General features: G+C 41.2%; 1 protein-coding gene across 1 annotated transcript; it reads left to right on the top strand.

The window, feature by feature from the left end:
• Positions 1-55,747: 55,747 nt before the first annotated feature.
• LOC133019376 (roundabout homolog 2-like) lies at positions 55,748-143,914 on the top strand. Its single transcript, XM_061085828.1, has 28 exons — positions 55,748-55,802; positions 60,171-60,497; positions 104,489-104,646; positions 105,332-105,452; positions 105,565-105,703; positions 108,000-108,136; positions 109,671-109,682; positions 110,174-110,298; positions 111,847-112,018; positions 116,479-116,684; positions 118,492-118,573; positions 118,673-118,838; positions 119,133-119,299; positions 119,396-119,517; positions 122,253-122,484; positions 128,951-129,075; positions 129,172-129,343; positions 130,957-131,133; positions 132,368-132,394; positions 132,556-132,595; positions 134,999-135,126; positions 135,803-136,075; positions 136,895-137,057; positions 137,598-137,855; positions 139,202-139,404; positions 142,166-142,327; positions 142,451-142,705; positions 143,860-143,914. Coding segments are annotated over exons 1-28 (4,206 nt in total). The 3' UTR covers positions 143,862-143,914.
• Positions 143,915-144,179: the final 265 nt, after the last annotated feature.

The following is a 144,179-nucleotide window of genomic DNA, read 5'->3' as shown; positions in this document are numbered from 1 at the left end:
TAAAATTATGACTCCTGATGCGTCAAGATCAAGAGTGCATTAAATGTACTCGCAGGATGATTCTGGTCATTGTGGTAAAATTATTTATTGTCAAATTTGATGCTGCTGACACACAAAGGATGCCCTCTTTTGTTTTTAGTATTAACAAAATCCTTAGATGTGGAGGGATGGAGCACATAGAAACAATTATATCTTGAACATACATCTGTTCTATATCAAAAAAATATATATTGTATATATTTAATTAGATTGTGTTGACTTTTCGAGCTGTTGTATAATATTACTTTTAAATGTCTTCGCCAAATTTGTAATAATGCTTCATAGAATGAATGCAATAACAATCTGCCATTTGCTTTTGACGACTCCTATGTTGAAAAGCTGAGTTGCAGTTATTAAGCTGTGATTTCCCATGCATCACATATGCACTACACCAGGTTTAATAAGGCTGAATATCGTCTCTGCTAATGTTGTATAATACTGCAGATGATCTCTATTTTGTCATATATATATATATATATATATATATATATATATATATTTATATATGTTAACCCACCAAAAGTGTACGGCTTCGTGTAGAGCGCAAGTTTCTTTCCTCAACTTCAAACTTTAAAATATCTCCACCGTATTAAAATGTAAAGATCTGATAAAAAATGCTCACTGTGTGTTTTAGTCACTTAGACCTCATGAAATATTTCCCACGGTGCAATGAAGCGGACAAAATGAGGCAAGTGGATGACTTCTTCCAGGCCTGGCCACAGCTCTCACATTAGACAGCCCATCAACAGGCACATTTGCACAGGGGGGGAAACACTAATGGTGTGATTAGGCTGGAGGTGAATCTCAAGGCCTCAGACAGCCGTTTACATCTTGGCATCTGATAACCACTGAGAATGCATAGTGGCCAGTTTACTGTATTAAGCACTGTCTTAGTTTGTGGTTAAGGAAAAATACGGGCACTATGTTATCATTTCAACCAAAAAAAACAAGTCTGAAATGAAACTATCTTCATTCCAACAGTAGAGACTCAGGAATATTTCCAACATAAGACACAAACCTTAAAAGCTGAAAAGAAGGCCACATGGCAAATCTCTTAATCCTCCGCAATCTGGGCTGCGATGTAAACCAGGGACAAGAGGACGGATGAAGCCGTTTCCAACCATCTGGGTTCAAAGATCCAGGGCAGCTGTACACAGTAAATCCACTACTTGCCTTGTATTATGGAAAGCAGGATGAGGGAATCACGACGAATAATAATGGTTTAAGAGAAGTACTCCAGGAACAGATGACGTAGCTCGGGAGAATGATCTCGTCCTTCAGTGTACTTAGAGGATGTTCAGTTATATAGGAGCAACACCAGGTCAGGTTGGCAAGCAAACAGCCATGAAATCCCATGGCCTCTGTAATCTCACAGATATTTGCAAGTATATAGGAATGCTGGTACTGGAAATGTACTACAATTGTACATATGCCCCTACAAATCGACCTGGCCCGGTTGGTCACTTGTCGAAAATCGTTAAAGACATTGAGCAAACAAACATTAATTTGCTGCTTCAAAAAAAACCAGTAATCATTGCAGTGTCTGTGATTTTGTACTTTTGAAGTGACTGAACAAGCTGTTTAAATATGCCGCGTGGTTCTGATACACATTTTCATGTCTTTTGTTATTACATATTTTTAAGTAAATCATTGCTAAAATGAAAACATACATGAATAAATAGATGTGTAATCATTAGATTAAGGTGTAAAACCATCCATCATGCAAAAAACTTTACTATAATACCAACATTTCAATTTCAATATATAAAAAAAAAACTATAATGGCACTCAGCGGAATACAAACCCTGACCCAGGCCCAAAAGTCCCCTTATGAAATGACATTTAAATCCTCTGGATCTGCATCAAATTGTACAAGTCTCCTAAATATGTTGTTGTTTGCATCAAGATCCGTGAATTATTCTATGATAAATTTAGAAAAAGTTTATTATCTCACAATTTAAAAGAAAGTGGAAAACATTCCGGCATCCATCCCAACATTTCCAGAGCTCTTGATCAATAACACCTCCTTCCATCGAGGGTTTTGAGGAAATCTGTCCAGTCATTTTTGCATAATCTTGCTTAAAGACGAATAATTCCACTAACGAGCAAACACAAAAAAACATAATCTCCTTGGTGGAGGTAATAAATACATGAATAAATACATCAGCAGAAGAATTGTATGAAACTAAGCTGTAAACCTAAAACTGTTCATCATGCAAGAAACATTAGAATACCAACAATGCAATGCGGTCCTTTTATTTTCATGCTAGTAAATCATATCAACACATCAGAATTTTTTTTCTCGAATATATACATATGTTATCTGACAATTCTAATATAGAGTTTCTGCATCACTCTAAAATGTAATACATAAGATGTGATTTATAAATTTCTAGTTTATAAAACATAGGTAGGACAAGGGAGTCAATTATTAAGCAAAGCAAAGGACCTGGCTAGAAACTGTATCTGGTGTTATTTATGATACAGTATGGCGAGTGATAAAAGTCAGTTTTAGATCTGAGGGTGTCTCCTTCCTGCGACTTGCTGATATGGATCATTTATTTTTGCAGGCATCGCTATTTCAGCGTGCAAAAAAGCAGGCATGTTTCCTATTGTTTGAGGAGGCACAGTGCAGTGCAAAAGCTGTCGACAGCACTTTCATACAATAATAGCTGCAAGGAAGAAAGGGCAATGGATATGAGGTGCCACACATGCCTTTGTCCATTGTGCTCACTTTTCTGTCCCCCCCGCATGCCCTCAACAGTTTCTGCTGGATGGCACACAAAGTGCTGACTGACTGGAGTCGCAGCTCTAACTATAGGAGAGCACTTTGATGGGAATCCAAATACTCCTGGAGAGGAATCCCCTCTCAACTATTGTTTTCCACTCATCTCCCTCCACATCGAAATGTAACCGCTTCCCGAGAATCAACCGTGTGAAAACGTGGCGATGTCAAAGAGTATCGCTTGTAGAAGGGAGACATTTCTTTCAGCCGCGGATATTGCAGCGGGAGGTTAAAGAACAAGCTCTTCTTAGGAAATGGTGCCTCTCAGCTGCGGCAGATCTGGTCAGGAGAAATATACTGGATGGAGGATTCTGGTCGTTGTGGCCACATGATGTCCTGTAAAATAAGTGGTTGTTAAAACACAATAGATAAACTTGTTTTCTGTTTCTACCTTCATTTCAATAATAAAATATGTAATATTAACCAAATCATAGATGATTTAAATGATGGGACAAACCCATAGACTGTACATAAAGACGCAATCATCATTTCCTCACAGTATCCTGAAAGGAAGCCAAAATATCCTGAACGAGAACACCGCCATCTTGCGCCATTTGTGCCAGAATCTTTGCAGTAGTAATCAGGTGATGAAGCCGCAGTAGTGAGGTCTGATCGTGTTTCTCTTTTTCAGCCGATCATTAAAAGGACACGCTCCGAGATCGTGCCTTTCAGCTGTGGCAGATCTGGTCAGGAGGCTGAGTGAGGAGTGACTTCAACTCTGCCATCCACCGCAGCTGCAATGCCCCCGGACCCGGGCATCAACACGAGACGGCAGAGGAGCCCCGGTGGAAGATCTGCCCCCAGGCCGATGAAACAAGAGGGTTGTAGCGTTTGCACTCAGTAGCTTCACGCTGAGAGTGTGGCCTTACGTCGACTGGAACTCCACCCCCCGCAGCTAGCACTGTAAATAGCTGCACATTCCTTGTTAAATAAGTGAAATCAATTCTGGTGTATTGAAAACCTCCTCTGCCCTGACATTAGGAATCTGAATAGTCCAATTGTATTTTGAAGGCGAATGCCTCTCTCCACTCCGGGCAGTTTGTGTTTCTGTGGATGTGCGGCACGAGCACATCTTTAGTCAGCAGTCTTGTAAATTTGGTATAATAGTGTGTCGCCATCCCCAATATCTTGTGCTCAGCAGGAAGTAGCTCGGCTCCCTGGTGCTGGTCTTGTTTAGTTTCTGTGTTGGTGTGCGGTGTAATGAATGATATGCTTGTAGCTTTTCCTTACAAGCCAGTGTAAATGGCGAGCATGTGTTTTGTGCAGGGAAATACTTCTGCAGAGACAGTGTGGGAGGAAGCAACACAGAGCCAGAGGAAGGGGAGAAGGGGGTAATTGTTTGAGAGCTTGTTATATCATCACTGAGTAATAATTGCTGTAATTAGCGAGAATGTACATCCATCTCCTTCAGATCGGCTCATGGAATAAAAAAGGGGGATAAATTTGACAATAGGGCAAACAGATTGTTTTGTTGCAGAGCTTACTTAGAGTTTAAAATCATATCAGATGTGGGGACAAACCTCGTCTGTATTCAAGCAGTCGGCGATAAGAGTCTCCGGCGATCCATAATGTTTGTCTGCAGTAATTAACTGGAGGTGAAGATTATGGGAGATTTCTCCTCCAGTGTGTACACATCATGCAGAATTCATATTCTGACCTAAGCCCAAAACAATGAGCCCCATTTATAGCTCCTGCTCCAGCTGATGGAGAGCGGCTTTGACAGCAATCAAAACCGCACAGTAATCTACCCAGCTGGCATTTGTCATTGATATGTATTTATGGCAACCGCACCATGCATTTTAATGTATGGTCGCATTATGAGAAAGAGAACAAAAGGAGACGTTTGCCTTGGTTGTGAAGGAGAACAGGTTCATGGAGGACGATCATAACATTGACTGGCTCTATTTAGGAAATCGTTCGATGTCATGTTGTCGTAGCTTTTTTTTCAACCTGAAATTTTCTTTGTCTTTTTTCTGGTGACTGTGTGCATATAGAAAGGCAAGTGTATAGGTGAGAAAAACACCCATTTGCACGTACAAGTGCAGTGGCCTGTTAAGAATGGTCTGTTTGTTTGGCCTGTGGTGATGCTGATTGCAGCTTTCTTTATGAAACTGTGACCTGCAGTAATTGAGCCGCTGCAAATTAAGACCTGCTGTGAAGAGCTGTTCACCTGTTTATTCAAAGCTTGGTGGAGCTGAACTGGAGAATCAGTTGCTGCGGTTGTTCTGAACAGGCTGTTGTCACCATTGACAACATCACAGAAGCTGATGAGTCCCAGCAGCGGTACAGGCGACCAGCTTCTACAGGGCGCTGAATGCCTGTACATTTTCAAGTTTATTAATATTGATAATATGTATCATGTGTCCAAATTGCACTTCCTTGGGCCCTAAACAATATGCCTGACAACTGTGAGGCAGATGCTATGAAACAGTTCTCAAGATGTGCAAGCAGCAGACGGAGAGAGATTTTTGACATTGGCAGATGGATGGATGGATGGTAAACAGTAAATAGTAGTAAAGTATAAAGTATAACTGTAACATGTGGGTTTGACTCAAGCTGAACTTTGGAACATTCCAATGTTCTTGTGTGTTTATTGTTGCTAAATTTAAATAAAATAAAAATGAGTTTTTGTCTCCACTGGTTTTATAGAGCTGCGTATATGGATGAAGCATGAAGTAATGGGTGAAGCATCCCATAAACTCTGCACTATACAACTTCTGATGTTATTGGTAGCAGGACTCGAGACAAGCACTCACGGCGCAGGGACGCCTATAGTGCTGCTGGCCTTGCCTGAGCAGCACTTGGATTTAAATATGAAAAGCCAAGACCCTTTTATGATTACACATTAGCAGCTTCAAGAACAATTGTAAACTGTATGTGCCACTTTCCAGTTAATCCATTATACATCCATCACCCATCTCACAGACGCCACCTCTTGTGCTCGCCGAGCACGGCCCGAGCCACGGAGAGGGTTTGACTGTAGAAGCTCTCGCTATTAACAGAATTAACTCCAGCCAGGAGCACTGCTCAGGGAGAACACACCAATTCCATTATCTCAGCTGGACGGAAGCCATTCTCTCTCGGCCGCTCGGCAGCCAAAGTGTGCCGAGCGTGGAGCCCACCAACCCTCATTGTACAGAGTCACAACATGCAACAACTCTCAAATGCACTCTATCAAAGCCCTTCTGCTTGAAATATTCATCTAGCTGGAAAATCACATTTAAATCTTTTTTCAAAAAAAATAAAAAAGGTACAAATATTTAATTTGGTTTTTCCTTTTAGTTTGAGTTAAGTGAACTGCAGTGAACTAAGAAATATTTGGTACGTTTCTGTTTGCATAAATATCATCTCCCAGGACATTCTAAAAACATTTCTACCTTTGAATAAATATGAGGGGCAGCACAGACCGACAGGAGAAAAATAATATCAGTAAGAAATACGAACTATACTTGCAAATAGGCTTGGTTATCATGCAATGGAGGGGTTTTAATGACAATAATAGCAATTATAATAGTATTGAAAGTGGATAAAGTAACAGTTGGTAATAATAGAGTAATGAAGTAATGATATTGTCATATGCGGGGGGTTAAAAGTGTAAGGATTATACAATCTATAGACATTGAACAGAAACTTAAAGAAACACATAATAAAATATATACAGTATAATCATAACATATTATTTTACTGTATCCACAGAAAGTTCCAAAATATGCTTAGTTTTTTCAGTTAAATTGAGTTTTGTTATCCAAAGAAAAACAGAGCGGCTTGACCTTCCCTTCATGTCAGAAGGGCGCAGGATTTGTTTGTGCTTCACGGTCAATTTGACACGAACAAAGTCATACTACAGGGGGAAGACAACAAACACAGCAAAGTGTAATTATTTAGACAAATTGCGCACTCTGTGGCATACGGTTATTTATAATAAAGATGTTATAATTGACTGTGCTTTATCTCATCGTTCTCCAGGTAGGATTCACACGTTCTTAACACGTTTTTATTCACAGGAAAGAGAAGGTGGAATCTTCAAAATGACATTTTTCTGACGAGTGAAATGAAAAAAGCTGCGAAGCTGCAGCTGCCAGCACATCCATTCTGGTGCAAGAGTGAAAGAATGTGAGATTGCTGTGTATGAAGGCAGTGGAAAGTGGTTTCTTTGATTAAACAAACAATAAAAAAAACAAGTTGCGCTGTGTTTAAAGGGCCGTGACACTCATAAAAAAAAATATACAACTGTGAAAGGGAATAAAATGGAACATATGGTAACAAACCGCATCACCATTCCCAGTAGAATGAGTGAACACAACCTTGGTTCATATATTCAATATTTATTCTCATGACACTTTACAAAGAACCAAATAGCAATAATGTCTTTGCTCCATTCATGTATGTGACTATGAAGTACTAACATAGATTTATATATATCTATATAATGTATATATATAGATAACTACTAGTATATTCTATTATAACAGGAGAAAGGGGTGACTGGGTAAACAGGATGTTCCTGTTCCATTGATAATTTCTTTGACATTATGGCTTATAGTTTTATGCAAGAGCACACTCTAACACAATAACAGTTTAACAGGAAAGTGCATTATGACCATTTTTATTCACAATTGATTATGATTCCCTGAACACTGTACACACACCTTTGTCATTTGACCATAAAGCGTTCACGTTGATGGGGAAATATCTGTTGTCTTTGGCTGCATTTTAGGAGCGGGGGATTTATTTATGATCCTCATCATCATTTCAGATGTCACACTTCAAGGTAAAGTAGACTCATTGTGTGTAGAGCACATAATAAGACATTTGATGGGCTTGCACCCATGTAATTTAATGTTTGATCCAAAACAAATAAAAGCTTTCTTTTGTATTAATTTCAGGATCAGATAGAGTTGGAAAGAATGATGGATCCTGCAGGGAAGGAAAGGAGAACAGAGGGAAGACCAGGTGATGATTAATTTGGGTTATAATAATACAAAAAAAAAAGTTATCACACAGAGTATGTTATTAGTGTCTGACAATTGTTGAACACAAATTCACCCTCTGGCAGTAGAAGCTTTGCAAATCCTGTTTTTGTGTGATTGTCTCCTCCAAAACAACCTGGATCCCTCACAGTACATTGGTAAAGCCGGAGAAGCATCGCCCCGATGTTCCTGTTGTACGTTGACTTGTTTACATTATGCAGATGTGTTTCCATTTGTTTGACACGCTGCAACTGTTGTTCCTTCTAACATAGAGGGGGGAAATAAGCATTCCGTTGGTGAAAAAAAAACAAAAAAACATTCTTTCTAAGCACAAAACAGAACAGATTTATGCCTTCGTTTTTTTTTAGTGCAGGCATCAAAGGCAGAAACAGACAACGAGAGCCAAGCAACACGAGGGAAGAACAGCCAAGACCGTACGCTGTGAACCACATTGTTATTTCATACAGCACACTCCTGTGACATTCTTCCAACTTGCAACATACATGGGTAATTCATAGCAAGTGCGAGATCGAAAACAATAAAATAAATTGTCGGAGAATCATATCGAGGTTGTCAATACGGGTTGTGGGGGGGCTTTCCCAGGGGGGGAAGCAGGGGGAAGATCTGAGGAGAGGAAAGAAGTAGAGCGCTACAGAGGAAGTAAGTGACCAGGTAGCTCGTATTATCAAATAGAGCATGTCATCGGTGTTTACACATTATTTTCTGCAAATTTCCTCCCACAGGAAATCCACGGTGAGTGACAGAGAGCGTTGTTAGTGATGCAGACTGAAGACAAAATGTACCACCTCCAAATAACTCTCGTTCGGGAGCAGATGTGTGAGAGCACAATAGATTCAAAAGCATCGGATTTGTATCCTGTGTTTCGCTCAAAGTTGAATCTAAAAGTACATTTAATGAGGCAAAGCTGGCAGCGATCCTCCAACAGCGTGTGCGCATTGTGATTCTCTCTTAAACGTTCCTGAAAATCAATCAAATTGGTTGGTGGACTCTGACACTTTGGTTATAATGAAAACCTGCAGCTGTAAAACCAGTTACTGCTGAAAACCCGCCTGTAACATATAGAGCACAATACACGGATTTAAGTGAAATGCATAGATTTACAGAAAAACATTCATGTCTTACTGGAATAGCTGCGGAACTGAGGTATTCAGTTTACCTTCTATTTAATTTTACAATAGACGTCTAAGGAAATCGCGATGACTGCACCCTTTTTACCTTGTGTATTGATCGATGACGATGGTGATGAAAGCTTCGTCTTCCTTTGAATCTCCAGTAAGTGGGAGAAGAGTGGAAAGATGATTCTTTTAATTCTTGCAAGCTGTTCAACTGCAGTGAATACACTCAGGACTGGTTCATTTGATTCATGATTAAATCCTGCGCATGTGGCTGATCAACCATATTTTTTTTCTTCTATTTTTTGTTGGAGAGCAGCCAGCCAGAAGTGAAGTTATTCCCAAAGGTAGGAAGAAAATAATTGTGTTTGTCCTGAACACTCGTTTTGTGTTAGCAAACGCTTAGATCTGTATAGACTGGGCTATAGTAGAATCACTGGACATTGATCTATTTGCAGTTTAAACTCAGTTGAGCTGAGCCATCCATTTTAATATATTATTCAGTGGTTCAGTGATATTACTGCAGAGAGTCGCAGTAAAAAGTCATAAGTGCCAGAGATACCCTGTGCTGTTATTAAAGCAATCGTGCGGAATACGGCCCGGGAGACAACGTGAGGCAATTTGGAAAAACAATTATCAAAATGTTTGAAAATAAAGTGCATATAAATGTATAAAAGATGAAGTCTAAGTAAAACAGTGTATTGTTAAATCTTAAAAAAAAGGAAAAATAACCATGGGCTACATTTGTTCAAAAATGAATCACTGACTCCACCGCTGTGATTTTGATTAAAGGAGACAAGATGAAGATTCTCTGCACTGTGGCTAGCTTCACCTCAAGAGCCTCATGGGGGACAAAATATTACAAGGTCAAAGTTTCAAACTTTACAAGAAAATCACTCAAACTCCACTGTTTATATTCGGATGAAACCAAGTCGCTCCTGTAAGTACTTGTCCTGAGTATGTGCCTGGTTTATTCACTCTACTCACCGTTTTAATTTATTTGTTCTCTTGATTCTATGAGTGTGATTCTTGCTTGTTTTTTAATGTCTGTCCTCATGTTGTTGCTTGTTTATTGGTGAGCTGGAGACAATTGTTCCAATTAGGTGGTAAAAAGAGTTATAGTATATTCTACTCCTGTTCTGTTCTATTCAGTTCTATTGTATTCAGTTATTTTCAGTTATATTCTAGTCTGTTCAATTCCTTTCTGTCCTGTTCTGTTCTATTCTGTCATGCTTGTACTGTATACTCCCTTGTATACTCTGTAAATCAAAATATCTATTGTTTTAATGTAAATTTCACTCAAGCTGTATGTTGTATCGCAGTATGCAACTCTGCACTGCTCTGACCGTGAGGACTCCTCTAAAGTTTCAATTGGTCATTATTACAATTCATTTAGCTGACGCTTTCATCCAAAGCGACATGAAGGACATATTTCAGACTGTACTCCGTCTTCCTCGTTGATTAGGTTTTCATTTGTCACTAAAGCCCAGACCCTTCAGTTTAGAGGAACAATGCATAGCATAGTTCAGTATTGATTATACTTTTTTTCATCAGCACTTTGCTAAAAGCTTTCGCATCTTTGTTGTCACTCTGACAAAAATCAGAACGTCTTAAAACTTGCATCATAAGACAGAAAAAGATTTTAAAAAAGGCCAAACAAAAAAGAAAAGAAAAGCCTTTGATGCACAACCAACATCAGACATTAATTATTAATGTTTCTTATTTAATTGTATATATTTCAGCGTGAGAGCTTTAGGCTTAAAATTATGACAAAGACTGAAGAACAATGAAGGCAGACACGTGCACGGAATCAACAGGACAGGAAATCCTCATCTATGAAGCCTCAGTCTAAATGGCCATTTTCCAACAGTGCTGCAGCAGTTGGCCACAGTATAATTACAGTATAATATACTATCTACAAAATGACTCACTTATGCTCCAGCTTACATTTTCAATAAAGTAGCTCAGCCATTATAGCCACAATTTTCACCCTCCTCTTAGGACATTAACTGCTTGGAACCTTCACATGTTATTACATCTCCCTATTTGCTCGCCATTCAGCTTTTGAATTAGTTTAAAAAACAACCCTTGAGTTAAAAAATTTGATCTGAGGCATCCTCTTGGAAGAGTGGCTGGGGGACATATCCTGTGGCAGCAACGTCTCCAGTCGTCTATACTCACATTTCCTTCCAGCCTCGACACTCTTAAATTGTCCAATAAACGCACACAGCAAGCCTGGGTACGCCAGGATATAAGGTAGAATAAATGTTAAGGATAACTAAAGCCTTTATATATCACTGTGCATATTATTATATACAATTTCTATATGGTGATAAAGACGTGAGACATTCAAAATGCTGCATCAAGGTCGATCTGTTTGCTGCTCATCTGCTCCACGTGGAGACACATTCACACCCAGTAATTAAATGTGTCTCCATATGCCATCCAAGCAAGTCATATGTTGTAGATCACAACACACTCCAGCAAGTGCAAGTTTAAAGGATTCAAATAAGTGTTCGCCTAATTTCCATATTTTTTTAAACACTACACTATCAAGGAGGATTGCTCTTCCATTGTGTTTGGCATTTAAGTGTAACTCCCTCTCCGAGGACACGTAAAGGTGTGTTCCCGCTCCCCTGATCTCAGCCTCAAACTGGAAGCTGCCGTGCACAGTTTTTTAGGGTGTATCTTCAGTGTATACAAGCTTTATAAATGAGCCCTCAGAGATCCATGGCTATGATCTGTGATGTCACACTGATGTACAGCCTGGAGCTGTTCTTCTACTTCAATGGATGGGAAACTGACTGGGTGGATTTTGTAACCATTATTTATCCAGTGAAACCCTGGATAAGCACACGTGCCACTGCTCATAGTAGCTGTGCTTGATTCCCACAGCTATCTAGGAAAAACATGCACAATACGAGTTTTGAGATGGCAACCTCTGGACTGAACCACTCCAGTGTTTTGAAGAAACCCTTTGCTGTATATATGTTAGCAGAAGGATCGATCACCAAATGTCAGTCCCAGAGCCTGAGGCTGACTTTCTGTAATTGATACACAAAAAAAACTTGTATTGATTGTATTGATTATTGTATTGATTTTACTGTCTATTCATGTGTGTAAATTGTCAAGGGAATCAGGCAAAAAGGACCTAGGGGGTCCAACACAATAACAGTTTCAGTGGACTAACATAATCAGCCATTCACGGGGGTTCTATCTCAGCCCAGGCATAACTAGTATTGCCTGCAACACCCCTGATTGTTGTAATGTGTGTGGATTTGTATGGGTATATTGTCATTGTTTTTTATCTGGGCTCTATTGCAAGCGTAGGTTTCCCTAGTGGGACAATAAAGAACTAGACTGCACTGAACTGAATTGACCTGCTGTCAGACTGACTGACAGGTTTTTCAAACCCTATGCTGGAAAACAAACTAAGCCCTTAGTGTCTGGTGAGAGTAATAAAGGATTGTTTGCATCTATGATATTGGAAACACTGCAGAAAAGTGTCTTAGTATAAGTGAATCAGTATTTGAAAATACCACTAAAGTAGAATGGCTATATAATCTCAGCAGAGCACATAACTCAGTGAAGGCCCAACAGTTCCCTTAAATTCAATCAAGCTGCACCAAATTTCAATCCTGTCAGTGCCTTTTAGTGTTGTTCACTTAGATTCTTGTATTTCACACACTGATCAATATCAGTTCCCTTACAATGTATTAACTTGAACTAATCCTGTTATGAAATTACGGTTTTGAAATAATGAAAATGGGAGAAGAACCATCAGGTCACATGATTAAACTGTTGACGACTCCACGCGTTCATCACGTTTCCTGACTGGCTCTTTTTGCTTCTTATATTTTTTTGTACATGAAGATCAATAAATTATTCCCCGGTAAAACACGAAAAGTTACAGAAAATGAAAAAGACTCTCAGGATCCACGCCAAAATTGTAAGTTTTTTTCTCTGACTCATACCACATCCTTCTACCAAGTTAAGTGAAAATCCATCGAGTGGTTTTTTTGTGTGATGTTGTTCACAAACAAACACATATACACAAATAGACAGGCGTGAAAACATAACCTCCTTGGTGGCAGTAATTATGAGCAAGAAAATGACTAATTGGGTCTTTTCTGTGTCTCGTTATGTTATCTTGTAAGTTCTGTCTCGATCTGCCAAGGCCATAGATGAAGGCAATAAAACTGGAATAAAAATCTGCCAATTCTTCTGACATTTTCAGCTGCTTTTTGGATCCAAATGAACAATTGTACAGTCACTTGTTCACTTTTTCAGCTGCAGCCCATTAGGGCAACATTTTTTTGTATTCTTTTCAGTATCATTTGAAGGATCTGTTCAAATAGTGAACCTGCCCCAAAAACATCAAACACTGTTCTGGATCTGTCAGTTTCCTTTTCTGTCCTTTTCCAAATCAGTTATGCTTCAGTTTGCTATCTTAGATTTAGGATTAAAACAAACACTCCCTTTTTTAATATGTTTCTTGGCTCCAGAGAGGAGACAGTTTTGTGAGTCTTCGCTAATGCTGAACAAACTGTTCAAGGGCAAAGGGACTGCATCTCAGAAATTCACAGGTGTTCCCCTGGAATAGCCAAATGTATTCAAATCCACTGGCATGGAGCTGGACGGAGGATTGTTTAATAAGGCGCTGGAATCCAATAAGGCTCCGCTGAATCACCTATAAAAACTGAAAAATTATCTTTCCGCAAAGAAAAAGGGGAATATGCAAGTTAAATGTCACAGAACGATTTCTGCTCTTATGTGGACCAAAAGGTTAAAGGCTTTTCATCCATGAGGAAAAATGCTTTCCCCATGCATTTATTTATACTCGGGCTGTTATGGCTTTTTCAAGTGTCCCTACAGGGCTGTCTGCACTTCCAGCACCTCTCCACTCTGACGCACTTCCCCATGGTGGGGCCCGACTGCACTGGTGAGCATGTAAACGTCGTCTCAGAGCACTCTTCCCTCTGCCTGGGGAACGACACCCCCATAAAACACCTACATGAAAATGCAATTAAAAGCTTCTTTCTGTGAATAGTACAGCCTGTTTTAGAGGGACAGTGGCAGGAAATGTAGTGTGCAGTGCAACAAGGCGCGGGGTGGACAGAGGATAAGGGACCGAGGTGGGGAGGAGTGCGCCATCTGCATTCTCCATCTAAGCCACTCATCTTACATCCATCATTCCGGCACTCACTCTTAATTTAACAGTTTTTATCTGATGACACACACACACACACGCTTTACCTATTTATAGCAGGTCTCAACACAGCCTCAACACTTTTTTGATTACGAGGTGCTGAAAACATTTCTAGTCGAAGGTTGACCAGCCTATTGGGAGCTTAACAAAAATCTTTTTTAAGATATTTTACAACTTGTTGTTCGTAATCCTCAGACATAAATCGGCATTCGGAGTTATCTTAAAAAAGACGTATTATTTTTCATGACTAAGTCCTACCTTTGAGAACCTGCAGTGAGCAAGGAGTGGCTGGGGAAATGCAGAGTGTGTGAGCCAAATATTTAATTGCACAAATGTTTCTGTCAAGGATTAGTCCATCTCTCAAGAATTCAGCGTTTCAACCCATTCTGTAGTCATGGATTTCCAGCACTGGCTACTATTTCCCCAGGAGCTCTCCTGGATATAATATAGCATAAAAGCACAGTGCATCATCATTAAACTAGATTTTGAGAATCTGGCCGACCAAAAGACCTCACAAATATCACCTCGTACCCGCACTAATCATTATTATGTATACTTGAGATTGGATGAAGTTGTTGAGACCCCTACAAAAAGAGTATAATGATGCTTAATTTAGTCACCAAGTCACCAAGCAGTACATTCTTGACCTCGCTATTATGTGTCCTTGTGTGTAAATGTGCAATACCTGGTATATGGAACACCCACAGATAGCGTAGCAAAACGCTTCAGGTGGAGTCTTCTCTTCAGGAGCCTCCTGAATGGATCGGATTCTTTATGCAGCCGATCCAGGAGGAATTCTTTAATTGCCGTATAATAGGGCACATAAATACAGAGCACCCTCCACAGCACAGGTGTCTCTGGGCATGTGATTCCTCAGATATATAGATCAGAGTTAATGTCCTATATTCTCTGTGTGCGCAGCAGATGTTTGAAAAATAATTTAAAATCTTTCTCTCCGTCCCTCAATAGATTGATTTAAACACAGCGTTATAGCGGTGGAATTTGCACGCATGACTTTAGGCTCAGGACTGCACCTAAGGTGCAGTAGCAGCTTTTTAACGAAGGTTCTGGAGCTGGTTAACAAAACACTTTGTTGTTGTAGTAACTGCCGAGTCGTTTATCAAGCGTTATCTGCTCGGCGAATAGGGAAGAGCTGTGATTCACATGTACCTATCTGTGTTTGCGGAAATCTGTGTTTCTGTCGTGTTTTTGCTTGTTGTTTTATGGACCACTCGTGCATGGCTAGAAGGCTATCAAAAAAGTAATTATGTTGAAGCGACATGAAATGTAGTTGTTCCTTTAGAATGCAGTGCGTGTGTGTGGGAACCATGAAGAAAAATATATTGATGTAGAGATTATCATCACTGAGATCTATCCCTCTCATGGATGTATAGTGTTTCTATGAAAACACCATAAGTAGTGTGGGTGCTTGATAAATCTCCCATCAGACACATGCCTACTTGCATCTACCAACGCTGTATAATGCAAAAATTCATTGCAGATATGAGTAACTAAAATATACAAGTTAATATGTCCTCTTGGTTTTCCGTTCATTCATTTAAAATGTGGCTGCTGAAACTTCAGCATTATTCCACAAAGAATACCTTTACATTTATATATAACCTTCACATATGAACCCTAACCCTTAATACATTTTATGAAAAACAGTGATTATAAAATCCTCATTGCAGATAAACCAGGTAGGATGAACACAAAGGTGTCTAACATCACTCTGCACCATAGACTGTTGTTCATCTCGAGCTGCAGCACTATGCACATGTCTGACTCATTTACATGGTCACTTTAATATCCCTGTAAGCGGCATAACTTCCCCCATCTCTCCATCGATGCCACCGCTGGCCTGCATCATCTCTGCTTGTTCTCTCAGCCCCCTAGCACCAGCATATTTGCTTATCACAAGTCAGCAGGGGGTGATGAAATCAGAACCTAAAGACCAAACTTTCACTATGTTCTGCGGCTGTAAAAAGCATTTCCAGTGTGTCTTCTCTGACTGAAATGTGAAGCATTATTAGCGTCTGAGGGTTGCAATGAAATGTGTTAGAGGGGGGTTGGCTTTGAGGCTTTTTGTTTTATCTTTTCGGGTGCATGGTTTTAAGAGGACATTATATGAAGCATTCATTATTCAGTGTAGTCCTATTTGCAGGGTGTGATATGAGTGAAGTGTAGTTTCCACCTGACTGTGCTTGTTAAATCGTGCCAAAGGAGATGGCAAAGTGTTTATCACATTCAGAAATAAAATCAAGATAGTGGATACAGGGCTTCTGTTTCATCCCTGGGTTAATTGCAGAATCATTTTTGGACTGAAGAGGAAACACAGGGTGCAGGATTATAAAATAGTTTTCATTAGTATTATTTCACATTGGTCCTCCTCCTCAGCACAAAGGAATTTGCTTTGTTTTCTGGTTGCATGTTTGTTTTTCCCTTGACAAGCCTTCCACGGCGCAGCGTGCTTTAACCCGAGGTTCAAACAGCCTGGGCTGAAAATGACCACAGGCTCCTTCTCTTCTCTAATTGCTTTAGATGCTAATTGGACTGTGGAAATGTCCTCCCGCGTCTCATTGGGGATTTCCACAATCTGAAATTCAAAAACAAGAAGCAAAAAGGTTTTCCAATTGCCACAAGACATCTGGATGGCCTTGCCCTGAAAGCATATTCATAATTAATACAGAAAGTCTGGTGGAAGGTGGCTTTTATATTTTTTTCATTGATTGAAAGGTCTCCCTGCATTACCCGGCTAAATATATAAAGAAGAAGACCGCGTAAATTTAGCATGCAAGAATATGACATCTGAATTAAACACGCAGCTCTCATTAAATTTGAATTATAGAGGCCAAATGTAATTTCTCTGTATGTAAAGGACAGAAAGCTCTTCACATTATCATAAAACCCTCATTACCAACATCAGGTTTTCTTAGTCTCACGCCTCTGCCACCATGCATCTCACACCACAAATCACTCTCAACCTAAACGCCATATAAAACCCTCAGGATGGCCAACAGCTTGTGCAAAAACGTTTACATATTTTCTAACACCTTAATACTAACAGCACTGGATTAAGAAAATGCTCTTCATTCTCCGAGTTCATAAACAAATCAATACAAAGCACTTTTTCTCCCATTTTGAAGTCGCTGTCCTTGAAACCGTAGAGGCTGCGGATCGGATGTGAAACGTCGCATTTTTGTATCGTGGCGAGCGGTGTATAGCTTCAGAAGTAAAGGTCACGCGGCGTCCTGCTGCCATTGTTGCGTTGTGAAAAAGATGCGGCGGTTGGAAAGCGGTGGGTGCCTTGAATGACTGTGTTACAGAACAGGCAGGGTAGCTAATGGAGACAAGCTCTTTCCATTACGACACCATCTGTTCCACTGAACAGTACTGCTGGCAGCTGCACACATGTTGGAGCAGGACCTAGCAACCAGACAGAGAGCACCAGCTTTGCCTCGTGCTCTGTGAAGACCTGACAGAGCTGCTTATTTCGAGACAAAACTCAAATTAGGTGAACAGATCAATGAGAGTCGTTTGTATCCTCTGCTTGATATGTATTTAGATCCTCTAATATAACAATGAATTGACTGGGGTTAAGGTATCAATGACAACAAACGATGTACAAAAGGAGGGTTCATATTTGTTCTAACACAAGGATGTGATGAACAAAACACACATTTATTTATTTATTTACATAGACTACTTCAGTGCCCATTCTGAACCTGCCTGTTTTAATTATCCCAAGCTACTTCTGAATTATTTATTGTCCATAGTGAGTCCTGCTCAAACAGTTACAATTTACCATCACTTGTACTTGTTTGTGTGCTGGACGTTGTGTGCAGAACATTTTATAAACAGTCTATGGTGCAGAGTGAAGATAGAAAACTTTGTGTTCATCCCAGCTAGTTTATCTGCAGTGAAGATTGTATAGTTTTATTTTTATTATTAAATAAAACTAAGTTTGCTTTATTACTTTTTGTTTGTTGTTCATATATAAGTTTGAATGATTCACTTAACCTGTGTAATTTCTTCATACATTGCATTTCAGTTATTTCAGAGGTCCGTTAAGCAATCAAACAATCTTTGGACCTGAGTTCACAGCTTTTCAAAATAAAAGCTCTGTAATTGAGTTTGATATAAAGCATTAAAGCAACATGTAAACAGAATGCTTTTACTTTGAAGACAACTTGCCAGAGGAAGTGATTCTATGAATGTTGCTGGGAAGATTGCCACCTGGTGCACCACGTGAATGTCTGATACATTGAAAAGAAAAAAAAATTCGGATTATCGAAATGAACTGAAGGCGATTCTAAACTACGGTTTGACCCAGTTTTTGAGTCGTTCACTCGAGGACGTAGAAGAAGAACATGTTCAATTCGGTCCACACACTGCAGGCACACTTCCTACGCTGCTACAGGGCATTGGTTTTCTGTTCATGCAATTTTTATTAATATTGAACAGAATGTGTTTCTAAATAGCACCAGATTTACACTGCAACCTCCCTGGGCCCTGAGCACATGCACAGTGTGAAGCCAATAAAATGAACAGTGAGGGAGATATGCATTCCACATACAGACAGACAGACAGACAGACAGTTGTTTTGCGTGTACGGGTGCGTCACATGTATGTTGCCGTCACTGCCATGCTTTAAAATGAATGAAAGCAATAAAACGTGGCCGTTGATTTGGTCAAAGGGATTCACCATCAAGTCATCCTTCTGCATGAAACATTTATTTCTCCTAATTCTCCTTGCAGAACCTTTGAGTGGTAATAACATGTTTCTTTCCGCTTGGCCGTGCCAGACGGGAGACAGAAAGACTGTGGGCCATAATTATCCTGTTTGTTCAGAGGCCCAGTGCTTTTTATTATTTAAATCTCCTAGGGCTGTGAAAGTGCTGAGAGGCAATTCTTTCTCCCATTTTTTCGCCCCGCTGTGTTAGTCAGTGTTAATGCCGCTCTGTAATTTTTTGATGTTCTGTTTGCTCAGTGTTCATCAAGAATTTGAAAGATGCCTCGACCAAGAGGAGGAAGTGGCATGACAGTGTAAACAAACAACTTGAACAAATTGCCTTATTCGGACGTAAGTACTGATGCTGTGAAAAAAAAAACACATCAAATGCTGGTGGTGTTATGAGGAATCAAGTGTTGCACTGGATACACAATAAATTGATTCAAGCCCAGAGCCTCACAAAGAGGGCAGTACTCTTTCACTGTGACATTTTAAGCATTAAGCCAGACCACAGTCTTTCCCTGCAACCAAGAGCTGTGAGAGGCTACACATTAAAAGTTAAACATCCCTGTAGTCACAAGGCGGCTGTGTCTCAGGAGATGGAGCGGGTTGTCCACTAACCAGAGTGCCGGCTGTCTAATCCCAGTCACCCCTGTCTTGGGCAAGACACTGAGAAGTAACATTTCCTATGTGACATGCTACTCACATTCAGCAGTCACGCATATCAATATTTTCCATCCATCTGTTATCTATATCGCCTTTGTTTTTGAGCTGGGGCCAATACCAGCTGACATTGGGCTAGAGGCGGGTTACCACCTGGACAGGACACCAGCGTAGCACAGGGCCTACGTACAAATACAAACACCCATTCACCCTTATGGTCAGTGTCCCATTAACCTAATGTCTGTTTTGCATGTGTTTGGACTGGGGCAGGAAGGCGGGGTTACCTGTAGTAAAAACCCACACAGAGACGGTTAGAAAACACTGAATAAATGTTGTGAATGTATCTTTACTTGTGATACTTTCATAGGATAAACAGCCAATGTTGTATTATTGTCAAATTATATATATTTTTGAAGTTATATGAACCATCATGAATGACTTTATTTCACTGTGTATGATGGTAAAGCTGTCACATTGTCAACACACTTGTATCCATTCACGCTTGTTTCAAAAAGAGATCTAACAGATGTAGCGTGTCACTATATTGAAAATCAGATTCTCTTCAACATTTTTCCCTTTTTTTTCAAAACTTTGTCGACTTCAAGACATGTCTCTCTCCACCGACTGCAGCGATAACAAGTATCTGCTGGCTCGAAATGAATGGCCCAACAACTCCTCCAAATTGAATAACACAATACATTTGTCTCTGCCCTCTAGAATGACACCACCATCGACATCGGTTGTCGATAGCCCAGCGCTATTTCAAAACCGTTATAAATCACAGCTGAAAACATATATTGATTTTCTGATGTCGCAATGTTATGGTGGAGGTTTGGTTGAAGGTTTGTGTTTAGGGAAGAAGGTGGCCAGCATCCTACATATGTATACTTTGTTGTTCTGTAAGTGCATCATCTGACTGAACCATATATGATTATTCAAATACTGTACTAGCTCTTAATAGTTATTAATGTATGTATTATTACATTGGTGCTTATACATAAATGATGGTTACAGATCAAAATCGTAGTGGCATGCCCTCCTTATTGGGACGTGTCCCCTCACAAACAGGTCTAAGCAGGGTCTCAGTTTCAGGTTTCAGGTCATATCTATGGGTTGTAAGCAGTGATGGAAGAAACAAGTTACATTTACTCTTGTTACTGTAACAAAGTATGTTTGGTGTGTATAAGGCTGAGTTTCTAAAAATGAGTGTTTTCCCTGTCTATTTAACTATATTTTACTTTGCTTCAGTTTAAGTGGTTACAGATGAAATAATTATTAAGACAAATACTCAATAAACAACAGCAGCATCAGCAGTTGACAGGAAGCTGCAGAATGCATCACCCACAGGTGCATGCTGGATCTGGCTAAATGCTCTATATGCTAAGGCACGGATGTTGGATCCTGCAGCAGGAGACTGTGATGTGCAGATGCCTCACACGGTGACTGTCAGACAGGTGTGATACATTTTCTGGTAACGTAGCGTTTTCGTCTGTGGCGTTTTCTCTCTGTTGCTGCTTGAATCTGCTTTTAATTCTCTGAGCAGTGGTTATCAGCTGTGTGCACAGGCTGCACAAGTGCCTGACTGGAATTTAGTGCCTGCCTTTGGTGCAGTTCTCACCTGTGCACAGTATTGTGTGTGCATTGAAATACCAATGCATCTACGTCTGGAAGCCTAGACACAGTGTGTTTAGTCATTCAACATTGTCATTATTGTCAGCATATAGCATTTTATCACCCCCCTGCTTTCCCCTTTTAAAATGCAGAGCAGTGATATTTACTCAGAGTGAATTTATCTACATAAATGTTGACAGGGGATTTGTCCTGTACTTTAGTAGTATTTATTTCATAAAAAAAGTATATTTGCTTGTACAATATGACTTCCACCATAATGATTAGCAGTTCCTAATAAGAGTCCCTTTTAAAGTTTTCGGAATTTTACTACCTTTAAAAAATAATAATAATACATTTTATTGTCTCGCCTTTGCTATCATTTTTGTATGACAGAGTATTATAGCCATTTTAAAGAACATCATATCTGTGACTAATAATGTCATTACAATATGAGAATAAAGTTGTAATTTAACGAGAAGATAGTCTAACATTATTAGACAAAGTTGAAATCAATGATAAAAGATGCATTATTAGAAAAGTATTATTATTATTTAAGAAAAGCTTCACCATTCCATTCTCTCAGATGTATCCTGTGACCCATTTACTTCGTATTGGTAATTTTATCTTAGGTCTGGGCAATAATTTAATGTAATTAATTATCACTATCAATTTTGTAGCAATTGTTATAAAACAAAAGTCTAATATATATTGTTATATTGTTGATGTATTGTGCAAACACAATGAGGAGATATAACATATAATATATCTACATCATATTTGGAACATATTTAGATATGTATACACGTGTGTTTTTCATACTTTGCTCATAAAGAAGAGTTTAAAACCACAACCTTCCCTCAGGAGAAAACATCAGTATTTCATCTTAAAATAAATAATAAAGTGACATAGTGTGTAAAAGGTCCATGTACTTCAATCAGTTACACCACTGTTTTACTGCATCTCTAGAAAAATACAATCATTTTTACATTTATCCACCCTCTGTGTCCATAATCACATACTGTTATGACATTACCCGAAAATTGTGATTCATTTTATCTTTTCTTGTTCAAATTCCCCATCATTTTATGACAATGGGTTCTATGCATCATTAAAATAGTTCCGTTCTAAGGGTCAGACCCCCTGCAGGCTTTGTATGAAAATTAATTTAGAGCTGATAGTGAACATTGTGGTTCTCAGCGCACGAGAACTGTAACACAAGACAATCAGAGAAGGAAGCTGGAGCCTGGGAGCTTTCCTCTGTGTGGATTATGCTGCGTGCAATGAGACCCCAGCAGGGCAGTATTGTATCCTCTGTTAACTCAAGTGTGTACCAGTTAGGGAGTCGGCTGTAAAAAGGTGCACCGGTTAAACACCCCCTGTCATTTGTAGTCATGTGTGTCGTGCTATCACTCCCGGTGCAGTTTTAGTCGTCTCCAGACGGCACTTTGCTTAAGTTTTTAACAAACCGATTCCAGCGCTTGTTTGACCGTGAAAGGAATTCATGCTTGGCTGCCTCTCATTAAAGGCTACTCTACTTCTGCCGCTACTGTACGTTGATATCAGGGTCTGACCAGTGCTGCGCTTTTATTAGACATCAGTTAGTTAATGTTGTTTCATCAGGCCAAAATAATAACAAAGCTCTGATTAAATTGTCGTTTTTCAAAAGAAAGAGTCCCTAATTATATCGCCCCTTTGTACCGTGAAGCTGGTGAAAGCAGTTTTGGGAAAAAGTGTTTTTGTACAACGAATGTGGTAACAGCTGGTTGTAATTTGGGATTTTGGGACACCTTTAGGGCGCAAACATTTTCAGATATTGTATTTTGTTTTGGCTTTTTGTAGTCATTTTATTTAAATATATATTTTTTGTTTTAGATTGGTTTTAATTTAGGAAACTACTAATTCAAAGGCAGAAGCCCCTGCTTGCACTGCCCTCTCATGGTCAAACAATATCACAGTGGGTGTGGTAACATAGTGGTGGGGTTGGGTGTGGTATCTCCCTATTTGTCTTCGGAATGATTCAATATTAATATGTCTAACTCGAAGCTTTAAGCAGAAAACACGTGCATGCTACAGCAAACTGACGGCAAGAACACGTGTGTTCATTTGGAAATTCTCTTCTGAACAAAGCCCACCTTTCGTCCTGACCCTTTTCCTAACCCGCTCTGTGACACCCTCTCCAAAATGATACCAGCCTGATATTTACAACCGCTAAAAGCCATCTGACAGCCCCGCCGTAAATTAATGAGACATGTTTATCAGCAGCACCAGAGCACGGCAGGCATCTTAAAGAAACAATCTTTAATAGATACAGTAATCTCTCTTGTGCTAACATATCAGGGACCGCGCTGTGGGTATTATCATCTTGTAATTCAGGTTTTAAACTGGACGCTGACAATGAGAATAACCTCATGTGCATGATTATCTATGTAAATATAATGAAATGCAATCCAGAAATTTGTTGAATCCTAAAATACCAATGCTATCCCGACACACAAGAAGACAAAGGCTCAGTTCTTCTTCAACGGGAGGATTCCTCTGTATTTCTCAGACACTAACTTACAGTATGACATTAAAGTATAAGACCTGAGGGTAGCACTGTCCTTTGGTAAATGCTGAGAAGGCACAATAGCATCTCTTCCCCTCTGATGCCGGTTGTTTACAGTAGGCTGAGTAACAGAGTTTGGGATTTATAGGCAGTTGTGATATGAGCGAGCGCAGAGACATAAAAATGTCACAGTTTGTCAAATGGCTTGTGACCTGGAAAAAACAGAGCACTGTTAGAAAGCAGTGTGAGCCAGTGCAGTGTGCAGTCTAACATGCATGACCACGACTAATGATCCCTACTGTATTTGAATGTGACTAAACACAATATCTCGGAGTCAGTACTGGTTTATCTCGCACATATTGCTTAAATCTTTTTGAAGTTTTTCTTTACAACATCGATAAATGTGTATATATATTGCAAGAAATATAATTCAGCAGGAAAGGAGAATTCCCATAGATTTAATTGCATTTATATATATACAGGCAGACACATGTACCACATTTCCTATATTGATCGAGTGTGTGAATATGGTAGAAAGCCTTCTGTCAAATTAACAGTTTACAGTATCGACATTAAAAATAAATAAATATGTTTCAAGAAAGAGTAAAACAAAATATTCAATAGCTTTTTGAGTATGGTTATAGGTTTATTTTTACCATGTCTTTTGTGGACAAAAATGTTATAGACTGCATTTAAAGATGGACGACATGACTGCTCCCCAGGAGTGAAGCCAAAGTGTCCTGATCGCCACATGGTGGTTGGCTGCAGTATGGATCATAAATCCTACTTCATCCAGGTTGCAGAATGAGAAATGCACAAACGTTAAAGTCAAAATACACTCGTCAAAGAAGTTTTCTCAAAGATGGTTTCTTTAATTGTAGGTAGTTATTATAACAGTGATGAATGTTCAAGTGCTCATTTTCCCTTTAAGTGTCGCTGTAATTTAGTTATTCGATGTTATAAAAATGTCATGATTGCCAGCTGAGACTAACTCATCCTTGATTAAGCATGTGTATTGTTTTTATGGGTATTTTTGTGTATTGCTGCACAGACTCAGAATCCAAATGTGCAAGATGGGAGCGTTTGAAAAAGGGATATTTTTGTATCTCTGGATAGTGGGAGGAGGTGGAGACACGATGTCAATTCTATAAAAACTGTCTACAGGATTGAATAGCAGGGTATGTAAAAGATTTACTGAATGTTAAAGGGAATTGTCTACAGCTTCCTGTACGTTTTGATGTGGTTTGGAACATATAGTTGTACCTTCCTTAAACGAGGACTGTGAACTTATCCAACCTACCCAGCACAAACCCCATGCATAAAGCTTTAAAAGTACATGTTGTCAATATATGTACTTTCAAAGCTCTATTCGTACAGCATCTTGAAGAAAGACCTTGTGCTTTACTTTGACCAGTCTCTTATTTTATCAATATGTCAGATAGGTGCAGCTATGTGTCCCTATCACTTCACATAGACAGACATGAATAACAACATAAAAGTACATTGAATGCTATTGGCTAGCACGAACCTCAAGCAATATGTTTAACCTCAAACACCACTTGTGCTGTATATACATCCAGAGGTGCATTTGTAAAGTTATTAAGAAGCAAAATTCAGCGCTTAGTGACAATGTTCTTGAAGCAGAAGTTTTTTGCTGCAAAGAACATCAGCAGTAATATCAGCTTTAGAATTCAGAGGGTGTGACCGATCAGGAGAGAATATAACAAAAGTAATGTAACGTGGCTATTAACTGGTTTAATTTTAACTCAAAATGTTGTGAGAAACCATTGTCCCGTAAAACTCCATTGGGCTGATAGGCTGACATGGGTGTCATCAATGCTCCGGCAGATTCCTTAATTAGCAGGTTGTGATTTAATATGTTTAATGAATCTGTGGGACTCAATGGGAGTCAGCTGTGCAAAATCTCCATGTTTTAATAGCTGATTGTTCTGATGATGCGTTGCTTACTTTAAAGAATATTATTATCATGATCTTTCCATGGTGTAAATATTAAATTCGGCAATTTCTTTAATTGATCTCAATTGAATTAAAAATAATTAGGATGAATAAGTGTTTGGTGTTAGATCCTGGAATGCGATACAGGGTTTGGGCATAATGAGAACACCTCAAGGACGAAGACTTCAGTGGTAAAATAACAATCACTAAACCCTGCAGCAAAGGTAGCTCTTCTTAAGTTCAATGCCTAATAAAATCCAATATTTGTCAACCATAAAACATGACTGCCAAAGCAACACGAGCCAACAAACACAGCTCCAAAAAGTAATAAATAATCTGTGGCGTGCTGTAGGACTGATGGTACTCGCAGTGCTTTCATGAAGCATCTACTTTATTTTGCCGAACTCTATGTATGATTCATTTTAACATTTTTAACAAGGGAAAGTTTTTGTATTTCAGTTGCAATTCTTTTCCCTCCCCCCATTCCCTCTAATATCCTTACATCCAAACCAATTATCCTCTGTGTCCCACATGAGTTTAAAGGCGATTAAATGCCAAGCAAGTACAAAACAAACAATAACATTATAATAACATCTTTATATCTTAATATTACTAACAATTACAGTATGCAGAACATGACAGAAACACAAATATACTGCAATAAGAGAATACACTTACTAAACTAACCACATTAAAAATTTAAAATGGCAAAACCCATGAGCAGAATAAGGAAAGGAGTATGATGAAATTAGAAATGCAATACAAGAATGTTTTAGACTTAAGAGAAGCCACAAAATTAGGATATCATGTCTCCCTGTGCAGGGAGTTCCAGAGCCTCGGGGGTGTTGTGTCTATAGCTTTGTCACCGGATAGAATGGAACAGACAGGAGGCCCCTGGTTGTGGTTCTTATAGAGCAAGCAGGGTCACACGTGATAAAAGGCCCGACATATAGGCTCGTAAGCAGTCCCACCATGAAATGCCTGTTGGTTTAATGACCCTGAAATCAATTTAAAATGAACTGGGAACAAATGTAAATGAGCGAAACCTGGGTGATGTCTTCAAACCTCATTACTTTGGTTAAAAGCCTGGTTCTCTTGCATGTGTAGACAGTCTACTGTTTGAGCACTGTGAAAAAAAAAATCATGTTAAATAGTTTCTGTATCTTTTAAGATTCCTTTAAATAAAATCCTGTTTGGAAAAACAACAAACATGTTTTGTCTCTTGCGTCAAACAAGACACCAAAAATGCTTCTGTTGCTAGAGCCAATAACAGGAATTTCTGTTTTGGTTGAGTTCAGTTGAAAGGCCTTGGACCCAACAGTTGTGTTTCGTCAGCATAACAGTAAAAGGAAACACCACACCTATGAATAAAGTTACCTAATGTGAGCATGTAATAAGACAATCCCAATATTGATCCCTGAGGTACTCTATAATTGATTGTAACACATTTTTAGATAAATAATTTAAAACGTCTTAGAGGTGAACCAGATGTGCCCACTCATTGTCTAAATAAAATGCCATCATCGATCGCATTAGTAGCAGAACTCAAATAAATCAGCACACGAATAGAGCACGTACCAGCATCATAGGTCACTAAAAGATAATTTGTTACTTTAAGGGCAGTTTCTGTGCTGCGATGCTGACGATAACCAGAGTGGATTTTTCAAGAACCTCCTTAACATCTATTCAGAGTTAGTCTCAGACGCAGCCCAGGGCTTAGGAACTGGGAAAAATGTACATTAACAACGGCCCAATTGTCTCAGTTACATCCGATATAACATTTTTGCTGACATTATAACCAAAAGAAAAAAGGGACACCTCCATTGGGGATACTATATTAAACATTTGGTTAGAGAAACCAGAATGAAGTCAGCCGTTCAGGATGTTTAATTCTGGGGAATCAAGATCAATTAAAGTCGTTCAAGCCATTGACCCTGATTGTCAATGGCAGAAAATTCCACTTTCTGTCTAAAGTAAGTTCAACATTTTTCACAGTAACAATCACATACAGCAGAAACATTTGCGAGGGTCAGGATTTAAAATCAACCTCCTACAATGGACATGAACACTGACCTTAAATAAACTCCCACTGCATTTTCTTCTCTGTTTGTGAACAGCCTTCACCACACAAGTCTGCTACAAAAAAACACTATAACAAAATATAAGAAAAAAACTAGAAGGTAATGGACACGGCTATATGACTAAGTCTAATGTGAATACAAACCGTATGCTGTTTAAAAACGAAATTTGAATGAAACATATTATTTTTTATGTATCATTATTTTGAGCTTGAGGTAACATATTTATCTATATATATAATTATCTTTCATTTAGATATATATGTTTTTCATATGGAGCCATATATATTATGCTGGTCACTAGAGATGCTTGTACAAAAGATACAATTCAACCCATATTTTGAATAAATACTACACACATGTATTCGATACCTTCCCTATATGATTACTGTACAAAGTCACATATATCCTTGTGCCAACTATGCCAATTAAATTAAATGGTTTGGAATCTGTTGTGCTGGGTTACAATTAAGATTTCATAGCATCACTGTGGTTTTCATACAGCAACACTTGGTCTTTGGAAAGTGAGTAGAATGATAGAATAAAGGTCACTAACACTGCACATCTGCTCACTATGGGAAAGGCTGCTCTGCTGTGCTGGCTCTCCGTATATACACATGTCTATATTATGCACACAAATGATACAAAATGTTTCAGTAATTGTATCAAAACATTGGAACAAATTGTACATCACACATTTCAAGTTCTCAATATAGCTGAATGTGGCTGTGATGCATCCCTTTTCTCTCCCTATGAGCACTCTGCAGCTCTGTGTTCTGGAAAATCTGATGTTCTCCTCTTGTTTGTCTTTTTGATCGAATGCAATTTCACTGGACAGTTTGCAAGGTCACTAACAAGAGTATGACTTCAAATGGTTTCACTTCTGCAAGGTTTGCTATCGCGTCTCGCTTTAAAATTAAACAATGGCTCAAGCTGCTTCTCAGCAATTCTGCCACTGATCCTGTTTGCCTTAGAGCCTTATTGTGGCCTTGGAAATATTAAACTTTAAGCCGTGGTGTGGTTTCTGGTGAGGATGAGTTGAGAAAAGCTTACGCTGGATTTGGATATTAAGTAACCTTTATCTCACTGGAACCCTAAATATTAAGTCAGACACTAACTGGTGTTTCTATAGTTGCTCACTGAAGTCACTTGAGCATAGGACTAAGGTCTTAATTAAAGGTGACATGGAAATAAAATTCATGAATTAATTATAATACATGACTATATATATATTTATTTTTTGAGAGCAGAAACCGTGGGTAACAAATATGGCAAGTATGATGTTAATACTGCAATGACTCTTTAGTACCAGGAGATGGAAGCAAAACTCAGTTTCGGTGACACAAGTATTTTAACCTCACTCTCTGACTGGTGTGGGGGCAGATTGGTTGTTCCAATTGTTTATCCACTGTTTATCTTTTCGTTTTTTATTCAATGACTCTGAGTTGGAGATCATACACCGAACATGTTGGGTTGAGACAATCTTTTTATTGACACAGAACATTTTAATCATTCTATTTATGGTGATGCATCAGCTTTAACTCCTTAAAATGTACCACTTATCCTCCTAAACTGTATTTCGTTTTATCTCAGCTCCTTCAGGAATCACCTGTTTCTAGCACGCACACCAGGTGGTTTTCAAAAACATGTCACAACACATTGTGTGCGCTGGTGGAATATTTCTCTATTTTCCCAAAACCTTCCAAGCAAGTTGAACTCAAGAGCTGAATATTTTCTGTCAGCTGCTTCTACTGGAAAAAATAACAATCTGGCAGGAACAAGACATGTATTGATTCCAGACTGAAAGAACAATGGTTTTGTTATGAGGACTGTAGCTCATCAATAACACCGGATTTCTGTTATTGGCCACTTGATGGCAGTGTAACTGTAGACATCTGTAGTTGTCTAAATGATAAAAGCAAACTGGCTCTGCTGTGAAAAATGACCCATTGGCCATTTTATATCAAGTCAATCCGTGAAAGGTATTTCATTTGAAAGATAAATGAGGAGGAACACATTTACAGTATATACAGCAGAGTGTGTATGAGATAATGCCACAAACATTCCCTAAAATACATGGGTGTTGTGACACATGATATTCGTCCAAGAGCACAGAATGAATCTGTATCTGGTTTTCACTGAATCAAACACAAATAATTATTGGGGGGGAATAGAAATTCAGCGAGACTGCTTCACCACACAACCATCCTTTAAACGCAGAATAAAAAATCTGTATCCGCACGTCTGCCGCTGTGTCTCTGCCCGTGTATTTCCGAGCAGTCGTGGCTTATTTCACGGGGAATAAAAGTGTCAAACGGAAACAAATTGCTTTAGAAATGTCAAGACTGCTAAAAGATGTAGATTTTTCTATTTCTGAGTACCCGGTGCACTTCTGTGTGTCTGCAGTGTGGATGTCTTTCTCATCCAGTGGAGCACGAAGAAGTCCTGCAGACAGCCCTGTTTGAAATGGTAAACAGCATGTTGAGAAACAGTCGCCATCAGTGTTGTGAAGACTAGAGGCAGCCCGCTGGCCGACTTCTTTAATGTTAAACAGAGCTCTGTGTACTGTGCTAAGATGAATATTTCATTATGAATGTCATGGCATGCAGCGAGATGACCCCGGCGCTGTATAAAATGACCAGCATCCCACTGCTCTCCGTGCAGTGTTTTGGAAGCGATAATTAGATGAATCTTTGCCCTGAAGATGTCAGACTGCTCTCGGGTCAAATGGACGTCCAGTGTGGTGCAACATGAGGGTAATATAATGTAATAATGCACCTAGTGGACTTCTCTGTGAGTGTTTGTAGCTTTTGACATCTCTAACTGGAAGATCCGTAGGCATTTTGAAGGCCACATTGTTTTCCTTCCTTGTTTTGCTCACCCACGATCTCATGTTGTATTTTAGAAGCACCAGTGCTTGTTGTAAACATGCCTGTCTGTGGCTCCTCCTCCTGCTAACAGGTGAGCTCACAGATTGCATGGTGCAAAGACAGCCTCACCTTTGATTGTTACTCTGCCATCTACGATGTAGAACCCAATGCACTTACACACCCACACTTCTCAGATGCTCCGGTGTCGTGATTGTTTTCCGCTCAGGATGGCTTTGCCTGCTAGCATAACTGAAAGGTCAAGCCGAGAGTGAGCACCCTCCTCTGGACCAGGAGACAAACTACTCCAGATGGTCCGATGCACTTCGACTGAATTTGAACAGGTCATTACAGGTAGAATACAACCACCCCCCACCCCACAAATGTTTGAATAATAATCAGCCCCAACTGTAGAGTCACACATGCTACTGTAATGATAAAAAACCTTACTTATGTTGATGAGTCCCAGCCGCCACTGCCACAGAGCGCCGGTCGTCTGCTTATTCAAAGTTAAGTGATTGAATGATTGAAAAGATTCACACCAGGCTTCCTTGGGCCCTTAACAATAGACATGGCAAGTGTGAAACCGATGAGATGAGTGGTTCTTGAGATACCAAAGATGGACAGATGGATGGACCAGCAGACAGATTTGATGTTATTCCCAGTCATATTTTGCTCCATCATTAGGTTTTAGTTGGAAAAAAAAAAAGGTAATAAAAGTTCAGCATTTCAAGCGATATTTAAGATAGAATGTGTCAGGATTTGTATTCCGCTGATTCTCCAACCCCTCTGATTTTAGCGCTGTCAAAAATTATCTGCAAAATGAACTTTTTCCCGAGCTCTCCGTGTCGGCTTAGGTTAGGCTCGGCGGCTGTCATTCAGCGGGAGGGGAACATGGTGAAGTCGAACAAGGTGTGTCAGCGAGATACAGCGGAGTCAAAAGCCCGGGGCACAGTGTGTATTAAGGTTAATTTGAACTGATTAGATTAAGCAGTGGGGCTGTTGCTGTGGGGAGACGGAGCATTGCGCTGTGTCCTGCCACGAAGGGGGTGTTGAGTGCTTTATCTCGCGGTCCTAAGTGAGCCTGGGAGGGTGCGACTTCGTGCTTAGGCATAGCATGTATCCAGCCGCTTGTCACGCTTGATGGATGAGTCAAATTGGCAGTGTCTGGTACAAGGGAAACACTGTGGGAGGTTTGAAAATGCTGTTTTTTGGTATTAATACTGCAATCCTTCTTAGTATGTTCTTCCTTCTAAAGTGCTTGGTGTTTTTTTTTACTTGTGCTTATTTTTTCTCTATGTAGAGGTCCGACTCAGGTGAGCTCAAGCAATTCCGCCGGTTATTCTTTTCCTATTTCTCAGTCCCTGTGCTGCTGCCTGTGTTAAATCCTTTGCCCACATCTGCATGTACTGTACATCACTGAGAACGCCTTTCTTGTCTGTTCCTCTGTGTGATTCCTTCTCATCTGAAGCTTCACAAAAAATGCTTTATCTCTCAAGCAAGGTCCTCTCAGTGTTCTTTGTCCCTGGGCTTTTTGGAAGCCCCTTGTTCCCGCTGCACAGTATTTCCACTGTTAAAAAGAACACAGTGTGCTCAAAACCCAACCGAGCTGCTACAACCAAAAGAAATCAAAGGTTTGAAAGATGCTGTTGACCTCAACACATCACAGAGGGGACAACAAAGGTCTTGATTACTGTTTCTGAGACAAGATTGTGGCTTGAGGATGTCCAAGGTAAAATGTGTCCCTGGAGCCTGTGAGACTTTGTTAGGGCTCAGCATAACGTTGAGCTAATACATATATGGCAACGCAAATGTACCACTTAACATCTTTGTGTGTAAGAATGTTAACATTTGCTGCTGGACAAAAATAAAGCTTGAATGTGTTATTATTAGTTCATATATATATAATGAGTGTGTATGGCACCCCATGCGGTACAAATGTTGTTTTGTTATACATATAGGACATAGGGATAAGGGCCCGGCATATAATGCACTTTATATATACTGTGTGTTAATATTTTTATTTTGAAAATGTTACTTGCACACCCAGTAGCCTGCTACCTGACAGCCAATATAACTAATTATCACAATTAATGTAACAGTATAATTTCATTGGTTTAAAGAAATATTTTGGTTCTTGAATTTGTTCTTGATTAACATTTTACATACCTAAGGTAGATGTATTATTTGTTTTGCCTTCTCACTGCGCTTAGGCATTGCATAAGCATTACACTGTTATGTATAGAAAGTTTGCTGTAACTGCAATACATATTAATGTTGTTGTATTGCCCAACACTAATATATACACATATTACATTCACATGCATGAGCCGGTTAAAAATACAAAAAACATCTCTACCAAATGAGAATGATAATCATGGCAATTTGTCTAATAGCTGCTAAGATATTTCACTGTGTGGTGTGTAGGACCGAAGGAGCAGACCAAGTGGCCGACTGACTGTGGCGTCCCTGGAGAAATACAAGTAGAGCAAAACACCTTCTACCTGCACCTCCCCAGACAGCTTCCAACTGACACAGAATACATTTTTCATATTCCATCCCCAACTCAGTGACCCGGCAAGTTTTGCATCCAGAGTATTACCCTGAAACTGTTTATTTTCATGCTGGCAAGAAGTAATGAAGCAATATGTCATGATTGCTCTTCATAAAAGCACATATGGCTATGTGACTAAAATGATTACCAGATAAAAACTGGATTCGTTGTGTGCCAATGTGTAACAATATCCACAAGGACAACTGTAATCACAATAAAATAAATGCAAAGAAGTGGAGAATATATGAAAAATCGGTGCTGTGAAATGTGTCGCAAATGAAAACGCTGATGCGACTGTGTGGGAGCAGCGCAGAGGAAAATGAAGGGGGAAGGAGAGAGGTGGAATAATCTACCTGGTTTAGTTGGACGCTCTTGGAGAAAATGACAAGCAGCTTGGTTAAGCTGACAGGTTGGAATATGCCTCTGCTGTTGTTTCCATATGCAGATTCACTGGTGATGAGGACTTGACAAAACACTGCAAACGTGGCTGATTAGAGGGGTGTTAACAGCTGGTTTTGGATAAAGAAGGGACACATAAGACACGTCCATATGTCTGAATTTGGGTCCAGTGAATTTTAATAACACAACCACACAGATTACAACTTCTTTTTGTCAGGTTTGGGGTGAAAAGATTAAGAAACAGTTTGTTTTTTTTCTGCTTTAAAACATTTTATTTTAATGGATTAATCCCATAATCAAGTTCAGTTAAATGTGAAAATAGCATGTTATCGATTATTGATTGATTCACATTTGTAAAGATATAGAGACCCAGAAAACAACATATCAGAAAGTTAGGTGAGGTTTTTACATTCTTGGGCATTGATATATTCATCCAGGGTGTCAATCTTGTTGGACACTGTAGGTGACCAGTTAATCAGTTATTGACCATCAGAAGTTCATAAAATACTAATAATTAAATATTAATGTGGCCAATTTACTTTAATTAATATTTAGGTTACCTCGGGGGCACCACTCTTCAAAGGAAGGGAACAGGTTCATTTATTCAGCCTCATGAAAATGATTAATTATGAATTGGAACTCTGATTAGTAGTAAGGGGATTACTTTAAACAAAATCATTATATCAGTAGAAGCACAGTAGTAGAGGGAGTGTTCACTATTGTAGAACATTAAACACACGCTCAGACTTCTTTAAATAAATGTCTCTATAGATACAGGCTGGTCTACTTAACAAAATAATAATGAGTGAGAATATTAACATTTGACTATTTTCTAAATGTTGATAACTGATTCACTGTTACCTACTAGGCTTAACACATCCTCTCCACCATGATAAGATGCTGCGGCTCATCTGCGTGACTTCAGCGCCAACTTTAATCTGAATTCAAACATATATCAGCGGGAGAAAATTAAATCTGACGGAGACACGGCTGGATGTGGATGGTTCACCTGCATTAATGTTAACATTGTGTAAAATTTCATCAGCCGGCAATGAAAGTGTCGACATCTCCTTTCCAATTAAGCTCCCTTTACTACATATTAAGTGCTCAACCTAAGCTGCAGGCGGCGGAGGATGCATTTCAACCGAGCTGGATTTCATTTCATTCTGTCTGGCGTACAGTATATGTGAAGAAATGGCTAAGCCTCACAAGATTTTAGGGTTTTTTTTTGGTTGGGGGGGGGGGTAAGAAATACTGCAGCCAAATTGAGCCTCTCCATCTGTAAGCTGCTTTAAGCCTCACTAAAGGCTTAGCTACTCCTTATTAGTAGTGGCTGCATGTGTAGATTCAGCAGACAACCCCCTTTCCCTGGCTTTGCCACCCAACTATTCACCTTTTCATGCAACCGTGCTGATCTCTTCCTGCAGACCCCTTCAAGATCCCCACCCCCACCACTGAGTTGAGCATTCAGACCAGAGCACGGTGGAAATATGCAAGAAAATCGTATTGTTTGTCCAGCGTGTGTGTTCCGTAAACACAGCTTTCAAAATATGCCTGTCAGTGGACGGCTGTGTGGACTTACTCTGTATTCATTTAAATATCAAGCTCATGAAAAACTGCAGATTCTTTCCTATAGAATAATTCACCACCGGAGGTGAGCTTACAGCGGGGGAGTATTTTCTCGTTGCCGCAGATAACACCATATTTTATGTATGTGAAGAGCACATCTTCTTCTGAATGATCTGAGAAGAGGCATATTTTCTGCCTTGATGTACAGTGTAGATCACCTCTCTGGGGGATGAATGCAGATGTGTAGGATATATTCCTTTGCATCTTTGCAGGCTTGAGAGTGCCATCTATTGTGCATCGTGTCTCCTGTCGGTTTGACACGCGAAACAACAGCACTGAGTGAACAAGTGTTCACACGCTGCTGGAGACACTGACAGCTTCCGTCATTTCTTTTTTTTTCCTTTCGTGCATTGTTTTGAGTAGAATAGATGATTTCTACTAAAATGGGAAGATGTCTTGAATATTTAAACATGACAAAGTAAGTCTTCAAAGTATTTAGTTCAAATTACATTCACTGTAAATCATTTATAAAGGTTAAGTCACTCAAAAACAAATTATTTTCAACTCATTTAAAATTTCCTTGATTATATTTGTTTTTTGTGCTTACTTACAAGTGATTTAAGATACATCAACAAATTATATGCTGATTATATAATAATGATTTCTACATGATCATCTGATGAGTTCATCATTAACTAAAGGCTTATAAATGACTTAAGATTGACATTATTATAAATTGTTACCAAATTTGGTAATTTACAAGTTCCTATTTTTTATTATTTGGCACATTGCTAGAATAATTTTGAATGCTGTCATGTTCAAAAAACAAATTATATCTCTCTTCGCACATTCTGTCTGAAATACTCCATTTTGGCTCTTGTCCCGCCTCCCAAGAATCACTCTGATTAGTCAGCTCACCGGTTGTTCTGTGATTGGTCAACTGCTTAGGCAAGTGTCTGGGATAATCTATGTTACTTAATTAGTTTGTGAATAATTGAGCAGGTGTTCTTGCAGATGTACGAACACAATCGACGTGTTTTCTCTCCTCTTGCAGCCACTTTGCCTCCGGTTTCTCACTTTTAAGTGAAGGTCCTGGCCATCTCCATGACGATGCCCTGAGTACAGTTATCCTAACCCTGATTGATCAGTGTGACAGGAGGGAATCAGTTCAAATGATTTAGTTTCATTTCACTCAACTGTCAGAATTCAACGATGGTATAATAATCTGTTCAGTCTGTTTCTGTTTGTATTCACGTCCTGTTTTATTTTGTTGTCTGGGTTCTTGTGTCTAGTGTCTAGTTTTACTTCCTGTTGGTTTCCCCACACACCTGTACCTTGTTTGTTGTTAAGCTTTCCCTATTTATACCCTGTGTGTCCACTCACCCTCTGCCAAATTGTCATCGTGTCCTCCGTGTCTTCATGCTCTTCAGCGTTAAGTTCCGTGTGTTTGCTTGCCTGGTTTTGGACTCTGCCTGGATTACCGATTTTGGATTTTGTGCCTTTTCCCTGAATGGACTTGTTTGCTTCTCTGACTCCCTAAACCTGTGTGACCTCTGGATGGTTAAAGTAAAGTTTTATATTGTACCAATTTTTTTGTCTCCCGTGCTTCCTTTTGAATCTGAGTCCCAGCTTTGTACAGAACCGTCACAGATAGTCAATAATGTTTCATTTTACTTATATCATTGTCTGTAGAGCGCAAGAGGAACTCAGCAATTTGATATGAATGGACGAATGGCAAATCCATAGTGGTAGGAATACTCCAAATGTAGACTAATGTGTTTCCATGTTCTCCTGTTGTGTGAGTATGAGTGGTTGATGGAAAAAAACAGCTGGTGAGCTAATTTAAACAATTAAACCACTGCAGAAGACATTACCAGGCCATTAAAACAGCTCCATACAAAGCTCAATAAAACCAAGGAAACCATGGCAAAAATGTCACAGTTCTATTTCCTGTTTCTAATTCATGTGTTCATGTCTCCTCATTGCTTCGCTGGGAGTGATAAAATACACAGTAATAAAAAAAACTCAACAAATTTTTTTTTTAAATTTCCTGTTTTCACTCAAATCCAAAAGTGCAATTTGAAAATGCGATTGATAAAGGCTAAATTGAAACACACTCACTGTATATACAGAGCTCTATTCCAAACAAAGGCCATTCCTTAGACAAGCATTCAAATGTTTGTGCTGAGATTTTCTTCTCTCTGCAATCTGCCCACAACAGCTCTGTGTACACAGCAAAGAGTTTGAGATTGGATAGTGAAACTGTAGATGAGCATTCAAGAACTCTAACTGTTGCTGACGAGTGAAACCTTGGACGGTTGAGTGCAAAACACTTAACCGATGGATAATAAAGGATTTTCTTGACTTTCTCAAATAGTTTAACTTCAAGCTTGAACAGCTGTTCAACTCCAAATCACAATCCTTTGTTTTAGTTACTTTTCATTTAATTAATAAACACAATGTTTTTGGAGTATTTATTAATTTTGAGTCAAATTTTCAATTTAAAATAAAGAACTGGAATGGTACTCAGTAGAGTGCATGTATCTCTGTCAAGGTCCAACAGACCCCTTATGAAGCCACATGTAAATCTGCTAAATCAAGATTTTATTGGGATCTGCATCCAATTTCTCACACCTGACACATAAATATCCTTTAAATTAATCCCTGAGAAATAAGACAGTGATAAAAGACATTCCTGCATCAGCCTCCTTGCCTGGAGTCTTGTCTCTCCACCGTGTCTCATAGACAGCCATTCAGTATGTTTTGCTGACAAACAAACCAAAAAGATATATCAAAACACAAGAAGTGAAAACATAACCTCCTTGTTGAAAGCAATCAGGAAACTAGTTCTGTTTTTTAAACCAAATCAAAGTTAAAAAAAATAACTAAAAACTCAATTTAAATACACAGAGAAGAGTTGTCCTACCCCACCACACCAGAAGACTAAGACAACATTAGAAGAAATAACTTTGAATACATAATTCAATTGGAAAAAAAGAATGTAAATGAACCCACAACTGTGTTGAATTGCTTTACTGCCTTGAATATTCCTCATGCATGTGTCTGTGGATGGTTAAAATATTTTCTTCTTACTGTCAACAAACTCCACAAAGACTAAACCAACAATGTGTTCGTCTGTCTCTCAATACTCCAAGATTCTCCATCTGTGGCGCTCAGCTCTGAGCCCATTTGCTCTTTATTCTGACAAGAGAAAACTAAGTACATGCATACAACTGAGAACCCAAATTTAATGAGAAGACGAGCAGATGCTCATTTGAAAATGTTCACTAATTTACCAATTTACCAACTATGGTAAATACATTTTGTCCAAGCATAAATATCGGATTAATTAACAATTTAGTGTTAATTTAACATTAATGTTTGAGCTGCTGATTTTTGCATCATCTCTCTCTTCTGAATCAGGAGCTTCCTTTTAAAAGATAAATAAATACAAGAACCAGTAATGTGTAAAAGATTGCGTCCTCTCATGTAACATTAAGCAGGGATCATAATTTGAATTCATTTAATTGAATTAATTCCATCTATGTAGGCAGCGGGGATGCACATGCACAAAGGTCACTCACATGTGCAGTACATTCCAGTGACAGGCACATAGCCTCAAGAGTGAAACGTATGTTCATGCATGAGAGCGAGAACTGCAGGTAAAACCCTGAGGTCTGTAAAAATATGAACCATAAGCACGTGGTAGAGGGACAGAATGAGCAAGCATTCTGCAAATAGTGCTTCACACATCACATTAGAGATCTGTACAAACAAATTCTTGGTTCATCATGAAAGTGTGGCGGGACAAATTAGAAAGTGGCGAGCCGCCACAGTCTGGATAATTAATGGGAAACGCTGCTGTGTGTTCATCGCTGTGAGTACAACCAATAAGAGCAGCCATTAACTGATTACATAACTGATTACTTTAACATTAGCAGTTGTTGATGGTGGGAAAAGGATATTTCTACATTTATTGTACATTCCCTGAAATGAGATTTATAGTTAATTTATAGTAATTCAGGGTCCCACTCCTCACTGCCAGCAATATCTTAAAGTAAAGGAGTCAGTGCCCTTGTATAAGCAGTCTTGCAAAAAGTATTGTTATTAATAAATCTACATTTTGTTCAGTTGAATCACTGAGTAATTAATAACATAATAAAAAATGCAATGATTCATAACTTTCGTTGTCTACCTAAAAAATGCCAGATACATGAAAAAGTATAAGTAAGCTTGTATCATCTCGACCATGCAGTGAGTTTTCTGTTGTCAGGTATGTGACTTTAACACAGTAATACAACATTAGTCCTAATGACAACAACAGGGATGATCCATCTGCCTGCTCATATTATCATCACCTCTCGCAAACATCCCCTCCATCACTCATCATACAAATCAACAGTCTTATGTAAAGGGAAAAAAAATGCTCTCACTTATTACAAGAGTTCACTCAGCCAGTATTTAATCAGTATTAGGGTTGGCATGTAACATTAATGATATTTGACAGTGTTCTCTCTCACCGAGGCCACCCATAGAAGCTGCCTCCGCCATCCAGCGCTGAGGCATCAGTGTACATGCAGCTACTTCTACTATTATAGTTGACAAATGAAGTTATAACATTAACTGAGTTAGGAGCATAGATTTATGCCGTAGATTCAGTTTCCCATACCAACAGAGGCAGCCGAGCCTCTCATGGGCTGATAACTGTCTCGTGTTCACGTGGATGTTTTCAGCCCGACAGCCTCACAAGTGCCCTTTTTCCCCCCTAAACGAAATCACTCATCAATCTAAGTTTATTACCTGAGTTAGCTTCAAATAATGAGTTTCTTCTCGGACATTGATCTATTTAATGAAGATCTACCAAGACCTGTCTATTCCCCCGCTGACTGTCCACCAGCCCCGAGCTGTATCACGGTCCTCCTGATTGAGTTCTGCTCCACATTTTCTCACGCAGGAATTAATCCTTGGCAGCTATAGAGAAGGAGACAATGTCTTATTATAAAAGTGTTATTGTGAAGTACAGTCAGGTTGTCAAAGATGCACTTTAAAGTTTAGAATCACTGCCCTGCGGTTGCATGCCTCGGCCAACCACTGAAGTTTCAGTCGACGTTCATTTCTTTTCAGACTCATGCAAGGTCATCGTGACATTTGATGTTGATATCTAATCCATTCATCTTTGAGTCCTTGTGACAACTGGACAAAATTTGAGGAAATTCCAAAAAGGCAGACTTGGGATATCATGTTCAAGAGGGACACCATGATCTTGACCTTTGACCACATCTAACGGGACGGACGGACATATGTACAAACGTAGAGACAACCTGAAAACATAATGCCTCCGACCACTGGTGTAGCTGGTGTAGAGGCATAAAAACAGGCTAAACTGGCCAAAATGTAGACGGATATAAAGCAGGGTTAAACTTTTCATTCAATGGTCATCAATAGTCAAATATCTGCAGCTTATTTCCCAACTACTGTCACATTGTTTCATGAACATCTTTCCTGGCACAAGGAACAATAATTCACTGATTGTAAATTATAATCAACGTTTGCATGGTCTTGATAATATGTGTATCAGTGTCTGCATTATTTCATCCACAAATCAATGGGGAGAAATGAGTCGGATGTTGAAACTGACTGAAAAAACATGAGAAGATAACAGGAAGTATAAATAAATGAGTTTTTCAAGCTTTTCTTTATCGTTTTATTTTTTATGCAATGTGGTGGTTTCTCAAGGTCTGGTTTGATGAGAACACTTACACTGCTGTAAAGGTTAATACCTTATATTTGAGAGCTTTGTGACTGTATAATTATTTAAAGCAATAGCAATTAAATTCAGATTCAGCTTTACGCATGTTTTGAATTTCAATAAAAATGTAAAATGAGATTCCATTTAAACTAGAGAGCAAATCCGACAATGCATTCTACAAGCATTGTTAAATTTGCTGTTCATCCCTTTTAAAACAGCCCATTAGCAATAAAAAACACACCTTATGTAATATAAAGAGCAACTACAGCTTGTGCTATGGTGCTCAAGGTTACAACAGAAATTGAAAGATATTGAAAAAGTCCCATTTCACTAACATGGCCACTGAAATTGAAAGCTTTACAGAATTTATGTGAAGGTGACATCCTCCTCCCTGTCATATGCACGTATTCTTACTTTATCCTCTTCTTTCAACCTTGCACATTTAAGATCAGTGTCACAACTGTGTAGGCTAAGTAACGCAGTAAAGTGTGCGCTCGCAGTGAACACTTCAGTTTTCAATGCTCTCCGTACCGCACACAAACACATTAACAGAAAACATGAAGCCACGCAGACGCCACACAACGGACACACAACTACAACTTAAGTGAGAGACACATGATGTTGACAATGAAATGAGCAGAGTTCCGTACCTCGGTCAACCTTTTGCTGCTGTGTTGTGGCTTTTGCATTTGTTTTGTGTTTTTTTGCGTTCTTGTGAGCTGTCTCTTTCACTGTACCGCTGGGTTTCTTCAACCAATTAAAAATGTGATAATCAGCAGCAGATTTTGTATTGATCTGCCTATTAATGGGATACATACTACTATTTATGAAACTATAGCACAGGTATGTTATTATAATATGTCATATATAACTTCTCAAGTCCCGCTGGACCCCACATATTTTTTTTAAATGAATGGTGAGTATAGAAATGTCTCGGTTCAGTGTTGTGCCGAAGCAAGTGTCAGAGTAATGGTAGGTTAGCTAAGGCTTTTGTGTAGGCTGCCATTTGTGTCACAAGAAACAACGCTGTACAAGCCATATGTGTTTAGCTGTCTAGTTCACTTTTTTCCTCCAAGGTTTGGAGCCTTGGGTATAGAATTTTTCACACCAAGTGTGTGTGTGTGTGTGTGTGTCACCTGCAAGCTAAGCGCCATCTCATCCCTGTGTTCCCGTCTTCACTAGGCACATGGTAGACGATAATATAATGCTTCAGCTACAGTATTGTCAGGGCTTATTGCATCTGAAAGATTCTGTATTAAAAAAATACTAGTATGAAGTCAAAATGGAGTAAAACAAAACATATGATATGTCAGAGCTGAAGAGACCAAAGCCATCAAATACATTTAATGTAAACCATAAACCATTGTCATGTGTGGGTGTAATAAAAATAAACTTCCTTTAGCAGGTGTCCTCATTTTGACACCGTTGTGTAAATCAGGTTTGGTTAGACCCTCCACTTCCCCATGGGCATTGTTTAAATGACAAAGCCTATAGCTAATCAGCAGTCAAATGTTCACTGCTCCCTAGCAATAGTTACTTGCCCAATTACATTAAACTAGCACCCAACCAAACAAAACGTGTGTACGTGCGCATTGAGAACTTTGATTCCAACAAACTTTTTAATCGTATCAGAATTATAAAGTGTTTCCAGTCTAATGTTCCTGCACCTGGCCAAGATATAGTTGAGCACACAACCCAGTGGATCAAAGTATCAGATTTCAAAGATATTGTTCTCTGAATGTTGCAGAGTAACATAATGTGAACACACCATGTAACATCAATCTAATGCTTTTTCAGTTACATTTGACTTTATCTCAGTGTAACTTGTAACATCAATCAGCGAAATGGGATGAAAAAGACCTAGCTTTGTAACTGAGGAAATGTCTTACCCGTTATTCCTTTAAACTGGTGTTTGACTTATATTATGCCTGATCTGAACTATGTTTCACAGATGGTTGACCTGCAGAAAGGCTTTAGATGCAGTATGTTTTGTGTTGGGAGTTGCCGTCCTGTGTCTGGTGTTGTGATAAGGTGAACCTTGGGAGATCGTATCTCATGAGGATAATGGGCGTACTGTCAGACTTGTGGTGATGTAGACTGCTATCTCCTTCCTTCCATTTGGTATAATATTGAACTGCTTCTTTCACCTCAAGCTTCTTAGTTTGACTGTCAGCATGTGCGTTAGACCAAGAATTTTCGCTGTATGAACTCAAATATTCCAGAAAGGACAACTGAGGCTCATTTTGTTCATTCTTGTCTCTGTAAACACCAAGTAGAAATGCAGCCATCTTCATAAGACATCTGTGCAAATTAAAATATTTAAACAGTAACACATTTCAAGAGTAAAACGCAATAAAAACAAACAAAACATTAAAGATCTGAAGTGGCCTGAGGCTGCAGATGAATTGAAATGCGAGTCCTGCTGCCTTCGTGTGGCTACAAAGATTAAATGACCAGAAGGAGAAGCTCGTCATACAGTAGAAACCAGATGTGGACAACAGACAGTCAGAATCAATCATATTAGCCTACTTTATAAATAACTGCAAACTGATATTAATCTTTACCCACATAAACTTTGAGGATTTAAACACAATGGGAGAGGTTGATTAAATATACTTATCTATATTTCAAGCATCATTCTGTCAGGCCATTTCCGCTTAGGTTTGAGTTTGCTCTTGTTAATAAAATCAATAAGATGGACATTGTTTCAGAGACAGACGTGGTCCTGTAGCCGTTTACCAAGTTATTGGTAAAGGTCATTGTCAAGTAATAAATAACTGAAAGAGACACTGTGCAAAAGTCTCTCTCTCTCTCTCTCTCTCTCTCTCTCTCTCTCTCTCTCTCTCTCTCTCTCTCTCTCTCTCTCTCTCTCTCTCTCTCTCTCTCTCTCTCTCTCTCTCTCTCTCTCTCTCTCTCTCTCTCTCTCTCTCTCTCTCTCTCTCTCTCTCTCTCTCTCTCTCTCTCTCTCTCTCTCTCTCTCTCTCTCTCTCTCTCTCTCTCTCTCTCTCCCTCCCTAGGGTCTTATTATGTCCCTGTTGTCAATAATCTCTCGACCAAACTATGAAGTAATCGACATCCATCACATATCTATCACACATCTATCACCGCTGCACCCAGACTATAGTATATGGTGCATTAGGGCAGATTAGGTGAGGAATCATTGGAGTCATTTGTGTGTGTGTGTGAGAGAGAGAGTGGTTGACACAGTTTGCGAGTCGGGCAGTGCGCATAGACAGTTGGGTGTGTGTACTATTGAATGAGAGACATATTGTCCCCATATTAAGATTCATACACTTTGATTTAGGGTTTTATTTGAACATTTTTTCATGTGCTAATGTTCAGGTTTTAGCTCCAATCTCTTTAGGACTCTCCTTCTGATAACACCCAATCTGCTCTGATTGGCTGGCCTACTTTTAACATGTAAAGTAATCGTTCGCCTCTGCTCTTGCTTTGTTTGCCTTTGAGTTGGGGCGTGCCAGACTAGCTACTGCATGCATAATGCAAATGTTGGGAGGGGGATTTCAAATGACATCACAATTCCCCAGAAGTATCAGCTGGACTCCTGACAATTGTTTCAGGAGCTGCAGGAGCAGGGTCTTCTGTGGGGAGAGGAGGTGCCTTTATAACACTTTGCAGGTATTTTAAATCCGCAAAAAACAAGAAGAAAATAATTATTACACCTGACAGGAAAAAAACTGTGAAAAGGTATAATTTGTCTGACCCATTACCACAGCCAATTTCCTATAGTCAGCAAGCCAGAAAGCGTCAGCATTTAATATTTCCATGATCATTTTCTGGGAAGAGTATCCTCTCTCAATTTCCATTAGAGAAGTAATTGTTTTTATGCTCATTTTGGATCGAGGTGGGTGGCCAGGGGGATTCTGGCCCCTAATGAAATCTTGTTTTCACCTGAAGTGTCCTGTCCTGTCAGTTTAGTAAAAACAAAAAAAAAAGTCCAACAATTATAATAGCATTCATTAAAAATGTGTTGTTTTTTTAGAGAACAAGATAGGCTTGAACGAAGGACAATTATCAAATGCATTCAACTATGTGTGGCTTTGCTAACAGAAAACATGGAAAGACTTAAATGTTTCCTTTATTCAGAAATAGTGCATGGATGTTGGATGTATAACCCCAAACCCTGTATATAGTGTGACCCCTGATTTAGAAAAATCATAGATCTGCCACAGTTTTCACTATGTTCCCAAATGGATTCGGTGAAGCCCCTGAGGAGTCAACCTGCTCTGCCATCGCTTTTTCTGCCAAAGTGAAGGAGCAGCACTGATGCTCAGGTCCTTGTGGATCACTAAACTCCTCACACTGTCACACAGGCACAGGGCAGAAAGCCTCTGTCACTTGTATCTGCAATCTCATTCTTTCGGTCACTAACCCAGAAACCTTGGGACCATATAGGTCAGAGCCAGACGGGAGACTGACCGGAAACGCAAGAGCTTCAACTGATGCACGAAATCCGCGGTCAAGTTCACCGTCCCTCTTATTCCCACTTCCTGACACACCTGAACTCTCCTGCTTGGATCGTATGACCTCATTAATGGAGCAGCCTGCACATTCATCCACGAGAGACTGTGGACTCCGAAATGGAAGTGCTTCCTGCGACCGAGAGTCATGCAAAATGAATGAATTTTCTTCACATGGAATGAAAGTGTATGTGACAAAAAGCCCTCCTCCAAAATCCAATCAGCCCATCTACTGTGGAGGACTGTTCAACATGTTTTTATGGGGAACCAGAGGGTGTTAGGTTTCTGGCATGTATTGTTCTTGAGTAATTGTGTGCTCCAAACTGTGCCCACACAGACAGATGCCACAGCGATGAATCAAGTCCCTCACCTATTGCAGTGGAATGAGAAACAATGTCTAGCAGCCATTTCTTACCTTATTACTACACAACAGCGCGTGCAGTGACTTTTACAGATAGTCAAGCAGAACCAAACAACCCCCCCCTACCCAACCACCAGCTGTTTACTACACCAGCAAGACAAATATTATGAACCTGGCTAGAACACACCCTTTTATGACAGTAGTGTAGCAGTGGTATAAATCTCACTTGAATCCGTGGACTATCGCGTCTCATGGTAATGTGCAGCCTGTCTTTCCTTAGCTGAAAATCTCTCTCTCTGCAGTGTGAGGGGTTCAGTGATCCAACGCAATCTCGGTGCACTCTGCCTTGACATCTTCACCCGTGAGCTCCCAGGTGACAGGAGCATTTCAAGAGAATTAGGGGGGGTGAAGGCAAAGGGGACCTGATGGGGCCCCATATTAAACCAGGAGTGAACTCCCGTGCTGGTGACATCTCTTCAGTTTGGCCATAGGATAAACTGATTAGGTTTTATTAGTCATAGGTCAAGGTTGCTGTGACCTCACAAACACTTTATTTGCCTCATGAACGTGTTTAGGTAAAAATGTATTGATGATTGAGTTATTTCACAAATGTTCACTTAAACTCATTGATTAACTGATTAGTTTATGGTGATCAAATGTCAAGGCTATGGCCACCAAACATGCTTCATGCTTTTTTGACGATTTGTTACTTGGACTTAAAGATGAATTGTAGTCCAAGGTCAAAGGTCATGGTCTCTTCATTTGAGTCCGAAAAAAAAGAAGAATGTAGACTGAAACTGTGCTGGTTAGCAGAGGCCTGCTGTGGTTACTGTGCTGCCTCACTGAAGAAGTATCAGTGTAGAGGAGAAATAATTCAATAGAATTTCTGTGTCAATCTACACAACATCAACCATTGACTGACAATGACAAAAGACAGTGATGATGCAGAAGCCTGTATTTGTCTGCCTCAGTAATATTTACTTTTCCTGGTTTATTGCCCGGACCAGTCGCACAAGGAAAAATTTGTCTTCTCCTACAAGGCCAAAGTTGTCTGGAGGAATTGGTTGCATTGATATATTTAATGAAAAAGCCCCAAACTGTCAACCCTTGCTGTGTGAAATTATGTTTCTATACAACTGAACTGCTTAACAAAATATTTTTACAGGAAATGTAATAGCCAACTAGAATATTGTCAGAGGCTACATATACATTTATTAATGGCAGAAGATTAACCAGCAGGAGATTGTGGTGGGTAGCAGGTGCACAGTGCACAGAGCACGACAGTCACACCAGAGACCAGGGTTCATTCCCCAGTCCTGCCTGGGGTTAGTTTGAGGCAACAATAGCACTTTGGTAAGGGAAGATTGTAGTTTTCGTCAAATTTAAATAAACATGATTTCTCTTTATTAAACCAGACTGCAAAATTCCCAAAAACAAAATGTTCACACACTGCCTATGTGCCCAGGGGTCTGCAATCTCTGGGTTATTATCCCTCCTGAGCTAATTAAAGTAGCCTAGTTTAATTAGGCGTGATCACTTCCTCATAATTGGACCACAGGAGTCATGTGACACATGCAGATGGAAGACAATAAAATAGATGCATTGTCTATTATAACATCTATTAACAAGAATGTAAATGATAAATGTGGAGTTTGCTTTGTAAATATCTATACATTTAATATCAAACTTATTGTTTCATCCAATTCCTTAAATGGAGCAATAGTAAATATTCTAAAACAGAAGGAAATAACATGGCATCAGATCTGCAGACTGTCATTGCACCTATCAATAGAACAATCATAATCAAATAAGGCATGTCTGATTGATAAGAATAACCATAAGTACTAAAAATGAATTTTAATTGCCATTACAGATTAATTCTCTCTTTGAGTTTATTCCGCCTTCTTTTTTTCATGTCCCTCTTAAACCAGAGAGCCACCACCGTTTTAGAAACATCTAACAAGATTAAGAGGTGAGTGCCACATGACTCTCTCACCCGTGACTACCGCTCCGAGACCCAGAAAGAGGCCATTTCTATGGAAATGCAATGTTTACACGCATGGGGGAAGTCTATTATCTGCCATTTTGAAAATGTTAAGAGCACAGTTCTTCCTGGGGTTTCTCCCGTGTATTGCTCACAGCATTTCCATCCTTGTTTTCCTTTTCTATTTTCCCCCCCTCTGCTCTTCCAGAAGAAAAACAAATGGTGTAAATGTCCTTGCGCCTGATTAAGCACAAACCCTTTTCTTTCCCCTCCACGTCTATATCACTAGAGCAATATCTCATAACCTCCCCCCCACCCCCACTGAGTACCTATTCCAGAAGCTGAATGGAGCCTTCACCTTGAAAGCCTTCAAATGGAGTTGGTGGGATTGGGCCCTTCTCCCTCCACTCTGGCAAGGTGTGTCAGGAGTTCAGCGGTGTTTTGTGGAGCGTGAAGGTACACAGAAGAAGCACTGTGTTCTCCGGTGAGAGTGATAGTAATGCATTGGCAGCACCACTCATCTCCAGGAGAGAGAACTCCATCTCTTGAGAAGACACATTCTTGTGATGTGATTTTAAGAGTCCTTTCAACGTTACTTCAAAAGTGTCTCAAGAGGTATGGAACGGTTTGAGATGTGAAGGACCGTTTTGAAAACAACGGTAGCACAAGAGCTCAAAATAGCCCCCATGGTAGAGACAATTGTGCATGTTTTTTTTTCAAATGATCTTTCTTTGCAGTGGAAGATGTTCTATCATGGATGTTGTTTTGAAGTGTGCAGGCATTAGAGTAGTGTCCACCTCCTGTAGGGTTCAGAGGTCACTTCCTGCCTTCACAAACTCAAAGAGACAAGGGGCAACTTTCCAGGTCAATGAACGAAGACCTCTGTCCCTAAACAGGTGGTGTGTCACACAGAAAGCTCTCTACACATGTGGTAGTTGACATAGCCCAGTTTAAACTGTTGGTACTTGTAAACAAATAACACAGCATACTATGTGCACTGTAGTGAAAACTCACATTTGCAACTGTCATCTGTAGCAGCAAACAAAAACAACTGGCGAACCAGGCTCAAGACATATTTGTTATGTTTGTGTTTTTTAAAAGCATTGATAGACTATGTAGAGTGTAATCATTTTTTTCATTTTTTTCCAAATCAAGCAAATTGGATGCAAGTTTCAAAGGAGAATGTTTATTGTTTTTTCACTTTTCCCCTTTTCTCTTGTGTTATATGGTTTGTATTGTGTTCTCAAAAGTTAAAAAGCCAAAGGTCTGCTACAAAGGAAGCTGCAATTCCCGAGAGAAAACGTTGCTATGAAGCTCCTGAAACGTCTCGCCAGTCGTGCCTGACGCCATCGTGATTTCATGTGACATCACAGTGACCTACATTTGCATAATCCACGCCCAGCTGCTGGTCTGGTGCATCCCCTAGTAAAGCCAGGTTAAGTGAGAGTGGAGGCTTACTTTTCCTAAAGGCACTTGTAGCAGTTGACTAATCACGACGGAGTGGGTCAGCTGGCCAATCAGAACAGACATAGCTTTATCAGGGGGGGTGGCTTAAGAGATAGGAGCTGAAAACAAACGTTTCAGACAAAAGAAATATGAATAATTGATATGCCCATGAACCAGGTCATTGGTGTGTGATGGTTAACTCTATTCGGTTACGAATATCTTCAGAACCAGAGGAACCTCAATTGGAATATAGACAACTAGCATAACTATTAGACTTAAAAGGATATAAGTCATACAGTTCCTGGGCAATAGTTTACCATTTTACCATCAATTTTCATGAATTGGTGCAAGGGTCGACTCAAGGGTGTTGTGTTTGCAGTGTTTACAGAGAGCACCAATATTCACAGCCATCTTGCAGCCAACTTGCAGTTCCTGACTCCCTCATGGTTTATTCGTTAAGAAGCACAGATCACATTTCCCTTCCAGCAATCGAACCACACCTACACATCATCCTAATTTATTGTGGAGCTCAGCCAATCTGAATAAAAGGGAAGATGAGCGAGGCAGAAACTAACCACGGTTTACTGCTGCCGATAAGTCATAAAATGCAATATCACACAAAATTATAACGGATGTTCATTTACAGCTCGCTACCATTGGATTTTATGTGTCATCTGGAGCAATTTGAGAGCCAGAATGACTCAGACAAAATTATGAGCTGAAACCAGCAGCATAAGGTGTTGGATCCATGACCGGTAACACTCTCAATGCCCCACTAACTGGTTTTAATGTTGATTTAAATTTTTTTGCAAAGTGGAGCTGTAGCCCATAATAGAATAAGATATGGATAGTTTTCTCTTTCCTGTAATTTGTGGCTTTCTTTGTTCAGACAAGATATTGGTGTACAGTAAAGGAGTGCTGTTTAAAATGTACAGTTAATTATTTGAATGTTTTATATCTTATAACATGCTTAGATACCTATCAAGGTAAAAAGGGACCCTCTGCTTGTCTGTTACCTAAAACAATATTGAAGGTTAACAAAGCTCAGTGCTATTATTGACCTCCAGACAAGATTGAACTAGAATATCTCTCAGTAAAGCTCATACCTAAACTCACTAGATGTGGGTTTTTTTATTTGGATCTGCAGCAAATTGCACACACTTATGTTGAAAAACGACCTTTCTTTCTCTCCTCAATTTGTCGAAGAAAGTGAATAAAACTCCAGGATCAGACTCCTGGATCTGCAACTTGGTAGTTTTTTCCTGACCTTTACCACATCTTCCCACCAGGTGTTTTGTGGTAACGCTGCTAAAACGACAAACAAATGGAAAATACAAACAACATTACCGCTGTTTTGATTATAACGCCTGTGGAAAAGGGCGTGGAGCCGGTCGCCAAATGACTAGAAAGTCGTTGGTTCGATCCCCGGTTCCTCCAGTCCACATGCTGAAATGTCCTTGGGTAAGAGACTGTACACCACAGCATTCACACAATGTGAATGAATGGTGTATTAATGTGGTCGATAGGATTAGAAAAGCACTTAAATAAATACGGCCAATTTACCATTTACATCGTTAGCTCTGAAAATTAAGTGTCCGAAAAAAACAATGATATGGTTGTTATAGTTGAATGCTGTGTGATACTCTGAAGCTACTGAGATCACTGGTCTGAGTTCCAAGGCCGTGTTTCAGTGGACTGAGCACCCTAAGCTGTTAGACTGAGGTTTGTCACTCGTGTGCAGGGTCGGGCTTCGTCGTCCGGACACATGTCGACTCCGTCTACTCTCACTGAGGCTGAGCAGACCTGGTGGTGAACACACTGTCACATGCACCATCTGTTACCTCCAACACTCCTGGCTTGGACAAACACGGTTATGAGTAGGTAATGGTGCGGACGAAACTTGTGACCTTGACACTGTCTCCTATGTGTGATCAACAGAGAGAGAGGGAGAGAGGGAGATTGATGAGAGGCAGTAGCCCTTTTGATTTTGGTTTGTGTGAGAGAGGCTGCAGAATCCCACGTTGCCTGGAAACATGTCCATCTCTCTCCATCAGTGTGTGTGTGTGTGTGTGTGTGTGTGTGTGTGTGTGTGTGATGAGAGATGGAGCCTTTCACTGCCTCTTATCTTATTCGGCATCAAAGATTAACATCAAACCACCTCACTCAATAAATGCACATTCTTTTTTCTTGACCTTATGCTATAGACATCAAATGCCGTTATGCAATCCCTTATCCCACATGCCATTTCCTCCCGTCTCTTTATTTTTATGACATTTTTCATCTCACTGCTTTGAAGAACCTTTCCTATTTTTACTATAGCTATATTCAGAGGGTGTGTATTAATTTGTGTCTCATCCAAAAGTGAGACACTAACTAACACACTCATATTTGTGACTTATTTCTGTATGGTATTTATTAAGAGTATTGTAATTTGGAAAAACATAAAAAACATTTTGATTCGATACTGCACAGTGTTGCCTGACTTTATACTATTTTAATGCAGCAAAGAGCATCTTATATGTTTTATTCATTTCCAACATTTTTCTTATTAAATACTATTTGGGATTTTGAATGCACTTGTGAATGTTAACCAGGCCGCATGTATGTAGCACTTTATTTCATTTTATCGACCACTCAGAGCTCTTTAGACTACAGGTCACACATCTCTTCATACATCGCCTCTACATGCATTTGTCTGCCAGTCATTATTTGTCAGGAGCAATTAGTGGTTTCCGCGTCTTGCCCAAGGACACTTTTGCATGTGGACTGTGGAGCCAGGGATTGAACTGCTGACCTATTGGTTAGCCGATGCCCCGCTCTACCTCCTGAGCCACAGCTGCCCCAGGAGTGAGCCATTAACTGGGTTTTCTCTAATAACAACACCTAACATGCAGAAGCAAGATGTAAGATAATACGGTGGCATACTAATAGATGTTTATAAATAATGTTAACTGGATGTACACTGTATGGTTAATGGATACTGATACAACAATGAGACACATTATCTTCGTAACATATGATCAGGTTTTAATTGTGTGCAATACATGCACTGGCATAACCGGATCTCATGAGATCAGTGATTTATTCCAAAACCTTACAGCTGTGTCATCTACATTATTATTATTTTACTTTTGTGTTTGTACGTTTGTTTGTCTGTTAGTAAGTTAGCACGATAAAGCAACTACTACTACTAAAAATTGTGAAGCAGATCTGGATCATGGGTCAGGTAAAGGAATTTATTTTTATTTAACGTTGCAAGAAAGTGCATTTTTCAATATTTCTCAGATAATATTTCATAAATATTGATGAAGAAAATCTGGCATATTTTGATATTTATGAATGTGTGCAATTGGTGCAGATCTAAATAAATATCTGGTTCTGGTGAATTTAAATGTGGTTTGGTAAGGGGACTGTTGGGTCTTGACGGAGGTCTGCGCTCCACTGAGTGCCCTTCTAGTTGAATATGTACAAAGATCCCAACATCTGTAAGATTTCAATGGTTTCAGTATAGCATGTGTTCCATTACACACATTATACATAAAGACTAATGCTCATATACTGTGTCAGCCTCCATGACTATATATGATACTTAATTGTCACATGTGTCACTTGATGATGCTCAGATCACTAATCCTTGGTAACGCAGTATTGGCATTATTATTTACACCATTTCCTACTGCTCCAGGTTCTCTGTGAGAAACATGTGAGAGACGAAAATAACACCAACACGTCTTTTACTCTTCGTTCTAATGAGGAACAGCAGTCGAGTCATTTGCTACAATTAGCTGTTACCACGTTCTTGAAGTTTCCTTCTCACATCATTAAGTTCACCTTGATGGATTTTGAAAGGTTATTAATTTCTTGAAAAGCCAATTCATCATCTCCTCCTTTGAAAAAAAAGGGAAGTGTTATGGGTTACGGTCACGTCAGCAGAAAATCGGAGAAACAGTCACTGGTGACGAGTGGTTTGAATGCGTCACTGCATTGTGTGGTCCCAGGAATGGAAATGAAGTGGTATTTTTTACACCTGAAATGCCACTTGACTATCCCCGCTCTTCAGTTCTGTTAAAACTGTGTCCTATTGAGGCGTCACCAAAAAGTTATTGAGAGGAAAGTGGCACCTGAGTCACCACAAACCGAGCTGCTGCCGTGAGAACAACGTGACAGGAAAATTCTACTGAAAACAACATCCTCTGATGGATGAGCTCTGTTCAATCCAAATGATTGCGCTCACTTTACACCCTCTTCATAGGGACTGGATTTAACCATCGCCCACAATTATTATTCGATCCGCTGCTTTGAACACAGAGTCAAAAATGGTTTAATTTCCCCCTCTCTGGATCAATAGCACCCGATACAGCCCGTCTCCTTCTAATCTCACTGCGAGGCACAGCATTTATAATGCTATTGACAATATTTAGCAGTATTGACGAAAAGGTGGGAAAAGCACCTCAGGCGGTGGGTGGGAGCAAAGTGCCATTTCTTTACATCTGTGCACCTTTGTGATAGCTTTTTCAACCATGAATGGAAAATGAAAATGCAAGTCGACATAACTGGGCAGCTTTGTTTAAATGGTTTAACTCAACACCCCCCGTTGTGGTTTTTGGCAGAATGGTTTATCCTTAGAACATAAAGGGTTAAAGGTTAAAATATAACAAAGAACTACTAACACAGATAGGATCCATCAACTCTTTGAGAGCAGACGTGCAAGACAGAGCGGAGGGATGTTTGATTGTTGGGCAAACAAAATGGCTCCAGTGTTATAGCTGAGCATCAGCTGAGGACTTGGGTGGCTGTGGATCTGCAGAGCAGGTTGTCCACCAGCCAGCAGGTAGGCGGTTCCATCCCAGCCTCCCCAATAAAGCTACATCTAGGTAGCTAAGGCTGTAGGACTACGCCACATTCACATTGCTATGTTTTCCCATCTTATCCACCAGGTGCCTTATGACTGCACACTACGTTGTACTGTGTACTAGGTTTTGAGTGCTTAATATGCTACGTACTTATATCCTCTGTTTTTGCATACTTATATGTTTTGTTTACTTATATGTTTACAGTAGGGAACATAGAGAAAAGGCATTTCAATCCCATCTATGTCCTTTATGGCAGAATTGACAATAACGTGGACGTTGACTTTTAATGCGTGGTTTCAACACTAGAGCCACAAAAAAACAGAGAAGTTGGAAGATGCTGCTAGTTGTGTTTTAGGTTGAAACTTGGGGGCAGAGTCTGGAAGGAAACAAACACAGATGTTGAGGAAACAATGAAAATCAACACTCACAACCGCTTGCTGATTGGGTCTTTTATGTCCCATTGTATTCTTCCCTAATTCCACAGGCTCCTATCACAGGTCCTTCCAATTTCAAACTTAAACCTTGATGTTAGTGTCTTTGGACAAGATACTGAAACCCAAATTGTCTTTGATGGCTGTGACATAAGTCATGCTGAACATGCTGCACACACATCAACTGTGTGGGGGATTGGCGATACTGTACTGTAAAGCGCTTTGATTGCGTATATACTTTATTCTACTTTATTCTATTTTATTTTATTCTATTTCTTATATATTGTTGTTTTTTTTTATATTGTTGTTTTATGTTCAGTGCACCAATGACACCAAGTCAATTTCCTATATGTGCAAACATACCTGGCAAATAAAAGAATTCTGATTCTGAAGACTAGAGAAGTGTTATATGAACACATATATTCATATAAATACAGACCTTACTTTTTCTTTCTCAAAAGAAAAACTGTTTCCTGATGTTGCATATCCATAATATTAGAAGAAACAAAAGGACAAGACTCTTCTTTTTTATGATATTTGCTATTCATTTGAACAGAATTGCTCATCAAAATAAGCCCACACCAAATGCAATGTTAAACATCTAATCTGTCCTCTTACGATATAAAAAGTAAAATAAATCAAGGAAAACCTGAACAACACAACGGCAAAATAACATCCAGTGATCCTGCTGGAAGGACTGTGTCTACACCGAGCATCAGCTTCACCAGGAAAGTAGATTTAAGTAAAAGCCTCCTCATATGTGTGCGTTAAATTCGCTGCTTAGTTTCTCCCAGGGCAGCGGAGGAGAGGAGAGGAGGGGCCGGGCTGCTGCGCCGCACCGTGCAGTCACTCTCACCTCTGACTGACTCAGTCCCATCCATCTCCTCGTCTTTTCATCCAACTCTGTCCCGCGTCAGGATGGATGCGTTCCCCTGCGGTCGGAGCCGGTGAAAAAAGTGCGCGGAGAATGCGGCGGTCAGACGCGGGGACCGCAGACAGTAACCGGGGTGTCTCTGGGCGTCGGTGATGTTTGTGACTGCAGGAATTTTTTTTTTCTTTCCCCAACGTGTCCGCGAGACCGACCGCTGCTTATTACTGGTGCGCTCTTGGAGAGAGAGAGAGGGAGAGAGGGAGAGAGAGGGAGCAGGGACGGACATGTGGATGAGGATGGTTTCTTCCTCCAGCGGCTGATTTCGCTAGTTTTACTTCACTGACCTGACTCGTCCGACCATCGCAAAGTGATAACTGATTCATAGATCGTTTATTTGTATTTTTTTTTCTGGAGCTTGAGGAGGGAATTCATGCGTCGATAGCTCACGGGGCCAATATGCCAGAATGGGTCCTCTACAGTATTTATTTCTCTGTGGACTTCTGTACGCCCAAACCCACGGTAAGTTCAGCACTGCACCGAGAACTACACGTTGTGACTGAAAGTGTTTCTGGTCTCTCATTACGCATGAGAAAAGCTTGACTGGGCTGTGATCTGGAGCGTGTTGGACGCACGGCTGAAGCGCATCCAGACACCCAGTGTGGTATCTCACACGATTTACTGTGAATTTGCTTTTCCTCTTGAGCGTAAAAAAGCCAAAAAGCACCGCATGCACCACAGTTGGTTAATTCAGTCTGGATTCAAGACAGTGTGCCAGGCCAGATATTTGATGGCATTTGGGTTGTTCTTTTATTCATAAGGGCTGCTCTAATTGAGCACATTTGTTACGTGAGTAAAATCTTTGACAGCTTTTTAAATTGGCTGTATTTCCAAGGGTGCTTCTTTTTTTTTTTTTTTTTACATGTGAGTTTGGAAATTGAGTCCAGGTTAACTTTGCTCAGTGTTTTCGAAAGAAATAGGGTCTTAATGACTATTCTTCATCAGTTGTAGACTTCAATCTTGTATAGTCCATCGAGTGTCATAAAATCTATGTTTTTTTTTAATGTGATGTTCTTTATTTCCATCTTGGGTCATATTCAGTGTAGCCAATAATGCTGTGATTGCTTATATGAAGGGGGGAGAGTGGGTGTTCCACAGCTGAAATATGTCTAATGTGCCATACAGTATATGCTTACTCATAAAGTCTGGGAATCTATCCTTGACTGCTTGTGTCTAGAGGTTACTTATACTATCCAATGACCTACTGTACACATACACACACATGGATCTGCACCCAAGAGGAAACGTATCTAAGCTTCCTGACAGGAAGGTCCGTCCTTATCATGAAGTCGTCTGTGCTGCTTTTGTCCCCCTGAAGCCCATAAGGACATAAATCTGTGTCAGTGGGGTAAATGCACTGCAGGTGTGACCGGCTCACAAAGTGGGTGTGGACGTGGGTGGTTTCAGGACACTGGAATTACTTTGTGCAGCCAGTTTGTTTGGTGGTGCACATCCACGCGGTCTATCAAGGGGGGGCTCAGGTTTTGTTGACTTTGGGTCAGTGAGGTTGTTTATCGAACTCTAAGGTCAATTCTGAGGCACCAGATTGTGTTGGACTGCTTCTGGTAGGTTTTTCTAATGAGTTGACCTACTTTTTTCTTGCATTTGGGCTGAATTTATTGTAAAACTGTTGCATTGGTTTTGTGTTAGATTCTGCAGATACTGTAACACGTTATTAATTCATAATAAAGTGAAATTACAGAATCAAACTTCTCTGAGAAGGACATATAGGTTCTGCCTGTCAATGTTTTTTTTTTGACAATGTCTCTGCAATGATGATATTGTACAGGCAATACCATTAATGAGGCACTGACCCTTCTAAGCTCCTTTCAGGCATCAACTGAACTTCATATATTCCCCTGAATTTACCCAGAACTGCTATATGTAAGGAGGCACATGTCCGAGTCAGTTGCTGTGGACATTGCCTGGGGTTTATCCTGTGAGCCCCCTGGTAAAAACTTTGGATAATATCCAAACGGGCCCATGTGAGAATACAGCACAATATTATCCTGAGGGTTCACCTCCAGCTAGTGGGCGTGTTGATGTTGTTACTAACACGCAACAGACCCAAAACAATAAACACCCCGAAAAGAATACAAATAGCTCAGGATGAAAAAGAGGAGCCATACACATAGAAGATGTAAACTTGGACCAACATGTACTGCAATTAAAAACACATAAATCTCCGTCACAGAATGAGTTTGTTATGTCCGGCCTGCTGCGCCACCCTTCACCTGAATGCTGCAGAGATTCCTGTGTTGTTGTGAAGGCATCTGACCAGAGGATCTCCTGTAGCGTTCTGTGAAAGGCAGACTCCTGTGAAAGTCAAGACTTGTTTGGACATTATCTGACGACGACTGCACTGATTTCAAATTGCAGGGTTCCAACTTGGCGTTGCAAACTTTATTTTTAAATTAAAAAAGAACCTGAAACACTTGTGCCCTTTATTTGACAATCAAAGAAACATTTGGTTATAAGCACAAACTTAGTTAACTTCGGCTGCAAAGTTAGAAAGTGAATTTTTTGTTGTTTATCCTGCTTTGAAGTCCTAACATGATCCTGACCTTGAGTTTCAGCTTCAGCACCACGGACAGTTCCCCTTTAACGAAAAGGGTCTGGTGCTTGACAGCCTGAAGAAAACAAAGAGAAACATGTCAGTCCCATTTCGGCCAACAAGTACGCAAATGTGACGAGACTCTTCATTTTAAAGCTCCAACCAAATTTATAACCACGACACTTCAAATCAGTTCTGTTCAGCTGGTAATATGCCAACATTTAGACCTTGAAATGATTCTTTTTCTATGTAACTTATTGGTATTCAGGGTCACAGGGCGCTGGAGCAAACCCCCTGGATGGGTTTTTTTCTGCTTCCTGCTAAAAGGGCTGAGAGACTGACAGGACCCTGCAGGACCCTCCGACTGTGAGATGACAGACACTGATCCAACGTGCCACCCACAACTCTAAATCATCTCATTTAAATTCTGCTGTTTGACAGCATGGAACTCTACATTAGCACAGTGGGGACTGGATAATGGGACAAACAATTATAGGAAGTCAGTTTTTATGGAAACTCTCTTTGTGTGTGTTTGTCGTGGAAGCACACAAATGTTAATTACAGACATATGTGTATGGTTTTAAAAGCGTGTTAAAAACGTAATGTATCACCATGGTTCGGTCTGTCGGCGCCGGCTAATGGAGTTATTTTGTCAACAAACCTCTTAACATTATGGACTGTCACATCAATTCTACTCACATTTGCAGCTTTAATCCGGTTCACGATTTGTCATAATGAGTGGCGAAAATACAAGAGACCATCATTTTAAATGTTTGTATCATACTTATTTCGTTGGCGCATGACAGACCAAACAAAAAAGAAAAAAAGGAAATCAGTTTCGGTGAGTCCAACATTGCACTCTGCGGTTGTTTGCACGCGGGCACAACAGAGAAAAGGAAGACCTTTTAACACAGATATTATAATGTGTTCATACACCATGAAACAGATGAGAGTCGTGATGCTGTCAGGTCTGTAAACAAACTGTGCGACACTACATTGGGGTCAGTCCTCTGTGACATTTAGATGTGGGATTTATGCAGCGGCGGGCCTGGATTGAGCTAAGGTGTTCACGTGGCCAAATGAATGGAGAGACCGAGCGGAGCGGCGGCTGTTAACTGGGCTGCGGTAACACAGATTATGACATTATTCCCATCAGGATAGGCAGGATTAGACTCTGTCATGACATTTGCTGAGGACTGACTATCAAGTATGAATCTAAATAGGATTCATGTTGTTGTAACGTAGCCTTTAAAGAGGAAAGGGAGGTTTTGAATTTGCTGTTACACACCCCCAGTGAAACAACATGTTTGATGATGTCAGTGTTTGATGAAAGGTGTTAATGAAAAAGCTAATGAGATGTAATGACTTCTCAGCTCCTGTCTGTGAAAGTAAATATAGGAGCTTTTGTGTGATATCCTTTCTGTCAGGAAGAAGCTGAGACTAATCAGGAGCTGTGATTGAATTTATACTAATTTCTTACATTTTATTCCACCAGTCACATTTACAAATCTGTGCCTTTTTGTTTGAAAAGTAGTGGGGAATATAATATTAGCGTTTCTTATTTTCAGGGATATGGCAATATTTTATTCTGTCTTATTTTTGTCAACAGTGGAACGAAAATAAAAGCAAACAATTCAGGTTTTTTTTAATTCTTTCGTGAATCTTTTTCTGTAATGTGGCTCCCACGCCTTGAGAACCCCCCTTATCTGACCTGCTTCACACTGGTCATGTTTATTCTTAAGAGAAAAAGCAGTTGTGAATTTGTTGTGATTTGGACACATGATACAGTCAATATTAATAACCTTTGAATAAATAAGCGACCATGGCTCTGTAGCAGCTGCGGCTGGGATTCGTCTGCATAATGTTCAGGACAACCAATTTTTTAGTTTGTGGTTCTGTAAACTGATTTAATCTTCACTTAACATTGAATAAACAGGTGAACAGCTCTCAGTGCAGCAGGGGTGGTGCAGCTTCAGGGTTCTGTGGACTGAGTCCAGCAGCATCTCTTTACTCGACACAGAACGATTATTGCAGGTCACTTTAACAGTTTCAACCAGTATCACCACAGGCCAAACTAAAGCCCATTCCAAACAGGCGGGTTTTGAACAAGCGCTATAGTTTTGGTAACACTAACACTACTTTGCTGTAGCTTCACTGAGCCTCCATAGATGTGTTGCTGCTCATGCTAAATAAACGGTAAAATGAGTTCATCCCAAACCTCCTAAAAACTATGACTACCACTAACATAAGTTTTCACTCTGTTGTTCCTCCCGTAGGTTCTCGTCTCCGCCAGGAAGACTTCTCTCCTCGCATTGTGGAGCACCCTTCTGACCTTATTGTGTCCAAAGGGGAACCAGCCACTCTCAACTGCAAGGCCGAGGGCCGTCCAACCCCCACTGTCGAATGGCACAAAGATGGGGAGCGCGTCGAGACCGACCGCGACAACCCCCGATCGCACCGCATGCTGCTGCCCAGCGGGTCGCTCTTCTTCCTGCGCATCGTCCACGGACGGCGGAGCAAGCCCGACGACGGCAGCTACGTGTGCGTGGCCCGAAACTATCTGGGCGAGGCCGTAAGCCGCAACGCGTCATTGGAAGTAGCACGTGAGTCAGACTTTTCATTAATCATGTTCCTCCAGGTCACTCCAGTGAAATTAATCTCACTTTTGCATGACAGCAGAATGGGACAATTGCTGTGCAGAATATATTGAGGTTGTTAACCTTTAGTTGGGTATACGGAGGTATGATATTGTGTAAATGTGAATCGCATTTGAAAAGGTAATGCTTATGTTTAGTCATAACATTTGGGGTTGTTGTGCCAAGGGATCCATGCATAAGATCTCATCTGTTATAATACAAGCAGCATCACCTATCCACTGAACCTACAAGTGTTTGTATGTGTCAGTGCTTAGCCGTGTGCATGGCATGTGTGCGAATATGTTTTCCGACTGCTAGTGAGACCTGTTTGGATGACCTGTTCTAGTAATGTATGGGCAGAGCTGTGAACTGCTCCGGGGAGGGAGAGAGAGGGAAAAAAAGAGGGGTATGATTTTAACCCAGCAGACTCCCTCTCACTGTTTGGATTTGGAAGGATGCAGCCGAGTCCCAGCCAGTTCTCTCCCTGTGTGGGAGAGAGGCGCTCTAGGCTATTCAAATTTCCATTATGTGCTAAACTGAGCTGATTTCTTGCCATGAACAAGATGCACAAACGCTCGGACGCACACGCAGATATACATGCATGCACACACAAACACCCACACTGTCTCCCCTGCGCACTGGCTCTCGCTCTCGCACAGATGTGAAACACAAACAGGGAAGGAGGGAACTCCAGGCCAAGAGTTTATTATAATGTGATTTTAGATTTGCAAAATATTTACTTAAAAATAAGCCTGCTCTGGAAATATTGCACCTAGTATCTTGACTCTAATGTACTTCAAGCTGCAGATTGTTTTTACAGGCACTGGAAGAGACTCCTCCGATATAATTATGTTTTTTATGGTGCTTTCTTGTAATGTATGCTGCTTTACTTTAGGAAATAATGGAACAGAAAGTGTGTGGGGGGGGAGGCTGAGATAAGAGCCTTGAACCTAATGGTGACTCAGTCGAGACATTATCTGAGATCTTTGTCGTTTTGTGCACCACATCCTGTCTTTGTCTTATTGCGTTTTCCACATTAGACACTTGTATTTCTCAAATCAATAGTGGGTGAATTTCCCTGGAAATACTAATGCTCAAGAAGAGTCCGGGTACATTGGAGGACATTCAAACCTGCCTCATAAAAGAAATGGGTGTTTGTGTGTGTGGTGTGACAGCACATAACACTGCTTTTAAAATGAGACACAGTGGTGCTTGATATTCAGTTGATTATTATCTGGTGCTACAGCCACTCCACCAGTATTCCTCTAATCCCCCTAATCAGAATTTACTCTGCGCCATACATGACATTTACATCGCGCATCTTGAGCCGCACAGACGCATTTGAAGACGGAGAATAGCTCTCTCTCTCTCTCTCTCGTAAGGAAAACAGAGACCCAAAACTGTCGGGGTGGCTTCAAGAGACGAATGTTATAGCTGCTCGGCTGATTCCATTGAGTGAATAGAGGCTGAGTTTTGCGAAACACAATGACGGCGTCAGAGTGATTTTTGTGGGGATTTTTGTGCTTCTCCTTAAAATACAATAAAGCTCATTTGTATTTTGCAGCTCCAGCCGCCGTTCTGAATTCATTTTCTGAGTTAATTGTCGCACTCATTGTCAGCATAGGAGCTGCAATTACTGCAAGGAATAATTTTCTTCTTCTCTATTGTTGGGAGGGATGTAAAGGCTACTTACGTATCAAGAAAATAAACAGCACCATATATTGCTGCCCTGAGGAACCTGTGTTTGCACAATGGGGAGCACCTCATATATCAATATGTCTTTGTATTCCTTTGCTGCTACGACCATGCACACTAACCACAGGACCTAAGTTTCCCTACTTTCAGTGGATTTTGAATTTAAAGTAGCTGTAAACTTTGCAAATAATGACTGTGTAAGCTTTGCAGTTTTGTTTCATCAAATTCATATCCCCTCTTTGTAACCCCAATGCTGACTAGCTATGAGGTTATTTCACTATTTATCATCTCTGCGAGTTCAAATGACGCACACTAACCTATTCTGTTCCATGTTTCACCCTCTTACAGTGTCAATAGGTTGTTTTCTTTCCAGACTGTATGACCGAGGCAGCCTCTGTAATTCGGAATATTACGGCTACAGGGATGCATAATCGCATGACTCCTTCGGGGGGGCTGCAGGATCCTGCCAGTACGGCTGCAGCCAAAGTTGTCATGCAATGCTGCGGGTGGGAGCGAGCGGGTAGATGAGAGTGCTGTGGGGAGGCTCTGACAGCCAGCCTCGCTCAAAACGGTTTGTTTCCTTAGGAGTCCACACGCGTCCTCAAATTTTCTAATGGGCTGTAGCATTGTATCGCAGCCACTGGTTCAGAAAATATAGCTAACTAAAGGGGCGCTGCTCCCCCGGGAACGATTGTGCTGTACAAGCTCAGTTTTGGTGGTCCGTCGTGCATTTTATGAGCTGCAGTCTGACGGAAATTTGAAGGGGCATTATTCATTCCGTGTGATGCAAAAACACTTCAGCTGTTTCGGATGGCAGCAGAGCTTAAAATATGTAAATTATGCAGATATGCCAGACAAATCTACAGCTGACAGCCCGGCAAAAAATAAGTGATATGCCTCATAACACTTGTTTGTCTTATAAATGAACCAGTCCCTCCAAAAAGAACCCCACACTTATCCAACACAGCTGTTTCTTCATACAGGCTGTATATTAAAGCTCATGACGAAAAAATCAATAGAGAGTAACCTTGCAGAATCAGATTGTATGTCTTGTGTTGGTCTTTTCATCTCACAGCGGGTATAAGGCAGGAAAGAAGAAAACATAACTGAAATACACCCAGTGTCAGTTTTTCTTAAATCTGAAGTAAATTATTGAGTTTACCTCTTCAAGTATTGAATTCCACACTTTGTTTTGAACGTCTTCCTTACTGGGTGCTCTTATTGTGCCGCATCACTTTGGACAGATTAAGGGGGTCATTAACACATTTTTGGCCGTTTCATCTCTCTAAATCGTGTATCCTGTGGACAATGGGTTCACAGAAGAGCACATATTGTAAGAAGGTTTGCTTTACTTTGTTTGAAAGACTGGAAAAAAGCAGTATATATCCTTAACCATGTATTTTCTGTTACTTTAAATAAGAAAGACAGAATGAAGACAAAGGAAAGAAGAAAATTTGATCCAAGCCTCGTCGGGTATTTGCAGCATTGTTGAATTTATATTTCCTGAACAGTCTTGTTGGCTGCATATTTGACACAAGCGATAACATCTGCCATTTTACCGAGAAACGAGGCCACGTCTGTTTATTATTAGGAGGTTGTTGTATTTTCGCTTGATAAACAAGACTCGTCGCGTTTCCCGTTCTGTCGGCAGCTTTCTGACTTCTTTCTCACTTCCATGTGTGTGCAATTTTAATAATCAAGAATCTCCCCGCTGTCAGTGTGTACAATCAAAGTCTGCCAGCTACTAAAGCCAGCTTTTCACATCTTCAGCGAGCTCCGTCAGACGCTGCAGCGGAGGCGCGACCTCGACAAACAACTGTGCGACCTCCAGGCCACCAGTGGACTGGCACTAATCATCAGAGTGAGTGGCTGTTGATGGAATTAGAACAGCTCCCTCAAACTATTAAGAACGGACAGAAAGACGTAAACAGCAATGTGCTGAAGGCGGGTGTGGGTGGATGCAAAGGTTCATTAGTAGAAAAACTCCAGAGCACGAGGAGTCCCCCTCTGTTGGACTGTGCTAAGTGAATTAGAAGTATAGTCACTCAGCCAGGCAATCATCAATTAAATCCTCCAAGTCCCCGGATGCCAAAAAACACGAAGCAGCCACAATGCAAAATAAATCTAGTGTCTGGATTGTGTTAGTGTTCGTGCACTGTAGTGATTATTTTGATGAGGGATCAGACACACAAGACATTTATTTGAAGTTTTAGTAGAATGAATAGAATTCTACTCTACTTCAAGGATAATGGATTCGGAGAACTATAAACAGGAGCCTGTAAATAACAAATAAATCAAATTGTTATTGTTATTACAGAGATATTTTATGTCGTGGTAGAAAAAACCTCAATCACCTAAAACTAGTCCAAATAAACTAAACATGGCTAAGGCCCAAACCCATTTCACCCCTTCTTTCTAACCCTTGTTTTCGAGAGTTATCTTGCCCCTTGAAATGGAATCACTAGGGTAAGTGCTTGAAATCTTCCTCTACAAATTGAGACAGCACTTCAAGAAGCTGTTACCTCATCAGCAGTCGTCGATGTAAACAGACGCGACAAAAAATGTTGTCGGGAATATGTCATTATAATCTAAAGTGACAAATCTATAATATCCAAATAACATCTATGCTAATGCAGGTTAATAAATTAAATTTGCCATTCATCTCATGGAAATGGAAAAGCTTGGATGCTTGGCATTATTTCACGTATAGATCAAAAGCACGCAGCTTCAGGATACAAGCAGTGGTCTGTAGGCAACCCTGCCAGGATGCTTTGTTATTCAAGGATCAGTTAAGTTCAGTAACCTTGCTACTATACGCTGGTTAAATGGAGTGCATCGTGTATATATTCAAAGAGAGGGTATACAAAAATACAGGATTACCTTGGCACTTTCTGTTGGTGGCCAAATTAATAAGTCAGTATCAGATGCATTTCAGTCAATGTGTTCAACATCTTTTGCTTTCCACACGGACTGTTTACCTGCTGGCAACCAAAGCCTGTGATTGGTCAATCTAGAGACGGAAACCAGAAGATTTACAAACCACAAATCTTGTCCATCGACTACAGATTCTGCAAATTCAAACTCAGAAACTCTGTGTAGGTTAGCTTTGAGCTAAATGCTATCATCGACATGCTAACATGTTCTCAAAGACAAAGACAATTAGCATGTTAGCATGCTATCGTTTTTTTTGTACAATTTTGCAGGTATAAGGTCCACAAACCAAAGAACTGGACAAAAAAACATTTTGATTTGATGGTGGCTTGAGTTATGCACATTTTCATTTTGACTTTAAGCTAATTACTAACAAAAAAAGGCTTTTAAGCTAAAAACTAATTCTGGTAGCAGCAAATTAGTCACTGTAGATTAGTCAGCTCCAGCGGAAAATGAAAGTCTGCTACTTGAATATTTTGTTTGGAAAATGGAAAACAGAAAACTTACTTTGAGAGAAGAAGCAAATTAAATATTGCCTCCCTTTGACCAGGCATCTGCTTTCTCTGTATTTCCTCTTGCTTATGTTCAGATGCCTCACATATAAAAACAAATAACGTAATTATGACCAGTGTGTAAGCATGACTGTAATGCTAACAAATTGATCTGTAATTTTCAAACCAGCTTTTGCACTCCGACCACAAGCACATATTAGAATCATAGAGTCACCAATCTTTGCAAATATGTGTTTCCAGCAATGACTGCACCTCAAAAGGAACGTGAATATGGTTATTTTATCCAACCCATGCTTCTCCTCCCAAATGACTTTCAGGAACAACAGCCAAGATGTTGGTACATTTTTAAATAAAAACTGGTCATCACCTGCTCATCACCTTGTGCAAATTAAAGTGTTTTAAAGATGTTTTATTACCTCCAGGATTCGTTTTTAGGATTTAAAGGTTGTCAAATAATTATCTCAATTTGACCTCTCCTTGTGTAGTGTCTCCTCCCTGTCCCTAATCTATCTGCTTCCTCGTGTTGTCTTCAGTGATGGCAATTGTCTCTGAACCATTCAGCACTGTAGTCTCCCCAGTCAACAATATTGGCCTAATTGGCATAATTTGAGAGCCAAAGGCATTCTTTCTCCGGGCATGAAATACTGTTCTCTCGCAAAGTGAATCGCATTGAAGCAATCATTTATCCCCACTTTCATATTTGTGCGTTACAGCTGAAATGCAGCACGTGGGCAGTGGATTAGAAAGTACTTGTGTTTGGTGATGCATCCAATATATTCTCGGCGCAGGATCTAGGGGGAGAGATTGGTTCTGATACTAGAAATACGATTGTGGTCCTCTGTTAATAGTATTTAGGACGTAGTTACGACTGGTGGTGGAATTCTCTAAATGTACTACACAGCTTAATGGACAGTGGGGGTTTCTCAGGGGGGGTGCTTTGGAAAGTGGCAAGTTGCCATTATCATCTCATGCTCATCCAATGACAACATCCAAAGTTAGCGTGTGTTCCCAGGCACATAGTCAATAAGAGTAGATAGGTGGGCCAGCAGCACCTGTGCCAGTCCAACAGACCTCCTGTGTACTTATCCCCTGTTTGCCTTCCTTTGCCTTGCTCATTCAAGCTGGTAACTGGGTATCGAGTTTTGAGAAGCCATTTCATCAAAATGAGTCTCTCAGCTGTTGAGGTCTCAAAAATAGGGTTAGCTACCAAAATTGTCCAAGGTCGGTACCTCATGGGACAAATCACAACGCAGATTCCAGTGTTTCATTTCACTTTCTGGGCTATGTACTGAAACTGTTCTGCTTATAGGCAACAAAAACATAATTGCATGTGCCTAGCATTTACCTCTGGTGACACCATGCTCTCTACAGGGCTCTGGTACCCCATAACGGTAGCCTACAGTTAGCTAGTAGCTACCTCAAGCTCGAGTCAATCTGACAACAAAGTGCCTGAAGCTAAAGATGGAGATGTAAACTGTAAACTGTTCAAATCCGTCAAATTTCTTCAGATTTTCCTGAGCAATAAAAAAAGTCGTATCCCTTATCATCATTCAACAGTTTGTGCTATTCAAATTTTAAAAAGTATCACTTCTGGCAACATTCAGGCATGATACCATTTAAAACATAAATTTTGCATCGGTATGAGCAAAAAAAGAAACATAACCAAACCCAAGTAAAAAATAAGCTTGTTTTTTTGTTTTAAATGTCATCATCATCATGTGCCTGCACCATTAACTGTTTACGTCATAGCATCTCATTCTGATTGGATTAAGTTGAATTAATTAGTCCCTAATTTGACCATTATGATGCAACAGGACTACAACATGTCCTCTGTGCTGGTCTGCTCTGGTTGGCTTATGCAGAGATGCAATTAATTATACTGGGGTTAAACTAGCAGTCCACATCTGCGTGTCCCATAAAAGGAAACGCTGTAAACTGAATTTCAGATGTTTTACAGTAGAAATACTGTGATTTATCTTTCTTACAATAATCAACAGTTTCTGATACAGTGTACGAAGAAACACATTTCACAGTTGAAGCATACACGTATAGGGAAGGGAAAGTCTATTAAGATGATAATAATAATAATTTCCTACATGTATTGAATGAAGGATGCTATGTAGTTTGATTTGTGGTATAAGAGCTGCCCTTCAAGCACATATACGACTAAGATGTGTAAAGCTGTCAATATACCAGTGCTGCAGGACTATAATTCTTTAAAAGCCTTAGGCGGTGATTACACTTGAAAAACCGCTATGCGCCCCCATTCGTATCTTTTATCCCGATCACACTGAGGCACTTTTTGTGGTTGGAGCTTCTTGCTGTTGCTAGGCAGCATGTAATCAGCTATCATTGACTTGTGTGTGAGAGAGCTACATATAAGTATTTACAGCAGCCATGTTGAGGCAAACAGAAAACTAACTTGTTCCTCTAAGCTTGATATTTCTGATGTTGTGGCAATTTTTGTCTTCTAAATCAGAGTGTGTTGCAGCAGGTGGCACCTCCAGGCTCTCCATTTTGTTTTTTTGACAATACATTTGGGAAACGCCTGAGAAGCCCCTGAGCTATTAGTGCAGACTCCCAGAACAATTAGAGCGCTCATTAAGAATGACACAAAACACATAAATGCTATAAATGCTATAATACGACATAATGCAAGATTCACTCTCGACTATACTCGAGCTGTTGAATACAAAATTCACCTTCATAAATAAAAGTTCCAATCTGAGCCTCCCCGTGCACACAGTTGTCCACACGTGCACTTGTTGAAAAGCTGACGAGACAAAACCCAATGAACCATACCTGGCTTGTGATGCTATACTGGCAACAACTTCATCTACACACTCCAATGTCGTGCTTCCTTTGGCCTCTTTGAGCTCTCGCCAACAAGTGACATATACTCCGATATTCACTCCTGTTCAATATCTTACTTGGTCATGTGGTCTTTTCCTCTTCTATGTTTCCCTTAAAAATGACGTCCTTGGTTTCTCTGGTGCCTCTGCCATAACGTTCACTGAGAATGACAATCTTGTTGTTTGTCGAAGTAGCCGAAGTGTCCTTGTGCAAGATACTGAACACCAACATTTCCCCTTCTCATAGTGAAAGTGCTGCACATAGATGCACTGAATGAATGTGAGAATGGCAAAACAAATTTACTGTGAAGCACTTTGAGTGGTCATCAAGACTAGAAAAGCACTTTATGAATACAGCTCATCTTATAACGCGTTGCCAGCTCCCGCTCTGGTTGGTGGCGTGTGACATATGCCCCAAAAAGCAGGTTGTAATGTTCCAGCACCTTACACCACAGTAATATAGTGAAGTACCAGTTCCCTATTATAAGTTTGTGTACCATTAAAATTATTTTTGAAGCTGTTATTTCAAAGTACTAAAACTATCTATTGTTTCCTTCTAAATCAATAAGAAAAACAAACTGCAGAGTTTTTATCGAATATAACTGCAGGGGTCAATTGAGAAAAATCTCATTAAAGGCCTGCGGTGCTCATTTGTTACAGTTTAGGATGTTATCTCCACAATACCTTTAATGCTGCTGTAATATATAGCTGGTTACCATCGGTGTTCTGACATAAAGGTCTACAATTGCTATCCAGCGCAGTAGTTGATTATTATGGCATATCTGTCTGTCGTATGGCTGATGAAATAGCCGCACAACCTGAAAAACATTTATTTATGTGGCCTTTGTGTCAGCTTTGTATCAGTTTCACACCAAGAAGAGACAGAGGATGTTTCCCTATGTTTGAGGTTGTCTCATGCTTATAACTGTGCAGATGCAGAGGTGGCCAGGGCAAGCAAGTAGAACTAATTCATGCATGTTTTTTTGGCTGAAGACGGATAAGGGGCTAGCATCTGGTGCTAACTGGACCATGCTCCCTCCTCGGAGGGTCTGTGCATTACGAGGCTCGGTAAGTTAGCTAAAGGCTAGCATCTGTTGTTAATTGGACCGTGCAAACACCTTTAAGAGCTCTGGTGCACTTTCTTACAGTTGGTTGGAGGAAACATATGCTTGTTGTGGAGAAGCATGCTGAATTGATTCACTGGGTTGAAGTTTCTTGTATGTGTCTAATTCTTTTCAAGAAGCAGCTGAATGTGACGTTTAAATTCATTATACAGTTCAACATGTTACATTTTAGAGTCAATTAGGACATTTTCAATTAATTTACTGCAAGATATATCAGCATGTTCTGCACTGGCTTTAAAATCTTTTTCAAATGAGAGACTGTTATATATATTAATGATCTGAACTGGTCGTGGCATACTCCCAACCCCTTCTCTGAAATCATTTAAACTGAGATGGCAACTTCCCTTTAATTGGAATCTTCCTTTACTTCAAATCATCTATTTGGCATCTCTATGTCTCAATAATATTTCCAATAAACTCACATCTGTCCATTAGGTAATGTGCACATTGGATTTGATCAATAATGCCAGCATATCATTAAAGTGCATCTCTTTTCCCATCAGGAGGCAATGTCAGCTTTTTATATCTATATTATATTATTGAATTAATTATATATAGTTTCCAAGCCAAAAATGAACTTATGAGAATACAGTCTATTACAGCAAATACTGCTATAGGATTAATAATTTATTAATTCAGTCATTTGGATGTTTTTAATAATTGTTTTCCTTTCATTTATCACAATATGAATAATTAAACATTCTTGGATATTGTTGTTTTATGGAATACATGATTGAGTTCAATAATATTGTTCAAATACTTTCACAAAATTTCACTATTTTGTTTTGATTGACAAAAAACATTCAAAAATGACAATTAAACACAAAGAACAAGTTACTACAGGCATCTATATGATGTTACCTCACCCATTTACATCTCTTTCTTAAGAGGCGCAATGTCAGAGTCTCCTCCACCGTCGCCACGTTTGTAGTTGTCAAAAACTCTCGACTCTGCACCTCCCTCAAGTGGATCCATTGCTCATGCTGACCTGAAAGATGCATAAACGTATGTGGGCAGGTACGGTTACATTGTTTGAAGCGGACGTATCTCTTTTCATTCGTAAAGGCAGCAAACATGAGCTTTTAAATGCATGAAATTAACAGTTATGAATAATACAGTAATGTGATGTATGGGTTGCATTCAGAGCCATCTTTTACTATAACAGCGGATGAGTTCAGGAAGCTGTTGGCAAAACTCTGGTAAAAGGTCATACTGGGTCAAGATGCTCCCATGCACCTGTCACAGACTTTGACTGAGGATCCTTCCCATGAATAAACCAAATATTCCAGTCCACCTGAGGTTTTCTCCCTGCAGATTGCAAACCAGCATGGATGTGTGCAACTCCCCAGCTACTCTGCCTCTATCTGACAGACGTTACTCCTCACACACAGGGAGAAAAAACACTTTCAAATCTGTCACAGTGACTGTGAGTTTTAATGCTTTGGCTGCAGAACACTGTTGTGAATCCAGATAGTGTTTTAACAACAGCAAATTAAATAATGCATCCTCCTAGACAGGAGCACGAGGGAAAGATTAACATTCACCACTGCTCTGATATACAGTCCAAACATTTGATGATTTCATTTTGCATTTTTTTATATTTTGGCCGGGGTTCGGCAAACACCACACCACGCAATCTATTTCAGAACGACGGAACGCAAAATGATTCATTACATGCCACCGTCCACCTTTCAAAGGGAGTGTATTGCGATGCCATACGCAGTAAATTATTGGCTTTAATTTAATGCAGTCGTGTTTCTACATTTGAATTTGAAATATGGCCATACATCTCCTTTTAGATGAGCTGACGCCAGCTTAAGCTGCTGCATTAGCAGACCTTGAATGAGGCCTTCACACTATTACTGATACAGCTGTAACTTATGGCTGCCGTCATGTGCTGAAGCTGCAGCTCGGCGTAACCTTGTGTTTTCCGAACGCCACCATGTTTAATAATAGCGTGATACAAAGCCAGGTGTCAACTTTAGGATGTACAGAAGGGATTAGGATTCGAACTATGCAATATTGAAACTGGCTATACTAGCATTCCCATGTGCTCATACTGCAGGCGTGTATATCCACGTGTGGGTATAAGTCGCTTTACTCGTGTGTGTGAGTGTGTGTGACCGAGTGTGCATTTGAGTGTGACAAAAGTCTTGTGTCTCTCAGCGAAATGCTTCATAATCGTTGCTGTGTGCACTGATTGATGTGTCAGTCTCGGTAGGAGGGTGAGAGGGCATCTTCAGGCAGATTTGTTACTAATGGAGAAAAAGAAAAACACTGAAGCACAAGCGCTATCCTTGTTCTTTTATGGTTTATTAAGCAGGACATGGAAGCCAGTCGTTCTGTTAGAATATCTGCCTTTTTATGGTGCAACACCACTCATTTGAGTTAGCTTAACCACTCCCTTCAGTGGTCTCCAGTCTGGCTGGGGCGATGAGAGTGGAGAACATCAGCAGCCCGCCAGAGGGGCTCTGTAGTCGCTTTATTATTCATGTGGCCTACCCAACATCCCACTCGATCTAGGCCAAAAGCACTGTTATAGCTGATAAATGTTACATCCTGGACTTCTGTTCCCCCATTCATCCAACCTCCATCACATCGCTTTGGCCGGGAATCATCAACAACATCATCCGCCGTACCTTCCGATTCACAAGAAGTGGGGAGAGTGCCAAGGCCGGGGCGGCGATGTAAAGTGACATCAGACTTCCCCCAGTAGACACCTCAGCGAGTAAAGAGGGAAGGGAATATCCGGAAAGCTTGATTAATTCATGAAATCCACTGAATGTAGTATCTTTCCTTTTATCCAACCCTGCACGCCCAACACACTCAAGCACCCCCTTTCTACCTTTTTGTACCTGGGTCAGGTTATTTCATAAATAAAAGCCTCTATACTAGAGCAGAGTGAGTGGTCGCTGCCCCCCCCCCCCCCCCCCCCCGTGTGAGTCAATACATTCTCCACAGTTGTTCAGAGTGTAATTGCAACAAGGCAGCAAATACGATCCCGTCCCCGTTGTTGTCTGTTGGTGTAAAACGAGCAGCGGCTACTGTTGGTGTTATCAGAGCAGGAGGGTGTGGACTGAATGGCAGAGTCAGAGCCAATGCACCAGAGAGATGTCGGAGAATCCGACAGCAGCTAACCATCCAGCAACACATGCCTTAAGGCTGCTGCACACTGGAGGATAATCAGGCCGATTTTAGACCCGATTTACCCCTTCCCACAATCCCGGGGGCGTTTGAGGTCACTCGGTGCCGACTATCTGCCCAAATAATCCTGAAGTGTGGTTTTGCAAAATAATCTTAATGCTACCCATTGAGTCGGAGCCTCCAAGATCTAACCCAAAACCAACATGTTTGATATTTATGATAAACGGCTCCGACAGAATCCCGCAATAGTGAGAGAGAGAGAGAGAGAGAGCAAGCTGACTGGGAAGCGTCACCGAGCAGATGTTGGGAACTTGTACATCTGCGACTAAAAGGAGGTTTTATTGCTGTGTGTTAGGCTGTTTCCAGGATCCTGCAAAACTGCTGAATCGATTTTTTAAAAACTTGTCGGAAGGGTCAATGAAGAATCCATTAACTTTTGGAGCCATTTCAAGAACTAATGCAGATATCTTGATAAAAAAAGAAAAAACATTCATATTTAGTGTGTTCAACTGTTGGGCTTTGATAGACGTCTCCACTCTTTGGGGTGCCATTCTTTTTCAGTGTCTTTTATACTCTCCACCTCCTCAACCCACCAACCTGATCTGTTGTTCTATGGCAGAATTCATATTTTGCAGAATTCACAAACCCATTTTCTAGCTCCGCCCTCATCTCAATTTTGTACACTGTTACCATGATCATCTACCGTCCAGTGTGAGGACTACAAAGTCTTTAGCTGCAGTTGTAAGAATGTACTGAATTAGAAGTGATTGGAAACACATGTAATAAACCACAGGGTCAGTGACTGCTTAGCTCCATAGTAAAAATTCACAATGAAGGATGGAATGCTGTGTAGTTTCATTTGATAGAAGAGGAAAAGCTGCTTCATTGTTTTGTAGTCTAACCAGACACTGGCCTGGCTGCTGTACATGGTTATTCTTGGAAGAATTGAGTGGGATTGATCAGACACAACAAGTGAATGTTGCACAATAACAGTTTTTTTTGTTGGATCAAAAGAGCCACAACACTTTGTTATTTCAACCCTTTACACCCCAGACTCAGCAGGGAGGGGAAGGTGGCTCATGACAATACTGAGGCTCCATCCACACCACTATGTTTCAGTGTGAAAAGGCATCAACCTTACTACAGAAATGCCTGGTGTCCAAAGTTTTAGAGCAGTAGAGTGGAAATGATGATGAAGACGCTCACAACTGGTTGCTGATTGGGTCTTTTCGGTCGAGACGTAGCCTTTGCTGGTTGTCAGGCTCCTATCACCCGACGCCCGGCATTAACAAAAAAGCTGTTGTAAACTTAAATTCTGCATTTTACAAGGACAAAACTGTGTTGATGCTTAGGAGTAGCCTAGCTTGTTCTAACTAACAAACTAATGCCTAATGTGGAACACCAACCCAGTGTACGGGTCATGTGATATGCCTTTTGTGCGCATGTTACGGGGGTTGAAACACTTGTGTGAACAGAGATCGTTTAAGTTTGAAATTGAGTTTTAAAAGAAAACCAGCAAGTGGCTGATTTCGCCCAAACAGGCTATCATGGAAATCTAACTGCACTTAAATGTTTATCACTGTACTTTTTTTAGAAACACAAAAAGAGGCATTTTGGTTGAGAGAAAACAAGAAACATTTACTTGATGTTAAACAAGGTGACTCTGAAAGCGTTAATGTTCCTGTGGGAAGGGAGGCGGCTCTCATGGTCAATGGGTTAGCTCGTTCTCATGCTCCAGTGGTTAATGTGCACTAGTCCGTCGCTGCAGATGTTGTCCGCGTGGGGACTTGGAACCGAGGAGTGACCAACAAAGCTGAAGCATGATGAGGGCAGGGATGGACAGTGTGTTCCAGAACAGATGTTTCCAGCCTTTGTGCGTTCGTCATTTGGGCTTTAATCTGGTCAGTGAAGGGCATTAGAGGATACACAAGGCGAAGAGGGGAGAGATGCTGTCCGCGCTGAGACCCCAGCTGTCACCTCAGAGGACCCCCACCCCCGAATCCTAAACCCGCTCCCACATTCCTCCCAGTCCCATCCTAACCCAAGTATACCCATGCAAATCATAAAAATGGTGCACCCGATGTAATTGGCTCAGAATTAGGCCACATGGTGTATTGTTGAACCTGTGGAGATTATGCATAATGCTCGAATCTGTGGAGATTATGCAGCGCCGGGGATATTATGCCTCCATTTTCTCTGATTGCCTCTCGGTTTTATTTCCCCTGCCTGTGGTGTAGTGAATATCCCACTCATCTGATCTTTGTCTTCCTCTTTACTTTCCTCTCAGTTTGCCTCCCTCTCTTTCTCTCCCCTCTACTCTTCTCTTTCATTCTCTCCTCTTCACTCCAGCCCTCCCCTCCCTCCTCCCTTTCCTCCTCTCCTCCTCAGGGCCTCTGGCTGTCTCCCCACAAGTGATGTTCTCCTGGCCAGATGATGCATGCATATCTCTTGTGTCTTCTTGACGCTAACTCGCGTCGACGTCTGCACGGCATTCTGGGATTCTGCTCACGGTCATATTTCATGTAATGATGAAAATGATGATGGTGATGAGGATTCAGGGAGGGAGAGAGAGAGGATGAGGAGGGAGGGGGTGTCTACTTTATGTCCTTGTCTTTTCTTCAATATCAATCAGTGCGGCGGGATAAAGTTAAAGACAAAAAAACAAAAACGACGCAGGGATGACGAGTCTTAACAAGTTTTCACTTTTGCTTCAGTTTGTTTTCACTTTTCCGTAACTCGGGAGCGTTACTAAGAGCCAACTCTTGTCATTACTGGTGTTGTTTTCAATCGGTTTTGGATTTTCACACCACACCACTTTTCACAGCTGCTAATCCCTTATTTGTTTGTTCCTCTATCTGTTGTTATGAATCATTTCTGTGTGTGTGTAGGTGCAGGACTGTGAGTGTGTGTGTGAGCTTCTTCTAGGCAACCTTGTTTACACAAACGCCATGTTCGGTTGAAGAGACAGGAAGCGAAAATCGTCCCTAATAGCGTGGCGCTTTTTCTTGCAAGTACACTAACAAGGGGAAATGTGTTTCTAAGCAAAAAACGGGAGTGAGAGGGAGGCAGGAAGAGGATAAACACATTCAGGGGAAAGAGGAGGGAGGGGGTATGATTATTAGGCGAACCCTGGAGAGGAAGGAGCGAGGGGCCATCGCAGACTTTTGGCCCTCCAGCAGCGCCTTCCCCTGTGTGTGTGTGTGTGTGTGTGTGTGTGTGTGTGTGTGTGCATGCCCATGAGAGTTAAAGCGAGATACCGGGTGGTGGTGGTGGTGGTGTGCACATTTCAGGGACTTGCTGGAATGCAAAGCTGTGTCAGTGGATAGAGCATCTTTGGAAAAAGAGATTTCTTCGCAGTCTTTGCTACACCCTAATTAATCTGCTTAAACCGGCTAGGCCCGTCTCCAGCGCTCTAACACATCACAAAAAGCCAGACGGCTCCGAATCCAACCAGGATTTTCTCCATGGATGCCAGTGGAAAATCCGTCCAGCCCCGCAGCTGACAGCTTTCTGTCAGAGTGTGCACAAAAAAAAAGAAGAAATCCATATAGAGTCGAGGCAGGCGTACACATCATCATTTCTCATGATGGATGTTGGGCGGGGAGGCGGCTGTCACGGGGGGTCGTAAAAAGCCCCCCAAAACAATCAAGCTGTTGGTTTATACCACAGCCCGGCATCTGCTTCCTATTGGCTAACAGACACTCAGATGGCCAACAGATGAAGCAGTTTATGGTCAACAGTGTTCTTTTAGCCTTGCCCCAGGACATGGCTGTGATCTGGATCTGGATACACAAATACCAATGACAAAAGGTGACAGTCTTTCACTCACTGTTACTGCCAGAGCTGTTGTTGATCATTTTCTATTTCATGGAGCAAATTAAACTGATCATAGTCACATTATATCTTCCTCACTCAGCCTTTCAACTGATTTGATTACGCAAAAATAATTTTCTTTTCATTCAATTGCATTATGAGATGTGCAAGGCTGTTGTACTGTTTATATTTTGATAACATTCTGCATTTATACTTCCTTGTGTTTATATCATATGTTTTACTTTCTCTTTAACAGTTATTGAGTATTTCCCAATAGTGGGACTAAACTAAATCTTATTGTATCCTATCTAATCGTTCTTAACAAATGTCAAAATGTAAATCCAGTGTACTCAACTCACTTAATTCAAGTATATTATAGCATAACACCATTGCTACGATAGACTGCACATTCCCACGCCAAGTATCAAAATCAGAGCCTGCGATAAGGTTTCAGAGGTTCTGTTGCACTTAAGCACATTTCAGCTAAACAATTGATAAATAAAGGACTCCTCACTGAAGCAAATATTAAATATCAAACAGCAGCTTGGAAGCTACAATATCTACAGGACACCAACCACTGTAGTGGAGTGAGTGAATGTGCTGCTGGGATTTAACAAATTAAATTAAATTGTAATTTTACACAGCGTAAGCAAAACATAATCATTCATAATCTTTTCCACACATGATTATTAAAGGATGACTTGTTTGTGTATGAAAAATACTCATCCAGTCTATTGGGATAAGAGCTGCAACAATACTCTTTGTGGTCAACCTTGTCTCTGCCAAATTAGGTTTGTAAACAGCTAATTTGCAACACCTTATGTTTCTTATGAACATGATGTAGATGTGTTGTTACTTTATGCATTTGGCATAAAGTAATATGGCATTTGATGATGCTAAATTAAAATGCTCTGATTTTGTTAGGACGATATCATTGTTAAACTTTTTTATGGGTTATGTTTAGGCTCTCATAGCATTTGGCAAAGGTTTGTCTGGTTTAATACAGAATAAGTTTGACTTTAGACACATTAAACCCATATATTTTGTGCCTTTATTACTTAAACCTATAAGCACACTTAATACTGAGCATGTGAACCCTGTTGACTGTGTTGTCACCACAACATAAATGAGAGACTGGTTTAGTTGCATTTTTCTTGCCAACAGGGTTTCGCAGTAATAGTTCATGATGCATTCTACCTTACGCCTCAAAATAATGGACCTGGTATTGTCATGGTTATTTAAATATATTCAGATCTGTTTGGCTATTTCTTGGTTCTGTGTTATTGATATGAATGTTAATAACTCAATCCTCTACCTGAGTTTGATTGTTTTAATTTTTGGAAACAGGATTTGGTCGCTTAAGATTACGTAGGGAAGAATGAAAATGGGAACTATATCATTAACTCTGACTCAAGCCTATGTCCTCATGGGTAAGGGGCTTTGCTCAATGATCATGAAATAGGAATAAATATGGATTGGATTTCAAACCTATTCCCATTCAACTGCAAGACTATAACGATATTAACGCTTGACCTGCCTGTTGATTTGGAATTAGCAATTTCTTTTGACGGTTCATAGAAGTATCATAATAACAATCATACTTATTCAACTCTGAGACAGTCCGCTCCAACTTGATTAACTCACATCAGAGTCACATTTTGAAGTGCTTTAGGCTTTTCAATATCTTTTTAAATGAATAATATTTTGTGTAAATGCAATTTTTGCATGACTGTCACATGGGAGGCTCAAGGCTAGTCCTTTTTGGGGCTTTTAACATAATTGATTTGTATTTTGAGATGTGCCACTTGTTGAGTGGAAAAAGGGATGAGAAGATTAACAGATTGACTCCATTCCTGTAATTTGCTGAGCCAAAAAGCACCACTAAGAGTGATGCCCATGGTAACCTGCCAATATCACAATAGCTAAAAGGGTGGAAGAAGAATAGAAAGGATGAAGATTTCTTTGCTTTGAATTTGTGATATCGGACTTGACAAGTGAAGCTAAATTATAGGGTCTGTTTGCCTAGAGAAGAAGCGGAGGCAGATCTCCATTTCCATATAAAGTGTTCAGAGTATATTGATGTGTAGAAGATGATGACACACAGATCCACAGTTTCTAAGAAATATGATAATTTAGTTGACAGAGGAATTGACACAGCTCCTATAAAGACTTAACAAAATCCTGTCTTACAGAAAGCACTAGTGTCCAAGAATTTACAATTCAGGGTAGAAGTTTTTGTGGGTGCACGGATAGAAAGACTATTCCTGCAAAGCAATGGCCTTGGATAACTGCCTCCCCTCACCGCTCGGTCTATCCCTGTGCACTCAACCACACGGAATGTTTTTAAGCATCAAATATGAAAATTTGTCGTGTATGTGTTTTGCATATTTTATTGAATTAATTCATGTTTTCATTTAATATTAAATATATTAGATGTTTTTTTTTCTCATGACAAGATTGTACTTGAGTGCCCCGTGCCACACTGTTGCCAAAAAGAGAAAAGTTTGTAAATATTTATTTCTATTGTTAAAATTAATCAATTTATAATTTTGCTCAGGCTAAATAGTACAAGAGGCTTCTAAATGACCAAAATTATTATTTTCACTCTATGAATGTAAAACCTTGCAGAAGGGTGGGCCACATTGTTGTCAGTTGATGTGACCTGATTTGACTAATGATTTTCAAGGCTTGGTTATTGTCAGTTTAGTATGTGTATTTTTCAGGTAATCAAAGCAAACTCTAGAATCCAGTTTCAACCCTTTAAACTCTGCAGTAGAAATGGTCTTCAAGTGCCTACCTTGGTATGTTCAATTACTCCGATAGCATTTCTCTAAGTATCTTCAGATGCGTCATATCTCTAAAGTCTGTACACCCTAAACTAGAAGGATGTGTAAGTCAATAAAATATAATAAATGTGTCATAAATTTACAAAAATACAAAAATCTGGCATTTTCTTTATCAAACAAATACAACATATTGATCCAATCAATTTCTAACTGCAAAATGTGGACAACATATTTCTTAACACAGTTGAGCAATGTCATTTTTTGGGTTTGAGATAAATCTGATTTTCTCTGCTCCTCTCTTGCCACTCTATGACACAGCCACTTTATCGACAAAACATGATGACTTAACGAGCGTGGATCATGATAAAGCTACTGCCAAAAGAATGAATGTTGGAACTTGTTTCTTTGTTTTATAGCGATTTGAACAATATCATGCAAACAACATCTCTCGTGGCCACTAGAGGGCGACCACAGGAGGTCCGTTTTCAGAAGGTTAAAGAGCAGAAGTACTCCGGGTTTTTTTTGCGAACAATAACCTACACAGGAACGCCTCATCTGAAGGCAGTGTCTTTGTGTGTCAGGGAAAATATGACACGATGTGCTGCTCAAAAACAATTAAAATTAAAATTCCAGACCTTGGAAACCGCAGCCGACAGAACAATCTCACGCTCCACCTATTCACTTATTCTAAATCTATCTGCGATATGACACAGTGCTGATCAGCAGATTGAATTTTTGTCCAATTGATTGTTTACATGACGGAAATGGAGACAGGCTGTGGTGCAGCCACACATGCAGACATACGTGTACGGTCTCATACATGACGAATGCAAAAACAGTGAACAGACAGGCAATCAAATCAATGATGTTTTAATTGGTGTTAGGACGAATGCTGAAGGAGAACAATTGCAAAAACATCCTTCTCCTTGTGTGATAGCTCAATTAATCCCTGATTGTGGCTAATTGCTTGTGCAAAATCTATGTGCAACAGCAGTGGGTATGACGGAGGCTGAGTGTGCTTGTCTGTGTCTCCTTCCCTTTCTGCTAAAGCCTTCCTGCCTTACAAACGGGACATTTGATGAGAGTGTCTAATTACCTCCTTTTCTGTCTCTCACTCCCCCTGCCTTTGACGAACAAACATGGACAGGTGCATACTAAGCTGATGTATGTGGGGTTTAGATTTACATTCACACGCCGCGGGTTTATACGTCAACGCCGCAGTCAATCACTAATTCACCATCCGCCGGCCCGGCAGTCATCCTCGCTGTTCTCCAGCCATTAGAACACTCTGGTCTGGCTTCGCTCAGACTATTAGCAGCAGTTAAGCACGCTGAAAAAAAAGGAAAAAGAAACTGTGCTAATGATTAGAATGCATCTGCGAAGTCTGAACTCTATAGCACCACATTTAGCAACACTTAATTAATCTTAATGGATTCTGAAATAAGCCAGCCAAACAAATATCTTAGCCATAAATTACTTTTCTCTGTTCCGTACCACGCGTTGCCACAAAGCACTCCCCAAGGACGCTTTAACTCTCGCGCATTAATGTATATGAGTGTGGTATAGTGTATTTGTGCAAGCATAAACACTTACAGTGAACACATCCTCTCCACCAAGGGGGAGAAACATATTCAACACAATATTAGCTCCATAAATCAACCTCTATCTTCCCCCCCCCCCTTTTTTGTCATCATCTTCTTAATTTTTGTAGTTTTCTTACACCATAATTCTCTGTCTGTCTCATGATGCAAGAGGAAACAGGAAGAGTTAGGCCAGTGCAAGCTCAGTTCTTTGAATGGATGGTTTCACGTCGAAGCGGAATGAGCAGTTTCAGTTTTTGCCGTAGAACATGTTTACTTGTTTGCACATGTGTGTGTGTGTGTGTGTGTGCGTGTGCGTGTGTGTAGCGCCCGCCACAGTGTTCTTATCACCTCCTCACACACCTGCTTCCCTCGAAGGCTGAGCCTCCCCTCTCCTCATGCCTCCTCATCAAAGCCAGATCCAGCCACAGTTGTCGTTTCCCTTTCCTCGCACCCCCCCCATCTAGCTGCTCTGGCTCTTGTTCTGCAGCCGCCACCACTCCCCGTGAACTCTTTCCGAAACACTGTGTTTGTCCAGGCAGTCGGACCTTGCCGGTGTCATTCCGTCCCTGGAAGGAGAAATGCTGCGGTTTGGCGGATATACAAGCAGGTGCTGTAGCTTTTTGGAAGGACTATTAAGGATTAAAAGGGATGACAAACTACTGAAAGCTTGGAAGCTAGCTGGCAGTGGAAGGAAGCACACTTTACAGCAAACCATGCAATTCAGATGGTTAAGCTATAACAAAGTCTTATAGTGTTAACTATCTGCGATAAAAAACAAGTGTTTGTGTAAATCATAGGAAACATTAAGCTTCGACGGACATAGTTTTAGAGTTTAGTCTTATACATACCTTGTCATCGTATGGTTGTGAAAGAGTTACAGCGGTGGCATTCTTTTAGAATGTCTCTGGTTCCCGAAAGTGTATTTCCCATTTATTATCTGCATTGACTTTTCAGAAAATCCTTTTGGAAAGAATTTTCAGTCTGGAACCAGGCTGACCAGCTACCATATGGATCGTATGCATACAACATTTGATTTGGAGAAAAAAACATTGACAAACATAAAAAAAAGGGAAAGGTACAACACTGTGAACATAGTTATTTTAAGAGTGAAGGAGCTAAATATCCGATGAACCATTGGGAATAATCCTTTTCCACTTCCAATGCACTTCTCCTTGGATTTAAACTTGTTATAGTGATTTTCAACCTGTTTGACTCTTTTCCTCATGTCTGAAATGCTGCAGCACGTTAGGAAGGAAAACTGTTTTTTCTCTGTGGTGAATTGAATGTAACACTGAACAATGTGATTGAACCTTACACGATTTTCACAGTTGTGATAAACATTTCCATGGTTACAGCAAGCCCCAACAATCAGAGACGTTGCGATAACACCTGAGGATTGTTAGTAGTGTGGTGATTCCCCTTTTACACATGTGTCCTCTACAACAGGATCATATAATCTGCATATAATCTATAAAATAAAATCTCGTAGCTTGTGGTAGGTCAACCATGGATGGTTAAAACATTACGGCTGATAAATACTTTCTCTAATTAGAAAATGAATGGGATTTTTACCTCTGGAACCACACTGTTGAGCTCTATGCTGACATTTTCCCCCAACATACAACAGAAAACCCCTGCATGCTTTACTCCTGTCCTCTTGAAAGTTATCTGTGTAGGTGGCAACGATCAGATGTGGTTTCCAGTCATGTGTCTTTTCCCCCTGTTGTAAGCAAAAGGCCCCCACCAACAGAAGCACAAGTTAGAGGCACTGAATTGTTTAACTGACGCCACATATCTTAAGTTAAATGACAGAGAAAATCAAATCATCTGGGCCTGGAAATGCCAAACAGTCACTGACACTAAGGTTAACTATAGTAATGACTGTAATTAAGTATGTGCATGTGCCTTTAAATCTCCTCTAATAGCCTGTGTGAATTTAATGTACAAGGTGACTTTGCTATTCGGAGTAGTCTCAAATAGGGGGGCAATTAATGGATATTTTTGATCGATTCATCTTTTAATTAATTTCAGTTAATTGATTAATTGTTTGATGAAGACATTGTCTAGAAAAATAATTAAAATGTCCATTACTATTCTCAAAAGCCTGAGTTATGACCAGCACCTTAAAGTTAATGAGAACAATTATTTTGTTATGATAGAAGATGAATGACACAAGCAAATAGTCACATTGTGCAGGTAAAACCAGAAAATATTTGTACTTGCTGGAAAAATACGTAAATTAACCATTCAAATTGTTGCAGAATAAAGTTTAATTGAAATTGACAGCTTTCAGACATCCACTGAACTCCAGATATTCCCGACCGTAAAACAAAAACTCTGCAGCAGACTTTATATGTAGTGTGCTGACATTTTCTGGAGTTAATTTGTGAAAACGGCTTAATTGTTACTGCTCTAATGTCAAACCAATTGAAGAGAGATAACAGTTGAAGGCTATGCAGAGCATAATCACCAAGTTAATAAAAAAATAAATATATTTTTGCTGTGTTTCGTGGCTGCAGCTCTTCCCACACGCCTGGAAGCCAAAAAATCCTTCTCTCTTCTGTTACATGGCACAATGGAGCCCTCAATGTTGAAAAATAATGTAATTTTTAAAACTTCTCTTCCCTCTCTCACTGAACTCACAGACCTTCAATCAGCCAGCCACTTAACTCCCTCTAATTGCCTTTCTGTCTGCCATTAACGCACATGCAACACAAACTCTCCATTTATTTCTGTTCCTTTTTCCTTCCTGCTCTGTCTTTTTCTGACTCTTATGTTTCCTTTCTGCATTCCTCTTCATACTTGCAGTTAAGGGTGCACATTTTAATTAACTTTGCCAAAAAGGGGGGAATGTCTTTGGATTTCTAATTAACAGAAGCTGAGGTTTATTGCAAAAGTAAAATGAGAATCTCCATTTCTTTTGTCTCCCCGGAGGCTGGGATTTTAGGGAACAATTTTGTTATGTCTCATCAAGCATCTAGTGCGGGGGTTATCGTATCTGGGTACTCACCACTCTCCTGATTGCTTTGATAATAACATGTCTGTTAAAGGTTTATATTTGGTGCACAGCATATTTGTCCAATTCCTCACCCAACAGGAGCAGCAATTCCTCTTGTCATTGATCAACCATGCATATAATGTAAACAGTCCTCCCTGCAGTCATAGAGTTTGTATGCCGACATCCATATGTGTGGTATGTATCCCTCCCTCGCTGCCTGCATTGTCCTCCCTCGAGATCTGCAGCATTAATAACTGTAAGTGGATAATGCCTGAGCTTGAATTCCGATCAAGGTTTAATAAAAGCATGATTCAGTCAGCCATTGGCGGCAGGAGGCACTTTGTATGTATGTGTGTGTATGTGTGTTTGCAACGTATAGTATGAGTGCATTACTGACGCCATTCCCAGTGCTTTCTGTCATCAGACTTTTTTAGCTCATGTAAAATGTAACAGCCACAGAACTCCTGTGGTGCAGGAAGTAAATTTAATTTTCCATTTCTCCACTGACGTTTCAGAGAATCCTTACAAAAAGAGTTTCACGCTACACTCCTGCTGAATGAGTGAAGGCAATATATATCCAATAAATCAGGGCTAGGTAGTTAACCGTAAAATGTATCGGAAACCAACATTTATAACCTTCAACCAACTAAATTTGATCTGCTTAATACTTTCCCCAATGTGTGCATTCATGTACTGTGTATGTACAGTGTCTGCCATCTTCCATGCAAACCCATACGCAGGAGGAATGTGTCCCACATACTCTTGCAGGCAGCAGATAAGTTCTTCCCACAGATTATGACGCTACACAGTCTTTTAACTGCATTGTTGCAGAAGAAGAGACGCCCCGTTTATCCAGGAACATAATTATGAATTTAGCAGGTTTTTATAAAGATCAGTTCTACGTGTGAGTGATTCGAAAAGAGCAGATGGAATGTTTCTCCGAACGAAGTGATCACAGCCAACATGATATTCGCGGTTATGATATACATTATCAAATACATCGCTACCACACCTGAGGGTTGTGGGTAGTGTAGAACTTCTCTTTGACATCACAAACAGAGCATTTTTTTAACTTAAATGTTACTATCGTACAGACTTGAAGCTTCTACACAAGCATATAACAATCTCCGAGCTTGTGTTTAGTCTACCTCGGATGGTTAAAATATACTGACCATGCTGAACCTAAATATGTGTCATTGTTTGAGTAGGGATCAGACCAAGGTCAGTACATGATAACAACAGCATGGAGGTATTAGTCTGTTGGACCTTATTTTGGACATGCACCATTGCAGAAAGATTATTTTTCATGGCTTTTTCTTCCATCTACAACACCATGTTTTCAGCTTTAGAGGAAGTATATCTGCATGACCGTGTACACTCAACCACTGTGCAGCTCTGCATATATTTCTTCCACTGGAGTATAAATGCAGCTCAACAGAGTTAATTGGAGCGTTGCATGGATCCTATACGGGCATGTCTTCAGCAGCCAGTGTTCTAATACAAACAGACTGGTAGGCACTGACATACTGACTAACATAAAACACCACAGGAAGAACAGGGAAGTTTAAATGTAGCACAATGTCACATGGAAACACTTTAGCATTATTAATGCGTTCTCTGTGTATTATGTAATATTAAGTTCCCAGGGGAAGTCAAAGGACAATGCACAGGGAGCATTATTCATGTCGAGAAGACGCGTGTTTTGCTGAGAGTTAGGGCCATTAAACATGCTATCTGCTCATTGCCATTAGCAGCAAATGCTCAGAGAGCAAACCTGACTTTGACATCTAATCCTCTTACTCAGGAGAGGACTAATGCAGGCAGGGCACGCAGCACATCCGACAAACAACATTCTTTTTTCATGTGCACGCGCTGAATGGTACTGTATCGATGAGATCTTTTTTTTCTGCCCGTCTCCCCAACCCTGTGTTGACTCTCTGTCTCTGTTCCTGTCGCCCCCCCCCCCTCCTCCCCTTTCCCCCCCATCCCCTCCCTCCATCCAACCAGATGGCCTCCTTCTAACAGAGCATTGACACCAGATGTGCAGTTCCAGTGTCGACTCAGAGACCAGCTGGGCTGAGTGTGCCAGTGGTTCTGTTAATGAAAGTGGCTTGTGTGTGTGTGTGTGTGTGTGTGCATGCGTGTGTACATGTGTGTCTGCGATGTTTACCGTGGTTCAGTGGCATGTGACAGTTGGGGGACTCTCGGTGGGTGAGGGCTTGCGAGAGTGAGCCGCGGCAAGTTGCACCGCAGCTCAACTCAGCCATGCGGCGCTCGACAGCACACCCACCGAGGTTGGAAGTATACAGCTACCCATCCAGAATAAACACTCCTCTTCTCTACATCCTATCCCCCCTCAGCATCTTACTATCTGGCATTGTTTTTTTTTTTTTAATTCTGCAGAGCTGTCTCTCACATCCCCCCAGCTTCCCTCATACATAATTATATATTCTCTCCTCTAACCTATTTAGCAGCAAGGGGATCACTGGGCTTATTACTAATTCATACATACTCCTCAAACAAAGAGGTAAAGGTACACAATGTCTAGGGAAGCATATATATATATATATATATATATATATATTTATATTTAACCGTCTGATTGCTTACAATGGAATATGCAAATTCTTATGAAATATTGCTCTCATTTCGATTGGTTACAGATAGAAATGTGAACGCAAAGTAGCACCATAATGAGCGCTGCGTTCTGATAAAACCTCAAGCTCCGCAGCTAATGAAGTTGTTACTACATGCTGCGCTCTGTAATTTATGAATTTGCTCGGAAACAATTCATTATTACAGATTGTTCCGCTGATCAATTAAATGATAAGGAAACAAAGAAATCCGCTTTGCTCGGCAATAATTGTGACAGTCTCCATAGGCTAAGGACAAATGAGCTAAGTGAAAAAATTTCCAGTGGAAAATGTTACTCAGAAATGATACAGCACATATGAAAAACCTGCACCCCTGGTGACAGCGTAGTAATCTGAGCTGATTATGTTTTGCCCCTATCTCCCAGGCACAGAGATCATGAGGGGTGGGTGGTTTTAATACCTACACCAAATGGCTGTCGAGCTGGATGAGATTCCTCGAGCTCTTAAGCATGCTCGGAAATAAGATTCCTGCACTCACGGGATAAATCATAGCCTTTTGAAATTTCTGAAGTCCACTCACCTTTTCCACTGTAATATTTTTAACATTTGTTGTGCCAGAAGTGGTGCAGCCGAGTGACACGGCAGTGACGGCTCCCATAGGATTCAGTCCATTAAGCCAGTGGGGGCAGAGATGTGATTTCCAGATATTGGAGAATTTTAAGCTCCGCAGTAATCTATCTAGCTGCACCACAGCATATAACCACAGATAGTTCTCACCTGACGTCTACTGATAACATTTCCTCATTTCCCTGTTCTTATTAAAAGGACTACCACTTACCATGTCAAGCGGTGCATGATGTGGATGTGTCACCAGCTGAAATGATGATCCATTACAAGTAACACACTGAAGAATAACTGTGATGCTAGATTGGCACGTAGTAGAGCATATACAGTACCTCGACCATCCCACTAGATGATTCCCTTCATCAAGTTATGTTTTCATTTATTTGTTATTTAGTAGGATTACTAGAAAAACTACTGCACGGATAACCACAACTTGGTAAAGAGGATGCAGTATTGGTCAAGAAAGAACCCAGTAAATTTTGGTGCATCTGGATCAAGGGGAAGAATCAGGTACAGACCCAATTAAAAGACCTGATCTAGTGTATTTATATGTGGCTTTACAAGGACTGTGATGGCCAATTCTTATTATAGTAGAAATACAAAAGAAAAAATGTAATCAATGAAAAAATCATTGATCTGCCCCTTAATCCATAGCAAAATGTACTGGCTTCTTCTCAGGCCCTTCCATCAAGTTTGGAGAAAATCGTTTCAGTCCGTGTGTGTGTATTTGTGTTTACAAATAAACCAACACACACACAAACAAAGACATGGGTGAAAACCAAACATCCTCGGCTGCACATGCATCATGTATATTGATCACTGATATTCCTATTCCCTTTCAGACAATCTGACTAAAGTTGTTCCTGCAGATCAAATAGGTAGCCATTCAAATATGGTGCATGAATAACCATCTCAATTAAACCAACCATTTATCTGTGGCAAAAGACTAATTAAAAGGGACTAACCTGGATTTTTAACTGTCAGGTTTACGTCAATATAAATAACAAATCTTTAAAAAGTACGACAGCATGCTAACAGCCGTGTGAAGCTGTTGATGGGAGAAGGAGGGCTTTTGAGCTAAATGCTTATGTCCCATGCTACACTAGCGATGATGATAATACCATCTTTATGTCTAGCACGTGTTTGCTATTTAAACCATCTTCATTTAGCATGAATTGCATGTTAACATTTGCTAATCTGCACTAAACCCACAGTTTCACCCAAATTCTATAGGTTGCCTTTGGTATCATCCACAAGAACATGTGGTCAAGGTTTTGTAATGGTCACTGATTGGTTATGCTTGGGTGTGGTTCATCCTAAGGGGGATATGCATTTGCATGACAGTCAATAGACATTTCAATAATAAATTAAATGTATCAATCGATATACAGTGAAATAAAATAAAGACTCAGTGGATGTCATAGTTAGGGGACCATGGATGTCTGTACCAAATTCCTAGGTAATCCCACAAACATTGTGTTGAAACATTTCCACCAGGAACAAAGTGCTAAAGATAAATGTGTTGTCCAATAATTAGTGCAATTAGTGATACTAAAATATAGAACAGACAAATGCATCTCTAGTTTGGGGCCCTACTTTTGTTCGTCAGTCTACGTTTTATTTGCCAAAATATCTCTAAATTTGCTCCTTTCTGCCCAGAGTTAGAGGGAATCTTTCCCAGCAGACACTGGCTGAGAGGCAAGGTTCTCTTTGAGAAAGTTGCATGTCTTTCACTGGGATAACACGGACGGAGAAACACATTCACACCTACAGGCAATTTAGAGTTTCCAAGTCACCTAACCTGCATGTCACTGGGCTGCGGATGGAAACCAGAGAACCCATAGGAGACCCACACGCAGATAAAGCGAGAACATGCAAACTCAATTTGTGCCCATGACCTTCTTGCTGTTGTATACCACTTAGTTTTCTTTCTGTTTTTTCATTAGGCCAAGTGCACTTCTCTCACATCACTCACTCTATGGATTTTATTCTGACATAAACTACGTTATCCATAAATAGTTTAACAAAGAAATAATTATTTTGTGTCGCCTTTGATTAGAATGAATTTGGAAGGACAGCATGTGAGACTCAGTGTCAGGGAGGATTCCTCTGCTGTTATGTGGATTATCTCATCTAATGAACATGTTTTGAATGCAGCTGGGTTTATTTAATCACCGCCACCAAGAAAAAACATATCTGTGGCGCGCATACACCTACACATAAACATCCTCAATCCCAAAATGATCATTATTACCATCCAATTTGACAATTCAGTAAAGAAGTCTTAAATTGATTGTCTCTCTGACTCGCCCATGTCAGTTGTGCTATATGCAGGAACCAAAATATAATGAAAACAACATCCAGGTAGACTCCACACACACTGTAAGCCAAGTCATAATTTGCCGTGGGACTGGATGCTCCAGTGGGTGTGTTGTTCCACGGTGTCTCATCAATTACATTCCCAGGGAGAAAACACCCGGCTGTTTTTCGGTTTCTTCTGCTGCCGGAGTTAATGGTGCTTTTCTCAAATGCCTCTGCCAGCCAGTAATTGGAGCAACTTAACAATCTTAAGTACAGTGTTTGGGAGCAGCAGCTTACTACAGCTTTAGTAACTGTAAAAAGGCAGCTTTTAATCAGTGACCCCCCCCCCACACCCTGCTGCATTTGCCTCTGTTCAAAACTTTCGGCCTCTCAGTTTTCGTACTTCACATTAGGAAACACCGCTAATCAAGTTACAAGGACATTTTAATGGGGGGAAAAAAACAATGTAATCCCATTCTTGTCAATGTCAGTATGTGTTCCTAAGCAAGGATGTTGAATTTGGAGATTGGAACATTTCATATAAAGGACAAAAAAAAGGAAACCTGTTTGTTTGTTTATGCTTTTGAGAATTTAATGGAATAAATCGTCTAAATCATTTAACCATCATATAACCATTTTGGCTTTTGTACATATCCAGTAAGTTTCTGAGCTCAACTTTGATTTATTTAACGTCACCCTTTTACATAAAAAAATTCTCGTAAACTTCTTATATTTTAATGGTTATTTGAGCCTAATGAATGATTTTTGATGATGATGACTTGAAGGAAGACAGTCTGTGGAAGCCAAATGGGTATATTTTGTTTGCGCTGTCTGTTTGCATGCTGTGGGGGGGGGGTTTATTTTCCTCATCCAGAAGATTAAGACAGGATTGTCAGTTTCCCTACGCCTCGTACCTCAGAGAATATGGGTTGGCATCCGTGCCCACGTCTGCATCTGTCAGTCAATCACTGCATGTCTTACACTTCTGACCTTTCTTCTTACTGAAACGTGACACAGATGTTTGACTCGCCGCTTTTTTCCTCTCCCTCCTGTTCATCCGACAACGTACGATCCGGTTTGACACATGGGCGTTGTTATGCAGATCGGACGGTCGAGGTGGAGCAGACTGCAGCTCCAGTCGGCCGGAGACAGAAGACGTGCAGCACTTCACACTGCAGCGTCAGCCTCCCACAGCACTCCTTTTCACCAAGACTTAAAGGGTTATTACGCAGCCTGAAGGGAAAACAACAGTCCCTCTGCCGTGTGCCATATTTCATCAGAGGAAGAGGAAGCTCCCTGTGAGAGCTGTGATTGACAGGTTACTAAAGCATCAACAAATGAAATTAGATTTTGACAGAATCAGATAAAAAAAAAGGGTCTAGCATCTGCCCTGGTACATGTAATACCCAGCTGTTTTATTATCTGAATTACAAAGATAGAGTACCTGATAAATCCTTACAGTACTTTTCTCATAAAGCGCTAACAGCTCAGGTTGTAGCCACACTACTATGTTATAGTTTTTAAATTAATCACTGCTGCTATGTTTACGTCTAGTGTCAAAACTACTCCGGAGCTTTGAGCATCTAAAGCAAAAATGCTTGGAAACGCTGTTGGGCCCGTTTTATCGACAGGACATTGAGAAACTATGATTTGCTCTATCTCATTATTGGTCCAAGAAAATGAATCCCACTTTTCACCATTGTTGTTGCTGAGTTGTTTTATTTACTGTAACTAAGCAACCAACTGCAGAGTAGACAATCTACTTCCCTTCTACACCAATACGCCCACGCCCGGTGTACGTGCTATGCATTTTCAAATGTGTTGTATGGACAGGAATCGTTGCTGTTGCTGAGCTGAAGCATCTGTGTGGAGATTGCATTTGTTCAAGTAAAATGAATTGATAACTCAATTAGTTTCATACGAAATGTCCTTGAATATATGCAGCTTTTAGAAAATTCTGCATGAGAACAGCAGTGTGTTTTTTCCATTAACTATTATTACAGAAGTGACTTCATAGTAATGTTTGAAAAACAATACTGGCATCTACCCCGTTCGAGGCTGCAGGGCATGTTTCTCAGCCACCCCTGTTTTTCCCTGTATTCCCAGGCTTCCTGTCAGGGCAGAAGTGTATATATAAAATGTGATAAAATAAAAATAAAAACTAATTTCAGAGCGTTAGTGTGCTCTGATATTGCAGCAGTCGTATTCAGTCACAAGGCTGTATGAGGCAGCACAAAGGCTGCGGCGTTGGGGGGGCTGCTCTCCAGGACCCACAGATTCACAGCTTATCGTGTGTGAAAAGCAGCGCTGGGCCAGTCTGCTGCGTGTCGCCCACTTGGCAGCCTGGTGGCGGTTGCTCATCTGTCCCCAAGCCAGTGTGAGCACATCACCGATCTGGACCAGGATTAAAGGACCTTATACTAACAGCTGTGCCGAGATTAGCCATGTCAGTATTTACAGTTATTTTGTCGACCAGTGCACCACACGCACGATTTAAATAATAAACTGCAATATTTGAATTCCTCGTCCTTTCTCAGTGGACCTTGGATTTAAAAAGGCTGCAAAATGCATTGCTTGTATTTCTTCCTTTAAAGATAGTGTTGGTGTGTTTGAGATAGATTGTTGATAATTGGGACAGATACTAAGATGTGTGGATAAACAGAAATGTGTGAAGATCTGTGTGGAGCCTAGTCCTTTGTTCAGAAAATGCACCATAAATGTGAGGTATGGATAAAGAAAAATAGAGAGGAAGACTGAGAGAAGATGAAGAGGGGCGATTAACTTGAAACATGCGTGACTGCAGCATAAACACGGTGATCGATTGAGCAGTTTTATCTAATCTAAGAGGAGGTGTGCGAGGGAAAGACAGAGATGTTATGTGCGATTGTGTTTACACACGTACCTCGCTATGTGTGCGTCGGTGTGTACTTTCCCCAGCAAGTGCATGAATATGCATGTGTGTGCTCGCACGGGGGAGCCTACGTGCTCCCTCAGTGGAGGCTGATCATCTCATGATGGGCGATCATTGGAAGATTGGACTGTTCTATTATTTTTTTTCCCTCCATACCCTTCTGTGTATGGAAATGTCATATTTACTGTATAAACAATGCATGCCATTTTCAGAAGTGGCACTGCAGCCCTTTGTTTTGATGGATTTGAAAGACACTTTATGTGATTAAAAAGAGGAAGAAAGAGACCCTGGGAAGGTGTTAAGAGAGCAGCGGGTCAGCGACAGCCGCCGACAGCTGCTCTCTTCCAGTCCTCACGTGCGTACAGGATCTGTGCTGGGTGGCCATGGGCTCACCGGGGGTTGTGCATGGATGTGATTAACACAGATTTGAGGTGAATAATCTTCTTATAGCGGCTCGGTGGAGCAGTGGTGTTGGGGGCTGGGCTGGAGGTGGGAGGAGCTGAGGGTTAATGAGAGATACCTGCAACCCCCCGCCATCATCCTGGAAGTTGATTTAATGGATTTTAAATGTGAGATTATGACATCAGCATTGTGTTTATCAAATTTTCTCTTGTTTATTTTTGAATCAGCGTATATGTTGACCAAAAAATAGCTACAAGTCATTTATACTGGTATCACATCATATGTCCAGTAGAGAGGACTGACACGTAATATCCGTCTCATCATGTTTCTTGGCAGCTACAAACAAGTTTGCGGGAGGGAACATGGTTTCAGTCGGGGGTTGACCTGGATACGTGCATGCTGGTTTATAACATTTTTTGGGGGATAAACAAGTGACAGATGCAACAAACTGCGATCTGAAATGTGTTGAAATAACATTACAGTGAGACAAACAGTACGATACATATGATCCAGGTTATTATGCAGTGCAACAAACTCAGCTGCTGCAAAACTGAAAAGAAAAAAAAAATGTAAATTTTAAACACACAGGCTTAACAAGTATGGACTGATTACCTCGTGGGGGTTTGTTCCAATGATGCGTCTTCTTCAGTCCTCAATATCGGCAGCTGCCTCTAAGGGCCAAGTGTCGATTGGCTGTAAACAAAAAACATGTGATCTCTGTCGAGGAATTTATATTTGGTGTCCTGCCTCCTGCATCCTCTAGTCTACCCAGATGTCCCCCATCACCTAAACTCTCAGGAGACATTTCTTGTCCTTTTGAACTTGTCTGACCCAGAGAATCTCTTGCTGCCTTCTTCAGTGAAAGACCAAGTCTGGAAAACGTCTTGAAACCGATTGTCTGAACATTTTCTGGATTTCATATCTGAAAATGGCTGCTGTAATTTGTATATACAACAGAGTTTATAGCTGGGGGACAGGTAGGGCACTGTGTGTCTGTGGTTACATGTAGCACCACCACCAGGTCACGTGAACCTTTTGTACAACACTCATATTTGATCATTTCAGTTCATTTGCTCATTTAGAGATCAAAGGTCAAATCAGTGTAATCAAAGCAACAATGCGTGCCTTATATTATCAGTTAATGTGATAGCATGACATTACCATATTAATTAGTTTTCCTTTGTGCCGACAGCCAGGGGTAGCGGGGAGCAGTGCTCTGCCTCGCAGCTCCAAGCGTTTATTCAAATGCGCTCATACATATCTATATACTATCCAAACATGCCCATATTGTGGCCCATCTGTATGTACCAATGAAAAGAAGGATATAACCAGGATGCTGGGGTAAACACAGCTCAGCACCACCATCTCTGGTGGCCATCATGAGATGTGTTTGATCCTGCTGGATGGAGCAGATGCTCAGACTCCTGCACGCCTTCTCTGAACATCACATTCTTCTATTAGATTCCCAGAGAATCAGGGTGATGGTGAAATATGATATCGCCTGCAGAGCCAAGATTCCCATGCATCACCCCTGAAGCAAAAGTGGTTGATGGAATAAACAGAAAAAGAAAATAGTGTGAGTTTATCCAGTTCAGTCTTGCGGCGATGACGACAGTGATGTCTAATTTCAGCGAGAGATGACGAGTGCATGTTCGAAATGCTCGCTCTCTCCCTGGGTGACCACCGCTTTAGTGAAACAAGGCGGATAAAAGGCTAGATTCTGATCCCTGACTCATTTTCCAGCTCATGTTTCATATCTCTGCAATATTGCTGTAAGGGTCCATGATATCCGTGGTCTTGAAATGGTTTGTTGCTATATTTTGCTTTCATCCATTTTTCCTACATTTCCCTCCACTAGGACCCGGAGTAAAATCATGAAGTGAGGTCATGCCCACATGTTCGTGTAAAGTCGTGCACAAATTTGTATGTGGATTTACAGGTGTAAGTAGAAGAGATAGACTGGGGGGAGTTGGCAGAGTTGGATTCACGTCGATTGGTCTGGAGACATAGAGGAATGTGTTATGTGAAGAAATGCATGGCGACAGTAGTAATTAATTATAGATGTGGAAATGTGGTTCGAGGGAACGCTGTTACAGTAACTAGAGGCATGGAAAGTGCGAGATGAGGGAATGTAGACGGGGGGGAGGAGGGGAGAGAAAGCCTCCTCTCAACAACTTCAATTTACATTACATGACAAGAGAATGGAGGTTAATTAAACATGACAATGGTGGGGGCGTTTTCACTGTTAACCCTTCACGGTGGCTAAGTCAAAGGCCAAAGAATGCATAACAAATATGCATTCTACCCCAAAGTGTAAATTCACATTGTGGAAAAAGAGGTTATGTGTAAAACTATGGGCAAAATGGGCCTTAGGGTTCTGCATGGTACAAATTTGCAAAAAAGATGAAAAAGCAGTACCCATATTCATGTTCAAGACCAGGAGGGTAATTCTTCAAGTAACAGCAGGGAAAAACTTTATTCATCATTAAATTCTGCCTCTGTTGCCGTAGCTACACGTCTCCTCTTAGTTTACACAAACTAAATTGCATCTAAAGCTCAGCTCAAATTTTTGTGTGGCCACAGGCGTGCTTACATTTCACCGCACCTCTATTTCCAACCTTCATATTGACACTAATTGGACCCGACGCTAATGATGCCAAAAAAGCAAAGCGAAGCGGCGCTAGTTTTTTTTTTAGAGCCGCCTGCTTACAAATTCGGAGACTGCTGACTTGGGTTACGACGGACCTCCCGATCTCACGCTGCCTCTGAGATAAGATTTTATGTCGGTTTCGAAAATGGAAATGAGCTTGGGTGTAGAAATTGCTGATTTGGTAAAAAAACAGTCACACACTCAAGCATTGGTCGGTAACATACAACCAATGAGTTATAATTGGACTCAGACTGTGAGGATTTAGGTTATCCCTCATTCCAAACAGTGCAGGTTTGTATGTGTGTATTTTCTCCACATTGTCTGGGGATCGTGCCCTGAATGAACCCCAACAACTGAATTATTTCCTGCGAACCATATTCCTTATATGAAAGTGGACTTATGTTATGTGCTGCTGCTGGGAAAGCGTATTTATAATAGGTAATGTACCACTCTGCTGTGCTCGTGGCCTCCAGGGACATTGTGTAAACGCAGCTCATCTCCCCGCTGATCGTAGTCCTGACTGATTGCTGATGACTTTTTTAGGGCAGAGACATGTTAAGTTGTTTATTTATTCAAAAATAAAGTCCCCAATGCAAATAGCCCTCTCCACTCCCGATCCCCCAGCCCCCCCTCCCGATTGTGCGTCGGCAAATAAATCTGTCTTGGTTTCTGTTTCTCTCGCTCGGACGGGGATGAGATGTTGTGGTCATCAGCAAAGTTGGTGATATAAGAACAGGACAGCTGTTTTTTCTGTATATGTGTCTTTGTTTGTGTGTGCGTTTTATGCATGTGACAGATATGGGACATCCCTGACTGCCGTCGAGAAAGTGACACACTGCTGCAGGCTAGCGTGTCCAAGAAGGAGCCTCAGCAAACTCTGAAACCCCAGTTTAGCAGACCACTGTCATAAGAAATCACTTACAGAAGCTGTTTTGGTGCAGTTTTTGACACAGCAGTGCTAACTGTGTGTTGTTGTGGTTGTCGCAGCATCACAATTTTCTGACAATAGCCTCCACACAATGCAGAAAAAGAGCTGCTGCTTTAACGGCGTCTATGAAAGAAGACCACCTGATTGCTGTTTTAAAACCTGCCATTTGGCAAGCGTCGTGGTCTTTGCGCGGCACATCACTTCTCCGCCGCATCTGTGATTCCCGAATGGAAATACAGCCATCTGTTACATACAACCACTGGCAAGGCCTTAGTGTTGTTGTGTTTCCTCTCCACTCATATTCTATTCTGTTTCTTTTTTGCTTCTCCGCGGTTGCCGCACAACATATTGCAACAGTGTGTTTTGGGGGGGTGGGTTGCAGGGTGGGAGGTAATATATTCCCTTGTTGGACCACTAACCAGCTTGCACAGGCATACAGGCAACAAGCAAGCACAAGCAAACAAGCAGATCCCTACAAAATAAACAAACTACTGTGCATGAGTTAATTGGGTTAGAATTTTGTCAACCGTCGCCATCTGTCTGTCACACCTTGTTTATTTACCGTTTTTTATTATGCGGTGAAGGAATGTCTCCTTCAATTAATGAATGCCCTTAGCTGACTCAATCGGTGCTAAATTAATAGGTCAAAAGTAATTAGAGAATGCATCGCCTTTTTTGCATCCGATGTAAGCATCTCACAGACTCTCCTGGTTCTTACACTTGCCTAACTTTATATTTTGATAGTATTACACATGTAATCCTCCTGATGGCGCTCAGGCCATTACCAGAGGCCATAATTTGTGCCAATTTATCTTGGAGATGTTGAGATTAAGTGAAGATGTCACTGGTAGCACTTAGAGAACCAGTCAGGAGATCACCAATGTCCTTAGGGTTCATTCTATGGGCATCATGTGGATATTAATAACAGTCTATCCGATAGCTGTCAACACATGTTAAATTACATAAAATCTATTTAGGAATCACCCTTCAGGAATTAAACATCAATGTCCACTTAAACTCTTATCTCAGTCAATCCATTTCTTGTGTGCATTTTTAGTCTGGACAAAAGTGGTAGACTCTTGGTGGGATGCAATCATTCAACATACAAATACATCCTATCTTTTGTTTCAACTCACCTTGACGTCAGCCATTGGTTGGAGGGGGTGTGGGCCTGAAAGATATGTTGAGGACACCGCAGGAATACTGCAACAGTGCTTCATCATATATATTTTAATCTGAATAGGACCTTAATAACAAATGTGGGTTGAATGAAAGAAGTGCACACCAGGCCACCCCTACCATAGGAAAACAATGGTTTTGCTGGCAAGGGGATTCTAGCAATGTGTTTCTGTGTGATAGGCAAATGTTTGGCAACTGATGTGACGATCTTTGCATTCAGCTGGTACATTAAGCATGTCAGAATACTGCTAGACCATTAACATATGCTATGTTATCTCAAAGTGCAGTCAGTAGTTTTAGGAGTGGAGGTTCAACAATGTCTGCAACAAATTTTAAGGCAAAAGGTGGAACCACAGGACAGCTGATAAATATGAGTCAGCCGTGTCATAAAACACAAACTTTAGACTTAAACATAGTTAGTCTGCGCTACTCTACTTTGACACTCAGCAGCAATGACTTGCATGCTTGGAGACAGACAGTGCAGTAAATGGATGCAAGCTTAATGGATACACAAGACATTAACTGCACCGGAGAAGACAATAAATGCTCCGCCTGATAAATGATTTTTCCAGTGTTCTGAAACATCACCTGCTGCATCGACATAAACAAGCTGCTCCGGCGCCAAATGGAGTTGATATTCTGCTTGTGAGCTGAGCAACGTGCATCAAGCCCTCAAGTGGGATCTTCAAGGATTTGACATTGTGGGGAAATTGTGAAATGAAATTCAGTGATACGCTCTGGCTGAGGAGGGTCTCGAGAAACCAGGATGCTGGAATATATAAAACATTTACCACACACACCCCCCCCCCTCACCCAGCCTCCTCCTGTTCATCCCTGTATAGCTATTTGTATTCAGATACTTCCACCTTGTCACATATTTTGACCACTCGTTGTGCCATTAAAACTAAGCCGGTTTACAAATCATTCTCCCTCCGAGTTGATAAATTAAACTGATGTGAACGAGTGGAGTCCTCGGAATGGCTTGTTTGAATAATTGAGCAGCTCTCAATCAGACAACATCAGGCGGAGGTGGCAGCACCGCCGACTGGAATAATTACCACATGACAACAGACTACACACGGGTGCTGCCTCCACATTTGAGGCCAGTAGATTGGAACAACAGCACCCCCCACCCCTTGACTCGCGCTACTCCCTCAAGGACACCAGCTAAAGGAACCTGCAAAGGTCTCATAATGAGAACAGGACGGGAGAGGGGGTACCATGGCAGTATTGGGGGGAGCTGTCACTGTAGGGGGAAGGTAATGTATACTGTCACGCCTGAATAAATCCCAGCCACGTATTTGGATAAGAGACCCCATCCCTTTAGCCTTTTAGATTTGAGGTGGCCTATTACCAAGACATTATACATAGAAGGGCACTCAGTAGAATAGATGCCTCTCCCAAGGCCCAACAGTGCCCTTATGAAACCACATTTAAATTCACTAGATCCGGATTTGTATTTGGATCTGCACAAAATTGCACCTACTCGTAAATATCATTCCTCCATGTTTCATGGAAATCGTTGTTTTTTGCAAAACCCTAAAAAAAAAAAACAGATGAAAACATTACCTCCTGGCAGGATCCTTTTTATTTATTTAACCAATGTGTTTTGTTGATCTTTTTCTCCGCTTAACACAAACTACAGATTGTATGTTGGCCTATGTAAAACATAATAGTGGTGACCAATGGTGGTGGTTATGACAATGGTCATAACCACTTATTAAATCTGTAGATAACTAAATAGATAGATACGATCACAAAAAAACAGGAAACGCTGGTCAAGTATTTGTATGTATTCCTGCTGATTAACAGTCAAACATTGTGCAGACAAAAAAAACACAACCTCCTTCACTTTCCATTTATTAAGACACAATGTATTATCTATGCAATCAATCAGAAATCCTTCAACATCTTTTGGGGGTCTGATGAGCAAATTGGAAATATCCCACAAATGGAAAATGAAAGTGAACAAGACAAAAACGCAATATAGATTTATTTTGGGTTTTAAATGATATAGATAAAGCAAATGGTTGAGTTTGTAATTATTACCTGTAGCAGATCACATTCATCTGTCGTGTTGTCTTCATGTTTTTACATTAGTGTTGCGGTTACATGAACAACTGTTCAGTTGAAGTACTATCACCGCAAAATAAGACATTTCTTCCGCTTGTCTTTCTATAATTGGGTTTTAACGTCATGTCTTGAATTATCCAGCAGTCCTGAGTTCCCTGCGTCTACCTGGGTTTCACATGTCTCCTGAGACGAGCTTTGTTGTGATAGAAGCATCTTCAATGTGACAACACAGGAACAGGAAGGTAGTTGAGTGTGACTGGATGAGTGGAGCGCTGCCTTCGTCGGGATGGGTCACTAAGTGTATAGTACCATGTGACAGCCAGCCAGGAGTATGTTTGTGCCAGAGTAGTCTTCGCAACGGAGACTCATTTGCTCCGGCACAGCCTGGATGTGATTGACAGCTGGGCCAAAGGGCCTTTGGCTCCTTCCTGATTTTCGTTTTCACTAGAGGTGTCCTCTGGGACCTGGAATTCATGCTTCGAGTATATCAGCAGAACAGCTTATGGCAGTAATGAGGATGAAAAGCAAACTGAACACTGAGTCTTCTTTTTTTTTTTAGCTGCCTTGAGTTTTAAGAACCATCATTTAGTCTCAGTAGTGCACCATGGTTTTTGTTGGTTGCATTTCTTGGAAAGTTTATAATTATCTGTTAAACATAAATGATATGAAAAGAAGCACCAACATATTAAGTTACAGTGATACTGATTCACATTGGTTTAAAAATCACATTTGTTACCAAATGTATAAAAAAAAACCTCTGCATTTATTGGTTGACCCATAACACCCACTAGTATTTCAAACCATCTTAAATCTTGCAGGGCCAATGCTAATGTTGAGTCAATTATTTGGGACGCCTCTTCGTCACGACATTTATACATATACATTTGAAAACACCCTCTAATCAAAGGTGGGCGTATCCCGCCCTTAGTGACTGTTTGTGAGTGGGACTCTAGAAAGCTGCGCACAATTTCAAATATTTGCTGAAACTAAACCATCACATAGTCTACCAATCAGAGGAGTTGGGAAGACCATGGTCTTGGCCATCGGGAAACCCTGGAGGCGAGAAGCTCTCTACTCAAAACGCCATTTGTGTTGAAGAGTGTGTGGGCTGCTACTGGAGTCTTAGCTCATAGCTAAACAATGTAGCTAACTTAACATTGGCCAGCTAGTTGCCATGTAGTGTGTGTGTTTTTCTGCATTTTAATTTTTTGAATTTTCACGGAGAGAAAACTGGTGCAGAATTTACACTTAAACTATTGTCATCAACAGCTAGTGTGAATGAGCTCACTGGCTTTTCATTTATTAGTCATTTATAATATAGAATAGATCGATCAGCAATGGCACTAGACAGCAGATTTTTATTCGCAAGTACAAAAATGGAAAAACAAGTCTCACTTTGAATTCTTTGCTGCTTTTTTGTCTTTCATTTCCACAGTCATGAAGTCTGTCACAAAGTACGCTTTATTATTTAAACCTGCCCTACAGAAAGGCTCTTCACAAAAACAACATGTCACAAGCTATTAATGCAAAGCAGCCACAACTCATCGCAGGATCCAAATCTTGATCCCTTTGTCTTCAACCATAATTCCAGTGATGGCTTACAGCACAGTCGCTCCTGTAGCCACACAAAGGACCAGCCTTTGAGTTGATATTTGGAATAACAGTTAAGACAGGAGTGGGAAGTCTTGAAGAAGAACCCTTTGTGTTCAAAAAGTCTGGCTTTTATATGCAGCATTTGATGTTCTCGTTCGTTTGAAAGCACAAAATCAAGCACAGACACCCCTGCCATGGATAAATTGAAATGTTTGTCCAACGCTGGAAGAATACAGAAATAGTCTGAAAGAGTAAATGGACTGTATCTGTCTAGCACTTTTCCTGTCCTATTGTCCACTCAAAGTGCTTCACAGTACAAGTCATTCACCCATTTAAACACACCACTACTGAGGGTTTTATATCAGTCAAACACTGCCGGCACAGTCATCAAGGGCATTATAAGGTTCAGAGTCTTGTCCACATTCTGCCCACGGGGACATTTTGACATAAAATCTGGAGGAGCCAGGGATCAAACCACTGACTTCCTAATGAGTGGACGACCCACTCACCCTCCTGTGCCACAGTCTGCCCACCAGTGAGTTGGCCATTTTGTAGTGCTGTCTGAATGTTCAGGGAAAATGTACACACGCCATATAGTGGACTAATGAATTCCACAGCACATCATAATAAGTAGTGTACAAGCAGTGGCTGCTAGCAGAGCAATACCCTCATGGAAAGGTAGCTGAGAGATGAAAGGATGTTACTCTGTTACACCCGTTGCCTAGCAACCAAGCTACAGACGAAAATGTTCTTTAGTTGATTAAAAATTTCGCAATCATAATTTTTTTAGCCATGTACCGTTAGCCTTTCAGTTGAGTACTTGCACTTTAAAAAAAGAATTACCTGCCGTTTTTGCGTCGCTTCTTGCCGCCATTACTTCTTGGAACAAAAAACACTGAAGCGCAATGAATCCTGGGAAATGTCAGACCGGGAAGGATCCATCCGCTGGAAGGACACATTTGTTGGTTGCATTTTTAGGAGCTTTCAATATGGGGGAGTCTGGTCGCGCCGCTGTGACGCTATCGCTCTTCAATAGCAGCCGACAGAATAGGACGCGGCCCTTGAATGGAGACACAGCAGCTACCGCGATTTTCACGGAGGACATTTTGAGACGTCCCAGAAAAGCACAGGTGTTTGTGGAATCTTTAACGAGGCCTCTGTTCACTTCAGGCTCCCACTAATTAGGGTAATTATTAACACCTGTGCTTCTCCCACTGCGCCGTGTCAAAATGTCCGACGTGTGAAAGACCTAAACGCAAATGAATGTGTTCATTACATTTTTATCTGCATTCTGTCCAGTGTCAATAATGCTGCGTGCTTTTAAAAAATATATTATATCGTATAGTTGTTAAAGATTCATGTCAGGAAAAGTATGGAGGACTTAGCTATATAGTTTTCCCCCAAAGTGACACAATTGTCTTCTTAAAAGGAGCCTCTCAGTGAGATGTGCAGCTGAAACTGTTCCAGCCTTGATACTAAATGAGACCTTGCACCTGTTCCCCCGGCATTTCATAAAGTTTCATAAAGCAGTGTTTGATTCATTCACTCTCCCTGGTCACTGATGCGGTCTCCATCTGTGTTTTTATCTTTACCCGCAGCGGTGCCATCTCCCTTTTTCCACGGACCAAGGTCTGACCCTGTATCTACCTATAAAGTACTGGCCTGTCAACAAACTGCAGTCTTTATTTGGTCTCAAATACTCTTCCTGCCAAACTGCGATACTTTTATAATGCAAAATAAAAGTGAGAGTGTGTGATTTAGAATCAGCCTTGTCTTTACAGAGGGAACAGTGCAGCCTTCGATACGATGAAGTCGACCTCAGCATATTATGTGTTAAGAAGAAAATATACTGATAAATTAATCTGGTTCAGTTCTGACCTTTACCAATAAAATGTGTACAGTCTTCATAACCAATTTGTATTCACTGTAGCAGGGATTACATGCAAAACTCTTCACATAGATAGTTAACACTCTCTCATATATTGTATTCAATTCATAATATTCTTTTTAATGATTTTGATGCATTTCAAATAACCCTGTAGCACAATCATATCTGATATCTGTATACTTTGCTTCTAATCAGGGTTCCAGTGTCTTCAATAGTCTTAATTTAATAGGACTAAAATTCAATAGTCTGAGTTCTAGTCGTTTGAAAGTCTTAAAGATTTTTAAATATTATATTCTAGGGCTTAAAAAACATTTAGGCAGGTCATACTAATGGCAATTTTCTCTCTATACATTTTTCAAGAGAAAATACAACCATCAACAACAATGTAGAACTGATATTTCAGCCTAAAAACTAAATTTCAAATCTAAAATGTTTTAGATTGGCTGTTTTTAACAGTTTTTCTCAGTTTTTTTTGTTTCCTCTTTTTATATTTTTCTTTGTTTTATCTGTCTTTAATGTTTATGTAAAGCACCTTGAATCGCCGTTGTGTCCGTAATGTGCTATATACATAAACTTGCCTTGCCAAAAAACACCTTGCTCATTTTGGGACTCTGATTCCTTCATATGTCATAGGTTTTCATTTTTTTACTTAAATTACTGACTAATACTTATATCCTCATACTTCAGAAACCTTATTGCATTTGCTGATCGATATTCCCCAGAGGATGATCCTGTACTAGTTTTCTTCAGCAGGTTCCTCAGGTCCAATAGTCCACTTGGCCCATCATGTGCTTTGCTGTCACCCGAGTGTTGTAATGTGTGTTTTGGAGGTATGAACAGTGTCAGTAGGTTATTTGTTCAGTTCAACACCCTCACATTGTGGGTTGTAGCCTCAAGGAAGCCACTGGAGGGGCTTTACAAATTTAGAGTTGTTTTAATGTTTAATGCTGGATCTTTCACTTTTGCTTCCTGACCTCTTTATTTCTGTTGCCTCTATGGTTTTGACATTCATCAGCGTCTCGCTCCTCTTCGAGACGTCTCTCACGGTGTACCTTGTTCTGTTAATCGCACCTGGCCTTACACACTCACACTCTTACATTTATCTGCTGAGATGAAAGCAGAAGCCTGCACCTATAGCCTCAGGTAGAAAACTGTATTATTAAAGACGGACAGACAGAGAGCTGAGGGTCCTGTCTGCTTCAAGAGTTCTCTTTTACACTCTTACATTAGAAGAAGGTGGCAGATGTCAGGCGGACCATGACAGCTCAGTCTCTGGTTCACATAATGGAACATCTGAACCCAGAAAACAATTCAAACTCATTAAGCTAATGACGTATTGTAACAGTCAGTGTTTTTCTTCTTCTCTTTGTCTCTTAGTGTTACGCGATGACTTCAGACAGAACCCGCAGGACGCCGTGGTGGCGGCCGGGGAGACGGCCAGCCTCGAGTGTCAGTCCCCGCGCGGTCACCCTGAGCCCAACACCTTCTGGCGGAAAGATAAGGCTCGACTCGACCTCAAGGACGACAGAATCACGGTGGGTCACTCTCCCGGCGTCCCTCTTCTGCCTTTTACATATAATCTTTGATTCACTTTAACAGTGTAAAATACTTAATATTGAATGAGTCCTGCACAGGTTTGTTTTTGCAAGCCCGTACCCGCAAAGCTCCACACAAGACTTCACCTATTATCTGCAATTATCTCCAAGTCATACAGAACCACCCAGACCCTTTAACAAATGTCCTGCAACTGGACCCTTAACCAGTGATTAAACACACATGCTACAAACACAGACACACATAAAATGCCCTCCTTGCCCAGTTTTGGTGGTTGAGTTGTGTGTTAGCGCGTTTTACAAGCAGCAAAGCCACTGAGAATGAGAATGTGTCCATTTTGAGGGACTTGCTTGTTCTCTGTTGGCATGGACAGTTATTTGAGTGGCAGTGAAGTGGTGTTGAAGTTCTTTTACAATAAAATAAATCCTGCGGCTGACGAAGGCTTTATGTAAATTCACCTTTACCCATTGTTCTGGCAACACAACTAACAGCAGTTACCAGGTGCAGGACTCTGTATTGAACTGGTTGAATCTGACTTCAGAAATTTGTATTTTTACTCTTGTTTTTATTCGTTGCTACATTTTCCTCTTGTGCTGCTACTTCCTGTGAATTTCCTCTACGGAGGATTATTGCATGTTATCTCATCTTATCGAATGTTTTCATCAGGTACGTGGAGGCAAGCTGACCATCTCCAACACCAAGAAGAGCGACGCAGGGATTTACGTGTGTGTGGCGGCCAACATGGTCGGAGAGAGAGAGAGTGAAAAAGCTCAGCTCTCAGTATTCGGTAAGACCAAGTCAAAAATGCAACAGAAACTGACCTGTTTTATTTTGTACCTACGAGCGCATACAGTATTTACAACTTTGTCAAAAGTACATGTGTCCTTCCCCACATCCAGAAAGACCCGTGTTTGTGCAACGACCTGTGAACCAGGTGGTCTTGGTAGATGAGAGCGTGGAGTTCAGGTGTCAGGTCCACGGTGACCCTCCGCCTACGCTACGCTGGAAAAAGGAGGATGTGGATATTCCCCGTGGCAGGTGAGGGACATTTGTGAATGTGTGTGTAGCGCCCTTTGTCCTTGTATGCTTCTGTGTGCATCACGATGCAATGAATGTGATAAATGACAAATGTTGTAGGAGAGATTGAGGCACTGAAAGATCCAAGGATGGACATGAAGCAGAAGCATTTGATTTATAGTACTATAAGATACCTACTAGGATTAGTGGCATATAGAGAGTTCTACTATTTGAAGTATTAAATCTAAAGACTCATATAAATGCATTCAAACTCATAATGTCAAACACAAACTGCTTTTACAGCTATATTTAGAGATGTTTTATATAAATTTAATGATAAAACTTTGAAGATTTAATCACTCACAAACATGTATTATGCTAATGAATGTATGCATGCATTAGGCATTTAATATCTGATTTTGTGGAAATCTGATTAAGAGGTATAACTTGATTTAATTTTTAACTAGAATGTTACTCAGTTGAGCTCGTACCTCCGCCGGGGCCCAACAGTCCTCTAATGAAAGCACATTTAAATTTACTAGATCCAGATTTTTATTTGAATCTCACTATTAAATATCAGCTCCCTAAACAGGCCAGATTTTTCCTCATCAAGATTCATGATTTATTCTCTGAGAAATCAACGGAAATGTTGAAAAGCAAGAACAATGTTAAAGGAAGGGAAAAACAATTCCTGGATCCCCACCAAAGTTGAATGGATCAAACAAACTGAGAGCATTTACCTCTGCCTAGGCTAAAGCCCTATCTCACCATGTTACATTAGTGTTTCTCACAAATTATTTAGTCTGTGGTGGCCCTCCATATTGTTATTTGTCCTGCCACAATTTCATAAGGAACCAACAATCGTTTGATCTCATGTTAACATAATATATCTAACTTGGTGTGTAGCTCCTTTGCTGCATTGTATGGCTGTTTGAAGAACTATTTGTAATTTTGCACATACCCGCAAGTTGTCCCTCTCATGTGAGAACTTGCATCACTCTGGACTGGTTTCGGTTGATGGACACATGAACAGTAAATTCGAAATGTTTCAATTTATATTCAAATTGCTGTCAAATAGACAATATACCTCATGTGTGTCAATGTAACAGATAAATTCTAACTAAAATACTAAAATACCTGTGATGCTCAGAACTTGATGAGTCATCAGAGAGAGACGACACACCTTTAACTCACACCTGTTACAAGCCATGACAGCTGACAACAGCCTGTCTGTCTGTCCACCGGTCTGTCTGCCTCTACCTGCGTTGTGCCCTCTACCTCAGTGCCCCTTGACTCCGGAAACATGTCCTACTTTCAGACCGGCCTCGCCTCACTTCCCTCCTTCCACTCCTTTCATTCTTCTCCTTAACCCGTCGGCCTCCTGGGGAAGTCTGTATCTGGGTCAGGGATGTGCCGTGAATGGAGTCCTCACCAGACTCTGGACGGACCTCGCAGCCCTCATCGATATTCTGCCACACACCCCTTGGAACATCTATTTCAGATGTGACTTTTTCTCACCCCTTGTGCCATTTCTCTGCCTGACTTCTCCCCCATCTCTACATCAGTATGGCTGGCTAGACAATTTCACAGGATCTCTCACACTCAAAAGGGACCCCAGAGAGGGAGAGCCCGACTCCTCGCTCCCGTGCTCGTCCCCTCCGCAGCCCCTCGGAGGCGCTTATCTAAACTCTGGAAGCTGAGATGTTTCTGCCAGCTCTTAACTGTGCCTCGGCTGCACTACAGCGTGCTGCGCTGGTGGACGCACACCCATGCATGGAGCATCTCTATGAATAAGTCATATCTTGCTGCTCGGCTCATTCATCAAATTCAGTTTGTCAGACTGTGCCACACCCTTACTCTCAGACTGTTTGTCTATCTCTCCCTCTGTCTCTGTCTCCCTCTCTCCTCGGCTCGCTCTCTCCCATAAACACACACACACACACACACACACATATAGGATAGCACAGCCCACACCACAGTGGGTGGCGCATCTTTATAAATATTGAAATAGTGGAACAGTCAGGGTTCCAGCTGAAAGCACCTTTCATTTTGCGTTGCCTTCATCTCGGAATAATTGCTCCTCCTTTCTTCTGCCTCTGTAGCCAAGTGTGTGCAGAAGAGAGTCTTAATTGTCTTAGAAAGTCTTGTCTTTATTATATCGAAAATGACACAACAAACATTACACAAGTTGTCACAGCCTTGATTTCAATGCCGTGGTTATTGACTTATTTACTGTGTTAAAAATATGAATATCTTAAAAAGAAAAGCAGTAGTTAAATGTGCAACCAACCTGTGGTGTCGCTCTCTCTGTCATCAGGTATGACATCAGATACGAAAAAGAAGACTTCCTGCTTCGGATCAAAAAGGCATCAGTCAGCGATCAGGGCACCTTCGCCTGTCTTGCGGAGAACCGCGTGGGCAAAGTGGAGGCCTCTGCCTACCTGACCATCAGAGGTGGGTAACCCGCTTGTGGACTAAAGCTCATAACCCAACTGTGATATATTTTGTATCTCCCAAAGCAGGCCGCAGGACAATCAACCCTTTATTGCCCACTTTACGAGCGTTATTGCCCCCCTGCTGAAAGGCTGGGCCCGGCCAGGGCTTCCCTTTTCATATAACTGGAGCCATGTAGTTGATTGCTCCAGGTCTCCAGCCAGGCTCCAGATATGAACAATCCAACCCGTTTTAAGTGAACTGTTATGACCTCTCCTGGGGGTCTTATTCTCCATCCAGCCCACTCGCTCCATATTTACACGTATCAATGGGAGGAAGCTATTTCTTATTTGATTTTGTAGAAAATATAAAAATTGCTCCCCTTCTGCTCCTTGCTCTTTATGTCCTTGTTATAACCGACGAGTGTGAGAACTTGAGTAACAATCAAAATTGGAACCAATTCTGAACCCCTTGAGTAAGTCCATCATACATCATCATACATACTGAACATTATGGATCTCATGACATTAACTGTTCATTCCGTCTTTATCATAACAAGAGTTTTATTCTTCTTGCTTTCATTCTTGCATCTTACACCTTGAAAAGCTCCATGGTAATGTTAAAGATTTGTGTTGTTGTCAATACATAGATATTTTGAGTGAAAACCATTAGATAAAGCCAGTTGTGCTTATAATTAGGTGATGTATTATAAGAAATGTTAAGTATGAGTCAGTAAACACTGATCAATGATACAAACAAGCTATATTTCAGAAAATGTACTTTTATTGAATGCATCTCTATAGGTGTTAGTGCTGTGAAGGTTGCAGAGTTTGCAACATGGTTTCAGGTATTTAATTGGATATATTGAGCTGATGTTGAGAGATGCTAGACAGTCAGGTGATAGTGATGACAATTTATAAATAAATAAACCTTTAACTCATCCATCACTGGGCTGCACTGGATCGTGAACGTCGTGAGAGCATGGCAGAATGTCTTGCTATTCATTTCGGCAGCCATGTTATAAGGTTAGAGCTGCCAAACAGGCCACATACCCGATCTTCTAAAGAGTTGGTGTTTCCTCTTTATTTCACGTGTTCCCCGCAAAATAGACATGTAAAATGTATCTTTACCTCACTTTTGAATGTAGTCGTATTAGAAACCTCACGTAGCAGCTCCGTAGCAGGCTACCATCAGATTAATAAGTAAGGGACCCCATATAGAAATCTGTTTACTTTGTGAATGTGTTGTTATCATGACATAAGTTAAGCGTTGCTGATAAATCTGTTCAGTGGTTTTCGGCATCAGTTTCCCTCCCACCCCCCCCGACTGTTGCCAAGGTGCCATTTCCGTCAGGCCCATGCCATCACCTCTCTTCGGTGACTGAGCTTTACCCCTCTCCTCTTCCTCTAACTTCATGGATGACAACCCAACTCCCACCTCATCCATTTCTGATTTTCATTCTTTTTTTTTTCTTCTGTCCCTCTATTCTACTCCTCTGCTGTCCTTCTCTCTGTGTCGTGTGTTTATCTCACCCACACCATTGTTGTGTAACCAGCTCGCCCCGTCGGTAAGTAAGAGCTGATGCCATTGTATGCATGCGTTGCTTTCAGTTTTGGGTCACACACACTCTTGCAGTATGCATGCACTGTTCCACAAAAACATTCATCGGACTAATATTGGACATGCATATACACCAAGTTACTCTTAAACCCCTGAATTCCCCCTGGCAGTCATCTGTAGAAGCAATGGATTGACCACCTCACTTTTTCTTTTCCCAAATGGGCGTCCAGATACGGATGATGCACCTCAGTGGACACATTTTATTTCAGAAGGACATCAAGTCGCCCTGCTTATTAGCCGGTATCATTCAATCTGATGTTCTGGCAGCTGGATGAATGGCTTGTGAGATCGGCATAATTAGGAAATAGCTTTTAAAGCAATAAGAAAGTCCTAATGCATGAACCTTTTAGCCTACAGCTAGAACTTCAGTCCAAACTGTCTTTCTGTATGAAAAATATGCTGCTATTGTGTTGTTGTCTGTTTTACTTTTAACCTCAGAGGCGCCCCAGTTTGTGGTGCGACCCCGGGACCAGATCGTGGCCCAAGGACGCACAGCTACCTTTCCCTGCGAGACCAGGGGCAAACCTCAGCCCACTGTCTTCTGGCAGCGAGAGGGCAGCCAGGTGAGGATAGCGATTCAAGCTGCTTTCAGACATGCACTGAACTCCGAGTAATCTCCGGAGGGGCTGCATGCGAGAACGCAAATGTCAGCACGAGAGGCTCCAGCATTCCCCTGCCAGCCCTCTAGTAAAAACCCTGGATAATAGGGTTGGACGTGAGGACAGAGTCAGATCGTCCACAATTATCCATGAGTGGGTGGGCATGTTGATGACATTTCTAACACGGGACAGATGAAAAAACAAAAACAAAAAAAAAAGAATACTAATTCGTCAGGATAAAAGAGCAGTGCCACATTTAAAGAGGATATCGATTAAGATTTCAAGAGTGCTTTAGGTAATAAGGTATCCCCAGTGTCCATGTCTCTAAACATTGTGATCTCTGTGACAGTTTTTTAAACATTAAGTCCTATCTCCTGCTTGCTGCGCCACCCCTCAGATGAATGCTCCGGAGATATCTGTGCTGTTTAGAATGCGTCTGACCTTCGTAGAAAGTCTTTACTTGTTTGCGTGTCGGTACGGATGTGTGCATGCTGGAGAATGAATTATTCCTCTCTGTACAGACACGAATTCTGCAACCGCATCAAAAATAAAATATGTAAACATGTCCAATCATCGGATTTAAAAGATCAAACCCCGGGGAGAGCAGAGTCAGTTCTGCTCCACGTACAGATGAAGTGGTCATTTATTTTCAATCTGCACCAGTCTGACCAGCCAAATCACTTAGCATGCAACAATGTCATGTGCCGCATTAGATTCATTAGACATAATGAAAGCAGGCTAATGTCCTTTGCTGCCCATCAGTTTGTGTGCTCGAGGTGCAGAGAGATGATGCCTCTTTTTCATGACCAGGACTGTGGGTTACCGCGGCAGGATCATCACTCGGGGGGTAAACTGCCATTCAGGCCTATTGGGAAAGAGATGCTGACCCACTTTTGTAACTGAATTGTACATAATTTTGAGAACATGGCCGTTAAATGAAGGCTTGTCTTAAATTAAACAGTCAGTCAAGTTAAAATTCAAATGAGCGCAGTCGTTTCCCTTTGTGACAATTTTCACGGCCGATTGAATCTTTTTTCACTAAGATAATCATGAACAATAGAAACGCAGTGCGGCCATTCATTTCTCACATTCAAATAGAAAAAGTACATTAAAAGTTCAACTTTCTAACAAACATAGGAAGGGTTGGGTACGGAAAACCGGTGGGGAGACAATTGATGACTGTTATTCCAATTTTTAATATTCTACTTGGGTAAGGCTTTATAATAATTAATTTGATAAGTTTATATAATATTATTATATTTGTTATGTCATTGTGTAACAAGTTTTGCAATTATTTATATATTGTATATTTAAGTCGATATGTTAAATTTCAATTCTCCTTTGCAATTAAAAAACCTGTTCTAATCGTTGATCAGTTCTGGCACCATTTAGAAAAAACCCCAAACACTACCCAACCCTAACTATAAGAGAGGTTCTTATTTTCCTCAATTAAATTCCCCTAAAATGAATCCCATAATACTCAAGTTACTTTCCCATTTCCACTCCCTGCAGGACCTTCTGTTTCCCAACCAGCCGACACAGGGCGACAGCCGAGTTTCTGTGTCTGTAAGCGGCGAGCTGACCATTTCATCTGTGCAACGCTCTGATGCCGGCTACTATATCTGCCAGGCCCTCACTGTGGCAGGCAGCATCATGGCCAAGGCTCAGCTTGAGGTAGCAGACGGTAAGACTGGCCAAACACACACACACACACTAATATACACACACACCAACAAAACTAACATTTGCTAATAAAAATTACTTTTAAACATTTTCTACTTTTATTCTATTGTTCCACACCCTGTTAGGTAAATTGTGCATCAGGGAGGCAAAGCAGAGTATTGGTGTACACTCAAAACACTATTGCACGATTGCATGGCTCAATAAACAGGTCATTTCACCGGAATGGAGTTGTTATTTCCCCCCCAACGATAACGTCCAGAGGGATTTCTCCACATAACTAAATAAGTAGATGACAGAGACACCACTGCTTCTCTGATATAAAGTTTAAACTCAGCCTTTTCAAACTAATTTGATTTATAGAGGAGATGGAACTGAAAGCCCCTTAAAAGTGCCAACCACCAAACATTCAGATTTAAGGCAGCACTAACTGGGTCAGCTATAACAAGATGCATTATATTTTAGAAACCTTGTCAATGTTATTTTGTCTTTGATGCCTTTTTATTGTGGTGCAGACTGAGCCTTAGAATGAGATGAAACATACCCACACAGGCTTTCAGCATCTTCCAGACCTAATAAAACACTGAATACCAGTATATCACCAGCTGTTTGTCTGCCCACACACATAAAGGTGAAGATGCATCTGTACGTTCTGAAAGCCAGTCACCCACAGTCATCCTTTTCATCATCACCCGGCTGTGGTAAATGTGAGCGGCTCGACTAAAAGACTGAAACTGTGTGAAATAAAACTGTCTCCTTGATGGAGAGACGCTTTTTGCGCTTTTTTCTCTTTTTTTGACAAAGCTTTAACGTCGGCATTAAGTGCTGAGCCGCTGCCAGCTGGGAGCTGTTTATGCCCTTCTCTCCATTTGTTTCTTGGCGTGTCCTTCCACACATTATTAAATTAACATCTGTTGAAGTCTTTTTTAGAGAGGAAATCGCTCCTGTTCTGTCACTCAGAAGAGATGGATCAATATCCAAATATTTTCCTGCAGAGCACAATGGATGGGAGGCATACCTTTTGATTCATTGCTGAACAAAGATGGACGGAGCTTTCGAAGCCCGGACAGTTTGGTGTCACCGAAGAGTGGAAGATCATCACTTTGCATCCGGTTGTCCGAGAGGCTTCTCCACTGATGGTTTCCGATTTGGATTAGTGCTTCACGCTGGCATGTGACAGACAGGTTTATAAATAATCCAGTTAGAGGTAAAGGGGCTTGCTGCATTTTCTATAGTTGTGTTTGTGCAGAATCAAGCCAACCAGTCACTGTGCGATTCCATCCTGCTTTTTACCTGACTTCAGAGTTGCACTGAATTTCAATTTTGTTGACAGTGAGTCATTTGTCGTGCCGTGCACAGGGGGGTGCGAGGAGCGATCAGATGCTCCCGATCGCCGGTCAGACAATCAGGTGACTCTGTGGCATGTCCGAAATTTTGGTTGTCCTCAGTACTCCATACAATTCCTCAAGCTCCTCACCTTTTTTTCTCTCTCAAGGCATCTGAGCAAAAAGCACAATCGAAGGAGTTTATGGTTCGAAGCAATTGGACAGAAAGTAAGAAAAAGAAAGATATATAAGGGATTTACAGTACAGTTGTAGGTGAATATACAACTAAGTAGAATCAAATGTAGTTTGATTTCTCTTTTAAGGATGTTTCAAAACAGAGAATGACGCTCGCTCGCAATGTTATCAAGCAAACTTCGACTTCTTGTTCTTTGGCAAAGACGCAAGTCCTGAGCTGATCGAGAGGAGCTGGTAAAAAGTAGAACGTGAGTAGCCAGGTCGTGTCCAATGTCAGCACATAAATCCTGAGCTCTGGCTTCACATCTCAGACGATTTACTCGTAGAGTGTGAGCTGGAATTTAACAACATTTCTAACGTCGCACAGTGTGGGCCCGGCTTCAGTGAGTTCAGTTCTTCCAGCCAGTGTAAGAACTGCCACACTCTCTCGTGGTTACATTTACTCCAGTTGGCAGGCAGAGGGAGGTTGTGTGTGAGGACAGAAACAAAGGAGTCGTATTCAGCCATTATTTTTTTCACTGAAAGTTGTTTGCAGCCTGCTGAGCATACAGACACAGACAGTTGAGATGCCACAGAAGTGGTCTGACAATTTTGTGTGGATGCGAAACTGGGTCATTGTTCCACTCCATTGTAACCGCAGTGAATGCAAGATTACCCACAGCCTCCGCTCTCCAAGCAGGGGCAAGCTACAAATTTTTCTGAGGCCATATTTCAAGCCTTACATAGGGGGTGAGCATTTGACACCAGCTCGACTCCGGGTGAACTTGAACCTGTCTGACAGATTCCTACAGATACTGAAGATGCCCAGAGGCTAATAGTGGCCGCTGCTGTGGATCAAAGAGCACAAGCCTGAACCCTGAGAGTTACCTTTCCACTCCGGCTTTGTGCAGTATTGTTATTGAATTTATAGAAATTTATGCCCTGATTATGTTAAATTACCATATACATGTTTTGACAATAAAACATGAACAGCGAGTAAGCATTCTGCCTGAAAGTGGTGAACACCATTTTTTTTATTACCTCGCCACTATGAGTTTATGATTATGTTTTTATTGGACTACGGCTAAATCAGGAACAGCAATATAATGCTGCTGTGGGCTCCAGGATCACTTGGGATCCGGTTATCTTGCTGTACAGTAGACGTAATGATTTTCTGAAAATGCTCTGCTACACAGTATATCACTCAGTATAGAGGTTAATATAAAAAATATTTTTATATCGCTGCCAAGGTGGTTATGTTTTCATAAGCATTTTTATGTGTGTTCGTCAGCAGGTTCACGCAAAAACTATAGGACCAAATTTCATTTTTGAGAAAGGGTGGGACTATAGAAGACACTTTTCATTGAGGGGGCTACATTGGTGGGCCGTGCTGCTAACAAGCACCACTGGGACTGGGGGAAACATTTCCTGCTTACACAACGCTTTTATTTCTTCAAAACATTTTTCACTCTAATGACGAGTAGAAGCGTAAAAGACAACCCATCCCGATTTTTTTTTTTTTTTTAACTGAAACTGTCCTGGCTGAATTGAATCCCCACAGAAACCCCCACATATGTTACTGCCATGAGAGTTCGAGGTCACTGAACGTAGCCCGAGGACATAGGTCACAGACGTACCCATAGGCCAGGCAAGAATCCATACAATTTTAGAGTGAATCTGAATAACATTGAGAGATAGGGCATCGGCTTTAGCAGAGGTATGCGCTCTCAGACTGCCCTTCTGGTTTGTTTGTTATTTAGCAGAATGATGCAAAAACTACTGGATGAACTAACGCAAAACTTGGTGGAAGGATGCGGTATGAGTCAGAGAAGAGCCACTTCAATTTTGGTGTAGAGAGGATATTCTTTATATGTATACTTTCTTTAATATAATCAGAATAAGTTTTTCCAAATTTTTGTAAATTGCTCATGGATGCTTGTGAAACAAAACAGGCATGTTTAGGGGACTAACATTCATGAGCAATGCAATATGGTGCAGTTCCCAAAAATTCATTGTGGTCTCATTAGGGGACTGTCGGGCCTTGGTGGAGGGATGTATTCTACTGAGTGCCATTCTAGCTGAAGCATTTATTTCCTCTCCAAAACACAGCAACATAACAAAGTCCACGTTTTTAACGCCTCATGAATGCGAAAAATTCAGCCTCTACAAAAATGGCACATGACACTCGGTTCCTCTTAGTGTACTCTGCGCTGCACCCTGTTGTACCTGATTTGTCTCCTATTGTCCAGGACTTGTTGTGTTGAAAGATAAGATGGGGGGGGGGGGGGTGAACCAGCTCTAAACACTTGCGTGAAAGGAGACAGAACTGATAAAGCTGCAGAGCAGCACTGAGGAAATTAAAAGCGTGGGGTTGGAGGGGGGGTTAGTTACAAGGCCTAGAGAGATTCAACAGTGGATAAATTACTGTTCCAGAGAGCATAGGCTGTTTTCTGGATGCTATAACATGCTTTAAAAAGCTTTAATGGAGGTGTGTTGTTGCTGTGCTTGGCATGTTAATTCAGAGTTTAGTTCTGTGCATAGGTTGGGGGCGATGCCAAGAAGGAGGTGGTGAAGCCATGAGTCAGAGCAGAAAGAGCAAGGACGGGCACGGATGTGTTGAGAGGTGTTAGGAGGATGGTACGGTAATTAGCACTATGGGTGAAGCGTCGTTAATCCTCACCTAGTAATTAAAGCTCAAAGGTGCGACGCGGTGCCACGAGCGCACTGTCCCACTGTGGGAAAGGCTCACAAAACACTTCCTCTCACAACACATCCGTCAGATTGAGCCGCAACATACTGGGCCTGCAATCACTAATGCAACGAGTGCAATCACAAATTAACACCTTGCGTTAAGGTCACGTTGGTTTCCCTTCCTCACTTTTTTTCTACTGCCAACACAATGACATCGCAATTACACTGCGACTGGAATTCATTCAGACGCCTGTTCCTTGATTATTATCCTTAGCCCTGAAGGACCGCCCACCACCCATCATCCGGCAGGGCCCGTCCAACCAAACGCAGGCGCTGGGAGGCGTGACCCTGCTCAGGTGTCAGGCGTCCGGGGAGCCCGAGCCCACCGTGTCCTGGCGGAAGAACGGGGCCAGCCTGCTGGGGAAGGACCCGCGGTTCTCACTGCTCGACCACGGAAGCCTCCAGATCCAGAGCACCAGGGTGAGTTATGGTTGATACAGAGAGTTGAGCGGGAGAGGAGTCAGCATGCAGCTTTGTAATGGCCAACCATTAAAGGATAGTTCCAGCTCTTGCTTTCCCGAGCTTGCATTTTAACTGCTGAGGTCCGGGAACATGGTACCATTGCAGTTAATGAACATCCAGGTTGCACACAAACCCTAGGACTTTAAAATGTATGATTATCCGACTCTAACAAGCAGCTGTGTTCTCAGATCTCAGCAATTAACTGGAGTGGCGGTTGGCGAGTACACTCTCATTATTAACAGTCGGAAATTGTAGCCGAAAGCCCCAGAATAAGACCAACCAATACCGAAATGTTTTTGGTTGCTATCTGATTTAACTGCACGATAACGAGCATCCCACTGATGAACATAATATTTGACCAAGATTCCCTTCCTCTTTCCTACGCCACCACTTGATGGTGATTTTATCAGGACCCGGGGGTTAATTAATAAGAACAAAGAATTGTTAATTAGTCTTAGAGAGAATTATTTAATCCAAATGCTTTGCACCATCTCAAATGAATCTCTTGAAAATGTATGTCTGCAAATAATCATACTGTGTGCTCACAATTAACATGTTACTAACCTACAACTAATACATGTGCACAGTGCCATGTAAAAGGGGTGAATCCAAGGGCATTGGCCAGGGGGGGCATTGGGCCCGGCTCAAATCTATGGTGCCCCTTACTGAATCAGGATTTGTGCACTGAGGTTAGACACACAATTGGCCTCTAATTTGGAATAAATCCTAGATTCACCACTAAGCAAGAAGGACTCCTAATTCTTTAACTGTGTTGCATTACTTTGATTACCCAGGTTTCATTGCGCTGTCAATAAAAACAGCCATAAAAGATGATTTACTGTTATTGTCCACACAGGGTTCCAAACACAAACACACAAGTCTATTGTTTTCTACAGGGGGAAAGATTAAATCTCTGTCATCTGTCGGCTGCTATCAGTCGTATGAAATTCAAATGGACAAGAGCAGTCAGGTAGCTTTTAAAAGATGAATAGTGTGTATTGATTTTTATGAGTCGTTAAAGTGTGCTATTTAGTCTGGACTCAAGGACGGGGAGCAGTGAGCGCCGTCTACAGGGGGTAATATAATGGAGGAAGTGCAATATATAGTGTCCTCTCACAGTGTCAGAGTGCTCTCTCGATGTCACTCTCTCTCTCCGGAGAGATGGCGTAGTTGCCAGGGACTCCCGAAGGCTTCTGCCAATATGAAATGGAAGAGTCATCTCTCTTCTTTCCTGTGTCAGCACTGATGATGATAATGTTGATAGCTCTGGGAAGGGAGGACGACTATTATTGGAGGAAATCAATTAAGAAAATTAATGTAAGCTCTTACCGTAGCTCTGCTTTTTCTTTTTTTCTTTTTTCATTGGCTGGTGTTAAAATTTCCTCTCCATCCACTCTCGGGTGTTGCTCGATCCAAATGCAGGCCAGTGGAAGGTTCATGCTTTTTCACTGTACTACGAGCTGTGAAGCACCTTCAGGAGCCCGGACTGACGTAACAGCTTGTAGGAACCGCCTGGGAGTTTTAAAGGGTTATTGGATTTAGCGGAACACGGCAACGCAGCACGGCCTGAATGCAGCCGAAAGTATTTGTATTATTTAAATGAGCAGAGAACCTCTTTAGTGGGCAGTTTCACAGAATAGGGTCTCACCTCTTTGATTTTACTGTCTTCCAGTCAGCTTTATTTCCTTTATTAAAGTTGGAAGCTGCACACTATTGTAAGTGTTTGTTAATTATTAAAAATAATGTTGTAATCTGTGTTCCGTAGCTGGCTGACTCCGGGTTGTACACCTGTGTAGCCACAAGCTCCAGTGGAGAAACATCGTGGAGCGCCTTCTTGGATGTCAGAGGTCTGAAACCCCATATGAATAATTATCACTGTTTTCTATATCCCAGCATCCTTTGCTATTCATTGTATTGTATTCATTTTGCCTCTCTTCCTTTGTCAGACTCCACCGACCTCTTAGACTTCATGTCTCACAATGCAACCGCCCTCCCAGGGCCGCCCTCCAAGCCAGAGGTCACCGATGTTACCAAGAGCAGTATCTCGTTGTCATGGGAACCGGGGCCAGAGGCGGGATCCCCGGTGTCCTCCTATGTCATTGAGGCCTTTGGGTAAGTCTGTGACCTATGGCCTCGGGCTACGTTCAGTGACCCCGAACTCTCATGGCAGTAACATATGTGGGGGTTTCTGTGGGCACTCAACGAAGCCAGGACAGTTTCAAGAAAAAAAATGGATTGGTTGTCTATTTCACTTCTACTGTTATTTGAGTGAAACAATAAAAGTGTAGTCTAAGCAGGAAATGTTTCTCCCTGTCCCAGTGGTGCATTGTTGCCCCCTCAATGAATTATTTCATCCACAGTAATAAAACAATTCTCCTCAACTGATTTGATTGGTTCTCTCTGCAGTCAGTCAGTGAGTAACAGCTGGCAGACAGTGGCAGACCATGTGAAGACCACTGAGTACACAGTCAAGGACCTGAGACCCAACACCGTCTACCTGTTCATCATCAGGGCCGTCAATGCTCAAGGGCTCGGAGACCCCAGCCCCATGTCTGAACCTGTCCGAACACAAGGTAGAGATATAAGTGGCCTTTGTATTGTAATGGATTCTAAGTGGTGAGTATCACTATTCCACTCTAAGTGCTCTTCCTCTTCTTCCTCTCTCCCAGACATTAGTCCTACAGCACAGGGAGTGGACCACCGCCGCGTGCAGAAGGAGTTGGGGGACGTGCTGGTCAGCATGCATAACCCTGTGGTCCTCAGCTCTACGTCAGTGCAGGTCACATGGACTGTGAGTATTCATAACATCTATGAAAAGAAAAGATACATTTAGAAAATTAAACAAAAAATGCTGAGGCAATGAACATAATATACACCTTTTACTACAGATTGAAATAACTGGCACAGGCACAGGATGATGCACGAAGATATATACTGTAGTTGTAATTCATGTTGACATAGATGTAAAAATATGTATGCATATATAGACCATTCGTATATAGCCAAGATGGTTATTTGATATGAATATGACTATAAAAGGTGTGTGTGCTATATATAAATGAGACAAATATATGGTATAATATAAAACTTATTGTATGTCCAAGTGCTAAAAACAGGTCAACTGGATTTGGTTGAGTTTCTTGTTGCATACTAATTGTTTGCTTTGAAATTATAAGTATTGTGCAAAGGACTTTAAAGTGTAAAAAGTGATTTTTCTTAAAGATAGTGGTGATTTATGGAGAGTGTGTGTGACATGACAAATGACAGCAACATTTATCAAACATGACATTAAAGAAATACAATATATAGTTATGCTAATACTATTACTTTCAAAGCAGCAAAGCAATTTTTTTCTAATCCTTTTTGAGAAGTATATACTTGGCATGCCACTGTGTTTTTGATAAACTGGTGCACACACACACACACACACACACACACACACACACACACACACACACACACACACACACACACACACAGACACGGAGTAAACATGATGGGGGCAGCTAGACAGTCACAGACAGAACAGCTGGTGCTCCATCAATTTAGAATAGTTTGAGATGATGCAGGAATCAAGACTAATGTTTCCATTCAGGACAAATGCATCTCCATTAGGTGCTACATGTGTCACAAGTTTGCAGTCAGTGAATGTTATTTCTGTCTGTTGGCAAGGTGTCTCAGCTGCCTGCTGCTGTAGGTTAATGACACACCGACGATGGGTTTACACTAGTGTGCTATTTCATGCTTGTCAGGATGACAGCCACGGTCTGTAATGCCGCTGTTAGACTAACACAGTGAGAGGATAAACCTGCATATTGTGATCGATCTGTAGGGGACCAGGGATTGGTGAGGATTGTATGTGACTTTTTGTTTCAGTAGAATGAAACTCTGATGACAAGTCAAGAGGACAGAGTTTCATTCTACTGAAACAAAAAGTCACATACAATCCTCACCAATCCCTGGTCCCCTGTGTTTTTTTAATAACTATTATGTGCATTGTGTATATCTTCATGAAGCCCAGTGCTTTAGTTTCTCATATCCACCCTACAAAAGTCTGGGATTGATCAAGATTTCCAGTTATGACTGAGACCGGGACAGGTTGAAGACCAACACCAAACCATGTCCGTGTTTTTTGATAGAATATTTTTCATTTTCTTTAAATTTGTTAAACTTTATTTATTCTCAAGAATTTACTTATTCTCATTTACAACTATGTTAAAAGTGAGTAAAATGTCAAAAATAGTCACACAAATATACAAAAAGCCACTGTGAAAAACAGCAAAATTGTGAATAGCGAATAAAGCTAAATTCATTGCTAACTTGAACTAGCAATAGTCCAGTTGACCAATCCAATAGCGAACTTATATTGTTTGAAAGAGCTCCAATAATAAATGTATATAGAACTGTGGAATGGCTGTTGGAGGGCACCAAGGCCCAACAGAAACCATATTTAAATTTACTATATAAAGAAGCATATCTCATACACATAAGAATCAACACAAATGCTTAAAACTCTCAAAATCTCACAAAAGATAAGAAAGAAAAATAAATCATGGACCCAGCCCCTGATCAAGGAGGGTATCATGCCTTATTTCATTGAAATGTGTTTGTGTTGGTTTTCCCTAACCCTGCTATCTAACAAACAAACACTCCTTGGTGGAGGTTATCAAGAAGGTGTCCACCATTATCTATCTCAGTGTCTACAGGCTATTCCTCCTGTTGATGTTTTTTTTATACAAATTGATAATAATTAATACTGGTGTGATTTAGAAGAGTGGACCATCATTTCAAGGTTTTGCGGGAGGGGCCACAGAGTCAACATAAACGGCAGTGGTTGATTTACTGTCTAGCCGTCCTCTAAGACAATGGCAAAGTGAAATGAGCGCTGGTTGGAGGGTAATTCATTTTGATTCATGGTCTCAACCATAAATTCTATTTCAAATGTCACTGGGGATCAAAAATGTGGGCGGAGCTGCTTCCTGTGTTTATAAGTCTTTCAGATGCCCAAATCATTTAGTTAATGACATGCAGACAACAGAGAGAGAGGGAGGGAGAGAGGAGCATGCAGAGAAGATGGAGAAAAGATATAATAATTTTGACTGCTCCGATGATAAACAGCTGCTTTATATCACTTGTAAAAGCTTTTTCTTGCTTCTGTCCCTGTTAACAAGCCATTACTATGAGTTGTGTCTGTTACATATTTTACTCGTCCCCTCAAATGGACAGGCAAAAATAAAAAAAATTGAAATTCAGACTATTTTGACTGAGGTTCTGTAGCTCAGGAGACACTGCTCAGCTGTGGCGAACACCCCTCTCCCGTTGTCATATGGTTTCCTGCTTCTCGGCTGCTAATTGCAGCGCGTGATTAACCGAGCGTGCATTGCCGCTGACAGAGGGCACAAAGTGAATGTTGATCCACGGCTCCACAGCGGTTTCCACACAGATGTATGACACCTCCCACATCGTTACTGCACACAATGTCTTCACCCCCCCCCCCTCTCTTCCCTTCTCCTCTCCTCCTCTCAGGTGGAGAATCCATCCCAGTTTATCCAAGGCTACCGGGTTCTTTACCGGCAAACGTCAGGGCTGCCCTCCCCAGGGCCGTGGCAGATACAGGACCTGAAGGTTGCCTCGGAGAGGGACATAACTCTCCCCGGCCTCAAGAAGGGCATCGTCTATGAGATTAAAGTGCGGCCGTACTTCAACGAGTTCCAGGGTGCAGACAGTGAATCCATGACAGCACGCACCATGGAGGAAGGTAAGCGGACAGATTCGCAGACAAAAATCAATTTGTCTGCCGACTTCAGTGTTGCTACAAATGTAAGCTTCAGTCACTAATGCGTGAGCGGAAGCTCTGGTGTAAATTATCGTATCTCCCTTTTTTTTTTTTATTTAGCTGCTGTTGGTAATGGCTTCACTGCGAGAAATTAATGGATAATGGCATTTCAAGTACACCCACCCACGCACGCACGCTGCTGCAGTGCCATGTCCCCTGTGTGTGAAAACAGGTCTCCCAGACAGCGCAGTGGGGGTTCGTGACAAGCCCAGGCCTCGGAGGGGTTGGTGGGCAGCCGATGTGGGGGTGGGGGAGTAGAAACAGATCAACTCTCTCTCTCTCCGCTCCTCGGTGGACCCCTGCTGCCCCGTCTCAGTGTCACACCAACCAGACCTCTGTGATACGACCCCTCATCCTCACTAACACACACACAGTATCATCACCAATAGGCTTTGGTGGTGTTAACACCTCTTGAGACATTTCTTAGGTTAACTGTTTAATTAATGTAATGTACCATGTGCAGTATAATTTGATTAACTATTAGAGTGCATAACTCCCCCAAGGCCCAACAGCATCCTAATGAAACCACATTGATCCATGGATTTTTATTTGGATTTGCACCAAACACATGCCTAGATTAATCAAGATTCATGAATTATTTCTTTGGAAATCAGTGGAAATTTCAAATAATGTCCTATTTTGTAATGTTTATCAAAGCAATATAAAAATACACCCACTTGTTTGTGCGGAATTGGGTGAATTGGTTAATTCTTGGCCACTGTCCCAGGTTTAGCCATTTTCTGTTCAGTGTTTTTTTTCACGTCATCCTGCTAACAAACAAAAAAACAAACAAACAACAGAAAGGGGTGAAAATACAAGCTGCTTGGCTGATGTAGTTAACTAAAGCTTTGATCCATTATCTTTAACACAGTTTGTGTCAAAACATTGAACTCCCAAACTCCGTCAACATCAATCCCTTTTATGGCATACTCTTGACAATAAATAAACAAAAAGTATATGAAAATGTGGAAATTTTTTGTAAACACCAGAGCTAAATTAATAAGCAGATATCACCAAAAAACAATCCCAAACCAAGTCCCATTCAGTGGCTTTATTCTGGAGCTTTTAAGCACATGGTCTTTATTAACAGTTAAAAATTTGGTTATCACCATCACTGGCATGCATTTGTTGACTTACCAGCTATAGGTTGCTGTTTTGATTGATTGATGCTCTTATGTGATCTTGAACTTTGAAATAGTCGTTATGCAATCCCAACTGAAGGTCCACTTACTACCTTTTTGTGGAAGTACCACCTCCTTACCCAGAAGTCCTCATAGTGCTATTGATTGTCATCCAGCTAAACAGCTATAGAGCCCTCATGGCAACGGATCCAACATCAGCTCCATCCACTTCTCTGGGTAAGAGTGAAGGAGTGGCCCTTGGGATGGGATTGTCTCGTCAAACTTCAATCCCCGAGGTCTAAATGAACTTTTATGCTCAATTTGACAAAAGTTGTGTTGTGCCGGCTGGATGGTCAGAGGGGGGGGGGCCTCTTCATGGAAGTGCAATATTAGTTTGACTGTGTGGAACCTGGCTTGTACTCCGAGTTAGTAATGAGGGGAGAATGAGTGTAAAAGAAAACTACCCACAGCATTTAAGTCTGATGATGAGGGGATCACAGTGGAAAAGGTTTTGATCAGGGGATGCAGTAGGTGAAGAAAGAGAAACTCACCACACTGGAGTCCAATTAAAATGCCACTGGAGTTTTTTTGCCGACGCTGTGTCTACTTGTACTTCTGGAAACGAGGCATCGCGGGACACGGAAAATTTAAGGCTGGAAATGTGCAGCTCTGCAGAATGATGAGGAAAAACAGTTGCTATCCATCAAAGGTAGATTGGGAATGTGCCATTGCCTTTGTGAAACCCTTGCAGGGGGCATCTCAGGGGTCTCAGAGGTCAGAACAGCTGATGTTTCTCACTGCATACAGGGGGGGGAAATGTGTATCAAGATTAATGATCCTTGAAACCCTTCGATGAGTTTTGTGTTGTGAGCAATGTGGCCGGAGGCAGTTGGCGGTATGAAGTCAGCGTCATCACTGTCGGTAACTGGGTGCTCAGGCTCTCCATCCTGCACTGCTGCAAAAAAAAGTTAACGTGTTTAGTGCTGAAGTCGCAGGTAGAGAAGATACTCTCCAGTCTCCTCTGGGCTCTGGGTAATAACCAGGCTACAACTTCTCTTTAAAACTTTTCATTTAATAAATATCAACTTGACACACAAGTTCATAAACATCTGGATTCACAACGGGCCTCATCCTATGTAAAACAGGTAGGAACCAATTAACTCCTTGGCAAGGGGACACGCAGCAGCAACTTAAAATGTTACACGTGAAAATACATAAAGTAAATACTGATTAAAGTTCTAGGTTGTGAAACTGAACCAATGACCTATGTAACAGTAGACTTAATTATGCAGGTGCAACAATAATGCTGTGTAATTATTCCTACTGAAGTATACAATTAACACTGTGTAAACTGCACAGCTCAATAGGAAACTTAACAATTTGCATTAGAATTATTGCTGCTGTGTTGATATGCAGAAAATGGTCAAAGGTACTGATACACAAACTAAAGTAATTTCAAGTTTTATATTTAAATGATATATATATATATATATATATACACTATCAATGAAAAAACATACTCTAGCACCATATACTTCCGTATCAAATCTGCAACATTTACAAACAATGAGAAAGGAGGGATTTTGCTTGCTAAAGAATACAAATTATAATATTGCACCATAAAGCACCATCTTTAAGTGTAAAAGTAAGGAAAGCTGCTTTTGTAATAATGAAAAAGTTATTCAGGTTTAAATGAACACAACCTTTAAAAAGCAAATCCAATGCACTTACTAGATTTGCTAGCTGTAGCCAGGGCACTTGCTGCTCTCATGCTGTTACAGTATCAATTAGATCACCACGGTATTTACAATAATTAACAAATCAATCGGTAGAACGAACCGTCTGGTAAACTGGTAACTGTTTCACATAGTCTCAGGCAGGTTTAGCTGTGAGGATGACGATCGACTGATATTATGAGACGAAGGCTTCCAGTGCGGAACAGAGCTCCCTGATCCTCCCAGATTAACCTGTGCTATATGGGGACAGGTATGTTGACATAGAAATGTTTGCTAATTCCTGAATTAATTAGCTTAATTGTTCCAACCATTTGCATAACAGGTTGCGTTTATCACTTTATATCCTCTATATCAGGACATTAGGCAGCTTAAGTGCCTTTTGTCTAATTGCACTATAGCTGTGAGTAAAAACCCAAACGTTCCCTCTGCCATCGGGGGCATTAATTACTTTAAATTGCGTTCATCAGCCTTACTACCAGTATTAGTCACGTTATGACCTCTTTGACCTTTTTCTCCGCCGCTGTGACCGTTTGTTGTTTATGCAGTCCTGAGTCATTACTGGTGCTGCAGCCATTATTCATCTGAGGGGGATTGTTCTTCATACATATACGGAAATTACAGAGCTGCACTTTATGCTCTCTGACTTCTCCTGACGTATATTCGGTTGACTGTAAGCTCCATCACTTTGCTGCATGGGCGCAGCAGCACAGACGTGACGGGTTTGAAAGCTGGAGCTTAGTGGCTTGATGGTGCACGAACATCAGCTAAACAAACATGCATACAACATGTAGTTATAAATAAAACATCCTCTTGGTTTTTGAGAAACTGAAAGTATATTTTAGCTGCTACTGTGCAGACGTTCTGCAACGCTTCACATTTCCCTTATTTTATAATTATTCCTTCTATTCATTTACACCCACACTGTGTAGAAGCTGCTACTCTACTATGCTCGCTGTTGGCACTCTGAAATCATATGAAGCAGAAAGCATAGGAGGATCTAATTGTAATGCAACACTTTTGCCCTTTAAATATTTTTTGCTGAACTGTAGCAATGAGCATTATTCAGAATGATGGAGCATTTGAACATTTGAGAAGATCACAGAATAGAATATTACTGCCTAGCAATAGAAGAGAGAAAATATCCCACTAGTGTAGTGAAGTTGTGTTCTCACTGTGTTTTGTAAATATCCCTTTATATAAAACAAAAAATCCTTCTGAATTGAGTGCCTTTGGCCAAAACCCAGGGACGTTGGTGACGGTCCAGATGTGTAGTGTGTACTACTCAACATTTTTTTTAATTTCCAGCTATTAATCTGCATTCATGTGCTAGTGCAAATGTCCAACATCTGGATTTAGCAGCTGACAAATGATAAGTGTTGCTGGATCAGATTGATTTTCTCCTTCAGTGGATTTAACTAATGATGAACTACAGCAATACTACTATGTTTTGAAAATGAAACTTGCACAATATCTGTCCACATGAGCGTTGCGTGCCGGAGTAAACAAGACAGTTGCAGTCTGCTCGAACAATAGGTTGTCTGCTATGTAAGGAGGTGTATAAAAGTAAAATACAGAGTAACTGCACCACAGCTGTTAGGGTTAGCAGCACTTGTATTTGATTATCCATGTCGCCTTCTACACTGGCAGTCGAGGCCAATGCCAGCTGTTTTATTCAGGTTGGGGGTCATGTGATAGGAGCCTGGCAAATCGGTGAAGGCTACAATCAACAAGCGGCTGTGAGGGTCTAAGTCATCATTTCAAAACCTCATTTTGAAACTTCTCTGTTTTAACAGCTCCACAATCCTTGAGTTATGTGGACGCCAGGCCGTCTTGATGCCTTTTCAAAACAAAAAGTAATGTGAATGCACCCGAGGCTCTCATAATAACTCATAAAAGTAGGCTTCCTTCTAATACAGCTCACCTACATGTTTCAACTAAGCTTCATTTGTGTTTGTGATATGTCCATGATCTATGGGTGAATTCAGTATATAAATATATCCTACGTATCCGAAGTTTTCTTTAGTTTTAAATTGGGCCGGCCTGTCATTATATTACCGATTTAGCTTTTGGAGCTTGAGAATCCTCACTGCATTGAGACAGTAGATCTGTGACACTCGGTTTAACAGTAATTGCTTCAGAAAGTCGATACAGTCTAAGTAGCTGAATATAGCCACCCTCAAACTAGGTTGAGTCAATTTGTTAAATGTAATAAAAATAAACTGCATCTCACGCGGCTGAATAAATTCCTTTGTATTTCAAGGCTGTCAGATATTTTGCCGACATGCAGCGTCTGCATAGAGCCTCTCTTTGAAGTGAAATCATTTTTGTTGTGAGGGGGGGCTTGTCTCATCTTTCCAACGCCCAAAAAATCTATAACTTTACAAGTTAACTGAGCCAGATGTTGGAAGCTATCCAGATGTCAGTCTCAGGACCGGCACAGACTCTCGTTATTGCACTCCTGGCTTTATTAGATCATATCCCCCTATACGTGCACCGTGCACCACGCCTGTGTGAGGCACTGTGCACTTGTTTATTGCATTTCTCAGCACCCATTTTCACAGCACCAGGTCCATCTGGAGAATTTAAGTCCTGCTATCTATGTTCCTCTCTGGCCAGGTGGCAAACAAGACAACCGCCCCGACCCACCTGCTCTGGCTTTTCTGCATTCTGCTGCTGTTGATCTCACTGCTGACACGGATCCGCAGCAGATAGCGTTATTATTTTTTTTACTTAACTGGATTCCGAGTACTTATTCCATTCACTCATGCTGAGCATAATGATATTTTTTTAATGGGAATCATGAGGTTCTCTGTGCCCAGAGCGGTTTTGCAGTCCTCCCGGTCGGCGAGAGGATGATTTGCTCAGTTGCACAGACATGGCGTCCGCCTCCTGTTGCCCGCAGTCGCTTTAAATCTCTGTCCGCGCAGGTTATCGGACCCAGTTTTAAAAATGACCCATTAGAGAAGGGTTTCGATTTGGCACCGTGAGGCACAGCTCCGCGTTTCTGTCGAAAAACCATGTCAAAACCCTCATTATGGGACATGGAGATTTTCATATCATCAAGATATGCAAAATTGAATAACCCTACTTTGGAGGCATGTGCTTGTAATGGTGGTAATCCATTATGGAAGTGATGTTAGATACTGGGCCCAGCAGAGGCAATTCCACTCATATCTAAACTTCCTGCTCTGCTTGGAACGGTTATCATTTAAACAATTAGTAAAGCTCTAGTTGGACCTGAATGCCTGATGTGTATAATCCAGGAATGTAAGCAATATAAAGCTATTTTAAATTCAGTATCATCGCCAGTGCATCGCAGTTATGCAGCAAAAAAATAAAAAATCTAACCATTAAGATATGAAATTGAGAGTGCTCTGCCAGCCATCTGTCACACGGGCTTAGAAAGCACCTTTTTGTGTGTGTGTGTGACTCACTGTATGAATATGAATTGAAATAGTGGGTGAGACGGATTCCACTGAATATTGGGGTGAGACAGATTCTTTAATATTTTTCACCACTTTCACCCATCAGCACCCAGCGCGCCTCCGCAGCAAGTGACAGTGCTGACAGTAGGAAGCCATAACAGCACGTCCATCAGCGTGTCGTGGGACCCTCCGCCCTCCGACGAGCAGAACGGCATCATCCAGGAGTACAAGGTAGATTCAAACTCATACACTCGCACCAAACTCTTATTAACGCACTGTGTATTCCACCTTCCAACGTATTCCATCTGGCGCGTTTGTCTCCGTCAGATCTGGTGTTTGGCCAACGAAACGCGATTCCATGTCAATAAGTCTGTGGACGCGACCATCCGTTCAGTGGTTGTCGGGGGTCTGCAGACCGGTGTGCAGTATCGCGTGGAGATGGCTGCAGGCACCAGCGCCGGGGTGGGGGTCAAGAGCAAACCGCAACTCATCATCTTGGGTAATCCACACACACACACATACACACACACACACACATACACACACACACACACACACACCCTGAAACTGGAGTCAAATGAAAGCACCTCATAATGCCGGGACCTGGGTCTCCATCACTGGGGGGGTCTGGAAAACTGATTTATCAATTTATCGCACTTGAAGAAAGAAGATTGCGCTTTACAACAACCGACGCCTGCTGAGAAATCAATAGCAGTTCATTAAGTGTAGCAGTCTGGTAACACAGTGCCAAGTACTGTTAGCCATATCAATAATCCTGTTCAATATGTGGGCAGCTGGCGCTAACAAAGTATACAGTGTTTTCGTAGGGAGCTTATCAGCCTATCACATCTTATCAAACGGCTAAAGGATGCGCGGAGTGTATAAGCTCACTGAATCAATATGGGAGCCCCGGCCAGATGCTCTTCATCGGTGACTTTTGACTGATATATAATAACACCCTTATCGCGCACAGAAAGGGAAACACAGACATGTGGACTGAGGCTTAATGATGGGGTGGGTGGGTGGGGGGGTTCCTGCTGGAGACTGTGAATCTAATTTCACAGCACAGTAGCCGCAACAGAAAATCAAACTCTGTCAGAGCTGCTCTGTCAATCTCGTGTCTTGCAGCTCAAGTTGATAAGTGCACCGCTGAATTGATTAACTCTGCCGACATATTGGATGCACTGATGCAGGTTTTATTCTCCTATGCATGTGTGTGTGTGTGTGTGTGTGTGTGTGTGTGTGTGTGTTTCCATTTATTCATGGTCCCATCTATTGTCTGTTACTGTGGTCCACGTGGGTTGATATACAGTATTGATTTTCTTCAATTGTTTGTATATTTGAAAATTGATCATTTGCTCATATGATAAAACAATCAATCAATATCAATATATACAGTTAGACCAATATTATGTATGGTGTCTCTTTTGTTTGTTTGTTTTCATTGTCCTCCTTCCAATTTTTCATTTTATTTTCCATCCATTGGAGTGAGGATGGCGGAGCTGGAGCTACTCCCAGACGAAAATGGCGAGAGGCAGGACATGCTAGCATATCGCAGAGCCAGCACCAATTTTATTTTATTTTATCTTCCATTATCTGTACCACTTATCCATTGGATGTTGCTGGAGGGGTGGGGGGGGGGTGGGGGGGCTGGAGCCGGTCCCAGGTGACACTGGGTGAGGGGCCATGTGCAGCCTGGACAGTGTATCAGAACACAAACACCAATTTATTTTACTTGAATTCATTTCATATTATTTTTCAGGATATTAGAAATGCCTTGTAGGGACCACTTTGAAAAACAGTCTCTCTGTGTTTTTCTTTTCTTTTTTTTTGTTAAATCCCAATTGATTTTCATGTACAGCAATGTCCAAAATACAATCATGTGTTCATTCAAGTGCAGTAAAAGCAGCATTTAACTGTTTCTTTCTTTCTTTCCTGTATGTGTGTGTGTTTGTGTGTGTGGATGTGTGTGTATGTGTGTGTGTGTGTGTTTGTGTGTGTGGATGTGTGTGTGTGTGTGTGTGTGTGTGTGTGTGTGTGTGTGTGTGTGTGTGTGTGTGTGTGTGTGTGTGTGTGTGTTTGTGTGTGTGTGTGTGTGTGTGGTGCCCCCAGGTGCAGAGCTGAGGGACGTGATGACAGGATCTGAAGGCAACAACAGCATCTCGGACGTCGTGAAGCAGCCGGCCTTCATCGCCGGTTTGGGAGGGGCCTGCTGGATTGTCCTCATGGGCTTCAGCGCCTGGCTGTACTGGAGGAGAAAAAAGAGGAAGGGACTCAGCAACTATGCAGGTAAAAAGACAAACAAAAATCAATTTACATGGTCCCGCCTCAACACAGACTCTCAAAGGACAGTCGGACTCTCGCTCTCAGCTTCTCCAGTGAAAGCTGATGTCGTCACACACGCGACTCCATCTGAGATAAATGCAGAACAAAGGAAGGAAATTCAGCCCAGATGGAAATAGGCCCTATTTATTTTAATTCACTGTGCACCGATGTGCATCAGTCGTGCCGGGTTCCATCAGCACCGCACCTCAACACTCTAATATGTTCACGCCAGATAAGTAATTCAACATCCCCTCCTATTATCAGACCATGGCTGGTGGTGTTTGCACATTCACATGAGGTGTGTCCAGGTTCAGGTATGAAATACTCCTTCATCCCACCGCGAGTCAAGCATATAGCAGTGTGCCATTATCCTAATGTGTATTGGGGCTTTTCATTGTTGTGACTTTGGGAGTGGGAGCTGTGATTTCCTAATTCAATGGGGATTTACACGACTGAGCGCTGCTTCTCCTCTGATCCCCTCTCTCAAAACAAACTGAGGAGTTTAATTCCAAAACATTCCATTTCCATTCCAGATTTCCTTTTACTATCCCATATCCTCTCTCTCTTATTTATTTCTTTCCATGAAGGTTAATATAGAAATGATGATGATCAAGATGCCCCATAGCAAATAGGGGTCAAAGGTGTCACCTTCATTTGAACTTTAACCCCTCAGGGGGATCAATGTTATTCAGAAAAATGCTCAAATCACTGGTTTGATGCATTGCCACCCATTTTATCGAAAGCTTCCCAGTGCTGACAAACGAAAAAAAAAAAATATATATATATATGAACAAACAAGCAAAAATAAAAAGGATATGAAAGGATTCTAACACCTTATTACATTCAGTTTTATTATTCACCTTCTTTTCTTCCATACAAGCAATATAAATCAGCAGATATGGCTATGGTTATGTTTGCAGATATGCACCAATATGAAAAGGTCAATTTTGCAGCAAAAACTATTTTCAAAGAAATAAAGGTTTATTTACTTCTATTTTTTTAGTTTTTAACAGCTTGACATAAAAAAGACTCAATTACATTTATTTGTCTTAATGGTTTGATAATGATATCTAATTATTTTTAAACACACATATCGGCGCATATACTAATATTTTTTTGTGTTTAAAGTGTTTACTCCTTAATATCGCCATCGTCCCCAAAAATAATGAAAACGTTCTCCTGTCTTTTGTATTTGCAGTTCAGTCCTTCACCTTTACTCGTGCAGGTACGTCTCTACATTGTGCATTATAGTGTAAAACACCATTGCAACTACAGCAGCTGCCCACATTCTGGCAGCGATGATGTATCATTCATTCAAGTTGATGTTGGTTTCTTAGATTTTTATGATTGAAACTCTTTTTTTGTCCTCCCTCTTCTCTCTACAAGTTACTTTCCAAAGAGACAGAGGCCTGATCAGAAACGGAAGGTGAGATTTTAATTTCACTGATTAAATCAAACACACGCTACAGCTGCAAGTTTCCCACTGAAATGTTATTGCCACAGTTCAGAGCTCACAGTCTCTGTAAGAGCTGAGATGAAGACTTATTTTCCTGATAATTTGGCTCTGACGGCTCGATGGCTCGATGACCCCCCCCCGGCTTCCTCATATCGGTGTGTGATATGCACTTGATGAAATCATTAATCACTCCTTTTGACGTGAGTGCTACCAAATTAACGCAGGTGGCTGCTGCTTTATTCACGGGCTCCGTCTCGGTTTATTCGAGGTGGTTGGCAGAGTGAGAGGTCGTGGGAGGGGGAGGGGAGAGGTGATGAATGTGCTGTTTAAAAAGCTCGGCATACAGAGCGCTGGTGTCGGACCTTGAGGCTCAGCTCGGAGCCTTCAGGAATCCACATTTAAATGCCCTCAGTGGAGCGTACTGTACCTTTGTGTCCACTGAACATCAAGTAGCGGTGATATGGCCTGAAATTAATATCACAGTATTTTGGAGGAGAACCCTGTCCTTTCTCCTAATATCCTCCATCTGTCACTAGTGTTGTCGTATATGGCATGACAGCGGTAAACAATGAATTTGGTGTTTTTTGGAAGGAGTGCTCCACTGGCGCTGGTTGACCCGCAGCGAGGCCCAAATCAGCATGTGGGTTGCTGCCTCATTTACACAGACTTGATGTTTTTTTTAATTTTAGAACAGTTTGTTTTTGTTTCCATGACACCTCGACAAAGCTTGTGTAGTAGAGTGTGGATACCCAACCTGAGCACATCGGGCCCTGGCCTGGATTAGGACCAAAATGATATATTGATATTTGTGTTCAGGTCGGGTTCTGTCACGGTGCGTGCACAAACGACTTGATTTATTATTTCCTTTTTTGGGGGAATGATTCCTCTCCTGTGGCTGCCTCTGTGTTCCTGTCTGGTTCCCACACTCCCCTCATCTCTTAAAGCTTAAGGGGCTATTGACGCGTCCTCAAAACGCTTTAATTGATCCGTTTGGCTGCTCCCTTTTTACCACAGGCCCTCGCATGAAGGTTGATAAAAATGATATGTATTTATATTGTGCTTCACAGTATAAATGTCACCCACCCATTCACACTGGAATGGGGAAGACGGGGATCGAACCGCCGACCCTCTGGTTAGGGGATGACTTGCTCTACTTTGCTATAAGTCACACTGTATGAGGACACTTATTCCAACAACAACTGAGCATTTAAATAAAAAGAAATGCTCTATTTTGATAGTAAGGCTGTTGATTTATCCCAGCGATTACAGTACTGCACAATCCGTATCGTGGTGCACTGTGACACCCCTGTACCCACCCACAATATCAATGTGTAGCGAAACACCACAGGAGAAGATGAACTTCTATTGCAGAAAGTGAAAGAATGAACGTCCTCTTTTCTTTTCCCCCTGTTCCCTCTTTCCTGGTTGGCACACCCAAACAAACAGATAAGCCCGGAGACAGAGCAAATGTTGCAAATGAAGGCACTAAAAATAAACACTTTCTTGCCTTTTTTATTATGTGCACTGAATATGCACATGTGTGTTATTGCTCTCAGCATGTGTTCCTGAGTAAATGAATGCAAATGTATGTATACGCCTGTGTGTTTTAAAGGGGGAAATTATTGACATAATTGTTTGAACACCTTTGAGCCATCACCAAGTCAGCTGTGAACAATTCCCCTGGCACTTGGCAAATCAGGCTCTGTGGAAAATGCAGTGTGTGGCTGCACATTAAGCAAACATATGCAAACCGGATGCATGAAGTATGTGAGGGTTTTAGCCATTTTATTAAAGCAGCTGATAAAATGTTAGTTGTAAATTGTCGTCTGTTTCCTCCTGAATGGCTGCCTGCAACTTCCCTACCTTGGAGTCAAAGCCGGTTTTCATGACTGCTGTATTTCACTAAGACAAAATGACACGGTAGCTTTCCCAAACCAGCTAATGGGCTTTTGCTGTCTCTGTTGCCATGGCGACGGGGCGCCAGTGTAGCCGATCTGCCAGAGGCTGTCCATGATTCTCAATTTAAAATGTAAATTTCTGTTGTGCTAAGGCTCTAAAGTGGATTTAGTGTGTATTTAGGCCTGCCTGGTTTCTCCGGGGAGAGTTAAGGGGTGCTGGAGTCGAGGGCGGGCAGAAGTCTGATTTATAGACTTGCCATTTTATGTCTGTGTGTTGTTTATTGTTGCCCGTGCGCGCCGGGCTGCTCCACAGGCGAGAATATGCTGAATGAGTTTTCGCATCAATTTGTTGTTGATGCAGCAGGAAGAAAATGAGCAATGCAGTCACGGTGCAGACAGGATATTTAACAATGTCTCTCTCTATCTCTCTCTCTCTCCTCCGCTGTCTCGTGTCTTTGCAAACATCCTCTCTCAGCCGTCCGGGGCTGCTGAAAGCGGGTGACCAAGGCCTCCCCTGGTTGGCCGACTCCTGGCCCTCCACGAGCCTCCCGGCAAACCGCGGCTTAGGAAGTCCGAAGGGCGGCAACAACTTTGGCAGAGGAGGTAAGACGCCATAAACAGACACGGGAGGACGCAGCTTTAGCAATGCCTGGTCGGACAGTTTTGACATTCAGCCTTCGGGAAGAGCAGTGACAGGACGTCACACATAAGCAAGCATGCACACAAACAAACACACACACACAAATTAAAAAAGCCTTTGAGGGCCACGCTTTACTAATTTGATCTGACAAGGATGATCTTTGGCTTAAATTTGTGGTGTTTGCATATATTTCTTGCCTGTCGTTCTTTCTCATGCCCTGTCGTTGTGCATTTTTTAAAAGTAGCATGAGGTAGACGGTGCAGGTGTAAGTTTTCATTTTATTCATTTGTATATTTGCATGCTCTCTAAGCTCATTGGAACCCCGGCGAGCTGCAGGCTCCATGTGCGCAGGCTAGTAGAGCTGAAGGTTAGCGCTGTTTGAGTCTCCCTCTCGCGAGCACTCCGCTGGGCTCCGACAGCGTGTTGCATGCTAATTATGGCGGTAGATAATCACTTTCATTTATATCAAGTCCGTTTGCGACCGGTATCTAACTAATACGGAGTGCCACGGCAGCGGGGAGCGTTAATGACCTTAAAGATCGTTAACTTCAAATCAACGCGTCTCTCCATGATCCCTTTTCCCCTCCTCGCTCTCTCTCTCTCTCACTCTCTCTCTCGCTCTCCGCCTTTTTGTCTCAGATGTATTACCGTCCGCAGCGGTGGAGAAGACCGGCACCATGCTGTCTGATGGTGCCATCTACAGCAGCATTGACTTCATGGGGAAGGGCGGCTACAGCAGCCCAGCACGAGGCACGCAGCCCACCCCCTATGCCACGACTCAGATACTGCAGTCCAACAGCTTCCACGAGCTGGCTGTGGACAGGCCAGATCCCCGCTGGAAGGCTTCTCTCCAGGCCCACCAGGAGATGGCAAACATGGGCTACTCGCTGACCGACCGACACCCTGGCAGTGGTACGAATGATGAGAAACGTGCACAACAGAGGCTTTTGCTTCTGTGTTTTACCTTTTTATGCGTCTTGAATCTCAGACGACTGCAGCCTTGCTTGAACGCACAGCAAAACCAACATTTCTGTTCTGAGACAGTAAAATTACTACAAGGCAGCTGGCAAAGTATACCAGAGAAAGAGCAGAATGCAAAGGATTTTATTTACATATTATATTAACATATTTGCTGTTAACGGACCCTTAGGATAATGCTCTTAATTACTCTTCTGTCTTCATCACAATTCCACCCTGGGAGCGCATCTAGCCCAGAAATGTCACACAATCATGACTCATTTCTTTGGGTTAACTTGATTAGTGGTGGCGGGGAAAAAAAAATATCCCTCAGTGTTCTGAGTTATTTGTGCAACGTGTCGACACTTAGCAGAGCCAAGAGGGGATTTTCGTTTTTCGTCTGTTTGTCTTTTTGTAGTTTTGCACAATAGGCTGCGTGCTCAGCTAAATGTCAGGCTTTCCAGAGATGAAGTGGAGCAAGTGGTGGAGCTGCATAGAAGCAAGTTAACGTGGTAGATTCAGAAGAAGTCCTAATGTGCTGTCAGCCAAGGAAAAAACTAACGAACGTTGGGCAGGAGACAGGTTCGAAAAAGTTAGAATATTAGAAGAAAATAGAGGAGAGCTTTTTAAGTCAGTCAGTCAGCGGGTGTTTGTGTTTTTGTGTTTGTGTGCATGAAGTCAGTGTGGAATAGTATTTGTGGGTAGAGTGTAGAGGGATTTCTCAGTGTTGTGCGGAGACAGCTAACCCTCCTTTTTCTCTCTACCCACCCTCAGGTGCAAAGGGTGGGAAGAAAAAGAAGGTGAAGGGTGGAACAAAGACCGCTAAATCAAATGGGACATGTTGGGCTAACATGCCCCTGCCTCAGCCACCCATGCACCCGCTTCCTGGGACCGAGGTTGACCTTGACCGCTACCCCGAGGAAAACCACGGAGGAGGGTAAGATACTCTCATATCTCATCAATCTCTGAACGGGAAAAAAAATAAAAAATAATGCAATTGGACAGAAACACATACAAACACAGAGGTCACAATACCCTGCACCTGTGGCCAGAGTGTGTGTTGGTTTCATGTGGGAGCTTCACACCATTCACACAGTGTTTGAATAAACCTCGAGCTGTGTATTTTCCCTTATAAAAACTAGACCACAGACCCCCATTTGACAAGATGTCTGGTTTCAGGAAGTGTGTGAAATGATCAGAAGGATCAAAATAGTCTTATATTAAGTCAGTATGTTACCTATGGATGAAACTATCATGGAAATAATTGAAATAATCCCCTGGAGCCCCTCAAGGATCCCTTTGGGTCCCCAGATCCCACTTTGTGAACCAATGCCTCAACTTTTCAAAATAAAAGCTCTGTAATTGTGTTCGATGTAAAGCACTCCCATGAATGTCTGTGTCTATGAGAATGGGAATTTATTTTCTGAAATAAAATCCTTACATATTTCCTGTTCCTTTCTTTTTGTTCACATCCCAGATATGACAGCAACAGCTGGGCCCCACCCATGTCGGTCCAGACCTACCACCACCAGAGTCTGGACAACGAGGTAGAGGAGGAGAGAGGTCCCACTCCTCCGCTGAGAGGACGATCTTCATCTCCAGCTGCGTCTTCCTTCAGCCAGCCCTCGTCCTCCTCTCTCAGCTCTGCCCACCACGAAGAGATGCAATCCATCCTACAGGCCCACCTGGACGAGCTGACCAGAGCTTACCAGTACGAGGTGGCCAAGCAGACGTGGTGAGGATGTTTTGTAGCTATTGAGACTTTCTTTATTAATTTGTGTGTTTGTATTCCTTTGTGTGAATTTATCATTCTGTGCACATGTTCTTTTTTTAATATGCCTGCTTTCCACACTTCATATGATGTTATATGATGACATCATGAAGAAGTCACAAAATACATGCAGTCAAAAATCCCTCTCTGCATCCTGTAAGAATATAGACACAACCTAACGCTTATATACATATAGATTGAAAATTATTTAGATATATAATATATGTTGTACAATAACGTAAGAGACCTGATCTTTTTTAGATGAACCAATCATTTGCCATCATACAGTATAGAAGGTTTTGATGTCATTAACTCCGCCAATAGGATATGTTTTCATCAGCATTTGTTTTTCTGTTAGTTAGTAGGATTACTCAGAAACTCATTAGAATGAACAGATTTGAATTAAACTTTTACATTATATATTTTAGTGCAGCTCAGAATCATGTGGCGGATCAAGGATTAATTTTTCTCCTTCTTCAACGTTTTGAAGTAGGGCGCTTTTAAACATTTCCCTTGATTTCTCAGAGAATAATTCAAGGATCTGGATCACATATTTTTAGGAAACTGATTATTATGAGTGTGTGCAATGCGGTTCAGATCTAAACGGAAATCTGGATCTAGTAATTCAAAGGGGCCTGTTGGGCCTTAGTGGAGGTATGGGCTCTGCTGTTCTAGATTTCAAATTGCATTATTAAAATACAAAAAGTTAGCATTGTCTGATTATTAACAGTCAATAGTTTGGGTTCTGCATATCCGTCTCCAGTCTGCGAATGTGTTATAACACTGGTATTTACAGATGTCAGCTGGAACCCGCTGCGCATGTTTCCTGCGGCCGATAAAAACAGCCCTCCATTGATTATACCTGTGATGGAGCTTGGGGGAATCTTGACAAGTCGGCGGCGACATGTGTTGCAGGGTAATGACTGGGTTTAGTCTAACATGCTGTTCTGACATCAGTAAATAGAGCCGGTAATTATGCATGCATGCTCCTCTATGGCGGGATGTGAGCCATCATGGAGGACAGCTGTGGAGGAGATAACAGGCATGTTGGTGACAGCCCTGCCCATCCAGATATCCTTTATCCAGTCCAATTACAACTCCATTGTGTTCGCACATCACACACCAGTGCTGAGAAAGTAATCAGTGAAACCACATCAGGCGTTTACCGTATCGGCACGTTGCATCTCTGCCTTTCTCACCACGAAGCCATTAAGCATCCATGTTTTTTTCAGTATTTTCACTCATTTTCATCCCTCTGTCCAAAATTTATTTTGGTCATTAATACCCAGTGTTTCCCAACAATTAATTAGGCACATGAAGAGCACCCCAAACGTGTCCAAGACCCCCATCCCTCCGATCGACTTCATGTCCAGCACCCTGGGCTCCGATCTGGGAGCCACTCTCCTCTCCGAAGACGACGAGGACGAGGAGGAGAGATACGCGGTGGTGTCAAAGAATCTGTGTGGCTTTGAATACATTCCCGGGCACAGCGTGGAAAACCTGGAGGGCTCAGGTACGTTTGACACACGGTGAAACTCATTTCACTGAAGCCGTCGCTGTTGAATAAGTAGAGCAGCAGGTCAGCGACGGCAAGACGTCAGACCCACAACTAACGGAACTCATCATCTCATGGTTTCCACTGCGGTAAATCTGAGGAAATGTTTTTCCAGTGCAGCTGCAGACGGATGAATAATAATGTCAACCGCACATGGGAGTCTTTTAACACATTAGAATATATGCCAAAAGAACTATTTCAGTAATAGAACACATTTATTATGAATCGATGTTCAATGTTGTTTTACAATGCAGGGAGCTGTGTGTATTTCTGTCTGAATACAATTTTCTCATTTCCTGATTTTTTTTTATCTTGTTTGTTTACTTGTTACTATGAGTAACTGATGGTTGTATGTAAAAACCTGAATACAACCTCGCTCTCTTACAAGATGTGATTCTCTTTTGAATTGGAATTCTACTGACTAGAGTTTTTTAACGTAACTTATCTTCCATGTGCTAGGAAGAAAACTGGATTAAAAATAAGAAAAACGCCCAGTGGAGGTGCAGTCGGATTTTGTTGGCACAGCGGTTGTCCTTTCCTTTTGATGTTTTCCATCTAGGTCAAGGAAAAGTGGTTGGGTTTGGTTGATTTTTTTTTTTTTTCGACCGCGGTCCTGGTCTTCGTCTCTCGGGTCGAAGCTCAAGCTGTTCCACTTAGCGCTCCCCCCAGAGGCCAGGAGAACTTCTGTTTTCTTGACTGAATTTGCAGTTTTTTCTCTCTGTTGCTTGCATTTGTGGTTTTGAATTGATTTTTCTATTTGAAGCGAGTTTTCCATTAATGTATTTGTTTTGGCTCCCTGCAGCAGATTTGCTCTTTTATATTTTCAGCAAATTTCCATTGTTGTATTCGTCTTTGTATTGTTTCTTTGTGTTCTTTGAATTTGGCATCGCTTCTGTATTTGCAGTAGGGTTTTCCTAATGGACATGTCTTGGGCCTGAGCAACATTTTACTCTTGTCCACCCCCATCCCATTTTCACAAAACTGGCATTGAGTATACAAAAAACACATATTTTAACATAATCCAGGTCTTTGCGGTTTTGTCCAATATAAATGTTTGGTCTGCCAATAGGGTTTGGGCCACTGAGGCAGAAATCACTGTGCAGTCTGTTGCTTGGCTGAACTATCACCTATGGGCACATTGTATTATTAAAAAGACCAAGGCAGACAATAGCCAATTTGCACACACACAGACACACACACACTATTGGTTGTACTTTTGGTTATTAGCCTACATAGAAGCTCTGCCAGCATGGACGGTGATTGGCCATCAAAGCTGCCGTCAAGTAAAAGAGTTTTTTATCATCTCACAAATTCAAATTATTCAGACATCCTAATGTAAATCATTGTCACCCTTTTCACTCTCCTTCAGTCTGTTCAAAGTTACTTCAAGCCCTTCTTACACACACACCGAAACCATAACGTATAATCTTTCAACAACTGTACTTAAAAGTCACATGTCTAACGTTTAAGATTTGATGCATTTATAAATAGGGCCCTGTCAAACTTCAAAGCTCCTCCCACAGGGACGCAGCAGCACCATTTTTAGACTCCACTGTTTGACAGGTTAAGGGATTGACTTGTGCATTGAGAATATGTGTGTTTTCTACACTTTGAATAACCCGCTGCAGGGAGAAAAACAGGTCAGCGTGACTAAATAAATTTGCAAACATTAGCAATGCAAACATTTTTTTCAGCTCATATTTAGCTGTCACTTTTCGTAAGTCGTTGTATCAGTGACTCACAATGTGAACAAAGCCAATGAGCTGGCAGTATTTCCACAGGGGGTGCCATAGTGTAGTTGTGGCTTATTGCTGTTTGTTCATGCATCTTTCAGTGATGTCTGGTGTCTGGTTTTAATAAGCACTAGTGCAGTGTCTGTTCTAAGCCTGCCTGTATGGAATGGGCTGCTGCTGTTTGGTCTGTGGTGATGCTGGTTGCAGCTTTTCTTAGTAAATCTGTTTAAGTGACCGGCACTAATTGAGCTGCAGCAACGAAAGACCTGCAGCAGAACGTTGATCCGCTGATCGACTACAGAGCTTCTTGTGACCCAGCTGCTGCCGCTATAGAGCGCTGGTCTCATGTTCATTCGAAGTTTATTAATATTGAACTTCACTTTCTTGGGCCCTCAAAAAAACAGCTGATAAGATGAATGGTTCTCAAGATATGCATCCTCATACGAACAACTGATAGATAGATAGATAGATAGATAGATAGATAGATAGATAGATAGATAGATAGATAGATAGATAGATAGATAGATAGATAGATAGATAGATAGATAGATAGATAGATAGATAGATAGATAGATAGATAGATAGATAGGTCTTTGTCATTGTAGTTGCTTACATTGCTGCATCAAATTAAAATGGTCAATAAAGCCTTCATGTATTTACTAACTAGAGACTTGTAGTTGTTCCTTTTCACAAGAAACTGTGTGAATATGATTTACATAATTTTTCAAGCATTCACATTTTGATTTAATTGTTAATTTGGTTTGTTAAGTTCTATTGTCGTTTTCTGCATCTGACCCATCTGGCTGACATACAGCTCTGAAATTCCACTTCTCACTTCAGTTCCTGGCTCCATCCCACGTGTTTGTGTGTGTGTGTGTGTGTGTGTGTGTGTGTTTTAGAGCCAAGTACTTACCCAGGTCAATGCTTAGCCAAATCTTTATTTATCTTTACTCACTAACTCTCCCTCTCACTCCTACTCATCTTAGGTAAACCCCCCCAGCTGTGTCGCTCAGACGGCTCTGGCACAGCCGACCGCGGCGCACAGAGCACGCATAGCCTTAGCCACAAGAGGGCACCGCTGACTGGCCTCAAACCCCAGACAGACAAGGTCGGGACTCTGTCCAGAAGAAGAGACGCCAACGCTGACGGTGAGTTGAGTCTTTCACACTTTCAGCCACAATTTGTCAGAGAATCCAACGTGGAGGACAGGTATCATGATGCCTTATTTACATCCTGTGCCAAATATGCTTGTCTACCATCCACTCCAGCAGCCCACACACCGGCCATCAAGTCCCTGCACAGCGTGGGCTCCCGCATGCACAGCTCGTGGGCAGCTGCAGGCTCAGACCCCTCTGAGGAGTGCATGGTGACCGTGTCGACGCTGGAGCGGCAGCATATGGCTTCCTGGAGCGGCACGACAACATCCAACAGGGGCACCCTGGGTAGGGGTTCCCACAAGAGACCTGGCACAGATCCCTCCCACAACGGGCATCCTCCCACAAACAGCACAGACAGGAGGGAACACTGTGAGTATCTATCCTCATGAGGACGAATCCGTGTGCACAAAATGGATAGAGGCCCATGCAAATAACCAGCAGATTTAGTTGACCCTTTGTTTACATTTTTACTCTCCCAATCTATGGTTTGATTTTAACACTTTTAACCTCTAACTGAGAAAACATAACACAGAAGCCATGTTGTTATTTATCTGAAATTATACCCCAGAGAATAAAGCTCAATAAAGCTGTCAGTTATTTCTACTTCAAAAACATAATTCAGAGTGAATGTTCACTTGTATGTAATTTGGGGCTGTCACTTCTTTTTTGAAGAATGATTAGACAAATCAAATTTGTCTCCTCTAGTCATTCGCGAGAACGCCCCTAGTACAGAGACTTTTCTGTATAGAGATAAAAACAATGTGATGACAGGACGTGAAGATGAAAAGATGATTCAAATGATAGATTTTGGATGCTGAGGTGTCAAATTGATTTTTCTCACTGAAACCTGTGTGAATTCCTTCGCAAGCCTTCCACAACTTTCAACATGAACATGGTTTTTAAAAACACCCCCATAGCAGCCATTTGGGGATATGTGCACGGAGTCACCTGACCACCCTGTGATTGCACAAGGACCATCACAATCAGAAACAAGAACCAGCTGCAGCGTGTGTCACTACAACACTGTTTATAAAGATGGATGATATAATAGCTCCCCGAAACTGAAGCCAAATCATTTGCATTGCCCCCTAGTGGCTGGTTGCAGTATATAGAGGATAAACACTATCAGTGGATGGGACATGGACCAAAGTCCTAGAAAGTACACGTTTCATAAATGTTTCCCAAATGTTTCAGATGTTCTTATCACACTATATGTTAAAGTGCTAATTTTCCCGGTAAGGTAGGAGGGAGAAGTCATGATTGACAGCTGAGACTGACTCGTGATTGGTTGAGCGCATGTATCAGCGGGACTTTGAGGGCACAGTAACACATACACAATTGTAGCAGTGGTAAATAATACATTCGCTTCCTGTTGCAAAGCAAATCCACGGAGCAACTAGCAAACTACTTCTGGCTTGAATTAATGCTAAGACACAGCACGTCCTTGGAGGGGAAAATGAAGATGCAGACTAACAGAGTGCAGAAGTATTCACTGATGTTGTGTCGGCCTGTGTCTCTTTCAGAGTCGTTGTGAAGTGGCTGCCTGCCGTCCCAGGACACCTTGTTTATAAGCGCTATGAAATTCTCTTTCTCTCTGCGAGCGACACGGAATGATGTTGGGAAGACGGAGGGGAGGCAGACTTGAAGACGGAGGAAACAAGAGTGAGAGAAAGAATGCAGAGCTGTAAATGTCATGTACAGACACAGACACCAGTCTCACAGTGTTATTTTCACCCCCCCCCCTCTCCAAAAGAGTGAACAGTATGTTAAATGTCCGCTTCTATTTTCTGTCACATGGTGTACAACAGTTCACACGGTGGAGATGAAGAAGAAAACTCACACG

This window comes from Limanda limanda, chromosome 14 (assembly GCF_963576545.1).
Source record: "Limanda limanda chromosome 14, fLimLim1.1, whole genome shotgun sequence".
Classification (NCBI taxonomy): Eukaryota; Metazoa; Chordata; class Actinopteri; order Pleuronectiformes; family Pleuronectidae; genus Limanda; species Limanda limanda.
The sequence above is the reverse complement of the archived record's forward strand: the minus strand, read 5'-3'. Positions and strand labels throughout refer to the sequence as shown.

What these genes read in the sequence shown, in the direction of transcription:
- LOC133019376 (XM_061085828.1), top strand. Translation starts at nt 55,748, where the DNA reads ATGGGTCCTCTACAGTATTTATTTCTCTGTGGACTTCTGTACGCCCAA. An exon ending in CGCGTCATTGGAAGTAGCAC is followed by an intron (nt 60,498 to 104,488) that starts GTGAGTCAGACT and finishes TTTGTCTCTTAG; the next exon opens with TGTTACGCGATGACTTCAGA. An exon ending in AGCACGCACCATGGAGGAAG is followed by an intron (nt 122,485 to 128,950) that starts GTAAGCGGACAG and finishes TTCACCCATCAG; the next exon opens with CACCCAGCGCGCCTCCGCAG.